Below are 106,593 nucleotides of genomic sequence, written 5' to 3'. Positions count from 1 at the left end.
GCCACATTCATATTCGCAACATTCTTGTTGTGCATTACGCTTGCACACAACTTAGTCACAACTTATCTTCCTCAAGCCCTTCTCTAGAGAACCTCCGCGGAAGGGAAATCAGCATAGATAATCCACAAAGCCCAAAACCTAGTCCGGGCAATGAAAGGTGAGAAATCTAGCCATGGAGGAGAAAGTAAAGCCAAAAATCCAAAAATTTATGTCAAGTGGTTGTAGATTCACACACGCACACACACCATCAGGATCGCATGCTAGCATTCAAAAATATAATTGGTTTGTGTACATATATACATTTATAGGGATTATGAAATAGTACTTGACCAAATCTTTTTGCTTTAGGCAATGTTTTTTAGATTATGGACTCCACAAATGTGGTATTCCTCAATTAAGCATCTGCTATCTTCGATGCATACTCTGTGATCATCCGGAAGTGCCACAAACATTTCGCATGTTGGTGACAAGGAGCTCACGTAGGTTAGAGATGGGCTTTCACACAGAAAATTCATTTTGCCTTACTACCTTAAAAGGCCAAGTGAGCATTGGACTAACATCTTGAAGCTGAGATAATCTTGCCTTTCTCTCTAGAGATGTATCATTTAGACAAATGGGTAAGTGACAATTTCTTCATCATTCTTAATGATCTTACAATGTAACAATGTCTAGGCGTACATTTGGGCTTTGCATGTTCTCCTTGTAGGTTGATTTTCACTGTGTGACAAATATTCTTTCTATAAGCACCTAGCAAAACCCCAAATTTGACATCCTTAAACATGCCCAAATTTGACACCCTTAAACATGTCTTACGCACTTTGATGACATGTTTCTCATCAATGTACAATATCTTAGGATGTTTTTTAGTGGAAGAGAATCCTTTCCATTCGTCAAGTATGATTGGCCAAGCTAACTACTTTGATAGTTGTTTTATGTATGTCCAATCTAGACACACACTCTCTTCCTTAACCCACTTCTTAAACTTGGATTTCAAAGTCACTAAAATCCTACTTCATTCGAATCACGATAGAAAGGCTTGCCTTCCCCTTGGATGGCTTGTATGCAATCATCTAAGCACAATTGCTAATGCATAGTGTTTCTACATCAAGTCTGCAACTTTTTGTATTCAAATGGTATTACTTGGGATATGTCTACAACCTTATGTACCACTTCGCTAGCAACATCTTCGAATGTGCATATCTTTGACAACTCATTGGAAGAAATTTCACTAACGAACAACATTGTTTGAATATCATTTTTGTGCTCAACATGCTATCTGCTTTACAACTTGGTGTGTTGTGGACAGTTATCTATGTTCTGCTATAGAGCCAAATATATCCTTTGGCCTTGAAGATAAACATTAGAGCAACGCTTGGAGGGTTTCTTAGTAGAGGGGATGCACCCGGTTCCAAACCTACAAAGTTAGTAGCTATTGTAATAGTGGAGGGTAGCTTAGGTTATGGGATAAAGAGATGTACGAAGAAGTTGATTGCAATCGAGTAGGCAAAGAAGTTGGCACATATGAAAATACATTGCAATAATCGAGGGTAGCTTAATTTATATGACAAGTGGGGATGATGAGGTGGATAAAAAAGTGCGACAACAATGATAATATAGCAAGCTTGAGTGACTCAAAGGGTTTGAGCTTGAGTTACTTAGGTTTGTGCTCTTCATGATGTGCAACACATGTTTTGACATTTGAGAGGATGAGGCAATGTCCATGAAAGGAGTGGCCTATGATTCCTTCTTATCAATGAAACTATTGCAATCCCAATGGATGCCATTTCTCTCAAGCTTGGGGAGGGTGAAATGGCAATTGTAACTTTAGATGATATCATAGAGTCCCTGGAACATGTTGCAATGAGCACAATCACTAGTACAATGTGGGTTAGAGTAGTTTTGATGGTCCACAAACAAGTACTTGGATGAGCCAAAATCTAGTTTATATTTAGTAAAGTTTCTATTGTTATTGTTTTTTATGATGCCTAGGTAGTAAGTGTGCCAATTCAATTTTCTATTGTTTTTGATAAAATTTTGAGACAAAATTGTATGAAGTTATACAACAAATTCATGCAATCAATCAAAAACATTCTGGAAATGGTTATAGTGGCCACATCCATATTGGCAACATTCTTGTTGTGCATTAAGCTTGCACACAGCTTAGTCACAAATTGTCTTCCTCAAGGCCTTCTCTAGAGTGCTCTACATTGCAACTATTCTTGCCAATTACTTACAATGATATTTTGATCAAACATGATTGATCAATCATGTGTACTTAACCATATGCCTATGTAGAAGGTTAGTTCATACAATCGTAAGAAGTTTTGGACATTTTACCATGTGGGAAAAGGGGCTCTTTTCTCTTGCTTTTCCGTTTAGTATTTTTGCTAGGTGCGGTTGAGAGTAGGGGTTACCGATAGCTCCAATCACATCTAGCCATGTATGCGGCCCCTCTCTCACTAAAGCTCATGATATCATAATCCACTATGTGAGGTTTATAGGGTGAATTTCTCTTGAAATTCTTGTGAGTAGGCAATTGGCAAGGGTAATAGAGGCAACACATGTTCATGGTTGCTAGTATGACAACTCGTTAGTTTCCTTACGTTAGAATGCATTTAAATTCACAATAAATACCATCAAGCGCTTGAAGATGGGCTAATATTTTCACTCTCTCTTTGTACCTCGTGGGGCTTCGACCATCTTTGTATCTCATCAAGCTACTTATGTATAAACACTTATTTCTCAAATAGAATGAGATCCGCTATTTTTTATCCATTAAAATTCATCGATGAATAATTAACCTTTGAACGTAAAGTGGTGCATCATTGTCTACCATCTCTTCTCTATCTCTTATCTCGAATCTCCATCTCTAATATATATTAATAGAAGGTTTTGAAGGGTGTCATGTGACAACCACTTATAACCCTTCCCCAAACCTTCTCTTATTTTAAGTTATTAAATTTTAAAAATATAAATAGATCCTTTAGGTTCTCACTCTCTCCCCCTTAGTCAGCAGGTGACACACACACACACACACACAGAGAGTTCAAGTACATGGTACCATGGCAAGCCATCACGTGAGGAAAGAACCAAGCAACTTTGGTGTCTGGAAACATGAAAGATAAAGTCAAAGTATTAAAGGCATCAAAATATTTCAAGGGAACCAAACCATGGATCACAAATGAACTTACACCAATCCAACTCACAGCAAGATTTGGCAAATTTGCCAAGATGAAGCAATTGGAAAGGAAGAAAAATGGGTAGTTTATTGAGGTGGAAAAGTCATTGCAGAGGAGTTCAAAAACCCTAAGCTATAAGTTACTCTTGGGGCAAATGAGTAGTTTATCAAGGTAGGAAAGTCATCATAGAAGCACTAAATTACTTTTGGATCATGAAATATTGAGTAACTTTAATGGCTTTAATAGTTGGTTTTCTTTTTAGTGCAAATGGCACCTTATGGTGAGTTTCTTTTTGTGCCAATGGATCCTTGAAGTGGATTGTAACTAAAAAGATTGATTCGTGTCTTTGTCCTATACACATTTAAGGCACCTAAAAGGACCGAAGTATAACTTTGTTTCTCTCTCAAATTTTGGATTGCTAGTTCCCCCCTCTCTCTCATCCTCTCTCTCCCTCCCTCCCTCCCTCACACATGCACACACACGCACACACACATATATATGTCTTCCACCTTGTCTCACACCAAAGTATGGGTAGGGCAACTAGCACCATGTAGCAAACATGCTAGCAATGGGCACATACATACTTGCAAAAGGGAGGTAGTAGGAGGCGCATGGCTTAAAATGAGGTGGCATACATGCTAGTGGGGTGGGCCATGTATAGGGCTAGGCGAGGGTCTATTCCAACACACACCCACACCCACCCACCTTTGTGTGTGTGTGTGTGTGTGTGTGTGTGTGTGTGTGTGTGTGTGTGTGTGTGTGTGTGTGTGTGTGTGTGTGTGTGTGTGTGTGTGTGTGTGTGTGTGTGTGTGTGTGTGTGTGTGTGTGTGTGTGTGTGTGTGTGTGTGTGTGTGTGTGTGTGTGTGTGTGTGTGTGTGTGTGTGTGTGTGTGTCCTCTAAGACACCTCAAAGGCACATAGGATGGAATGAAAAACTCAAGATTCACTTACAATCCAATTTGGGGTGCCATTAGCACAAATGACCACAGACTACTAAGACTACAAAAGGTACTATGTAAGTTAGTGATCCTAAATTAGCCTAATAGTTAGGCTTTTTGAACTCTTCTATGCTAACTTTGGAACCTTGAAAAACTGCCCATTTGCTCTCTTTTGTGGCTTAGTGATCTCACCTAGTTGTATTGATCTGAGCTCATTTGTGATCCATAGTTTGCTTCCCTTGAAACATTTTGATTGCTTTAGTGCCTTCGTTTTATCTTAAACATCTCCAAACTCCCAATGTTGGTTGGTTATTCCCTTATTTCGTGGTGCATCATGATCCCACCCACTTGAAACCTTAATTTTCTAAAATTTGATTTAGTTTGGTTTTTAACTAATATGATAGCCTTGGTGGTCTTCACCCTCAAGTTCCTCTTTTGTTTCTCCATGCCACCCATAAGGAAGTTCTCCCATTTGTGCATGAGATTTAGTCTTCTTTTATAGCATAGCTTCATTGACCATAGAAAAGATGGTGATAGGTTTATGTCATACCATTTTTATATTCTTCCTTCCTTGTCTTAATTTCCTTTTGTACCTCCTCTTGCAAATTATTGTCATGTCCTTGGCTTCACCTTCAATATTCTTATTGATTGTAGTCACCTCCATAGCCAGCCTCTCCTCTAGTTGAGCCAAGTCCATATGCACTTTGGAAAGTGAGTTCTCCAAGCCCACTTTTTTGCTTTAAAGTTGTAAACTTGATGGTTGAGATGGTCTTTGGGCATATCTTGATGTTAGGGAGAGAATTCAATTCTAAACCTCTCCCCTAAGTGCCGCTCTTTCATTGTAGGGGAAGGTGATGTAGAGACAGAGAGAGTTGTATTAACGTTCTTCTAGTTGCCTTGGCATAGAGGAAAACACCCCCCCCACCCTCTTGCCCCAAAAGTTTCGAGTTACAATCCACTTTTGGGAGCCATTGGTTGAAAAAGAAACCCACACTAAGGCACCATTATCACCAAAAAGAAAACCAACTATTAAAGCTATGAAAGGACCTAATGTGTCATGGCTCCAAATTAACTTAGTGCTTAGGCTTTCTAAACTTGTCTATGATGAGTTTGCACCTCAATAAAGTACCCATTTTTCCCAATAGTAGCTTAGTGCTTAGGCTTTCCAAACTCCTTCATGGTGACTTTTCCCCCTCGATACATTGCCACTTTTCTTGCTTTCTAGTTATCTTGATCTTGGCAATCTCACCCGATTATGCTCAAAGTTTGCTATTTGTGATCTATACTTTGGTTCCCTTGAAGAATTTTAATTGTTTTAATACTTTAACTTGATCTTCCATGCTTCCAATCTCCAAAGTTTCTCGACTCTTTCTTGGATGATTTTCCATGGCATCATGCACTTGAATCCTATTTTTTCTAGCATTGACTTTATTTTGGTCTCTAGCATGTATGTCTCTAAATATGCTCGGTGAACTTCATTAGCTAGTTTTTCATGTGTTTCTTCATGCCAGGCCTCCTAAATGTGCATGGAATGTAAGCTTCTTTTGCAATAGAGCTTTCTTTGATGATTTTCAGTGGCAAAGCATGTATGTCTCTAAATATGCTCGATGCTCTTCATTAGCTAGTTTTTCATGTGTTTCTTCATGCCGAGGCCTCCTAAATGTGCATGGAATGTAACCTTCTTTTGAAATAGAGCTTTCTTTCATGATTTTCAATGGCAGAGCATGTATGTCCTTGAACATCCTTGGTGCTCTTCATCAACTACTTCCTTGGGTGTTTCTTCATGCCATCCCTCAAGGAGGCCTCCTAAATGTGCATGGAATGTAATCTTCTTTTGCAATAGAGCTTTATTGATTATTGAAAAGACGGTTTTTGTCATACCTTGTTGAATTGCTTTCTTCCTTGTTTTGATTTGCTTCTATACTCATTGATTCAGTTGCTTCCTTATTTCAATGTTCTTCTATACTATTTCTTGTACTTTGGTCACTATTTCCTTGACTTCATCTTCAATCCTTTTATTGGTTATAACCACCTTTGCTATCAAGTTTCCCTCTGTTCCACAAAGCATATAAGCACTTTGGCAAGTGAATCATTCAAAACCACATTTCCACCTCCAAGTCACGAAGTCATTGATGCAAATATTCCTCCCTAAGGCTTAGCTCTTGATTTGGCTTGGGCGGTGATATGAAGAGTATTGAGAAAGTCTTTAGTTACATCTTGATGTTAGGGCAGGAGCTTAAGTCTAACCCTTGCCCCTAGGTGGTGCCCTTGCATCCTAAGGGGAGGAGACAAGGGAGATTAAAGATCGCTCAAACCAAACGTGAATAAAACTTTTTGTAAAGGGGATAAGGAATATGTGAAATGGAAAGAGGAGGGGGGACTATTGAAGACAAAGAAAAGGACAGATTGAGTAACTAAGGCAAGAGATGCAAGAAGAAAAAAATAGATTGAGGAATCAAGGTGTATGACAAACTTCTACTAGAGAAAGCCACTAAACAAACTGCTATCGGAGAGAGAGAGAGAGAGAGAGAGAGAGAGAGAGAAGAGAGAGAGAGAGAGAGAGAGAGAGAGAGAGAGAGAGAGAGAGAGAGAGAGAGAGAGAGAGAGAGAGAGAGAGAGAGAGAGAGAGATCCTACTTACACCTTTTATCTTTCCATCGTCATCCACACAAGCATTGGTTATCCTATGGAAAAGAAAAGAAGTTGAGCCTATCCAGCAAAAGCTAGAAGATTGGGGTATTACTGATTAGAATAGAAATTTTTTTGCCAACTCTCCAAAGAAAAACATCTTTAGCATACAATATGGATGCACTGGGTGGCTTGTCCCTACGGTCCATATGTTTTTTGATCTAGTGAACGTGGATAACCTAGCTTATTTGTCTAAGTATTGAGCTTAATGTGTGCAAAATGTTCAATACACAATTGAAATATTTAAGTATCCATGTAATTGATGAATGCCAAAGATGATTCGATTGTTGTTAGTAGCTTTTAGTTCAAATACATGCCCAATATATTTGTGAGTATTTTGGCCGTTAATTTACATTTTGACTTTTTTAACAATGTTTTTACTATCTTATGCATGCATATTAACTCATTGAACCCATGAATTTGCAGATTTTCACAACTCTGATATATGCACATGTGCAAATTATATCATTGATAGTGATCAATCCATAATGCACTCTCTCATTTGTGTAGAATGTTGTGAATTTTACTAGAATAGAGGCAAATTCATATGTATAAACCGTCTCCACATTTTGACATTCTAAACAATGTTTTTGCTATTTTATGCATGCAAGTTAATTTATTGAATCCATGAGTTTGCACATTTTCACAACTCATATGTGCGCACTTGCAAATTAGATCATTGATAATGATCAATCCATAATGCTCTTTCTCATTTGAGTGTGCAACATTGTGATTTTTACTAGAATAGAGGCAAGTTCATATGTATAAACCGTCTCCAATTATGCTAGATTCGGACAAGTATGTATTGAAACATTGCCTAAAAGTTGACTATATTATTATAATTGCATTAGGGTCATAAGTGTTTTCCATTATGCTTACCCTATGCTCTTGATATTTATGATCTATTGGTTTTGGTGCATCATATATATGCTTGCATATGTATCTTTCCTATCTCAAGGATCATAGGGCTCTTATTTGATGGAATAGATTTGAAACTTATTGAAAAATTGGAATGGGCATCACATAAATGAAAAGGGCATGTAAAAAGATTACCACTTTACAACCTCCCCAACATAGTGTTATGTAATAAAACATGCCATGCAAAGCATGGCTTGCATAGATAATCCTTGCAAGGGAAACATAGGTGCAAAGATTAGGCTATCGAGTTCACACACACACACACACACACACACACACACACACACACACACACACACACACGCACACACACACGTGCTAATAACAAGGCTCTTTCCACACCAAGTGTAGATTAGGGTGCGGATTGCACTCCATTCTCATATCATTGGATGAAACATAGCCTATGCATGTAAATGTTGGGCTACTCTTAGATTATGCACACTATAGTAAATTTGAGTTATTGGGCTACTTGAATGAGGCCACATGAAGACCTCCTAATAAGTAAGATGACATTGCACCTCTACATGAACACCTCCTAATTAGTAAGATCAGATTGCATTATATGCTTGCTTAGCAGGTATTTGATATTAGAGGTTATTAATAAATGTTATTGCCCATTGCTAATATTAGAGGTTATTAATAAATAGTTGGTCATTCATGCTTTTGCCGTCAAAGAGATGTGTGATTCGCACCACTTGCACAAACAATTTAAATGGAAGCCACATTGATCATGGACAAGCCACACCATGTATGGTGTTGCATAGAAAATTAAAGGACAATAAATAAGGACCAAAGAGGGTCTATAATCAAGGGCTATGTCATACCCCATTTTTGACATCAAACAAGAGGTGTCAATATAGGCCCTTATTAAACTGGTAAGAAGTAGTAGTTACTAATCTGGCATTATGAAGACTCACCTATTAGGACTAGAGCTTGGTACTCCATGCATAGGGCTTCAAAGCTTCAAATTGGTACTTTGTACATGAGGCATCAAAGTTTTTAAATTAGAAACAACTGGATCAAGGAGCCTTTGGGGTCTCTCATCGTTGGTGTCTTAGTGCCTCCACTCAACTACTATGCCTCTCTATGTAGGTGCAATATGTGTGGTCGCTATTTGGAAAAAAAAGAAAGCTCTAACCGTTTGCTCCCTCTTCTCTGCATAGTGTTGAATTGGAGTAATCATGTGCAAAACCTAGAACTCAAGTACGAATCGACCCAAACATTGTTGATTTGGGGACTCCATGATTAGTTTAAGGGAGATGTCCCGTTTGAATAGTGTGAGGTATCCCACCATACAATATTGGGAGCATCCATGAGATGTTGGCTCAATATGCATTTACGACCAATACTAGTACTTTGTTGGGAGCATTCATGAGATGCTTTGAGCTAAGCCATATTGCATGTGTGGTAGCAATTTGAAAATGGCAAGTGGGAGATTAAGAAAAAGGATGAGAAAATGATTGTGTTGTGGGAGTGAAAGACACAAACCACATAGCACCCCAAATATTATCTAGCACTTGCAATCAGAGGTGTATTTATAAATGGGCTAACTTATTTTATCAACAAGTGCGCATCTGAGCCAATTCAAAAGTAGAAAAGTAACTACCAAAGTAGGAAACAATTTTCCTAGAAACTAGAATGGATAAGATTAAAGAGAATTAGCCAACTTCACAAAACATCTCGAATGGCCATGTCATAAGATTTCTTAAACCTAAAGGTTGCAAATGCAAAGGCAATATAATTAGCAAAGAGATTTCAAAAAGGGATAAAAAGAGTTTTAATGGTAGTAAAAGGAAAATTCAAGCCCAATTACTCTTTTTCTAGATTAGTTGAGAGGTCTTGGTTAAGTAAGAGTACTTTGGGCAAAGTCAAGGTCTAGGTTAAGAAAGTAGGGGTGGTTAATGAGAGGCTTACTTTTAAGTTGGTTTGCTTTGGAGAAGAACAAATCATTGATTAGGAGTCCTTGAAGGCATGCAATGTAATAGGTATTGTGGTTATAAGAAGGCACATTTATATGCACTCCCGAAGTGGACATTAAAATCATAAGGAGGTCTTGAACATATCTTTGATTTTCATAACACAAAGCATGAAAGGGAACGACGGATCGAAGGTTGGACTCGAGAGCTATGGCGGGAGAGCAAGAGCAAGAAAGGGAGAGGCTAGAAATGGGAACTCCAACAGTCATGATGTGTGACCGAGCCTTCCTTTATTCAAACTGTCACTAAAAGAATAAAGAATAAAGTGACGGTGATGGGCGCCCGCCACCTGCTGCAGTGTGCAGTGGCAGTGGCTGTCAATGTAGTAATACACGAGCGGCTAGGCGGAGGCACCTTTACCCCCACCAACCTCCCCCTTAAAGGCGAATCTGCCCTAGTGAGGAGTGAAAAGAAAAAGAAAAAGACAATACAACATGTACACATGTACAACAGGATGAGGAAAGACGTCATCTCATTCCACGCCCATCAACCTCCTGGGGAAGGCAAAGCGCTCTATAGAGAGGCTTTTCGTGAGCAAATCTGCAGGATTCTGATCAGTCAAGATCTTGACAAGATCAATAGACTTTTCCTCAATGACCCCACATATGAAGTGATACCTCACCTCAATGTGTTTCGTCTTCGCATGGAAGACCGGGTTCTTGGCTAACTGAATAGCATCATAGAATTCGAATGTAGTATAGGGATAGCATCAATACCAAGGTCAAAAACCAAACGACCCAACCAAATGGCCTCCTTGCAAGCCTCAATGGCTGCAACATACTCGGCCTCTGTAGTAGAAAGGGCCGTGCATTTCTACACCCTGCACATCCAAGAAACAACACCTCCAACATATGTGAATGCGTAGCTGGAAGTGGAATTTCTACTATCTGCATGTCCTGCATAATCAGAGTCAGTGTACCCCACGACTCCTGTATCCTGGCTGCCATAGCATATGCACATATCTGCAGTGCCCTTCAGGTACCTCGTGATACCCTTTACGGCATCCCAATGCTTCTTGCCAGGTGTAGCCATATAGCGTGCCACAACACCAACTGCAAAAACAATATCTGGACGAGTGGCTATCATGGCATACATAAGACTGCCCACTACGGATGTATAGGGAATCTTGGCCATCTCGGCCCTTTGCTTATCTGTCTGTGGACAATCAGCCTGTGAGACCTTTGTATAAGAAGGCAATGGACAGCCAATAGGCTTTACGTCCTGCACGCGGAAGCGCTCAAGGACTTTATGAATGTACTCCCTCTGTGACAAGTAGAGGAGTCCCTGATGCCTATCGCGTCTAATGCGCATACCAAGTATATGAGCGGCCTTTCCCAGATCTTTCATCTCAAAGCTCTTCTTGAGCTAAGCCTTAAGAGCATCTAGCTCATCATGAGCTTTCCCTACTATCAGCATATCATCCACATAGAGTACCAAAATCAATAAAGAACCATCATAGGCTTTCTTCTGTAAAGACACGGATCCATAGCATTCCAACTGTAGCCCTACTACATAAAGGCATCAAACTTATGATACCACTCCCTAGGTGCTTGTTTCAAGCCATAAAGACTTTTCTTCAATTTGCACACTAGGTGCTCCCTGCCAGGTTCTGCAAAGCCCTTAGGCTGCTCCATATAAATCTCATCATGCAAGTCCCCATATAAGAAAGCCATCTTGACATCCATCTAATATAAATCCAAGTCAAGCTGAGCAACCAAAGCCAAGACTAAGCGCAGGGTGGTCATCTTAACCACATGAGAAAAGACCTTGTCAAAGTCTACACCATGCTCCCGCTTAAAACCCTTTGCTACCAATCTAGCCTTCCGGCTTGGGGTGTCCAAAGGTACTTTTTAGCTTGTACACCCACTTGCATGGCAAAGCCTTCTTGCCCATAGGCAAGCCCGTAGGCAAGGAAACCAAATTCCAAATGTCATTCTTATGCAGGGAGTCTATCTCAGACTGCATAGCCCTCTCCCAGGAGTGATTGTCACCCCTGTGCATAGCCTCATCGTAAGTGAAAGGCTCTCCTCCATCTGTAACCAAGACATAATGCATCGAGGGCTGAAATCTATCTGGTGGACGTCTGTCTCTAGTAGACCTGTCTCACGGCAGGCTCGACTACCTGCCCAGCTGCCTGTCCAACACCCTGACCATGAGCATCTGCTGCAGCTGTAGGCTATCCAACTGGGTGCTCTCGGCTCTTCCTGAAATATGACCCTGCAAATCTCTACAACTTTCTCAGGCTGCCTATGCATTTTGTCTTCATGGAAGACTACATCATGACTGCGAATGACTTTCCCGTCTCGCCTGCATCCCCATAACTAAGGAAAATGCATTTGACACTCTTGGGATCCAACTTACTTCTCTTGTCCCTAGGCACATGGCAAAATGCCTCACATCCAAAGACACGAAGATGGGCATAAGAGGGAGGTTTTCCAGTCCATACCTCCTCTGCAACCTGGAAATCCAAACCACTAGAGGGTGATCTGTTTATGACATGTACAACTGTACTAATTGCCTCAGCCCAAAAGCTCTATGGTAGGCATGCATGGCTAAGCATACTGCGTACATGCTCCTGGATGGTTCTATTCATCTGCTCAGCCAAACCATTCTGGGGAGGGGTGTAGGGGGTAGTCAACTGATGCTTAATACCCCTCTCATCACATAACTGCTCAAAAGCACGTGAGACATATTCACCCCCATTATCTGTCCTTAGGCATTTTAGCCTATACCCAAACTGGTTCTCAACCAATCCAAGCAATCTCTGAAACATAGCCAAGACATCGGATTTCAGCTTAATGGGATAAGCCCAAACTTTCCGTGAAAAATCATCTATGAACGTAACAAAATACTTTGCACCACCCATAGACTGACAAGGCATGGGTCCACAAACATTCGAATGTACCAATGCCAAGGGCTCACTCATGCATGGCCTACCAGACTTCTTATGCATAGACCTAGTTTGCCTGCCATAAAGACAATGCTCACATGAATCAAAACATGCATAATCAAGGGGCGGTAAGTACTTCAAACCAAAAAGCATTTCCATTCCCTTCAAAGACATATGGCCCAAATGGGCATGCCAAAGAGATACATGTGGGATAAAACCCACCGACAAAACATGATCAAGGGAAGAAGCTGATACAATCACGGGGTAGAGACTGCCAGCCTTGGCACCTCTCGTAATCACAAGTCTGCCACGAGTGATCTTCCATGCAGAGTCTCCAAAACATACATGATATCCTACATCATCAAGCTATCTAACTGATATGAGACTACGCGTCAAAGCAGGTACATGACGTACATCCTGCATAACAAAATTGCTGCCAGAAGGAAACTGCAGCCTAACATCACCAATGCCCACAATATCAAGAGAGCTGTCATCACCCAAGCGCACGAACCCGAAACAGTACGGTATGAATGAAACCACTCTCAGCAAGGTGTCACATGAAAGGATGCATGTTAACCCTCAAATGAACGAAGGTGGAAAATCCGAAAAAGCTAAAGCAGAAGACAAAGACAAAGGCCAAGGCAAAGAGAAACGGAGGACAAAGACGCACAAGGAGAAGAGTCCTAAATAAGGGAGAAAGGCGCATAAGGAAAAGCGCAAGTCAAAACTTTTGTAAAAGAGCGCAAGCGCATCATGGTTTAATTCAAGGAGCGTCGGGCTCTCACCCGTGCAATTTGTAAATGTAGACGGGCGGTGGAAAGGAAGCTAGGAAGATAGAAGGACAATGGGAAAAAGGGCCTAGGCTACGGCCGGCCATGTAAAAAAGGGGAAAAGAGGATGACCACCCAAAAGAGATTTAGGGTTTTGTATATAAAGTTGAAAAGTGAATGAGAAGCTCATTCTTGTGTGTGGCCAAAAGTAGCTCTCCGCTTCTTCTTCTTCTTCTTCTTCTTCTTCTTCTTCTTCTTGCTTGCTTGAGCTTGTGCTTGAGAGAGGGAGTGTGAGAGTGTGAGGGAGTGAGTGTGTGAGGGTGAGGGACCGTGGGGTCTCCATCTTCTCCTCTCTTCTTCTCTTCTCTTCTCTTCTCTTCTCTTGCTCGCGACAATGGAGCTTGGAGCTTGGAGCGGGAGGATCGAGCTTGCTTGAAGCTTGCACTTGGATCGTGGAGCTATCGGAGTACGAGGGAGAGGAGGTAACTCGAACGGCACAGAGGTAAGCTCACTACACCCATAGATATGGATGGCACATTGGTTATGTGAGAGGTAGCCATTAGTGCTCGGCTTGGAACGCTTGAAACAATAAGCGGTCCGTGGGTCTTGGCGGTTGAGCGAAAGCTCCCACATTTTGCTTCCGTTGCCGGGACCAATAGATTCAAGCCTTGAGCGCTTGCACGCTTCGAATCGAGCATCAAAGTAAGGGTTTTCCCCCAAACTGATGCTTGAGATAGGTAAGTAGTGAGGGGGGTTGAAGATGGTATTCGATATCCTTGGCAAGTAGGTTTTTTGATTTTTTGAGATTTATGTTGTGAGATGGAGTAGTGTAGGTATTTACTTTGTGATTTGGATACATTTAGGATAGGAAAAAACAAAGAAAAATAAGCAAACAATAGGGTTTTCTATTGCTGTATAATAGGCTAAAATAGGAAAATAGGGGCACAGGCCCTTGGAGTGCTGTTTGATTCGAGCACCACAGTGATTCCAAGCATGTCTGGCATTTCCTTATAGTGTCTTGCACCTATCTGGAAGGTGCTAGACGATTCGGTGTAGTAGACATCAGCCTAGAGGCATCGCGTGCAATTCGCGGGCCGTCGGCTGTGTAGTCGAACCAGCTCGTCCGAGTCCCAAAATCGGACCCGTCCAGAATCGGACCAGTCCATAATCGGACGCTTGGCCAATCAGACCAACCCGTCTGACTCGGACACTCGGACGTTCGGACCACTCGGACCACTCGCACCAGCCCGTCCAATTTTAGAAATCGGACCATAGGAAATTGGACCATCCTGTCCGATCGGACCACTCGCACCAATCGGACCACCTAGAATCAGACCAGAGTCCAAAATCGGACCAGAGTCCAAAATCAGACCAATCTAGAATCGGACCACCCTTGTCCGATTCATTGAACCGTCCGATTTTGAAAATCGGACACTCGGACCCTGAGAATCGGACCACCCCGTCCGACTACTAGAATCGGACCACTCAAAATCGGACACCTGTCAAAATCGGACGTCTGATTCCAGAAATCGGACGTGACCAAAATTGGACCACTAGTCTGATCGGACCACTCAGAATCAGACGTCCAATTCTGATAATCGAACTCCTGAAAATCGCACATCTGAGAATCGGATAGAAAACTGTCAAAATCGGACAGGTATCTAGAACACAAATTTTGACATATCTAAACCCTGAAATTGACCCCAAAGGCTACGTAGAGCTAAAGGCACATCACAGATCCATCACCGACCTAAACTTTAGAGCACGTAGTTCAAAATTTGGCTATAAACGGTCCTCCAAATCGCGCATGGTGTTTACTGTAACGGCCCTGTGAGTTGAGGGGGAGTGCCCCCCCCCCCCCCCGGGACCCCCGCAGAGGGGGCTCTGTCCCCTCCGCACCTCCCCCAAGTAGGTTGGAGAGAAAACGCGCGCTGTGACAAGTCCTCCAAATTGGACCCTAATATAGTAATGGCTCTACACAAGCATGGATTCTCACTTGCAAAAGAGCAACCAAAAGCCCATACCCGAACAGAGAGAAACAGAGACCCTAGAATGTCAATGGGCCAATCTAGCCATCAAGGGCAAAAAGGCCACACCAAGAGAACACAAAGACATTGTGTTCATACCATGTCTAGTCAGAACGAAATGCAACATCAGCAAGCTACAAATGCCAAGATTACTAGACATGACACTCTTGACGAGAGATGTACCTTGAGCAGCACTGCACAGACAACCCAAGACATTGGTGGAGAATCCACGTCTGGTCATGCAAGTGGGGACTCAAGGGCATCTGTCAGAAGGCTTAAATTTACAAGCCAGGACCCGGAAGAGGAAGACATAGTACCACTGGCTTATCTTAGGGTCAAACTCACCGCGAAAAGAGAGCATACTATTGATGCTCTGATTGATGAAGGAGCAGATTGTAATATCTTGACCTATGAATCATGGACCCTACTAGGCCAACCAGAGCTCACACCGACTAGTGCAACTCTTAGCCCTTATGGGGGACACCCACAAGCACTCATAGGGAAGTGAAAAATCCTTGTTGCAATTGAAACAAAAAGCTTGCCTATCATATTTCATATTCCTCCAAATAGTGCTAAATATGGTAAGGAAACCCTCCTGGGAAGACCCTTCAAAAGGACGACCAAATGTGAGGCTGACTATGTAGCACAGAGGATACACCTGACACTATCGGGTGTGAGGATAGTAACGACCTTTAGCAAGGGTGACCTCATCGAACCTCGAGGAAAATTCAAGCAAGGTGCTGACATAACAGTCAAGCCTACGGACGAGAGCGAGGACTTATTGGAAGAGTTAATACAAGCACAGGTCAAACAACGAGAACTAGTGAGTGAGGCCATGCTAGAAACAAGAAGGTCAAGAGACAATGCCAAGGACATGCTGTGAATTTACAAATATTGTAGAAGACCCCAAAAGAAACCCAAGCCTTATAGACGAAGGCATCGATGGAGGGTCAGCACAACGCCGCAATGGATATCCAAAGCGTTGCTATGTGCTCAAGGGTATTACGTAGGAAACCGATGGATTTGGGTGCCAAAATCCCCTGCTACACCACCTCTATCAACTGAAGGCGAGAGTGCATCAAAAGCAACGAAGCACAGGAGGAAATCTAAGAGAAACTCTAAGTCTCGAGGCAAGAAACCAGACATGAGTGTTTGAAAGAAAGAGCCTCAACCTAGCATGCTTAATAAGCAGATGTCATATGTAACCATTGAGCATGCACAAAAGCCATTAGTGCCCAATGAGCCTTTGATTTCCCAAGGGGAGAACAAACATCATAGGCACAACATTGCTCATGGCAAGGCTACTCGCTCAACAAAGCAAATGGCACAATCGTCTAATAGCCTTGTGAAAATCATTCAGCTAGTGCCACATCCACCTAGGAGTCCTAGATCTCCTACGCCCTCTTCTTCCAAATAGACACATGAAGCACTACAGCAGTTGTCAAGGGCGACTGCTCAATTCCAATCTCTATCTCCATCTAAGCTTCCAACCGTCAAAGAGGTGGGACATGATGCCATATGTAGCTCTCGACCCAAGGATATGCCTGAGCCACCTAATGCGACTAGATCAACTCATGTTCGGTCTACACAAATGAGTGCTCAAAGGCCAACAAAAGACACAACCACTTCTGATCGCCCTAGGGACTTGACACCGCAATCCACCAAGGGTAGCCAGCCAACTAAACTAGTTGCTACTACTTCCAATCAGGGATCACAACAATCACAGCCCTTGGCCGTGACAATGCCCCTTGTGGAACATGTCCTTAGAAGTTTACCTATGGAGGAGGTGTCACAACCAACTTCCTCGACAACTCCAGCACTTTCAAAGTGCCTAAAGCCTAAGTTGGAGGAGTTACACGCAAGGGAGTTGGCTGAAGAGCTAGACTCTCCGAAAAGGGAGGCAGTTACGCTCTCACAACCTAGCGAGGCTATTCAATAGGCCACGGCCACGTCCCATAAGGACACACTAGAGAAAGAGAATGTTGAGGTCCAACCAAGCACATCAACGGTTGACCTAGTCCAGGGTCCTGAGTCGTTGAGAGATGCACCTACACTGACCAAGAAAAAGAGGAGAAAACAACGAAAACAACAGCAGTTGCAGGTGGTTGCGGACCCAAGGACATCGGGACGAAGAGTGTGGGAGAGCTGATGAATAAAGCATCGAGTCCATCCACCAATGAGCCCACTGATGCCTCTCCTAATAGCGATGAAATCTCAGACACATCCATGTGCTCCAACAAATCAAAGCAGTCGTTACCATCAATGGCTGCTTGCAACACTCTATCCACTGACAATAGAACTCACATTGACAAATCAAGAGTGGATACAACACTATCACGACAAGGTGACGAATTCACACCAGTCACACCCAAGGAGAACCATGACGTAATAACGAAGCCTCAAGAGAAACATTCAATCCTTTGTAAAAGTGATGTCCTGCGAAGTCAAGTTCTTTACGAGAAACATCACTTTTACAAAGGATTTATTGAGGCTGACAAACTACACTTAACCATCACGTTCAATGAAGTGCTCTGCTGACCGAATCTCGTAGACATAGAGCAACTAAAGCGACTGTCAACAAGCCAGAGTCAATTTGAGCAGCATTGGTGTGAATGCCGCGTTGTAATGGCCGAACTAGGGGCTCAAATCATGACAGTCTTTGAGGAGCAATTGGCCAAATGGCAATCCCAAAGGGACCCAACCTATGTGGCACCAACTTCCCTTCGAATGCTGACTGCCATTCGGGGTACGGACTTGGCTGAACCTAGCCAAGAAAACTCTCTGTTTGATAAGGTTCTCACTGAAGAGGAGTTACATATTGCTAGTAGACTCAGACAAGGGTTCGTGCTGCTCGATGTGGCAAAATATCTATCGGTACTGAATAAGCTGCCACGAGTGCTGGATGCATGTGCCATGCTCCAGTACAATCCCGAGTTCTACAATTGGTTCTTATCCTCGTGACGTGACATGGATTCATAAATATGTATATAAATAAACACTGATTTTTGTGTCACCGTGTATAAATAATATCAACACACACAAGCAATGATAGTCAAGCGCAGGAAGAAGAGTTGGGTCTGACAGGCTAAGCTCCTCAAATCCTCCTCTCATCACGCATTTAAAAGCCGTGTGACCATCGCCACCTCCAAGTGAAGGGCATGCAACCCACATTACTGCCATAGGAAGCCTTGACCAACAACTCTGATGGTGTAGACAAGGTGTAGCCCCTTTCTATATACCTTCTTCCCTTTCTGGTCTATCCTTATGAGGAGGAGCCATGCCTAAATCCATGACCGCCAGCCGAAGAATCCGCAGGCCAGGGGAGCGGACGCTCAGGGAGGCACAAAAAATGTGGCAACGCTAGTTGCACAGACCCCCAACACACGCTCGGGCACCAGGTGCTCACGAAGTGACAAGGCGGCCAGGGATAGGGCAGAATTTAATGAATTTTTTAAAGACATTCTGGAAACTGTAGCGGCCCGGGACTACACCATTCATGTCTCGGTCGACATGTTCCGTACCCAGCCTCACGGGAGCCCCACACTAGCACCGCCCCAGTCGCCTAGCCAATCGGACTCACTCCACCTAGTACCTATCGACTAAGCCCCTATGATGTACAAGTAGCTTGACAAGTCATCATGCCATAACTTTTTGTTCTTGATGAGTAAAGGGGCAATATCCCCACTTGTACACACTTCCTTCACCTACCGTTAATGTATGCGATCTTAACAAGTAATGGGATAAGCATCATAGCATTCTGAAAAATTATGTCTTAACATGATTGCATTGGTTCGATGTACTTAACGTAAGTGAGCATATACTCTCACGAAGTGACAAGTTGATGCAGGATGACACAGGTCAATGTCTAAAAGTGTTTAATATATAAGTCACCACAAGACTACCAACCCCACAAAGAACCATTATGGAGGAAGTGACAGGAATACCAAGAAACAAAAGCCATGACGGAAACGCCACTGGATGAGAACCCAAGGACACCTCTGCAGAAAAAGCACATATTGCAACTGAGCATGGCCAAAGCATAATCATCAATTACCTCCTCCTTCTTGGCCAAACTCTATGTTCGGGCAGGAGCCACACTCTCAACAAGGGCGAACGTCTCTTCATCATCCAGGATTCAATTCGCAAGATGCTCTGCCCTTGTCCATGCACAGCTCACTCCAAGTGCTACCTCAATTGTTCGATGTCTCACATGTTACAAATAGGTTTGCAAAATCTCAAGTGTTTCTCTTCATCTCAACAATAGTTCCTCTAGCATCAAGGCTGGTGACACAATCATATTTGTAATATCAATTCTTCATAGCCTTTGAATCCCAACATTTCTCAATCCAAATGAAAGGCTAACAGTCTCAATGTATGGCATTGATTGTATTCACTTTTTCCACAAAAAAAGGAAAAAAAGAAAAGAAAAGAAAAGAAAAGAAAATGAAAGAAAGAAAATGAAAATGAAAATGAAAAAAGCACACGATCACAGCACCACACCTAGGAGTCCTCAAATTAGGTACGTCCAGTGACCTTGGTCGGCTAGCGCCGTCCCTAATCCCCTAGCCCTTTGTACATCCCCCACAATTGTTCAGGGCACATCAAGGGCAGGACGTACCTAGGGAGCTCGCCTCGCCTATGGTTAGACCTGTCACCCTGAACCACTTGCACAATTCTTTTACACTCCATCTCAATGCCATTACAATCAACAGTGGTAAGCAAGGCATGAAAGACAATGGAAAAGTACACCATACTTTTCAAGCACTACAAGTAGCCACTAGCTAGCAAAAGCTAAGATATCAAGGAGCTCAATTATGCTATATTGCCTTGACAAGACCATAATGATGTCTCAAGCAATCTTCAAGTGTACTCCCCGTCTTCATCAACAATTTTTTCCATCAACTTAGCCCCTTGCTTCACTGACCCATTGCTATACAAGGAACCAGGCCAACAGTCTTCTAACTAAGTAATACCTAAATACGCACGTGTACTCACTTAATATTCACACTATAACCTATGCACGGTTTGGGTCCTCAAGTGCAAGACAATACTCCAAGCTTGCTTAGAGTTCTACTTGTCTCCCAAACTAATCAAAATATGTCTTGTGCACGATAAGAAGACTAGTACTACCCCTTAGGGAGAGACCACCTATGAGAGGTTTTCAATTGCAGGTATTGAAGACTCCAATGAAAGTGTCGTTCGCTCTTCATCAACACCCAACTCTGAACTCTTATCCTTTATCATCCTGCAAGCCCACCATGAATCGTCATGTGCAAAATCCCCAACAAACCAACACTTGTACTAGCCATCAATGCAATCCCCAACACAGAGTAGCCCTACCATCAACTCCAACAACCTTCCACCAGCCACCTTGGCCACCAACAAGCCCCCAGGACCTTCTGCCACACCACCACCAACACTCCTCCACGAAAACCACAGGCGTCCTTGTCACCCACGTCTTCGGTGCATGCTACAACCTACTACCTACGACGGTGAGTGCCATGGGACTGACACTCGTCTAGGAGGGGGGTAATGTTAACCCTCAAACGAACGAAGGTGGAAAATTCAGAAAAGCTAAAGCAGAAAACAAAGACGAAGGCCAGGGCAAAGAGAAACGGAGGACAAAGACGCACAAGGAGAAGAGTCCTAAATAAGGGAGAAAGGCGCACAAGGAAAAGCGCAAGTCAAAACTTTTGTAAAAGAGTGCAAGCGCATCATGGTTTAATTTAAGGAGCGCCGGGCTCTCACTCGTGCAATTTGTAAATATAGACAGGCGGTGGAAAGGAAGCTAGGAAGATAGAAGGACAATGGGAAAAATGGCCTAGGCTACGGCTGGCCATGTAAAAAAGGGAAAAAGGGGATGACTGCCCAAAAGGGATTTAGGGTTTTGTATATAAAGTTGAAAAGTGAATGAGAAGCTCATTCTTGTGTGTGGCCAAAAGTAGCTCTCATCCTCTTCTTCTTCTTCTTGTTCTTGCTTGCTTGAGCTTGTGCTTGAGAGAGGGAGTGTGAGAGTGTGTGAGGGTGAGGGACCGTGGGGTGGAGAAGCTCTCCATCTTCTCCTCTCTTCTTCTCTTCTCTTCTCTTCTCTTCTCTTGCTCGCGACAATGGAGCTTGGAGCTTGGAGCGGGAGGATCGAGCTTACTTGAAGCTTGCACTTGGATCGTGGAGCTACCGAAGTGCACGGGAGAGGAGGTAACTCGAACGGCATGGAGGTAAACTCACTACACCCGTAGATATGGATGGCATGTCGGTTATGTGAGAGGTAGCCATTAGTGCTCGGCTTGGAACGCTTGAAACAATAAGCGGTCCCTGGATCTTGGCGGTTGAGCGAAAGCTCCCACAACGCACCTGAGTCCAAGAGCCAACACTGTGTATACATAGAGTGTATCTCTGTCATTTGCGAAGCACTAGAAGAAGCTGCTAGGATATAATTATCATCATCAACATTCTCAGGTTGCATAACATTGATCTTTTCAATTTTAACACTGGACTTTGTAGGTACTATGCTGTGATCAGAAGACTTATCCTGCACTTTGTGTTTCCCCTTATCTTTGTGCCTTTCATTGCGCAATTCATGGCATTGTGGCCTAATATGGCCCTTTTCCCACAATGGTGACAAGTAACATCTGCATTCCTGCCACGGGATTTGCTACGTGACTTCCCACGAGACTTGAACCGAGATTTCTGAGAATCCCGTCCATAGCCACTACCAGTGCCATGCTTTCCATATCCATTATCCCTACCTCTAACTGATAGCATGAGACACACAGAGGCATCCAAATTCTTACGGTTAACCTCTTCCTGCAGAAGAGCACTCTCAACATCAGGTAGCAGTAGAGGCACATAATGCAGTGCGGAATACATCCCATGATTCATTAAGAGTACCAAGCAAGAAAAGAGGAGTGACATCCTTTGCAAAAGTGATGTCCTGCGAAGTCAAGTTCTTGAGTATAACATGGAACTAGCTCAAGTGAGCAGACATAGTCACATTCTCCTTCATGCGCAGATCCATAAGCTGCTTCAGCCAATACATCTGACTCGTTGGACTTTTCTTATCATAGAGATTTTTGATATTTTCCCACAACTTCCATGCACTCTGTTCTTCCTCAAAGGCATTATAGTGAACCTGTTCTGTGAGAGACAATACAATAGCGGACTTGCATAACTCATCAAGCTCAAGCCATTCCTCATCTGGCATAGTTGCAGGCGGATGCCCGCTTAACCTCAAAGGTTTGGTCTACGATTTCTGCACCAACACCTACCAAATCTGGCTCTTCCAATAAGAGTAATTCGTACCATCAAGCTTAGTGATGTTGAAAATAGCATGATCAGTGACGAACTCGCCATAATGCAGGCTAGAAGGCTGTAGACAGTTCAAAACTCCTTGCTGTTTACTGCAGAAAATGACCAAAAAATCACCAAAATTGAGGAAAAATGACGAAGAAAGTGGAACCAAAGCTGTTACCCACCAAGTACTAGTGAAAGTACATCATTTCAGAGTGTTTCAGCATGAAAAATCCATGTCAGTCCATACATATATGCTTGCTGTAATAAATTTCAGATTTCAGTAAAAGAGAGCTAACAGTGCCAAAATCGGATCCCAAGGCAATCAGATACTGCCAAGACCAAAGCCGGCATCATGCAGGCATAGCATAAGCATATGACGGTCCATAAGCATGAATCCAACACCCAAGTATGTCATACAAACATCTACTAGTGAGTAGGCACACCCCCCAGGCAACGGGGCAAAGTGTTCCTGCCACTACCAAAACTTGACACAAGTAGGTGTCAGTTCACAAAGATACGGATCCAAAACTGAGACTTAGCTCATAAGCATATAGTGAACCAAGACATATGATGTATCATCCCAAAAGGTAAGGAGTCCCAAAGTCTCAAGTGTCTATAACCGCTCAATAGCATGTAACGGTTCAATGCATAAAAGTACTGCTTGCTCAATGTCTGATAAGCATTCAAGAATGCTCCCACTGGCACAAAAGTTGTATGTACAAGCTCAAGAGCTCAAGCCAAGGCAAGACACAGTGCTAATGACATAAGTCCAAGACAATACATCAATAGTACATCCCAAACATGTAGGCGGTAGAGCATCCGTAAGCATGTAAGACATCAAATACATCATTTGTAACACCCGAAACATAGCCCGTAAGCCATAGGCATAGAAATCCCTGATAAAACACCTTCAGCCTTGTCTATTCCAACATGTAAATCCATGTTAAAACTGAGCAAATAGTGGGTCAATCCATCCCCAAAAGCATATCCAAACAATGCATATACATCCTCATAGTGTCGAGCATCAGTAGGCATGAACATACATCTCATAACCATAATCCATGACCGTGAAGCATCCAAGAGGCAAGTGCTACCCTATTTCCAGCCTGTGAACAGTGAAATCTGAGCAAATAATGGCTCAATCCAGCTCCAAAAGCCTATCCAAACAATGGCACATCATCCCCAACCATATAGGCATTTATCGAGCACAAAAGGGCATCATTGGAACATCACCACTGACCGTAGGCATGAGAAGCAGGGGGCTGCCCTGTATTACAGCATGTAGACCTGTGATTTCTTAGCCTATCCGAGAATGTGGAGCTCAAAGCTCAAAGGCTAAGTGCCATAGATCAGTACCAAAGGGCATAGAGCAAGGCCAAGGTGGTTATTGAGTGCCCAATGAGCTCCAATAGGAAGTGGGAGATGGAGGAAGAGGAATGCCACGTTTGTAGAGTGTTGCCACAGCAGGGCGCAGCCTGCGTGATCTCTGAACAAGCCTGGACTACCACGTCAGCTGGGGAAGACAAATGGGGAGGGTAGGTAGGCACTAGTAGTGCTCCAAGAAGCCTTGAGTGGGCTCAAACCACATGGAGCACAAGGGGGAACTACTGACGGGCTTGAATCAATCATCCTTCAACTACTGCTGGATTCCAGCGCAATTTGTATGGAGTCACGCTGACTGGGAGGAGGCAATTGAGGGCCAATGAGGGCCAATGAAGATGAAAAGCCCAATTCAAGGGCTCACAAAGCTCAATGAAGCCCAGTGAAGAAAGGGGCTTCAAACTCCAAGTAGAAGTTCATCAGTGGCTATCCTTATTTCCTATTGTCCACTATTTGACCTGTAAACTGAAGTCTGGGCAGAAAGAGAGGCTCTGGGCTAAGCTTACAAGAGCCCAAACAAGCCTTGAGGCATGGCCAACAAGTCCGAGAACAATCGGGGAGGGTGGGAGGAACAAGTCATACCTTGAAGCTTTGAGCTATGGCTGCCATGAGGACTGTAGGCTGTAGGTATTCATTTGAAAGCTGAAGTAATGCGAGTCGAGGTCGAGCTCCACGGGATCGAAGAGCCAAGCTTTGATACCAGTTGAAAGGGAGTGACGGATCGAAGGTTGGACTCGAGAGCTATGGCTGGAGAGCAAGAGCAAGAAAGGGAGAGACTAGAAATGGGAACTCCAACAGTCATAATGTGTGGCCGGGCCTTTGTTTATTTAAACTATCACTAAAAGAATAAAGAATAAAGTGACGGTGATGGGCGCCCGCCACGTGCAGTGTGCAGTGGCGGTGACTGTCAGTGTAGTAATACACGGGCGGCTAGGCGGAGGTGCCTTTACCCCCAACAAAGCACAATAGAAAAACCTCCCTCATTTCAACCTCCATTTTTTCAATCTAAGCCTCTTCATGTCGCATTCAACTCCATTATCTTTTATTTTTGCTTGTTACTCTCACTCATCAAGGGCAACAAGACCAAGCTTATACTACAACCTATGCTTGGTTTGTTAGTTTAAAAATTGGGTATTGTTGCCCCTTACAAGGTTAAAAGGTAGTGTGCAAATACTTCTTTTTGTTTAAAGAAGTCTTTAAAACATCAAATTGACTAATCTCTTTAGTTTCAAAGGATATTCCCTTTCCACGAGGTAGAAATTCCATATTAAAATGAAATGCAATTTTTTATCTACATGATAAAATTTTGCAAGGCCTTGTGCATCCTTTTATAACATAGTTACACTAATAAATACTTGACAATTGTGCCTTTTGTTACAAAATGGCATCGGAACATCTTAACATGTTTCCAAAAGCATAGTCTCATCTATACTATTAGTTAAGGAAAGGTGGGGGGCGGGTGCCACGTGGCAGCCCCCCACCTCCCCCACAAAAAACAAAGAGAATGCGGGGGCGGGTGCCACCCGCCCCCCCTCCCCCCCGCAAAAATCACGCCGGGGCGAGCCTAGGCGCGGAGCGCCTAGTTTTCATTATTTGGGACATCTCTAGAGTACTTGACCAATCCTTGAACTATCCAAACAAAGTATGAAAGTCTTGTTATTGAGTAGATATCTCTATTTCTTCCTTGTTCATGGTATAGAAGTGTCCTTTTAGGAGGAAAGTGAGGATTTCACAATACAAGCAATCAACACACCATCCAAAACTCCTTCAAAGATTTTATTTTGTAAGCCTAAACATGAACACCACAAAATTTCTTTCATTGGTTTGCAATTTATTAGGAAACCAAAATTATTATAGAAGGAGCATCAATGGAGCATTCTATCATTAAACTAATAGCTTTTTGGTCACATAAATCAAGGATCAATGATCCATTTAAAAAGAAAAGATGATGTTTACTAACATGTATGTATGGATTTTTATGGTATGCATACATGCTTTATGCTTCCTTCTCTATGATATATTAGCATAACATGGCATCAAAAGGATGTACAAATACATGGAAAGTTTTGGACCAACCTAAAGCAACTAGAATTGATCACCATCTTCTTGAGCTACAATATATCCTAAGATGACTTTAGGGATCAGTTGTAAGGTGAGGGGAGTAGCCACATCTGCCAAGTATCTTAGGAAGCAAGCGTGCTCTTATATTTTTTGGAGAAATTTTCATGGCTTGTTGAGATTCAAATGTTCAATCGCCTCTTGAATTGCTTTCAATCTTTGTAAGTTGATATTAAGGCCTTCTTTACAATGTGGCCAATTAAACCAGGTAAATCATAGAGCTAGATTTTTCACAGTTTATGTTGAGTATTATTTTACAATAGCTTACAAACATAGTTAAAGATCCTTACTCCAAAGACAAGTCATCTATAAATATCTTAATGAAGTACATGAGCTCTAGTCACATACAATTTCTTACACCTCTATTTGAAAAGTGGGAGGTGCATTATTGAAGCCAAAGAACATCATGATAGGCACCACAACCACGAAGACACCCTATTATGTTGTTCATCTTATTTGGCAGTATATTATCTTGTTGTATTGCTTGGAATTCAAGGATTTTGTTGATTTTCTCAATCACAATACTTTAATGAAGGTGGGTTGATTTGACAAATGGTGTTTCTTGACCAGGATGGCATCTTCTTTCAAGGTTACTATCATAGTGATAAAATTTAGAAAATTTTGTTCATGTCCACATACTAAGAAAACATAAGCTCTAAAAGTGGCCACAAATCTTTATATGGGGTGGGTCTTTTGGATTGTCAAGCAATTCGAGCACTAACATCCCCAATTCTCCTTTTGGTTACATGGTCTTAACTTTTATTTTCTTAATACAAAAACTAATTTTAAAGACAAAGGGCCATGTTGCTCTCTTAATTGGTGAATTTTCATGACTTTTTGTTACTCCACCCAAGAGAGTTTGAGTGTTGTACTACTACTCTATTTCATCCACCCAAGAGAGTCTAAGTCTTTGTACATAATGACAGGGCCTCATCTAGCTACAAATCTTGGCCTAAGAAAACATGAGAGGCCATGGTGTTTTTTCATGGTTCTACATTTTTAACACGAATTTCCAATTTGCTTGAGAATAATTAGTGTTTTAACAGATACTCAAGTACATAAATTTTCACTAGTCACAATATGATCTTAAGGAATACTAAGAGCCTAGTCATTTTGCTAACCTCTTTCTTAGATGAGGTTCATTATTATTTTTCTTTAAATGCATCAAGTTTTGAGATGTTTTGTATTCATCCCAATCTCTGCAACCCTAAGAGTAAGGCATTGCAAAGCCAGTTGATCATATGATTTAAACTCTTAACCTGCCATTGCTCATATAATTATCGTGTTGACTGAATTATCATTGATTGGTAGCTTTCATCATGATGTGTTTTAATGTATATGTTGATAGCATCTTTGAATTTCACACTACAATACTTGACCATCTTACTTTGCAAATTGCAAATTATGGCAAGTAGAAGATAGTAATTTTCTTCAATACGTATTGTAGTGGTAAATTTCAATATGTTTTCTCTTAACCACTCTTGTATATTTGTTTTAGTGAGACTCTAACCCAACATATTTCTATTATCATGCAAGTGTTGAATGCAAGCAAACTAAAACTCTAATTCTTGGTTCATGTATTTTAGATGATGATAATGCTTTTAGTTAAAGATTTTAATATTGGCAACTTTGTATACTTGTTGTACTTCTTGGTTTATGCATACAAGTTAGGAAAAATATTTTTCAATAGAGGATTATGCATGTTTATTGTCCTTCTTGATTATGCACAAAAAGTGAGGCAAAAAGTTAGCCCTTTGATAAGTGATAATAGTGAAGAGAAGAACAAGCACCCTTGCAATGGAAGTACACTTTAGGAAAGATGATAAAGGAGATAAAAAATGTACAAATGGTTTAGCAATTGATAGTTTTGAAGAAAATTCACATGCCATTTGTCCAACTTGACCAACATGTATCTACTTTTGACCACTTACTCGCTACAAAATGGATTAGAGAGGCTTTAGCAACCTAACTAAGCCATCTAGAAACTCATAGTAACTCATGAGTGACCACTTTAAGAAGGCACATGACAATTTTTCCTTCATTGTATCTATATCCTCTTTATATATTCTCAAGCAATAGCACAAAAAAGAGGAGAACACCTCAAGTGAGCTTGTCCAAATCTCTCCTAAGTTGTGTGAGCATTGGAGATGAGCATGGAGGATGGATGCATGGGACCTTTGGCATTGTTTGAACACCATATCGAGGTGGTATTTCAAACTTCTATGCACACTTGTTCCACCAAGGTTGGTACTCGCTGGCATTGTTTGAACATGCATGTCTAGGTGGCCTTTCAAACTTCCATACAAATGTTCTACCAAGGTTGTACTAGTTGGCCATGCCTCATTGAAGAGAATGCCAACCACCCACCATCTTATAGCATCACTAGAAGATTTGGGTTAAATCCGAAGCTCTTGCCTTTTTCATCATAGTGTCTATATCAAATAGAATGGGCTCTATTCCACAATGTTAGCCAAAGCCCTTATGCTTTGGCCATCTTCCTCCCATAGCAATCGCAATGTAGTTTGATGGCTCTTGCATCATTGTAACCTCCATTTGCAACATCCTTCCAACTTCCATTATAGGTGCCCATGGTTGTCCCTATCCCATCCTCTTGACTAAGAAAACACCATCATATCCACCATCTCTTCAAGTTCTTCTTGACCTAGGCCACCCTCCTTTTGGTCAATCTTGATTGTATCCCCCCACACTATGGAATGTCAATTGTTCTTATCCTTATGAGCCTAGAGGAAGGTTTGAAAATCTTTTCCATGCTTTCCTATGAAGTCATGTTGGACCAACCATTCTTGGAACATAAGGGCTAAAAGAATTAGGCACTTCACATGTTGTATGAAAAGAAAAGATATAGATTAGTCATCTTTGGATATTGATATGTATGCAAGTTAGTCCAAATTTGGTGGGAATTTTAGTGTTTGAAGAGTTGCGATGATGTGTTTGGATTTTGTCCATAAAGTCACATTAGGTAAAAGTAAACTATAAAAAGCACACTTTTAATTTCTCAAACTATAAAGCTTCGATAAGTGCCTCAAGATGTTCTTTCCCAAAAAGAAGACTGCACACATCTTTATTCACTACATGGATTATTCCAACATATTAATTAATTTCACTTCCCAATTTTACGATGTAAGTAATTTTCGTGTGTAAAACCAATCTTTATACTAACATGGTGGTAGTGATGGATTTGTTTTTGGATAAGTTCTCTTGCACCCTTACCCGATCTAAAGAAGTAATAGGCTAAGAAGACACAGCAAGGTCTAAAGAAGCAATAGGCTAAGAAGACACAACAAACAACCGATGTTGGCATGTCTGGGTCTACGAGGCTAACACACCCTATTTAGAGATTGTTGCCTTGGTGCAATTGTTTATTTCCTGTAATGTGATAGTGCCAAGACTTCCTGTACGGATGAGACAAATTAAGAGTGAGCAGTCCCTGGGAATCGAACGCAGCCTGAACGTACATGCACTTTGCTTGTGTAAACAAGCTGGCCCTTCAGGTCATTGGCCTTGATGTTATTGTTGGAATGTTTGAAGAAACTCATAGTGGGGGTCCTTGGGAGACTCATGGAGCAAAAGTAACTCTAAGGGGGTGCTCATGAAAAACATAAGGGGGGGGGGAAGCTTTTGTAATTCATTTCACGTTAAACCTCGTGGATAGATCAGCTCATGCAACAATAAACATGCAGAGTGAAAGGGAGAGATCAATCGTTGCAAGCTAACAGAGAAATCATGAGAGATCCCTGTAACTGTGCAGAGTTACAGGGAAAGATCAATGGCTGCAAGCTAACAGAGACACCATGCGAAATGGCGACACGGTATTACTACTTACGTTAGCTCTTTAGGGGAAGCTTTGCTTGGATTGGAATCCCTAACGCATCCTGGCACACACAGGTCGTACTTGGGAGACTTTCTTTCAGAGCTAGAAGCCGCTTTGGTAAGCATCAGGCACTATTTTCTTCACCTCAATGTATTCACTTCTTGTAAGAGAACAGGAAGAGTCTATTAGAGCTAATCCCCTTGGACAGAATATCCCATGGCAAAGTACCAAATCATCCTTTGCCAAAAGTTCACTTCTTGTAAGAGAACAGAAAGATTCTATTAGAGTTAATCCCCTTGGACAGAATATCCCAAGGCAAAGTACCAAATCATCCTTGTAAGGGACTTCCAAAACAAAAATATTCAACAAAGGTTCTGTGAAAAACCAGTCAGGAGATCTATAATGTCAAACCATGTGTGGCTGACAATGAAAGCAAGTGCTAGAATCCCTGGTCTTCAAAAAAGCATATCTTCTCCTCTTCATAGTCTTGGAACCACCTTTCTTCCTCTCCTATCTCCTGTGGAGAGTATAGATAATCTTTGTTTGCCTACTTATAGTAAGGCCATTGCATTGTGAATGAGAATGTGTTGTTTTTTTTGCAGATCTCAAGGTATTACTTTGAGTTTTCTTAGCATGGATTTTCCATTTGATGTACCTTTTTCATCTGCTTCTTCTTGTTGGCCCCACCATAGTGTTCATCAAGTCTCAACCTCACTTCTCTCTACTTGCACCAGCGGACGTTTTGTTCTCGCCAGTTTCCGTGAGGCTCAGAATCCAACTATTCTTTGTGGAAGGCTAAGGCCTGCTGTCACATTCTTGACATCTATGAGATGTGGACATTCATCTCCCAGCCCATTATCTATACCTGATGACGGTGTTTCAGAGATTCAGGTTGATTTGTGGAATAGGATCCATGCTAGATAGAGTTTTGACATTCTGTTGCCTTAATTCCATTGATAATGTGTTGATTCATGTGGAGGGTCTTCCTATTGTACCACAACTATGAGTAAACTCAAGAATCTCTAGAAGGTTTTGCACTTTCTCTCATAAGTTCACTTTGGAGATGTAGCTTTGCCAGATGTTAACATTTGAGTCTCTTACAATCAGCGAGCATATCAACAAGATGGAGCAAATTTGGTTTTAGTTGGCTTCCTTTGGGTGAGTGGTGGATTCTAGGGATTTGGCAGTCACATTGCTTAATCATTTTCCCTTCCCCCAATGGACATGTTTTATACCAATTTGCTTACCTCACTAGTACATGAGACTTTGACATGGGAAGAGTAATGAGTTGGTTCCATTAGTGATTGAGTAGGAGGCTCAGCATTCAGAGACCTCTAGTGGATTAGGTGTGACTCATTGCAGGTTCCATTTGGGAGGGACACAGAAAGGGAAGGGTCAAAAGAAAAGGAGGAAAAGAAAAAGAAAGAGAAGAAAGGATTTTCCAAGAATTGCCCTCATTGCAGAAAGGGTATCCATATGGAGGATTGGTGTTGGTAGAAGCATCCCTGCCTACATTCTTCTAAGGACACCAAGTCACTTGATATGTTTGCAAAGGACTCTACCATTGTAGCACTAGCTATAGAGTCTATGGTTGTTACTCTTGTGATTTAGAGGGGGAGATGGCTTTTGCATCATTTGAGTTGAAGCCATGGTTGGTAAATAGTGGAGCAACTAGTCACACAACCCCTCACAGAGAGTGGTTTTAGGATGTTTGGGACAGATGGGAATCGCTTACCATCAATGACAAGTCTACAATGCTAGTCTATGGTGTGGGCATCAATATTTCTATTATTAGACCGAGAGGGTTATGTGTCTGTTTTTGGGGATTTTTGTTAGTAGGATTGTCGGCCCATGTGTAAGTTTGTTCATGCATGATGGGTTGGACATATTTGTAGTCAATTTAGGCATTTTTATTGTGATCATTTCATATGGTTTTTGGTATTTTATGCCAATTGGCCGACTAGCTACTGCTTATGGCCCACTTGGGTCTGTATTGGGCTCCTCCTCCTCCTCAGTCACATAGTCATCATCATTCTTCAAGTGGTCTTCTTGTTGGAGAGAGGAGTCGGTGTCAGTGTCCATGTAGCTAGTGACTCACTATTGTACGCGACTGTCTTGTGTTTAGAATATGGATTTCATTTCCCAGGCACATCACTAAGTTCTTTTTCTTTGTAGTGTTCTTTTGTTTTCTCTCTCTTCTCTGTCTTGTGCTCAACAGTTTATTTCAACACTTGTATATGCTTCCATTTTTACACTGCTTCTGACATGGTATCAAATTGTAGGATCTAGGCTCCTATTGCATGCTTCTTTGCTAATTACATGTCCCTTCTTCTCCTTCTTGATCAGGTGACAGTTTATGGCTGTAACTCGACCTGTTTGTTGCCAGTTATACTTGTGTTTTCTATATTTAATACAGTGACAATATCCGTACACCCCTCCTGGATTTGCGCTTTTAGGTTGCACTGCTATTTTCTCCACTTAGCAGTTCTTGTACTGCTGACAATTGTTGCTTTTTGCTTAGACTCTGCATTTTCAGGATCTTATCTTGGTTTTGTGCAAAGCGATATCCTTTGATTAATTTCTTGTGATCAGCTTGTGAATACTGTGTGTGAACTCTATTTTTGTGCAGTTTGTGCTATTTGGTTGGTTGTCTTCTCTCTCTATCTTCTTTCTATCTTCTCTTCTTATTCTCTCTAGATGGCTCCTCTGTGTACTTTTACAGATGATAAGTTACATGAACCTGACTATCTTACATGGAGTGCTATGATGAAAGCTTGGTTTGTGCTGAAGTGGATTCGGTCTGTTGTTTGTGGAGCTATTCCTCGGCCTCAACGTCCTTCTTCTCTTTGTGAAGATTTTGACGAGGACAACCATGAGGAAGCTGTGCTTACATGGGATTCGGATGATGCACGCGCGTATTCTGCACTGCTTCAATGTATTTCTAAAGAAGTTCTACTAGTGGTTACCTCATGCAAGACATCTCCCGAAGTGTGGTCAAAGCTTCAGATGTTGTACAAGGCACCTTCCACCATGCATGCAGTGTCCCTTTATTGCTAGCTTCAACAAATGAAGTTTGGCCCAAAGGATACCATCCAGTCTTTTTTGCTTTGTGTTATATAGGTACAGGACCAGCTTTGACATATGCAAATTGCCCTTCCAAAGGCACATCTCATGGGAACAATGCTCTACAAGCTTCCCTTGGAGTTTAATGGAGTGGCAAATGCTTTGCGGGTGCATACATCATTTACACGTGTGAGCTTTACACATGTATCCTCGATGTTGCTTGAGCATGAGGCTGTGAGAGTGCGCAGTGGAAGATGGAACATGAACACATAGACAAAGGAACAGAGAGATTGCAAGAAAAGAAGAAAGAAATTTACATTGAACAAGGAAAGAATGCTGAATAGAGGAGGACTGATAAGTCCTTGCACATAGCCCACAACATCAGTGAGGGCACCGGATCAAGTTGATGATGATGGTAGGACTGAAGACAGAGGAATATGATGGAGCGGAGTGTGCACCTACCAAGGAATAAGGAAGATAAATGAATGATCTACCAATTGAGTGGGGAAGACTATAAATAGCTAAATATCCCCAAATCTGACCGACTTGAAATGTGGGGCTAAATTATGGCCGACGAGCATTTATGCTACTAAAAATGTAAGAAATGCTTAGTAAAATCCTAGAAATAGTGGACAATATCCGGCAGATAAGGCAAATCGCTATTTGTAGAAACTGCCCAAGAAATGCACACAAAATCCGCACTAGAGGAGAAAATGCATTGAAGGGCAATAAATTGAGTGCTCTAGAACGAGCTACCTTCTCTGTTAAAACAAGTGACAGATAGGTCAAAACTTCTAAAGTCCTCATCTGTACCTTCCAAGTAACGGAAAACACGCTTGATAGCTTGCCAATCTGACATGCGTGGCTAATGCATATATCTGCTCAGGGTTGAACCTGCAAATTGTATGTTTGGCCTTGTGTTGCATAAGTAAATAAGATATCCGATTGTTGGAGCATATGTATGGATATCAAACAAGTCATTGTCATCATGCAATGATAGTTTTAGTCCAAGTTTCATTGGTGTACAAACTAGCTTGCAATCTTGTAAGCCAAACCTCTCAAGAAGTTTACCAATGTATCTAGACTATGACAATCCAATGCCTCTATTATCATGAATGAACTGAATGCCCAAGTAATAGTGCAAAGGCCCCAAATCTGACATCTCAAAAGTTTGCTGCAAATTTTATTTGAATGCTGAAATTTGATCAGCATGTGTCCATGTAAGCAAAAATCATCAATATATAGACATATGATCAACAAGGATCCCCCCTTTTTACATACGTAAAGGGTAGACTCTGATGAGCTATTTATGAACCCTTGGCCGAGTAAAAAAGCATCAATCTTTGCATATTAAGCTGCAAGAGCTTGCTTCAAACCATATAAAGCCTTTTTCAGCTTGCGCACCAAGTGTTCGGATCCTACAACTGCAAAACCAATGGGCTGCTATACATACACTTCTTCTTGAAGTTCCCCATGTAAAAATGCAGTCTTTATATCAAATTGATGCGCAGTCCATCCATAATGGGCAGTCGTAGACCTAATGGTAGTCATGCAAGATGTAGGAGCAAATGTCTCCTCATAGTCAATGCCTTTCTTTTGTGTGTAGCCCTTGGCCACAAGCTTGGCCTTATATTTGTCAGAGTATCCATCTGCATTCCTTTTTAGCCTATAGACCCCTTTGTACCATTGGCTTTCTTCCCAATAGGCAAGGATACTAAATCCCATGTTTGATTCTTTATGATGGAATCAAACTCAGCTTGCATTGTTGCTATCCAATGCACACTATGTTGTGCATCCTCTAAACATTCAAGCTCCTCATCATTAAATGTATTTGCTACCATAACAAACTCCATGGTATGTGTGCCATCATGCATACGAGCTTGCCTTCTAGTATGACCAGCAATAGGAGCATCCAAATGACTATCTTTAATTGTTTGCAAATACCATCTAGGCATTTGCCTAGCCTCTTGACTGTGTACAAGCTCTTGTTGAATTTTAAATTCAGCACCTTGCTGAATATTCAGATAAGCTATGGGCTGATTTTCTGCATTACCCAATGGAGCAGTTGGCTGAACATTAAGCTCACTTGCTGAAGCTCCAACTGTATCACTGAAAGAAATGGGCAGTAGCCCTTCAAATATATCATTGGCAGCCTGATATGTCTCAAAACTAGCAAGGGATAATTCTGATTTTTCATCGAAAACCACATCCCTGCTGACAAATACCTTCTTAGAGACAGGATCATATAATTTATATCCTTTGCTCTCACTGCTATACCCGACAAAAATGCATTTAAGAGCCTTGTTATTGAACTTCTTCGTGGGTACCTTGGGAATGTGCATATGCAAGATACCCAAAAGTACGGAAATGTCCAATAGAAGGTTTCCGGCTGTTCCAAGCCTCAAAAGGCGTTACATTATTTAATCCCTTGGTGGGATACTTGTTCAAAACATGGCAAGCACACATAACTGCTTCCATCCAAAAACTGTGGAGCAAGCTCTTTGCTTTCAGCATACATCTGGCCATCTCCATGAGTGACCGATTTTTCCTTTTTGCAAACCCATTTTGCTGTGGAGTATAAGCAGTAGTATACTGATGAACAATGTCTTTCCACTTTAAAAATGAATTCAGCATATAAGACATGTATTTCCTCCCTCAGTCCGAACAAACGGAGAGTCTTTACCTTGCAGCCAGATTGATTTTCAGCAAGTGCTATAAAAGCCAAAAGTGCATCATACACTTTTGACTTTTTCACCAAAGAGTAGACTCATAAAAAACAAGTAAAGTCATCAATGAAAGCGACGAAATAGTAATAGCCACCCAATGACTTTGTTTGCATAGGGCCACACACATGTGAGTGCACAATTTGTAATTTGGCAGTTGCTCTAAAAGCAACATCACGGAGAGACGAAAAACAATGCATTTTCCCCAAAATACATCCCTTGCATATGTGCTCAGGAGGTCTTTCCAAGAGAGGTAAACCATCAAGCATTTGTGTATGCTGCATAAGCATCAAGCTACCATAGTTTACATGTCCCATGCGAGCATGCCATAACTCCGCCTGTGACATAGCAGGAGTGAGAGTGGATGCTAGATAGACCAAATGATCAACTGAAAAAGCATCCAACTCATATAACCCATGACATAGAGTGCCAGTCTACCAAAGTCATGTGTTCCTTATCTCTGACCATATATTTGTCATCATCAAAGGTGACCTGCAAACCACACCTTGCCAAAGAAGAAATAGATAACAAATTCTTCTTTATGCTTGGTATAAACAAGGCATCCTGCAAGTGGAGAATAGAGCCATCAATGGCTATCCACACAATCTCCCCAATGCCTCTAACAAGGTATGATGCATTGTTGGCACACTATATAGACTTGCCAACCGAGGTTGCAATAACAGAAGCAAACAAATCTTTGCGAGATGTGATGTGCCTCGAAGCACCATTGTCAAAAAATCATGTGCTCGCATCTTTAGTAGAGCTAAATGCTCTATCAGCCCAAGAAGAGTCATAACTGCATGTATAAAAACAATAGTCCTTGTTTGCGACAAAGGACGTGGACTCAGTAGCAGTAGAAGGTGCATCAGAAACAGATATCCCTAACTCCTTCTTGGCTATGCGCTTTCTACATTCAGTGTAGTGTCCTGGCTTCTTGCAATAGTGGCACTTGCCTGTCTTGGCTTGCGTGCCCTCCATTGGAGAGAGGCATTTTTAGTGGATTTAGCCGGCAAGAGAGAGTCTAATTTGCAGCCATTGGAGGATCTTCTGAGACAGCCAAGGGTAGGAGAAGACCAATCAACAACAGGTGACAGCATCTACATGCTGTTGAGACAGGGCAGCAGCAGTAAATGACTAATTTTCTTTAGTTCTTTACATCTACATGCTGTTGTGGCAGGGCAACAGCTGCATTTGATTGATTTTCAGTCATTCTTCACGAGAAAACTCTGATTTTTTCTCTCTACAGCTTTCTTTCCCATCTCCCAGCCATTTCATAGCCTTGCTTCGAAGATCTCAGTATTTGAACCCTTGGAGGTTGAGAAATTTCAGATTTCTTTACTGTAAATCCTAATCTGTAGCATAAATTAGGGTTTAGTAGCAGCCTCGGGAAGCGTGCCAAAAATTGGAAGCTCCAAGACTTGGATTCAACATGATTGAAGCTGTTTTTAGCCTATTCAAGTGGAAGGACCAGCAAATAATTGAATTTGGGGCATTTTCCATCTCCATCAAAGCGGGTGAAGGCCAATTGATTGCCCGAATTAAGGGGCAAATCAAATTAAAGACTTGTTGGTGATTTTGTACAGCAAGGGGAGTTGGAATACCGAAAGGGATTGGGAGAATCCCATTGTAAATCAACTTCTTATTCAATAAAGCTAAAGAAATACCGAAAGGGTGCCAATTTTGGGGCCAATCGGGTGTGTATTGTCCAAGATCAATAGGTACATTTGTATTTTCAGATTTGCATTAATTGTTTGCTGCTGTAATTAAGTTGTAATCAAGGATTTATCACCCATCCATGGAAGGAAGATTGGTTTCAATACACTCCACCTTACATGACCAAAGTGAGTAGTTGGAAGCCGATCTTCTTTGGGCAAAGAAGGGAGTACTAGCAATTGCATAGAGGGTGTTATGAAAGGCATATGATGGGCAAGTTTTGCCAAGTGGCAGCCTTCTAATTTCATTTTTTCACATTATTTAACTTATTAAATTATTTTTTAAAATATTACTTTTGGAAGTTAATTTAATAATTATTTTTAATGCTAAAAAAATTGATTTCACCTGTCAATAATTAAATTGGCTAGGCCAATTTGTCTTTCAAGTATCCCTAAGCAATTGGCATTAATTAAATAATTAATGCCTAGTCTCTAATGTCACATCGACATTAGCAGCCAATAAATTGGTCTTGGCCTAAATCTAACACTAGGTATCACCCAGTATCTATTAAGCATAACTTATTATAAATTTTTCTTGTGGCACCAAGTGATATTTCGAGATCCCTGGGTCCCATACAGTGAAATAATTAACTTGCACCTCACATATGCAAGCCAGATTAGCACATTTGATTAACTTTTAATCAAATATTAAGCAAATCAATAAAATTTCACGTTCTCGTGATAGCCGATCCCAAAGTGTTACATCATTGGACATTCGAATGGGCGGTAGTAGCATTGGTTATAGTGGTTATGAGGTGACTTAGTGTGAATACACTAAGGATACTTCGAGGTTAGGATAGCTAAGTCCTATTTATAGGACTCATGGCCCTATTGTGCACATCATTGTGTGATCACCACTCTTGGACTCTTGTTCCATTGTGGTTGATGCATCCGTACATCGGGATGGCGTGGGGCAGGTGGTATGGGATGCCAACTGTTGGGGTGTGGTCGTGACTCGGAGTGCTGCTAGCTTCGGAGCTTGGGGGTGACCTTGTTTGGTTCTATGGCTGGGAGGCGAGTTTGATGTCGAGTTCCTTTCATGGTGAGTTTGGTTTGCCTTGTGTCTCGTGTGCCAATTGCATCCTAGGGGGACGTGTCACAGATGATTGCACGATCCATAGTTGAACCAACTGTGGGATCCTCCACAAGATAAGGAATGGTCTAGTAACAAAAGTTCTAAAAGTATCAAGGATACACTTTAGTTTGCAAGAGCAAAGGGAGTAGTTGGATCCATTCAATTAATCTTCTTTTGGTAGGGAAGAGAGAACGGCACCCACCTAAACAAAAGGTGCCAGTATAGGCATCCTAGGGCCAAAAGGATGGGTCCTATGGGGGACATGGTGTTGGGAATAAAGGCTTACTATGCCTTCTAAAGTGTTCGGGTGTGAATGCACCCTTACACTCTTGTACTTTATATATATCATCAAAACCTAAAAAGTGGTACACTCATCTTTGTACCGAACATCAAGTGTGTCATGCTCACTCTCCTCTCTACTGCTCTCTACTCTCTGTGTGTGTTATCCGACGTGTTCACTCTCAGCTTACTTAGTCCAGCTCCGTCAGGTTCTATCAGTGTACTCTCACAGAGGAGTGTTAGTGACCCGCAGTACGACATTGGGGCACTTTTTACTCTCTGTAAGAGGTTTTTTCTCCGAGTCACATTATTCTCTATTTGTGTGTTTATGTTAGATAGTTTGGTCACTTACTGCACTTTACACACTTTCGGGTGAGAACGCACCTTCAGGAAATTACACAACCCTAAGGTCTAAGGGTTGTACTTTATCCTTCACTTACACACTTGGGAAGTGCATTGTGTGTCGAGCTATGTCTTCACTTTCACTCTCACTCTCACTCTCACTCTCACTCTCTCTATTGTCTACTCCGTTCCGAGCTTGGAGCTACCATCCCACTTCTAACAATTGGTATCAGAGCTACAGGCTCGCATGGTCCAACTCAGCCTCTTGGAGCTCTCAGTCGGATCCAGCTTTGTGAGGTTCAGCTCCAAGCCAGCCAGCAGGCCAGTCACCCTGCTAACTAGCAGCTGCTGGGCTGCTCCTAGCAGCAACAGCCCAGCAGCTGCCGCTAGCCGCACCGCCACCTTGTCCAGCAATGGTTGGATTGTGCACTAGCTTGATATTAAAACTGCATTTTTATATGGGAAACTTGAGGAAGAAGTGTATGTACAACAACCCATGGGTTTTGCAGTTGAAGGATCCGAACACTTGGTCTGCAAGCTGAAAAAGGCTTTGTATGGTTTGAAGCAAGCTCTACGAGCTTGATATGCAAAAATTGATGCCTTTGTACTCACCCAAGGGTTCATTAATAGCCCATCAGAGTCTACTCTTTACCTATGCAAGGAGGGGGGATTCTTGCTAGTCATTTGTCTTTATGTGGATGATATTCTACTCAGAGGGACACATGTTGATCGGATTTCAGCATTTAAGAAAAATTTGCAGCAAACTTGCGAGATGTCAAATTTGGGGTCCTTGCATTACTATTTGGGCATTCGGTTTATTCATTAGAGGCATTGGATTGTCACAGTCTAGATATATTGGTAAACTCCTTGAGAGATTTGGCTTCTAGGATTGCAAGCCAGTTAGCACACTGATGGAGACTGGACTCAAGCTATCTTTGCATGATGACAATGATTTGTTTGACATTCATACATATGCTTTAGCAGTATGCAACACAAGGCCATATATTCAGTTTGCAGTTTCAGCCCTGAGTAGATATATGCACAGCCCATGCATGTCACATTGGCAAGTTGTGAAGCATGTTTTTCGTTGCTTGCAGGGTACGAGGACTCTTGTATTGCTTTATGCCAAGGCAAGACCATTGTAATTACATGCTTATAGTGATACAAATTGGGCTGGTGATTTTGATTCACATCACTCTACAAGTGGAAACTTTTTTTTTCTTGGCTTAGCAAGAAACAATCCACTGTTGCCACATCATCTTGTGAAGGTGAATACAAGGCAGCTTTCACTACTACAGTTGAATGTGTACGGCTAAGACGTTTGTTGGCTGATCTTGATGTATCTATCACGGAGCCTACTTCTTTGCTTACTAACAGTTAGAGTGCCATTGCAGTGGCACGGAACCCACTAGTTCATGCACGCATGAAACACGTAGAGATACATTATCGCTTTGTCAGAGAGAGGCTACATGTAGGGGATACTGACCTTGTCTATTGTACTACCAACAACAATGTGGTAGACATCTTCACGAAATCTCTTCATTGTGACAAAGTTGAAGCATTTTGCAATGCTTTAAATTCGATCTCCTTTGGTGGGACGATCCTTGTATGTTGATCACTTTTCACTCTAGGGGTTTTGTTGGGTTTGACTTACGTCTATATTCACAAAGGAGTGTCGGTGATCAGCAGTAGGACATTGGGGTACTTTTTACTCTCTGTAAGAGAGGTTTTTTTTCTCCTAGTCACATTATTCTCTATTTGTGTTTTTATGTTACATAGTTCGGTCACTTATTGTACTTTACACACTTTCGGATGTAAATGCACCTTAAGATACTTACGCAACGCTAAGGTCAAGGGTTGTACTTTGTACTTTCACTTATACACTTGGGTATTGCATAGCGTGTCGAATTGTCTTCACTCTCACTCTCACTATCATTCTCTCTACTGCCTACTTTGTTTCGAGCTTGGAGTTGCCATCCCACTTCTAATAGGTCAAGGCTGCTCCAATCTTTGAGACCTATCAGGTGACGGTCCTTGTTCAGAATTGGACTCTAATCTCCAATCTTTGTGATGATCACGATGTCTATTAGAGGGCGTATGAATAAACTCCTCATTTGAGTCATTGGACATATAAATTCCAAATACAAAGTAGCCCTATTAGGGACTTCCATATCAAAAAAATAGATAACAAGGAGAGGTCTATTACAAGGCTTGAACGAATAACTAGTTGGGGGGCGTATAATGCCAAACCATGTGGGTCTAGAATAGGAAGTGCCAGAATCCTTCGCCTGAGAAAAGCCACTTCCTCCTCCTTACAGTCTTGAAACTGCCTTGTATTCTCTCCCATCCCCCATGAAGAGTATGCACAATCTTTGTCTAAATCTTGGACAGAGTCTCTGTAGTAGATATACCCAAAAATCAATAGCATTGCCATATCTAGCTATCAATATGTACCAAGCAATGATGCTAACTATGAGCTTCCATTTGTGACAATGCCCCTAGGTTCACACTGCCTGTGAGAAATCTAGCTATGAGCTCCCATTTGTGACAATGCCCCTAGGTCCACATTGTCTATGAGAAATCTGGCATGACAATCTTGCTCACAAGCTACCTCAAGACAAGATAGGCATGAGATCCCTACACATTCTCATATCCACAAACTAGACCTCTGTTTGTTACCCAAGCCACTATCCCTCGCGTGACAAGCATAGAGGCTACAGTGCTATGAAATACCATCCTAAGGGCTCTCCTCCAAACCTATTGAGCCCTTGGGCAATCCCATATGCAGTGTCTCTATGTCCTCTAATGCTCCCCACATCTAGTGCAAGAAACAAGGTCTCTACCATAGCTAGCAAGCCACGGTCCACAACTACTAAACTCGCTTGTGCTAGTAACCAAAGAAAGAGTAAAATCTTGTTTGGTCTAAAACTGTCCTCCAATCTCCTCCAAAAGTTTGCAAGGAAAGGCTGTGACATACCCTAGGCAGCCCAATGCTGAGCTGTAGCTGGCCACTTTGATCCTGCTCATGTGTATCCTCCTCCCTAGGCTAGTGGTATATCCAAAGAAGGGCACATCCCAAGGTGTCTTTGCAAATGGATTTGTCCATACTCATCCCCCCTTGTGAGAGTGGGCAACGGAAAAAGGAATTTGAACACAAAAGAAGAGAGCGACAATCTGCAAGAGAAGAAGAAAAGAAACCTGCATTGAACAAGGAACAAATGCTGAATACATGAGGACTGATCAGTCCCTGCACGTAACCCATAGCGTCAGTGAGGGCACCCGATTAGGCTGATGATGACGGCAGCACCGAAGACGGAGGAAGATGAGGGAGTCGGAGTGTGCACCTGCCAAGAAAGGAGGGAAGATGATAATCTAATTGACTGCCAAGTGGGAAATGGCTATAAATAGGCAAAAAACCCAAAAATTGGCCAACATGAAATTTGAGGTAAAAAATATGTCTAACTAGTATTTAATGCTGGTAAAAATGCCAGAAATGCTCAGAAAAATCCCAGAAAGGGTGGACAATGTCCGGTAGCAGGTTAGGTAGGCTGAAGAATGCAGAAACTGCCTTGGGAAATGCACATAAAATCCCAACTGGAGGAGAAAATACTTTGAAATGCAATAAACTGAGTGCTCTAGAATGAGCTACCTCCTTCGAAAAAAAAATTAATAGACAAGTCAGAGCTCCTAAATTCCTCGTCTGACTCAGACTGAGGCTCACGAGTAGGAGATGACAAGGCATGACAAACATGTCTGCTAACACCCCCTCTTAGATCTTGGATGTGGCGGAAGGCCAAGGGAGAAACGAATCCTGGGGTGGCAAGGGGAATGTCAATGTCGATGAAGTTCATCGATGAAGATTGTCAATGAAGAAACTCCTCATGATCTTGGGAAGCCCCCTCTAAAATAGCAAGGGCTAGGAAATCCATTGCCGCATCACCGAGATTGTCCCCCTTTGAAAGGGATGGGAGGTATGAGGGAACCACTGGAGGAGGGTGGGGGATGGGAAGGAACCTATGGAAAAGAGGGTGCACAAGCAGGAACGCGTGTAGCACTGCCTCAGAGGACCTTGCATAAGAGAAGGGGAATGGAGCCAATAAAGTCCGCTCTCCTCCCAACCTGTCACAATAACAGCCCCTGTAGAAGAATCCTCAATACAAACGGCCTGCTTGGTGAAGACAACCCGGGTACCAAGCCATGTGAGGCCATAAACTGAGAGAAGTGGAAAGTCTAAGTCCGGAACATAAAGAGCTTGTGAAAGGGAGCTCGATGCACGGTCGAGAAATAAAGGCAAAATGCCAATACCACAAATAGGCACCAAAATAATGTCACCAATAGTAACTAAACCCTCAAGAAAGAAATAGATCCTGCAACAAATCACCTTGTGGAGTCATATGACTAGAAGCTCCACTATCAACCAGCCAAGGCCTCTCAAAAGATGAGGCAACCACTGAAGAAGGCTCCTCCAAGTCAACAATATGAAGGGACACTGACTCTGTTAGCAGATTAGTCAGCTCATAGTTGAGTCTGGACTTGTGGTTCAATAGGCTGGCATCAGAGATCATTTAGGCATTTTATTTGCCATTGTTTATTGTGGATTGGTATTATTTGCAGCCAGTCGGCCAACATTTAATGCTGGCCGACCTGTCATATTTTAGGCATTTATTTTGGCCTATTTATTGTCAGCCTCTCTCTTCCACATTCATTCATCACTTGATAGTTTCTAGGGAGAGGAAGCAGGTGCCAGTGCCTCCATAGCCGGTGACTCACATTGTATTTGTACTGTCTCATGTCTTGGTATATGGATTCCATTTCCTGAGCATACATCAGAGTTCTCATCTGTATTGTGTTATCTCTTTCTTTTCTTTTGTCTTGTGTTTAGTAGTTTGTTTCAGCACATGTTTATGCTTCCATTGTTGCACCGCTTTTGACAGACTCATGGGTGACCGCCGGAGTAGAGGTAGAAGGATCGGATGATTTAGCTCCATCCTTTGCTCCCGGATGAAGGTGAGGGTACTTCTTCCAACATTTCTCCTCTGGATGTGTCCCCTTCCCATAGTATGGGCATTTAGGCTTCTCCGAGTTAGAGTTAGAACCTGAAGAACTCTCGTCTTTTAGCTTGTGACTTCCCTTTCTTCTGTGGCCCCCCCTCCTGAACCTGCAACAAAAGCTTTGGTGGAGGTGGATCCACTGGCTACCTCTTTGGCTAGCGCTCATCATGCTCCAAAACAAGCGGGGCAAGCTTCTCCCAAAGAAGCTTCTCACGGGTCCTTGATGTAAGAAGGCTGGTGTAGAAGAAATCAAACCAGGGAGACACCAGTTGAGTCAAAAGAATCATAGCCATATCCTCGAAAGAGATCATCCTGCCAAGGGATGCAAGCTCATCCCTCATGTCCTTCAACCTGTTGATATGATCCTTTATGGAAGAAGAATCATCAACAACGAGCATCTGTAATTTCTTCTCAAGAGTAATCCGATGGGCAAGTGTCTTATCATCCTGCCAAGGGATGCAAGCTCATCCCTCATGTCCTTCAACCTGTTGATATGATCCTTCATGGAAGAAGAATCATCAACAGCGAGCATCTGTAATTTCTTCTCAAGAGTAATCCGATGGGCAAGTGTCTTTTGATGGTACAAAGAAGCAAGCTTTGTCCACACTTCTGCTGCTTTCGGCAACCTACGCACATGCACTAGGATAGAATCCTATAAGCTCATAAAGAGGAAAGATCGAGCTCTCGAGTTGAGCCAATCCCATAAGGCCGCATGATCCATTGATGATCGAATGGTGGGATTCTCCACTGGATGGGAAATAGGGTGGGTAACAAACTCCCAAAGATCAAAGGTATCAAGGATACACTCCACCTTACACAATCGAAGTGAGTAGTTGGAACCATCAAGCCGGTCTTCCTTGGGCAAAGAAGGGAGTATGGGCACATGTATAGAGGGTGCCATGGAAGGTATATGAAGGCCAGTAGAACAAGCCTTCCATGAAACATGGAGAGAACGGGGAATAGAGGGATCTCGTACAAATGGGCTAGGTGACCTCCGGTCGTTGCGTGAACTAGCACGAAAGTCTCTCCGTCTCTCAGAGGAAGAAATAGAGACCTCATCCTTTGAGTTAGCAAAGAACTGGTGATAAGACATCTTCGTATATATTTGCAAAACACCCACAAAAATCTGCGGTTGATGTGACAACAGTGATGGAATAGGAGGACATTAGCTACAATTGGTGTAGATGTTCCGTCGGATATTGTCGCCTGATGTAGGAACCTTGCGTTTGTAGAGGGAAATGACTGTGATGTTGTCGACTGGTCCGCAAAAGATGACTACTTGAGCTGAGGAGCAAACGCAAGGAAACGGGACAATCGCCTTGATGTAGATGCCAATAGAGCCCTAGATGGTGACAACTGCCACCTTGATGTTGCCGCCAAGCCTTAGAATGAGGTCACCAAGCTGTGGATAAAGCTGCTTTGTCTCAAAGAGAGTGGCCTTTGCACAGGAAGGGTGTGGATGCAAAAAACACATGTGATTTTGGCTGCATTTTGGGCAGCTTGGGTGGTCTCTGCGAGAAGTCAGCTCTATGTCGCTCTTAGGCAATGATACCACACTCTGATACCATGTGAGAGCGCACAACAGAAGAAGGAACTCGAACATAGAAGTAGAGAGGGACAATCTACAAGAGAAGAAGAAAAGAAACCTGCACTGAACAAGGAACAAATGTTGAATACAGAAGGAGGACTGATCAGTCCTTGCACGCAGCCCACAGCGTCAGTGAGGGCACCAGATCAGGCTGATGATGACGGCAGCACCAAAGATGGAGGAAGATGAGGGAGTTGGAGTGTGCACCTGCCAAGGAAGGAGGGAAGATAATCTGATTGACTACCAAGTGGGAAATGGCTATAAATAGCCAAAAAATCCAAATTTGAGGCAAAAAAAATGTCAGACTAGCATTTAATGCTGGTAAAAATGCTAGAAATGCTCATAAAAATCCCAGAAAGAGTGGACAATGTCCGGCATGTGAGGCAAGGCTGAAGAATGCAGAAACTGCCCTAGGAAACGCACATAAAATCCCGATTGGGGCAAAAAATGCACTGAAATGCAAAAAACTGAGTGCTCTAGAATGAGTTACCTCCTCCGTCAAAACAAGTGATAGACAAGTTAGAGCTCCTAAAGTCCTCGTCTGACGCAGATTGAGGCTCACAGGCAGGAGATGACAAGGCATGACAAACATGACTGCTAACACCCCTAGTCCCACTATAGTTTCTGAAGTGACCTTCTCCTGTATGCCCAATGTCTTCAGCCATCTATCTAGTATCACACAAGTCTGAGGGCCTGGGTCTAAGTCTTGTCAAAGTCAGCCACAACTCTAATCCTCTGTTGAGAGTATCCTGTGAACTCTGATTGATCCAGATCCTCTCGCCTAAGTTTGCTATCCACCTCTACTTAGAAAGTTAAGTGCACACTCTTCGCTGATAGTTGAAGAGGTTTTTTGTTGGAAAGTCAGTAGTGGTTGAAATGTGATGGATAGAGAAATTATTTTTATAGATTAAAGAGATTTTCTGTTTGAAAGTCAATGTCTCACTGTTATCTTGGTTAGAACTTTAAATCTGATTTTGATGCCTTCCTCTCTATGGAAATTGAACTGCATTATGATTGCATTGTGTATATATAGGAATCTGGAGGTTGCTTCCATCCTGGAGAAACGGATATAGTGCTTGTCACATTGTCCAAGGTATGATTTTCTATGAATCACTTTGGTATAATACAATGGATATGTTTCTTTTATTGTGTTCAATTGATCTTATTCAACCATGTGCTCTTAGTTAACAAAAAGAGGCCATTGTATCGATTTACAGATGCAAACGAGCCTTCACTCAAGGAAAATTGACTCTGTAAGTGCTTTTTTATGTGCTTTAATACCTGATTTGTCCAGGCTTTTGGATGCTGTTTAATTTTCCTGATGCAGAATATTGAGCCATTTCATTTGTAAGTGCAGGTGGAAAAAGAGCTTTACCTTTGCAGTTTGGGGTCAGTTAACATTGTGAGTATAGTATTAATGTTTGGTTAAGTATTTAATTGAATAACTAATGGCCTCTATGCTATCAATCTGCTCGTATGTGAGCTTGGGCTTGATGTGTTCTTGAAGAATCAGTTATACCAATGATGTGATAAGTAAAAAGCTAAGCAAGGGTATGAAGAATATTATTCTTGTGAAGTCATCATGGAGCGTGCAATCATATGCTTGTGTGATATCTATTTTTATTTTATGTATGCTTGCTAAATTTACTTTGAGATGTATTTTTGATCACTCAAGTCTTAAAGCTAGTGCGGTACTAGTAGCATTGGTCATAATGGTCAAGAACTGACTTAGTGTGAATGCAATAGGGGCACTTTGGGGTTAGAGTAGTGAAGTCCTATTTCTCAGTATGGTGTCCAAAACTTTGCAGAAATCCACTAAGCAATAGTACATCCTCCTTCTGTGTGTCTTGCCCTCCTTGATGGTGCTTCGAAGGGTAAAGATGTGATGTAGGGTAGAGAAGCCTTGCTAGAAACTTGCCTGTCCCATGGCTCTGACTTCCTATCTCTTAGCTGAGTTGAGCTTGTGCTCCAAAATAGAACCATAAAGCTTGGCACAAACATGTCCAACCATAATGATGTTGTAGTTTCCCTGCTCCATGATGTCCCCAACCTTCACATACCATGTGGTTAAATATTTGTGCCGAGAGTGACACTTGTGTGTCTCATCTATGGGCGAGGTGCTCAGCCACCAAACCATCATGATCTTCTGATCTCCCGACCTAGAGCTTATTGATCCTATTGCGGACCATGCAAGAATGAGCATTGCTTGAGGCGGGATTCTGATGGTAAGGGTAGAGGGGGTTTGTTACATCCCTACACATTTAGATGGGTGCTAGTAGCATTGGTCACGGTGGTTATGAAGTGACTTAGTGCAAATGCACTAAGGTTACTTCGGGGTTAGTGCAGCTGAGTCTTATTTATAAGACTCAATGCCCAATTGTGCATGCTCACTATGTGATCACCACTCTTGGACTCTCGGCCCGTTGGCTGATGCATTTATACACTGGGATGGTGTGGATTGGTGGTATGGAATGCCAACCCTTGGGATGTGGTCATTACCCGGATTGTTGCTAGCTCCCAGGCTCGAGGGTGAGCCTGTTTGGCTCTATGGTTGGGAGGTGAGTGTGATGTCTAGTCCCTTCTATTGTGTATATGGCTTATGTTGTGTCTCTGTGAGGTTGGATCCTGGGGGATGTTTCAGGGTTGGTGTATTTTAAATGCTTAGCTTTGACATTATTAAGTTGTGCGCATGTGAAGTGCAAGTTAAGGCAATATGGCAGATCCAAAACCTAAGTTATGCGTTGGGACATTGACAAAAGTTATGGTAAGTTATGTTGGATGGGTACTTGTGGGTGGTTGGTGTCAGTTTTGGCCTAGAGCATTAAATGGCCCCTAGAAATGACTTGTGGTGTCATTTGGGCTAGGTTAAAATTAAACATGCAATGCTAGACTAAGGCCAAGCGAAATTTTGAACAACTTTCAAGTTCAAAGGGCTTAGCACATTAAACATGGATGGGCACAAGCCACAATTAAGGGTAGAGACAACAGGACTTCAAATTTCCAGCCAATAATTACTTGCTGGAAATTAAGTCTAGAGGTTGGAGTTTCATATTAGAAGGTGTTCAACTTGGTAGCTAAGGAGAGAACTTGGCCATACAAGCTGATTGGGGGTTGCTGGAGGTTGAGAAAAGGCCAATCCTATGAGGCAACAATAGATTGTGCACGTGTGATAAGACATGGGTAAAAGTTGCGCTAGGGTTTTACATTGGATGGGTGCTAGTAGCATTGTTCACATGGTGGTTATAAAGTGACTTAATGCAAATGCATTGAGGTTACTTTGGGGTTAGGGCAGCCAAGTCTTATATATAGGACTCAATGCCCTATTGTGCATGCTCTCTATGTGATCACCACTCTTGGCCCGTTGGCCTATGCATTCATACACTGGGATGGTGTGGATCGGTGGTATGGGATGCCAACCCTTGGGATATGGTTATTACTTGGAGTGTTGCTAGCTCTTAGGCTCGAGGGTGAGCCCATTTGGCTCTATGGTTGGGAGGTGAGTGTGATGTTTAGTCCCTTCTATTGTATATATGGCTTGTGTTGTGTTTGTGTAGGTTGGATCCTAGGGGACGTTTTAGGGTTGGTGCCACAGGGAGGTGTATTTTAAATGCTTAGCTTTGGTATTATTAAGTTGTGCACATGTGAAGTGCAAGTTAGTTAAGGCACAATGGTAGATCCAAAACCTAAGTTATGCGTTGGGACATTGGCAAAAGTTGTGATAAGTTATGTTGGATGGGTACTTGTGGGTGGTTGGTGGTAGTTTTGGCCCAGAGCATTAAATGGGCCCTAGAAATGACTTGTGGTGTCATTTGGGCTAGGTTAAAATTAAACATGCAATGCTAGACTAAGGCCAAGTGAAATTTTGAACAACTTTCAAGTTCAAAGGGCTTAGCACATTAAACATGGATGGGCACAAGCCACAATTAAGGGTAGAGACAACACGACTTCAAATTTCCAGCCAATAATTACTTGCTGGAAATTAAGTCTAGAGGTTGGAGTTTCATATTAGAAGGTGTTCAACTTGGTAGCTAAGGAGAGAACTTTGCCATAGAAGCTGATTGGGGGTTGCTGGAGGTTGAGAAAAGGCCAATCCTATGAGGCAACAATAGATTGTGCACGTGTGATAAGACATGGGTAAAAGTTGCGCTAGGGTTTTACACTGGATGGGTGCTAGTAGCATTGTTCACATGGTGGTTATGAAGTGACTTAATGCAAATGCATTGAGGTTACTTTGGGGTTAGGGCAGCCAAGTCTTATATATAGGACTCAATGCCCTATTGTGCATGCTCACTATGTGATCACCACTCTTGGCCCGTTGGCCTATGCATTCATACACTGGGATGGTGTGGATCGGTGGTATGGGATGCCAACCCTTGGGATATGGTTATTACTTGGAGTGTTGCTAGCTCTTAGGCTCGAGGGTGAGCCCGTTTGGCTCTATGGTTGGGAGGTGAGTGTGATGTTTAGTCCCTTCTATTGTATATATGGCTTGTGTTGTGTTTGTGTAGGTTGGATCCTAGGGGACGTTTTAGGGTTGGTGCCACAGGGAGGTGTATTTTAAATGCTTAGCTTTGGTATTATTAAGTTGTGCACATGTGAAGTGCAAGTTAGTCAAGGTACAATGGTAGATCCAAAACCTAAGTTATGCGTTGGGACATTGGCAAAAGTTGTGATAAGTTATGTTGGATGGGTACTTGTGGGTGGTTGGTGGTAGTTTTGGCCCAGAGCATTAAATGGGCCCTAGAAATGACTTGTGGTGTCATTTGGGCTAGGTTAAAATTAAACATGCAATGCTAGACTAAGGCCAAGTGAAATTTTGAACAACTTTCAAGTTCAAAGGGCTTAGCATATTAAACATGGATGGGCACAAGCCACAATTAAGGGTAGAGACAAGAGGACTTCAAATTTCCAGCCAATATTTACTTGCTGGAAATTAAGTCTAGAGGTTGGAGTTTCATATTAGAAGGTGTTCAACTTGGTAGCTAAGGAGAGAACTTGGCCATGCAAGCTGATTGGGGGGTGCCAAAGGTTGAGAAAAGGCCAGAAGTCCTATGAGGCAACAACAGATTGTGCACATGTGACAAGACATGGGTAGCAGGTTTCCTTCTTTACCTCAGTGAGAGGGCGTGACAAAAGAGAAGGGTTGGAAAGTTGCACTAGGGTTTTACCTACCCCCCTTTCAAAGTTGTCGGTCCCATTAGAATTGCCATGAGAGCTTCTGTTCAAAAGATTCTCTCTTAAGTCAATTCTCTCAAATTTTTGGCATTCCTTAGTAGTTTAAATGTGAACAATAATCCAATGCTGTCAAAACCCTAATTTGCAAGCAAAATTTAGGGTTTCTCAGTCACCTTGAAGATTGTGCCCATTAATTGAAGACTTGGTGATTAGTGTAGTAGTTGTGATAGAAGACTTCATGGCTGAACTGAAGTCTCTGCCCATCTACATTTGATTTGGCTTGCATGCAAGTGTTGAAGGACCAAATTATGCCCAATTTGTAGTCAATCTAAAGGGAAAATTGATTCTTGATGCTGCTGGTCGTTTGTAACAGCCCAACGCATTCGTATTTCTAGAGGGATCAACCCATATCTCTTGGTACTACAAGTTTAAGCAATATTATCTAAAGAAATATCGCAAGGGTGCCAATTGTTAGAGCTAGTTAGGTGTCGTTTCTCCAAGATTAATTGGATAAAGTGCTATTTTCAGATTTCTGAATGCATTGCTTGCTGTAATTTAAGTTAAATCAGGTCATCTACTACCTTGCACCAAAAGGAATGCTACTTGTATGGTTCCATAGACGGGATACATCAATTCCCTCAAGTAGATGGGCCCAAGGCACCTGATTGCAAGCCAACATCATTGCAATTTGCTGAATTTGTGATCAGTTGAGTGCAACATAGCAAGCATGTCATCATCATACTCTAGTGAAATGGGTTCAAGCAATGGTGATGCATCACAGTCTGAAGGATCAAGGATCATCGAAAGAAATGCAATGCGTGATCTTGGAATGGGCACATAGCATGGGCAGTATGCTGAGAATGTGGGATTTGACTAAGAAGTGGGTTCTTCAAAGTCTCTAAATGCTGATGACCAGCAAGAAGACGAGGATGATGATCAGTTTAAGGCACAGTTGAGGAGACAATAGCTGGTATCTTTGCACAATTAGCAAAAGGATCCTCAGTTTGTGCAATTCTTGAATGCTTCTAAGAACAACAACAAAGGCAAGAAGAAGAGGTCATCATCTAAAGCTTCAAGTCAACATGAGCTACCAAAAGAAGAGGTAGTTCAGCTTCAAGATATACACAATGTTGTTAAATGAATATAAGCAAATGTGCGAGTGGGGCAAGCATAGCAGATGTAAGGCCATCTTGGTAATGCCAATCCATTGAAATTTGGATAGTAAAGCATGCATTCAAATGTTGGGTATTTGGGATACTTTGGTGAAGGATCTACTTTCCGGTTTTGAAACCCTAATTTTTGCATAAATTGGGCAGCAAGCTGATTTTTCTTCTCTTATGCTTTGACTTGTTTAAATTGTGAGTGCTAGATAAACATGCATAAAACATGTGGCTAAAATTTCAGTGTTAGAGTTTGTTGGAAATAAAGAGAGAGATCTCTAATATATAAAAGTGAGGCTTGGGTGCAAAAAAAATGAAAATAGAGGTTACAAATGACAAGTGCTTGTTGAAAATAACAAATGTTGAGCAAAATGACAAGTGTAGGGATACTTGTCTCTTTCAAAATGACACATGTTCTATTCTAGATGCCACATGTTAATTTTCTAGAGAAAGAAGCTTTTAAATATTATGCTCTAAAAATTCTCTTAAATGGTCAAGAATTTGAGATAGCTGTTGAAGACGAATTTGTTTCTTGCAAAATTTGGGAGCCTTTGATGCAAATGAAATTTCCAATTGAATAACTTCTAAAAATAGCAGCCTCCTAAATTTTAGGAGTCCTAAAATTTGGATCTAGGAGAGCTTAATTATGTAGGTTTACTGGTTCATGGTTTATTTCTTTGATCATGAGTATCTGGTTTTACTTTTTGAAATCACTCATTATATGAGTTTCTAGTCAGTTTAACCACTCGAGTGAAAAAGTCTTAGTCATTTAGGCTTTCTAGTCAATATGACTGCTTGACTAAACTTTTAATTTCTCTTGGGCATCTCGTTGATGGATGATATAGTGTTCTGGCCATTGGCCACTCTTGAATAAAAATAGATGAACATTTAACTATATTTTTAAATAGTCAAATGATACAAATTGCCCTTTAAGATATATGATCATCAAATTAATTTAAATCATCGAGCCAATATATCTTGGTAACAATTGATATACAAAAGGTTGGTTACATCACTCGCTCTTGAAATTCATCTTGTCCTCAATACGTTGCTTGAAGTACTTTTGGTTTTATAGCTTTTTCATAAGTTGTAAGTTTTTCTGAATAGTCTTTAAAATACTATTTTGGCAACCATTTAGAATCTAAATGAGAGTAGTTTTTAAATTTCAAAAAGAAGTTTTTAGAATGTTGTTTTTTTGTTTCTTGATCATATGAAAAACTTGTTACTTTGGTTGAAATATCTCTTCATGTTAGATGGATCTTGTATTAGAGGTTCCAATGATAAAAGCCCTTCACAAGGCTTCAAAAAGTGAATGTGAAAAGCATTGTGAAAATTTCAATATCATGGGAGTTGTAATCTATAACAAACATCATTAATATTTTCACTGACTTGAAATGACACATAATTGCGAGCCTAATGGCTTGGGATGAAGGCTTGTTAGAGATTCTTAGTTGAGCTTTGTCAAATTTTAGCCACACCCAATCTCCTTTTCGTAAAATAAAGTGTCTTTTATGCTTATTTGCTACTTTCTTTTGTTTTTCTTGAGATCTTTGTGTAGTTCGTCTCACTTGAGCAAAAGTTATATCTATATTATATACAAACTTATCGGCATGAAATATCTCCTCCTTTGTTTGAGAATAGGAAGTAAGTGTGGTTTATTATAGATGATCTCAAAAGGTACTTTACTTGTATCAACTATGTTATTATAGGTATACTCTACCAAAGGTAAATACTTTTTTACCATTGTTGGTTGGCTTCATGGCAATAGCACTTCAACATATCTAATATTATGAGATTGTCCATCTCATGTGGACCATTAGTTTAAAAATGATAAGAGAAAGAGAAAATAAGCTCTGTAACCAATTTTTTCAGAGAACTTGCCAAAAGAGACTAGTGATTCACAGATCTCTATCACCCACAATGGATTGTGGTAACCCATGATAGTTTTTTTGATTGGAATAAAATGAGTCTGCTTGTTGCTGAATCTGTCAATTATAGTCGATATGCCATCATTGCCGTTTTGTTGATGTTAGCAAATTAAAGATAAAATCCATGGCAATGCTTTCCCAAGGTTGGCTTAGAATTGATGATGGTTGCAGAAGCCTTGAAGGCTTTTGGCAATCAAAATTTATCTTTATTCCTTAACAAATTATTCAATGTCTCTTCAAAGGCTTGGCCAAAAGAAATACATTTCAAGCATCTTGGTTGTGGCCAAAATACCACGATGAGTCACTTAGGGAGTAGTATAATATTTTTTTATTACTTTAGGCTTGAAATCTTTAGTAATGCACAACTTATTGTTCATTTAAAAAAATCAATCTTTGATAACGTAAGAGTTTACCTTTTTACCAAGGTATAAACTCTCCCAAATGATGTAAAAGTGTTTGTTAGAAGCATACATGTCTCTTATACTAGTGAAATCTATATGATGAATCATGGACACTGCATGAATTTGAGGTCTTTTTGAAAAGGCATCAGCTGTCTTGTTTTGCTTCCGAGTAATAAATTGAGCTAAATAATTGGCCTAATGAATATGCTTCTTAGAAATCTTTGGTTACTTGAGAAAATGTCTCAGATTGTCATGGTTCATCTTGATGAGAAATTGTATGCCTAAAGGATAGTATCTCCAATCTTTTAAAGATTGAATGATGGCCATTAACTTCTTTTCATAGGTAGTAGCATTCTTTTCTACATTTTGTAACCTTCTGCTTGCATGAGCAATTGCATGCTCTTCTTGGTTTAAGACTATACTAATGTAGTCCCTTGAAGTATCACATTCCACCAAGGAAGGTTTTTATAAATTAGGTATAATCAAAACAGATCCTTGGTTGATATAGAATTTTAGAGCTTCAAAAGCATCAGAGATAGGCTTTGAGGTATTAGGGAGGCCATAGTCATAATGGAAAGTATTAGGGAGGTGATACTCCTTGAATGGAGGAATGACACTGTGGCTGATCAGACATGGATAGGGTTGTTTATCAGAGGAGAGATCTTTCTTGCAGTGGTAGTTGCGAGTGTGGAGAGTGTATTTATTGTATCAATAGAAATGGATAGCAAACTTAGAGGAGAGGATCTAAGATTAGTTAGAGCCTATAAGATGCTCTTGACAAAGGATTAGAGTTGTGGCTCATTGTGATAGGACTTGGTACTTAGACCCCGAACCTTAGACTTGTATGGAAGATAGATGGAGATATTGGGCATATAGGAGGAGACCGCTACAGAGGCTTCAGTGGAATCTTGGGGAGTGAGTATGGAGAGATTGATTTGCAGAGATGGCTTAGGATGTACCCTTCTCTGGCTATGCCACTAGGTTGGGGAGTATACAGACGAACAGGTTTAGGGTGGTGCTAGCTGTAGTTGACTATTGGATTATCTAGGATACATCACATTCTTTCCTTGCAGACTTTTGGAGGAGATTGGAGGACAGCTTTAGACCAAGAAAGATTTCACTCTTTCTTTGGTTACTAGCACATATGAGTTTAGCAATTGGTACATGGCTTGGCTATAGTAGAGATAAATTTTTACCCTTGAAAGAAAATCTAAATCTATTTTGATTCCAATCAAGTCTGGGTCTACTCTTCTATACCAAGGTATTCCTAATAGAACAACATAATGGCCAAGATCTTCCATGATAAAAACTCTCATTATCTACATAGTCTTCTATCTCAATTCGTAGCTTCCCAAAGATTGAAGTAACTTGAGATTTCATTCCTTGAAAAGAAGTACTTGACATTTCTAGTGTTCCTAATCTCTCCTATGGTAGATGTAGAGCTTTGACAATCCGAGGATGGATGTAATGATATGTAGCTCGTCTGTCAAAATGAATGAGAATAGGTTGATTAGCAATCTTAACCATGTTGAGCCACCAATTTAAAGAGGTATCCTTTAAGTGAATTTTAACCATTCTAATCTTTGATTTTTCTGTATGATCTTTACATCTAAAAGTACCATCAAATTGTCTAGTAAAAGACACAACTTTTTGAGAATCCCTTTATCATAGAAAACGTCAAACTTGATGCTCTTTTCTTGAAGCTTGACGTCTCTTTTAGCATCATTTTCCTTTGCTAAAAGCAACTTTGGAGATTCAGCTACCATGAAAATAGTTGGTTCTTTGACTTTCTCATTGCCCTTTTCCATGGAGGGATTTTGGGACAAGAGGAGGTGACTTGTGTATGATGAGACTTTGAAGTCACCGCTTGGTTGGATCCTTGAATTATAGGTGTTGTGTTATCTTTCATAGTCTTTGTTGCATCAATAACATTGGTACCTTTTATGTTGAGGTAGGCCCTCACAATTGCAATACCACGTGTCTCAAGAGTAAGAGTGACGAACAGATTTGGGTGTACCAACAATGTGTTGGTACACAAAGAATAAAATGTATTTATACTTAGGGCCCGTAAGGGTGCATTCACATGTACAACATAACAATACATGTATAAAATACACGGAGGTGAATAAAGGACCTTTACATCCCAACAACCTCCCACTTAAAGGTCCGGAGTGAACCTTTAACCAACTCCCACTAGTCGTATGCAATGCTCATGCTGAGCCTTGCCTAGACTTTTAGTGAGAACATCTGCAGGGTTGTCTTGTGTTTTGATCTTGGTCAATGTGATTAGACCATCCTCCAGAATCTATCTGATAAAGTGATATCGCACATCAATATGCTTTGTGCGTGAATGATACATGGCATTTTTAGCTAGATACACAGCACTCTGGCTATCACATCCCAACACTGGAGTACTCATAGACATGCCGAGATCCTCTGCGAGTCTGCTCAACCATATAGCTTCCTTAGAAGCTTCAGTAGCTGATATGTATTCAGCTTCAGTAGTACTCAGTGCTACGATGTTCTGCAACCTGGAGCACCAAGAGACGGCCCCTCCAGCAACTGTAAAGACATACCTGCTAGTGGACCTGCGAGTGTCTAAGTCACCTGCCATGTTTGCATCATAATAACCCTGCAAATTAAGTGCACCCTGCCCATAGCAAATACACTTTCTTTGTGTACCCTTCAGGTATCTAAGAATACTCTTGACAGCCTCCCAATGTGGTTTGCCAGGATTTGACATAAACCTGCTGACAACTCCCACTGCATGAGCAATGTCTGGACGAGTAGCCACCATAGCATACATAAGAGAGCCACAAGCTGATGCATAAGGGACTCCCTTCATAGCATTGGCTTCCATGTCATCTTTTGGGTGTTGGCTTTACTAAGCTTAAGGTATGGAGGTAAGGGTACTCCGAGAGGCTTAGCTTCAGCCATGTTAAATCTGTCCAGTACCTTTTCAATGTACTTTTCTTGAGATAAGAACAGCAGTTTCTGTGTTCTATCCCTACGAATCCTCATGCCCAATATATGCTCTGCATTTCCCAAATCTTTCATGGAAAAAGCTGATTTCAGCTGATCTTTGAGAGCATCCAAGCTAGTCTTTCTCTTCCCAGCTAACAATATATCATCCACATACAAAACAAGTATGATAGGGCTGCCATCTGTAGCCTTTTTCATATACAAACAATGATCTGCATGGCTGCGTGTAAACCCATGTGAGAGCATAAAAGTGTCAAACTTTTTGTACCACTGCCGTGGTGCTTGTTTCAGCCCATATAAGCTGCGTTTTAGTTTACACACCAACTGCTCTTTTCCAGGAACTACAAAACCCTCGGGTTGTTTCATGTAGATCTCCTCATCAATGTCACCATGTAGAAAAGTTGTTTTCACATCCATTTGGTACAGCTCTAAATCCAATACAGCAGTGAGAGCAAAAAGCACACGTAGTGTGGTCATCTTCACGACAGGTGAGAAGACCTCCTGGAAGTCAATCCCTTCCTTCTGTGCATACCCTTTGGCAACCAATCTTGCCTTGTACTTGGGTTTCCCATCAACTGTCTTTACTTTGTAAACCCATTTGTTTGGAAGAGGCTTTCTTCCTTTGGGCAACGACACAAGATCCCAAGTATCATTGGCATACAGAGATTTAATCTCTTCCTGCATAGCTAGCTCCCACTTATTACTGAATTTGCATGACTTAGCCTCTTTATATGTCAGAGGCTCACCCTCATGAGTAAGCATCACATAATGCAAAGAGGGGTCATACCTATGTGGCTGCCTTCTTAGGCGTGTAGACCTGCGTACCCAATGATCCACATTCTCAGGAATCGGATCTACATCTGGAGGCATGTTATTTTCGGCATTTATTGGCTGCTGTAAGCCATTTTCAGCATGCTGTTCATGCTGTACAGCACCTTCATTTTCATTTCCAGCACCTGCATTTATTTGCTGTCCATGACCTCCCTGTGCTTCTATTTGCTGTCCATCATCATCTGGCTCAAAGATAACTAGCTGATCATCAGTTTCAGCCTGTGGTACAGCACCATGAGGCTCATCATTTGAAGTAATAGGTGGCTGCGAATTCTGAAATTTGACCTTTTTCATGTCTTTATCAGAGGCTAAAGTACTTTTCAGCAACTTTGCCTCATTAAACACAACATTAGGGCTGCGAACAATTTTCTTGGACTGAGGTAGCCACACTCTATAGCCAAATTCACCCTCATCACCATAGCCCATGAAAATGCCTTTGGTGGATTTCGGGTCAAGTTTATTCCTTAGCTCATTTCTAACATGCACAAAAGCATCACAGCCAAATATTCGTAAATGGTCATATGAGGCCGGTTTGCCAGACCAAACCTCCTCAGGAATGCCATTATTTAGGGACCTGTTTGGAGAGCGGTTGCAAATGTGAACCGCGGTTTTAAGTGCCTCTCCCCAAAATTCATGAGGGAGATTAGCAGTGGACAGCATGCACCGCACTCTCTCACATAGAGTCCTATTGTATCTTTTAGCCACTCCATTTGAAGAAGGGCTTTAAGGGGCTGTAAGCTCCCTCTTGATCCCATGCAAGTCACAAAAGGACTTAAATTCATTAGACATGAACTCACCCCCATTATCAGTTCTCAAGCATTTCAACTTTCTACCTGTCTGAGTGGTCACGAATGCATGAAAAGTTTTAAAAACAGCAAACACTTCACTTTTCTTTTTCAACAAATAAACCCAAATCTTCTTGGAACAATCATCAATAAAAGAGGCAAAGTATGCAGCACCACCCAACGATTTCAAAGGCATGCTACATACATCAGAATGCACTAAGTCCAATACATTTGACTTACGGGAGACACCAGAGTAAAATGAATTTTTCATTTGCTTTCCAAACTGACAGTCATTACAAAAATCAAGTTTAGAGCCTTTTCCATCAACCCTCTTCAAAGAGGTAAGAACATCAAGTCCTTTCTGGCTCATATGGCCTAATCTCTTATGCCATAACTCCAAATGACAGCCAATTTCAGCAACTGCAAGAAACTTGCCATTCAAAGCTTTACAGTGCAGACAATACAAAGTGCCATTCTTGGTTCCTTTAGCAATCAGCATGGAACCTCTTTTTAATTTCCATAAACCACCACCAAACAGTGTGGTGTAACCATGCAAGTCAAGCTGTCCAACAGATAGTAAACTCTTCTTGATGCCAGGCACATACCTGACATCTTTCAACACAAGTTCTTGCCCATTATCCAAAGACAAGTGTATGGTGCCAATCCCATCAATGCTGCAAGCATGATTATTTCCAAGGTAAACCTTGCCATAACAGCCTGCATCAAAAGTAGCAAAACACTCCAAGCATGGAGTCACATGGAAAGAGGCACCAGAGTCTACAATCCAAGTCTGAGTGACACAATCATCAACTGACAAAAGTGCATCAATCACATCAGCCTTGGTGATCTGCATATCCTGCATGTGACGTACAAGGGCATCATAATCCGCTGCACATAATACATCAGCCTCTGCATCTGAGAGCTCCTCTATGACAACACTAGAGGCCACATTGGCCTTTTCCTTGCCTTTACCTGCCTCAGATGCATCTGTCTTTTCCTCTTTCTTCTTTTTATCTCTTGCATTTTTCTCTCTTTTGTTCCTTCTTGTAATACCTGCAATCAGGCTTCTTGTGGCCCTTCTGACCACACTGATAGCATGTAACATCACTCTTTTCTTTTCCTTTGCTCTTGCTCCTGCTTCTCTGTCCAACATTTGCATTTTTCTTTTCAGCCCTGCCTCTAACATTATAAGCTGAGTTGCTGCCTTCTCCACTAGACTTACGTCTAATTTCTTCATTCAAGATCGAACCCCTCACACCATCATATGTGAGATTGGGGTTATTGCTGAGAGAAACAACCAAAGTCTCCCAAGAGTCGGGCAATGTCATGATCAAAAAGATCGCCCTCAACTTATCATCAAAATCCAAACTTGCATCCTTGAGCTTATTTAAAATGCTAGTAAATGCACTCAAGTGCTCAGCTGCAGGCTTGGACTCATCCAGCCGCATATTCACCAACTTACGCATTAAATGCACTTGATTAACAGGTGTGGTGATCTCATAGGTAGTCTTCAACTTCTCCCATATTGCATAACCAGTGGCAAAGAGGTTGCTTGCAGTAAACCTTAGAAAATTTTTTAAAAATTTATGGAAGAAAAAACGTGTCGAACTGCAGCTGTTGACTTGCGCTGCCTGCGGCAGCCTTGCGTGAGCTGTCGCCTGCTCAAAAACGTGACGAAAACAGCATCACGTGACCTGTCCAGCCTGCGCCTGATGCTCGTGACCTGTTCGTGACTGCCTGATGAAAAACGACCTGTCCTGCTGCCACGTGATAAAAAAACGACCTATCCCCTGTCTATCAGGCTGTCGCTTGCACAAAACGTGACCTGCAACACTGTCGCCTGACTGTCCAGCACATACACATGCCTGGAAACAGTGACGACCTGACCTGTATGAGTGACGACTTACTGATTTCTCGCGAGCGAAGAGCTGGTGTTGTCTCACAAGGACTTCGAGGAGTGCGAGCACCTTAACCTCAGCTCTGATACCAGTTGTTGGAGCGCGCGGGTAGCTGGAGCGTGAAGATTTGCAGCAGAGGAAGTGAACAGGTGAGTGAGAGTGTAGTAAGAGTGACGAACAGATTTGGGTGTACCAACAATGTGTTGGTACACAAAGAATAAAATGTATTTATACTTAGGGCCCGTAAGGGTGCATTCACATGCACAACATAACAATACACGTGTAAAATACACGGAGGTGAATAAAGGACCTTTACATCCCAACAAGAATGACAATACTTTGAACTTAACCAAGTTTATCAATTATTGCTATGAAAATTAGAAGGCAAAGGGAGAGAGAGATAGAAAGAAGAGAGATGACACTACGCTGAGAGGGAAATTGGCCCCTCTCCCTTTACAGGTTTTTATTGAAACAAACCATGGGCACCAAGTGCCTCAACCATACACAATCACAATGGACTGATTTGCTACAATTATTAAAATTAGGGTTTTGAAACCCTAATTTGCAGCGAGCTGATTTTCTTCTTTTGTGCTTTGATATGTTTAAGTTGAGTAGAAAAAGCTTCTTGAATGAGTGCTAGATAAGCATGTGGTTGAAATTTCAGCGTTAGAGCTTGTTGGAAATGAAGAGAGAGATCTCCAATATATAGATGCAGGGCTTGGGTGATCAAAAGTGGAAAGTAAAGGCTACAAATAATAAAGGTTCAATTAAATGATAAGTTTACGAACACTTGTCTCTCCTACACTTGTCTCTAAACCTTCTGCTCTAAAAACTCTCAAATGGTTAAGAATTTGAGATAGCCGTTGAAGACATAATTGTTCTTTGGAGAATTGTGGAGCATTTGACATAAACTAGTTTTTAAAAGCCTTCTAAATTTTATGTCTTGTCTATTTGGATTTAAGAGAGCTTAATCATATAGGTTCACTGGTTCATGGTTTGTTTCTTTGATTATGAGCATCTGATTTCCCTTTCTGTAACTACTCATTATGTGGGCTTCTAGTCAATGTGATCACCCAAGTATAAAAGTCTTAGTCATCTAGGCTTTTTGATTAATCTGAATGCTCGGCTAAACCTTTCATTTCTCTTGAACATCTTGTTGATGGATGAACCAAGTATAATTATAGGGCATTCTGACCATTGGCTACCTTTGAATAGAAACATATGAATATTTAATGATATTTTAAAACACTTAAATATTATGAATCACCCTTCAAGATATACGAGCATTAAATTAATGTGAATCATTCATTGAGCCAATACATCTTGATAACGGTTAATATACAAAAGGTTGATTATACGATATCAATATGTCGCATCCATGGACTTATGATAGGGTTACCAGCTAGTGCAATAGCACTCTGGGTGTCCTAGTAGAGGACAATCGGTGAAGCACATGGAAAATGAAGTGCCGCTAGCAAGTTTCTCAAGTAGACAGCCTCTATGGTACCATCAAAGAGGGCCCGATACTTTGCGTCAGCTATGGAAGCAACCATTGTCTCCTGCTTATGGCTTGACTAAGAAATGGGAGCCATCCAAAGAGAAGATATAGCCAGCATGGGAATGCCGGGTGTTAGGATCTCTAGCCCAATTTTAATTAGTGTATCCTTGCAAAAGTAAACCATGACTATCAGTTAGTCCAACGGGGTAACGGGTCTTTGGTTTGACAACATGTTAGTGTGTCAGTTTTCTAAATCTAAGGTGCTTTCATTGAATGAATTGAAATGGCCCGGGCTAGACCCCCATGAGATTGTATTAGCTAGAGTTCTCCTTATCTATAACTTTTGGCTTTCTTGTAGTGTTACATTTTTGTTTACTATTCTTTCGAGACAATTGTACTGTTGTACAGATGATTGTAATTCATGGTCTCATAGGTCATTTTGTCCTTTTGCAAATGTTAATATATCATTTCATTACTTTATGAGATTGACCACCGTATCATTTTTTGAGTCATTTTGATGCGTGTTGTGTTTTCACTTAATGCAACACTTGTTACATTAGTATAATATATTCAACTTGTTTCACCAAAAATGTGTGCGTGTGACACGTGTGTGCGTATGTATATGTAAATAAGCAAAAATTTGAAGGACAATTTGATTTCTACCTTGTAATAGATTTTTTGTGAATTTCTGTTTTTCCTTGGGGTAAACATACCTTATGGAAGCAAAAGCAACCCATCCTGTATTAATTGTTTAAACATTGTGCTACTATTGGTCTACTTTGAGTGATTTATCAGCTATGGCCTCTTGGACACTCTCATGTCTATAAAAATTTTTTAGTGGACAACTCAAACTAATAATAACTGTTATCTTACAAGTTGTTTCACATAGACAATATGGCATAGAAAATATATTGAAAATACGATATATAGATAATCATCATAAAGTTATTGTATTATACTGTAACATTCTAGTGAATACTTGGAAGCTATCGTATTACAGAGGAAACATACAAAGAAAAGTTGCTATCAACACCGTACAAAGGCCTTAGTCTTGGGAATCTCCTCCTAGGCTACCTAGGCATTACTGATTTAAACGAGAACTAAAAATTTGTATAGAAATTACCAAAGTGTTATACCATTTTGATTCCACAAGAATCAGATCAGCAATCACACATTTGCTGCAGCGAGCAATCAAATAAATTATTCAGTTTCACAGAATTTTTGTTTTTGTGCTCATCATGGCTCAAGATTTATCCAACTTGGAATGATGTCTCAAATTCGCAAGAATATTTGCACCAAGAACATGCTTGAATCCAAAGGATCTTATTGTTCTGTTCATAGGCAATACCATGGCAATTTTATAGGCCATAAATACAACTGTACACGATCAATGATCTATTTGATGCAGGTCCTTAAAACTCAAGCCAACACATTAGGCTTTACTGCAATCAGTTACTCAATGCTCTTTGCAAGAGGAATGTGAGAAATCATGGCTACAACTTCTTGGCACTACTCAATAACCATCACTTGTACCTTTGGCTTGGAATCTTAGGTTTACAAAGAGAAGAAGAGTGTGCTAAAGGGATTGGCCTTCAGAAGAGGTAAAGATGAAGAAGACTAGATGTAGAAATGCCTCTTTTCATGGATTCTACAGCAGTAGGTCCCATTTCTACTTCCCTCCTTGTTATACATGACCTTAGTCTTCCCTTGAATGCTTAAATTTGAGAACCAATTGCCATTTATAGGCACAAGAACTCTCAAAAGTTTTCGATTGTATACTAGTCTTTTCACACTCTTTCATATGCTCTTGCAATGATGAGGCTACAACACAGAAATGTGGTGAGAAAGAAAGGAAGCAGATGGCGTCGGTAGAGAAAATTATAGGCACCAACTTCTTTTAAAGACTGGGGGGACTTATGAGACCATACTAAGGTCATCCATATCATGGAAGACCTGCAGAGCTAGGATCCACGTTGGAGAGAGGTGGATGATATTATTGAAGTATTCTTCCAAATAATTTGCCCAGTACTCACAGTTTGCTAAGAGATACGAGAAGTCGCTTCACTTGTAAGTTGTAACTGCTGCTCACAAAGACCTTTTGAGGACTCAAGCTTATTAAAACCTACTTAAAATTGGTTGCACTACTACAACTGCACGACATTATTCAATTGAAAAATGTTACTTTCTGGCATTCTTTGTCTAGAAGATACAGTAAAAGCTTGCACTTTTGTTAACAGATGACTCAAGGCACTTTGGCGCTACAAGACCAGTATCACACGTTGCAGCACCTTAGAGGATCCTGTTCCAATGATCTTCATGGGTTGACTCTTTTTTTGGTATAAATGAAACTGAAATTTCCTGAGGATAGAGATTGCTCCTTTTCTTTGCTTGTGGTTCCACTTACTTATTCTGAAGGCTTCATTTGATTAACAGGTTGCCATTTTAGCTGGTGAAAGTGATCATTCTGGCCACACAGCTGGAAAGGCACTTGTAGCTCTTTCTTGTTATCTAGATGAAGTGGTTAGCAACATTCCTGCAGTTTAGCTTTGGGTTTCCTTCTGAAGTTGCAAGTCAAAATAAGCCTCTGTCAGCTAATTCTGCTTTGTTTATTTGATGCAGCCCACTTTATGGAGTTGGATATTAAACTGTTTTTGGAGTACCTTGAAGTCTTTTTGCCTGGAGAACATCAATTCCTCATATATTCAGAAGAAAAGATGGATAGCTGTTATGCGGGCAGCACAATTGCTTCATACTATTTTAAGGGGCTATAAGGAAGAAGGAGCATCGAAATTGAGGACTTTCCTTTCCATCTCTGATCTGCAGATTACAAGTGTAGTGATACCATTTGTTAAACACTTTCCTAAACATGATAATAACCCATCAAAGCATGCAGATGCAGAAAGTTTAGCACTGGGGGCAATGCTGCAACTGTTGTGCACTATAGTTCATGCTCTAGATCATGAACTGATTATTGGAATGGAAGTCACAATTAATAATGAGCAGATTTTGACATCTGTGGACACCTTCGTGTCAGCATTTTCTTGGCATTGTCTTAAACCCAAAATTAGAAGCTGCATTTCAAACTATCGAAGATACAAATATCTGGTATATAAAACTTTGTGTTTCACTCATTTTGATCCATGTGATTTGAACAGATCAAACGTATTGGCAGATTTTAATGTCTTTAGTTACTTTTGTTTCAAGATTTCATGCTGTTGTCTTAGAATCTGATAACAGAAGATGCATTTCACACTGTTACAGATATGAGTTTCAAATGCATTGGTCCTTTGGATTTATTCAAAGCTCTATGAGAGGAGAAGGGCTGCTTAATTACTCAAAGGGCAATTTTTTTGTCTAATAGCGAAGGTCAGCTTGTATCTTATCCCTGAGATCCTTTGCAGACTTGAAAGTTTTCTTCTTCATTAGAACTTGATCACTAATCCTTTGGCATCAACACCTTTTCATTAAACCTCTTTGATCATCTCCCTTCCTTGAAAACTTTGCTGTAGAGTGAGTTTCATAGTGCGTGGCCCTTCAAGGAGTGTTCTCAGGCACCATCAGTAGAAATTGCTGATTTGCAGTTGCCTTATTTCAGCTTTTTGGCTCATTAGTTGGCCGTATTTTACTCGAGTTGAAACAGGACATTCATGGAGATCTTAGAATGTGAGTAAACTTTTGTGAGAAGATAGGTCACATAGCTCCCCATTGTCTCAAGTAGGAAAGGATGTGAGTAAGCTTTTGTGAGAAGATAAGTCACATAGCTCCCCATTGTCTCAAGTAGGAAAGGAACTAGTATGCCAAGAAAGCCAAAACCAAAGCCACCACTTAAATTGAGAAGTTGATTCAATATTTCTTAGTGTCGCTAAGCCATCTAAAGCTCAAGAGCTTGACATTGCCCACTCAATTGTTGAATTGAATGCACTCTATGGTGCACAAATCAAGTTAATGACATTGAACACATTCATTCAGTTGAGGTCCATTATGGTTGGAGAATTGAAGCCATCCCTTTGAAAGGTTATTATAGGTAAGGCCTTTAAAAATGAGGTTGTTGAAACTTGAAGTCATTGACACTAAGTTTTGAAGTCATTAACAAAGTCACAATGTTGCCTAGTGATCACTAATGTTTAACAAGGGACCATTTGAGATAATTGACTTTCATGCCTCTCTTTCAAAGCATGGTATATAGTTGTATTTGTCATTGGCACTCTCTTGCTTACTTTAATGGTGATTACGTCAATTTTGGCAATTCCAATATGGGTACTTAATTTCAAGTGCCTTGACCAAGGTTTCCATACGTTTTTGGTGACATGGTTGCCAAAGTTGAACCTACATTGCAGCATTTGCCCAGAAGGCAAGCGATGCGAATAGTGCTTTTCTAAAGAGCCAACTTACTAGGCTCTGTGTACAATCTAAGCTGGTCCTTGACATGTCGTTGTCAAGTATTTCATTCAAAGTTTGCTGATTATTGTTTTCCAAGTAATAAAATTCTATTTAAGACACCTAATTGATAATCACCATCAAGGTAAAAACATTTACAGGATCCTGTAAAGAAATACTTGAGCACAGAAGATAACACAAAGTGTACAACAAGACACGATGAACAATAGAACTCAAAGGTGAAGAGTAACTCAGAGTAAGAGAGGAATGAATGTGGTAAACACACTGCGCAAGAGTGAATACAAAAACCTGAACCTCGGTATCTCTGAATGGACCGGGGCAGAGATGAATTGAACAATGTGTCATACTCTGAACAGATCTTGAATCACAGCTAGTAGCCTCCAGCAAAGTGACCAGCTACTGAAATTGGCTAAGAACAGCAGTGCAGGCTGTACCGTCCCAAAAATTCAGGGCTGAAACTGATGTAGACTGATCCAGTTAAGTACCCAGCAGCAACAATGCAGTAGACAGCTCCTGAAGGCAGTAGAAGATCAGGGCAGCAGCTACAGGCAGCAAACACAGCCTGTTGGAGGCTTGGTGATAGCTGCCAAGGTGATGTCAGCAGTGTATGGACAGGCCGGTGCAGTAAACACAAGCTGGACAGCAGTTGCCAGGTGTGCAGCAGCTCTGAACAGGCAAATGGGGACTAAACAGGGCATGTAGCTGGTAGACAGCACCATCAACTGAGTATCCACCTGATAAGGGATGTAGACAGTAGTGAAGAAGGCGTCAATTGGTGGACTAATCTGCAAAACATGATTGGAGCAAGTGGCTGGGCAGCCTCCTATTTATAGATGTGGATCCTCCCAAATTTTTTGGGTGTTTGCTTATGGGACGAAGAAAGTCTGGTAATTTTTGAGTTTTGGGGCTGTCTTAAAGGGCTAATGAAGGTTTAAATTTGTTATGCACCTTCTTAGCTTAACAGATCCATCTATCTACAACAATGGACAATCATATAGAGGGATGCTATCACCTTGACTCTTTGCTTCTCAAGTACTGTGAGAAATGCACCAGCCATGGAGGAGAGAGCAACAATTGACAATGATAGTGAGCGAGCTGAAGCAAGAGAGTAGAGTGTACTTGTTGAACTGAAAGATAGAGTGAATGTACAACTTCAATTTAGGTCATAGGTTGACTTAACCAGCCTATCACCAACTAACTAGAGTTAGGATAACTTACTCTAGATCCTACTATCACTACTTTAATGTCTAAAGACACTAGGTGTACACATACAAGGTGTCAAATAGCCTGAGTGCATAATCCATCTCTCTCTGACAATGCATTTGTTATCTTCAAAGATGACCTAAAAGCCATGCTTATTGAAAGCACATATAGAGAACAAATTCTTTGTAATGCTAGATACAAACAAAACAAAACCATCTTAAGGAGTAATCATGACTGAACCAATGCCACATACATCATAATTGTTGCTATTTGTACATGTAACACTCTTTTCTACATGAGTTGAATGTAAAGGTGTGAAGAGACACTTCCTAAAAGCGATATGCCTAGATGCCCACTATCAAAATACAACGCAGCAGCATTAATTGCTGAATTAGCCATCGAAGAATCAACACCGCACATAAGAAATGCATAATCCTCCACAAAGTTAGTTGATGTCTCCTAGACGACCAAACCAGAGTTCCCCCCCTCCCCCCCCACAACACACACACCCCCCCCCCACAAAAGGCTACATCAATGAGGTGTGGAATCCAAGATATGACTCAAGAAGTGAGTTCAATGTGATGTTTACTAATTTTGCATCATGAATGGCCTCATCAACATTAAGCAACTGCTCACACAAATCATGTATGTATGTGAGGTCATTTGACATACTATCACCCTTATCCATGTTTACGTTAGCCAGCTCTCTACAAAGATAAGATATCGTGGCTTCATTACATGCTGTGAATATACACTTTGGCACATCCCAAGCTACTTTTGAGGTCCTACAAGACCTCCTTGATAAGAGAGGGAGGGGGTGCAACATCAGCACCAATACCAACAACTTGTCCTCCAACATTATACTAAGGTGTTTGAGATGCAAGACCTCATGGTTGTTGCAAATTACCAATGACGTAGTCCCATAAATTCTTCACTACAAGAAGGTTATGCACCATGAAACTCCACAAAGGGTAGTTGGTGCCATCGGGCTTGTCCTCTTGAGTGAGAACACTAAGGATGTTGCTTTGATTATTATGCCCTTGACATGCAATGTTACTAGTGATGCACAAAAATGAGTAGCCAAATACTTCACGCTAAAGTATAGAATGTACTCTGCTAAGTACCAAAAATCCCCACATAGGATCAGAATGTAAATACCAATTTGTTACAATTCTTGACAAATGTGCTGAAGGTTGTACAAATTAGCACTTAGTCTGCAATTTGCAATGATACACTATTGTTTTGCACTTGTCTCAAAATGTATGTCCAAAAAGAAAATTTACAGCAATTTAATGTTGAGCCTCCCCAAATTTTATTGGAAATCCCTAAAATTCACAGCCAAATCTGACTGACACAGCAAGATAATGTTGTTGTAACACTTGTTCCTTGCCTTGGAATGCATGTCAAGCAAAAGCCTCAAATTTCTTTCCATGAAATTTATATCTTTTAGTTTGAAATCCTATAGAAATGTTGCCTTGAGATGCGTGTTGATAGTAATTGGTAGTTGGAATCCACCTTGTAATGCGTGTCGGAGCCTCTAGACCAAAAAGCCCCAAATTTGTTGCACAACTTTGGAAGAAATTGTGTAATGTCAGCGTTCTTAAGGTTGAATGGCACGTAGAAAGCCGATTCGAGCAAAAGCCCCCAAGTTTTGGGCACCTTGGGATGCATAGAGCTCAAGACCTTCGATAAGTGGTGTTGACTTGAGAGCTAACATGGTAGGTGAGACCTGGTGTGGCAGGTGGCAGATTGGCAATCCAATGAGGCTGGACATCGGGTTGATGGTGTAGAAGACTGCAATGGTGGCAACAAAGGTCAAGTGTAGGCGGCGGCTCAAATGGAGGAGGTGCAAGCTGATGAGCGGGTGACGGGAAAAGCAACAATTAGCAAGAGTGTTGCTAACTGGCAGATTGGGTGACAAATAGGGAGCAGACAACGGTGCTTGTGCAGGCGGCGAGCACAATAGGATAAGCAAGCATCGGTGCAGGAGGCAATGGCCACATGGTGGTGGTAGCACTTAGCTAGGTGGCGGCACGTTGACAAGTGCCACTGGAGGTGCAGAAAGCATAGGCAGGTAGTAGGCGTTTTTGTGGTTGATGGCAATAGCCTTGGTGGCAAGGTTGTAGGACAAGACGCTTGAAGGTGTAGGGGGTGTGGCAGTCATTGAGGTAGCAAATGTCAAGTTGTAGGTGGCCTAAGGATGGAATGAGCTGGGCTGATGTGCAGCTGCTTAGTTCTCGGTAGCTCCTCATCCTCTTCCTTGCACAAATGGAAGTTGATGGTAGCAAGACCTCAAGTGGAGTGACACTAGTTATTGGCGGTTGCTAAACAAAACCCATGCAAAAGCTGCTCTAATACCAAATGTGAGAAATGCAATAGCTATGGAGGAGACAGAAATGAGAGATAGGGATATTGAGTGAGTTGAAGCAAGAGAGTAGAGTGTACTTGCTGAACTAAAAGATAGAATGAAAGTACAACTCTAGTTTAGGTTATAGGTTGACCTAACCAGCCTTCCACCAACTAATTAGAGTTAGCTAACTTACTCTAGATCCTAGTGTCACTACTTCAATGTCTAAAGACACTAGATGTACACACTATATTGACACTTCATGAATCATTTGGGCACTACCTAGATTTGGCAAATTGTACCAAGTAGAAGGCTAATAAAACAAGCAATTTGGTGGTCTGTAGCTTGTAATGCCATACCATTCAGGGAATTTCTAAGTGAAAGAAGGTGCCGGTCTCCCAAATATAAAGGTCTCTCTCCTCTTGCTCATGTGATGTGAGCGTTTTCATAGTCTCTCCCATTCACCTCTTAGAGTATGAATGATCTCAGTCCATATGCCAAAGAGGGTCTCTGCATTGGAAATATGATGGTGCTATGTAACCTGCTTTGCTTGGTCCCACATTGCGAGCGGTCCATTCTATCTAGAGTGAGGATGGTTCTTTTTTTATGGTTGATAGGCTATGCTCTCCTAAATGTCATGACATCTGCAATTTGGCTCTTGTCCATGACCCAGCCTACTACTCCCTAGGTCATTTTTATCACACCATGAGTGTCGTAAAAACCCAATTTGAGGACCCTCCTATATACCTCTTGAGCCGTGGTGGGCAGGACCATACACAATACCTTTGAGTCTTCTTTGTAGCACCATATCTGGAGCATGCAACTAAGCCTTTTCAAATTTTGAGGCAACTACCTACTCCTAAGCTCCTATTATTGAGCTTTAAAAATGCATTATATTAATTAGCTCTTTTTTACAGCCCCAAAACATGCTTATTACCAAGAGTTTCAATAATGGCCGCTTTCCTAAGAGTGTCTTTGTCACATAAGCCAAGCTCTAATTTGGGAGGATCGACTCATCTAAGAATAGGTGGCAGCCTGTCCACTCAGCCCATTTCATATTTTCAGGTTCTCCTTTAGCTGGCGTGCCTACATCTCCACTACTGCCTACACCCCTCCATGGCAGATACCTTAGTTCGTGGTGGTGAACAACTTGTATCAGCTCCTGGCGATCTGTCTCCAGCCCTCTTGACCTTGTGCTTACTGCAAGAGGCAGCTTTCCAGCCTGCTGTCCACACCATTCCCAACCATTGCCATCAGTCATAGAGTTGCCAAACACTTGCATTTGCTGCTGCCAGCTCACAAGTGGCCTGCATTTGCAGCCTACAGTAGTTGCCTTCACTTCCTAGGGCTGCTGCTGCGTTTTGCAGCTAGGTGCTGTCACCTTCATCTTTGAGATAATCTCTAGCTTGCTGCCCACCATTGTTCAGAGCTTCCACTGCATGTTCAGCATGATCCAAACTCTATAGATCTGCGTTTGCAGTTGCTGATCACTTTTGGGGGCTGCATGCTGCGTTTTGCAATTTGTATAGAGTTCAGTACACTCTCCAGCTCATACTCTCTGCCGTGGTCCTTCAAAGACATGGCAGTTCAAGATTTCGTATTCACTTTGCATAGTGTGTTTACTGCATTGAGCATTGTATCTATTTATTCTTCATTCATCTTTAGTATTCATTATCTCTGAGTTAATTTATCCCTATTGGGTTATTTTCTCGGCCTATGCTTTGTCATATAATTGTATTTTGTATTTTTTATTCAATAATATTTTACATGATATCAAAGCTAGGTATCTTTGAAGAAACCTAGGCCCTTGATCAGAAAAATCGTCATAAAAAACAAGAACTTTCAAAGGGAAGATGACTTCAAACACTTCCACACCACTTTAGTCTCTAGAACATCCTATGCCGAGAACTGAGCAAGAGTGGGCTTCACAGCTTGCCCAACAAGTTTTCTCGACACTGGTGGAGAGACTTCTAATTATCATGGTGTATACGGACCCTTTGAGATTTTATGAGCTGAGTACGATTTGATTCTTACAAATTGAGCCTAACAAGCCATTGAAGATAAATATGGCCCTTTCCTTTTAGATATTGTATGCAAATATAAAGATGTTGCAAGATCGTCGGAGCTTTCATTAGGGATGGGCCTCACTATTGGAGAAAGAGATCCAGTATATGTTCCATTCTTCTAATGGAATACAGCCACTCTAGTGCTAGATACACAAGTTTCTACTTCTGTTGCTTCCTCTTCTTTTACTTCTACATCTATGCAAGATTTTAGAGCTGGTTATGAGGAAGATCGATTCCAATTTGTTGACTATGAAATAAGTCTTGAAGAGGACCGATTTATGTATGTTAATATATGTAGGGTTGGATATAAGAAAAAACATATACTTTTTCTTCTAGCTTTCCTTCTTTTAGTTTTGCTTCTCGTAGTCAGTTTGATGGTGTCTCATCTTCATTTCCATCATTATCTACATTTCAATTTCCACTATTAAATTCTCGAAATCAATTCAATGCATTCACTCCCTCTACATCACCACCACAATTGTAAATGCCACCTGTCCCACCCTTTTCTTTCATTGCTTCCACACCTACATTACGCCATTATTTACATCACCTTTCACCATTCCACCTGTGCAATCACACAACAAATTGGGGGGGATCTTCAAACATAGACACATCCTATTCCTTTAGGTTCTTTGCTTTCACACATCGAGGTGTTAGAGGTGCACGGGTAGTTGGGATTTATCCCCCAACCCAACCATCCATGGGAACCTATGTGCAAGGGTATCCCACCCATGCAAGCTTGACATGCATCTCAAGCCCCAACCCACTCTTCCATTTTCCAATTGGCCACATAGTTTGCCAACAGGTCAATACGGAATGGACCAACCTACACCTTTTCTACTATGTCCTTGGAGATCCGGATGGGTGCTGGTAGCATGGGTCATGGTGGTTACAAAGTGACTTACTGCAAATGCACTAAGGGCACTTTAGGGTTAGAGCAGCCAAGTCCTATTTATAGGACTCAAGGCCCTATTGTGCACATTCATTGTGTGATCACCACTCTTGTACTTTTGGCTTGTTAGCCGACACATCTGTACACTAGGATGGTATGGGCTGGTGGTATGGGATACCAACCCTTGGGATGCGGTTGTGACCCAGAGTATTGCTAGCTCCCAAGCTCGGGGGTGAGTCCGTCTAGGTAGGGGTCACAGTGTCAATGACTTGCTGCAGTCAGTAAAGGATCCTGGGTTATGCCACTGCCTGTTTGAGAAGGGTTTTGGTGCACCCCTATGGGTCATGGAAGATTTAGGTGAGTGATGCTTAGGCCACTTTCTAGTAGACACATAAAGTGTGATATGCACCAACATGAATCATGATAACGACACATAGCCAGTATCATAGTATGAGAACTTTTGATTAAACTTGATCTCGGATGTTGCACAAGTGGAGCACAAGAACTTGAGTTCTCTGGATTGTTTTTTATAAGCATTGCATAGTAGAGTTTAGCTAGCATGTGTTACTTTATTTCAGACCTTTTTGTATGATTACTCTCTTTGACATGTAAGGTACTTTCTTACCAATGTAACACCATTGATTTCTGGAATATCATTCTTTTATCTCATACCTCATTCCCAATTGTTACTTTCTCTTTTAGCTAGCATGTGTTACTCTGTTTCAGACCTTTCTGTTTGATTACTTTCTTTGACATGTAAGGTCCTTTCTAACCAACTTAAGGCCATTGATTTCTGGAGTAGCATTCTTTTATCTCATGCCTCATTACCAATTCTTACTTTCTTTTAGAATGCAAGCTACTTTGTCATCAAAATAAGTTGACAGTTATGATTGGGTTTTCAGATGCTGCTATTCCGATCACGTGAATGGTTCCTGCAGAAGCCTTGTCTAGCATTAACCTGCTTGAAGATCCTGAGAACTCATTCAGATTCTCTCTTTGGTTCTTTGTTTCAAAGGCCTTTGATCAATGCTCTGTTTGATTCTCCATTTATTCACACTGTCACTCAAGGAAGTGACCGAGATCTCTTTGCTGATTCCCACATCTGCCAATTTGAAAGGCATGCAACTCTCCTTCTGTTCAAGACCATCGTAGCTTTGAAGAAGAAAGTCCATGATGGTAGCAAAGCCATTGCAGAAGGCCTATGGGATGGTTTACAAGAGGCGAAACAACAGTGTGCTGCAATGGATCTGTGGCTACTCGAACGTCTAATGTTTCAAATGAATCAGATGCCCAAAAATTCAAGTTTGCATATGGCAGATAGTTTGGCATTTTCCTTCCTCCAGATATTCATAGGCAAGGTTAGCACAACTTTCTTTGTCTGTCTTTTCTATAGCATTTTGATCAATCATACCCTTTACCACTTGAGGTCAGCACATTTGTTGGTTTCTGTAGTGTTTTTATGAATCGATTGCTTGTGTCGTTCGCATGCTTGTTTTTACTTTACTAGGCCAGTTGGTTGTAGAAATGTATAACTTTCAAAAATGTGATATATTTAATAGTTCAGAAGAGCCAATTGGCATCTCTGGACCAGAATTTCATATTCCACACAATGCCACTGACATGATTGTGGCTGAAAGGAGAAGCCAGTTGGTTGTAGAAATGTACGAATTTCAAAAATGTGATATATTTAATAGCTCAGAAGAGCCAATTGGCATCTCTGGACCAGAATTTCATATTTCACACAATGCCACTGACGTGTTTGTGGCTGAAAGGAGAATCCAAGAACACTACAAACACAACATAGGAAAAGCAGATAGCATAGGTCAGTCATCCATCTATGACATTGACATATCAATTTGTAAAACTTGTAGAAGTTTGTACATGATGGTAGGCTACACTTGCAGTCCTTAGGATTGTAAGCTTCAACATAGTTAGTTGTTTTTCATTTTCATTGTTGTTCTCGAGTCTAGAAGACATGGCTAAAGTACTCATTTCTTTGTCTCATAGGCCATTTTGGCTTTTGGAGACATAAATACGTCTCTCTCTCTAAAGCAGGCATGATGCTACAGAGGTCATTATGTTCCAGACGGCCGTGATTCTATAGAGGTCGCAGCACTGACGCAGGCATGACTCCAGGCAGCATCATTGCAGACAGGCATGATGCTACAGGTGTGATGCCAGAGAGGTCACAGCATTGAGGCAGGTGTGATGCTACAGACAGAGGGATAGTCGTGATGCTACAGTCATGAACTGGTGCTGCACTCGCTCCGATGCTATGGTTGTGAACTGATGCTCTGATTACACGCTAAGTTATGACCTGATGTTCTAATGCAGTCATGAACTGATGCAGTCATGCCCTGATACTCTGATGCAATCATGAACTGATGCCCTGTTGCTCTCTCTCTTTGATGTTCTGATGCTCACTTGCAGTTGTGAGCTGGTGCTCTGATGCAGTCAAGTTTGTACAGGAGTGCTTAGGCTGTGCTGGAATACAGTGGATAAGTGAATGCAGTGAGAAAAAGAGATCAGAGATCAGGTTTATGCAGGCAGAGATTGGAAGTGTGATCTGATTTGGTCTGTGACTGCACTTGGTTTATGACACTCTGCAGTTGACTAGAACAGTGGTCTGATGCAACATTCTCAAACTGCAACTGAGATACAGCAGTAAATGGTTTGACCATTCAAGGAAAGCATGTAGTACACATATACTGCAAGTTTAACCTGGGCTCAATCTAGGTTCTGAACACAGCAGTGAGCATTGCATACCATGGTCATAGAGGATCACACATTTGCAAACATGGGTAAACCAGCATTACCAAGAAAGCAAGGTGATATCCTGGTGGAAGAGCAGCCCTTCCAAACCCTACCAAAACTCTACTGGAGATGCGGACGCAATGCACTTGCATATAAGAGCATCAAAAGATGCTCTTAAGGTCACAAAAATACTGAAGACAACATGCAGGGGGGGTATGGATGACGAGATCTATCACTAGTACATGCATAGCAACTAACCGTGAAAAGCCACGAGTTGGTTGGTCTCTTTGTCGAACATCTTGATTCTGTATACACTATGGTTTACTTGATGAAATAGTCTCGGTGACCGGGATCCTTAGTTCATTGGCCATTTTGAAAAACTAGAAACTCAATTGTCCATGTTATTCCTTTGAAAATTCTGAAACTGATGGACCGACTTAAAGGACAAATCAAACCATAGAGATTATACTACATGCACATGTTTCTCATAGACAATCTAGTTGGGAGTGTTATCTTTCTTGGATTGAGTTTTGCTTATAACAATGCTAAGCATTCCATTATTGGTTATAGCATGTTTATGTTTATGTATGGTTATGAGCTGAAACCACCAATTACCCCACATAGAGCTGAGGGGAAAATGCAGTCCATAGTCGACTTTTTGCACGATATGTAGGAGATGTTGACAATTACTAGGGAAAGCGTTAAAACGGCCTAGGATTGTGCCACATTTTATACTAGTCACCATCATACTCTTAGAGTGCTCTAGGAGGGCATGTAGGTTTACCTTGAAGTCCCAGCGGACTCCAATTTATTTATTTATTTATTTATTGCAAATAAAGTTTGCTAATTATATTACTTAAGAAAAAAACCCTTGAATACAAAGAAGTGCTCATGCTCAATAGACTAGCTGGAGCTGAAGCTAAGTCACAGTTATATAAAGCATACAAGCCTCTCAAGGCAGTCTAGGGGGGATGGGGGCAAGAAGCAATGGAGGGGGGGTATATTGCCATCTGGGGTTGCCTGCCGGCATCATGAAGAACAGGTTCTGGCCGCCCCAAGTGCGCATGAAGTAAAAACAAAGCTCCTGACGAGCTCGAGACTCGCGCTGCATCAGGTCCCATCGGCCACACAGGGAGTGGATGATGGAGGTCTAGAGCTCTGCCAAAGTAGCCTAACCTGAAAGTCTGTCCCAACCAAAAACCTCTTGACACTGCGCCTTCTAGACGTGCCATCCAATAAGACTCCCTACGATCTCCCATACCTCAGAGCGGTCTGCTATGGGCTCTACCTGGGGGATGGGTAGAGCCTCCAAGCCGACTACTACACATGACCCAACCTCAACGATGAAGATCGTGTCTTGCATCCCAGCCTCATACAAAAGGTGATGGCCCTGGCTGACTGTCTGCTAGTAGAAAGCTCCCCATGAGATACATCCAAGGCTGGGTGCTATACGACGGAGAATGCGGCATGCTCCTCTCCACATGAGTTGTGCCGCCTCACACGACCAAAGGCATTGCTTTGGAGTTTCCAAAGACTGTTGTGGGCAGTGTTTACAATCTCCATCCTTCTGCATCTGGGCTAACCAACTCCCCACCGCCAGGCCTCTATGTTCCAACAGCCATAAGAAATACAATACCCTCCTCGGCCTCCAGCTCTCCCATAGGCGGTGCCAGAAAATCCGTCGGAAAGCATCAGTGATGCTGTGCTCCGCCCAGTACCTGCTACGCGAAGGCACCCAGTCCATGTTCTCCTGCATCAGTACATGTTTGTCAATCCTGGTTGTGCACTCCAGGAACCTCGGTGGCTTCTTGGCAACTGCAGTGGCCGGCAAAAGCCACTCTCCAAGGTCCCACTCCAACTCATCAAGTGGCTTGCTCTCCCATATCCAAAGGCGCCACTCTCGGAACTTCTCCTAGAACATATAAGGGTCCAGATGCCATGTCTTTCCCTGAAGGCCAACCACCCGAATTCTCCTCCACGGAAGGATAACTATCCCCTTATCCTGTTGCCCTATGTCAAGGACTAGATAACCCCCCTCATGCACGGTGAAGAAAGTCCCATGTGGGGCGTCACCCACTCTACCTGCCACCTGTAGGGGGATACCTCTTGATGAAAACCTAGCGGCCCATACCTCACCAGGCTCTACCGGCTCTTGTATCAGGGGGTCAAGTCACTCCTGAGGTATTGCAATGTTAATCTCCCTTCTCCTCAACTCAACTTCTCTCTGACAACTTGATGCTCGCTGCAACACCTCGTGGTTTACCATCCTGTACACCTCCTGCCATGTCCTGAATGTACGAGTCGGGCCTGCCTCCCAACTAGCCCACTGGATGTGGGGGCGCTCGTCAGTTTATATCCCCTCCTAATCTCTAACCTGGGGGTTCCAAATCACTGGCTGGTGGTCTATCTCCTCCTAGCAACCTGGGAAGCTTTGAATTAGGGCCTTACAAAGGCCTTGCCACACACGAAGTAGGCTGCGGAGGAAGGTGGATCTGGGGGGCGTGATGTGGGCCGTTGTGAAGATCCATCTCAAGGACGGCCTCCAATCATCGCCAAGCCTCGATCTACACTCTTGGAGACTCTCTTGCAATAGGACCTTTCATGTCTGCCCTCCTGGTGTGAGACTGCGGACTACTACCTTGCCCAAACTCTAAGGCCTCCAGGTTGTTGAAGTCTCCTCCAACAATCCAGGAGTCCACCTCTGGGAGTCCTGTTGCGATCTCCATCCAGAACCTGTTGCGTGCCCTAACCTCAGTGGAGCATAGACATTGAGGACTCCAAGGCACGGGTCCCCAATATCCAATCTGATCCATAGAACTCTCCCTGCCATAATCGTCCTGTGGTCCCGTACACAGGCGGTGAAGGCTCGGGCCAATAGAGGTGCATACGCCTCCATTCCTGCCGTGGGCACCGATGGCGTGCTCCCAGTAAGTGTGTGAACTGCTTGGGAGTACCTTTCCTACCAACTGGGCCTGGGCGGGAGTGAGCTTGTACTCTTGGAAAAGTAGGATGTCGATTCGTCTAGCAAGGGCAGGTTGCAGCTCCTGTCGAACAATCAACTTCTTGGAACCGCAAGCCCCACTGTAGTGGAGGCTGTTCACATTCCAGGATGCAAGATGTTAACTCATATGAAAACTTGTGGCTGGTCGAACAGGCATCTGTTCGGTGTGGAAGCTGTTGACGAAAAAGAAGAGCTATGGGGCATGCAGATATGCTTTGCTGCAGGTCTAGACGGTGAACTCCATTCCCCCATGGTAGCCCTCGGCCGGGACCATGGGGGTGATCGATGCACTTGGTGGTACCACCACGGCATCTATCAGCTAGGCTGAGAGGCGTGACTCTGTACACTGGTAGAAACGGGCCGCCTATGCTAAGGGCCACTCGATCACATCCATCGGAGCTCTCCACTGTAGAGGGGCTCGAAAGATAATGCTCAGATGTGGGACCTCGGCCCCGGCCCACCAGTTTATGTCCATCATGCAATTGGGCCATTGTTGGGATGACTACTTGGACTTCCTTGGTAAGATAACCTGTAGGCCATCTTGTGGGCTACGAGTTGATGCCCTTTGATCTATGATCCGGGCTCCCCAGGCGTTAAACTGTCATTAAATGTAGTTGTTTCTCCTAGTGTCACTTAGTGTTCTAGTGTCCTAGCACTAAGTGACACCAGGATTAGGGCTTATTTTAGAGTTTGTTGTCATGAGGACATGTATTTTTGAAACCTCACTTAACATGTGGATTAATTTTTAATCACATGGTTTAAGTAAATGTTGCACATGTGAGCTATAATTAGGATTAGAGTAAATTTACGAGCCCAAGACCCGAGAAAATCACGGGATGTTAAAGGCAAAAGTTGCTATAAGTTATGTCACACAGGTACTTGGTGGTATCTGGTGCCAGTTGTTGGCCTAGGTCATTCATTTGGCTACAAGTGTCAGTTGGTGACACTAGAGAAGTGTCATTTAATAGTACCTAACGCCAATCTGATGGTCAAAGATGATACAGAGACACTCGGGAATGGAAGTTGCCTAGCCAATTTAATTATTGGTCAGTCATATTATTTTTCAGGGCACCGAAATGATTATTAGATTAATTTTCAATATTTAAAGACTGAAAATTAATATTTAAATATGGATAATGTTGAAAAAACCATTTGGGAAGGCTGCCACTTGTCAAAAATGCCCATGCAAGTCTAAAAACGTCTTTAGAGATTGGAGATAGGCATTTTTAGTGTATTCAGCCTGCAAGAGAGAGGGAGGAGATACTGCTTGTTTGATTTGCAGCCATTGGAGGATCTTTTTGAGGCAGCCAGGGGAAAGAGAAGACCAATCAACAGCAGGTGACAGCATCTACAGGCTGCTGAGACAGGGCAGCAGCAGTAAATGTTTGATTTTCTTTAGTTCTTTGCATCTACAAGCTATTGTGGCAGGGCAGCAGCTGCATTTGACTGATTTTCAATCATTCTTCGCGACAAAACTCTGAATTTTCTCTCTCTACAGCTTTCTCTCTCATCTCCGAGCCGTTTCACATTCTTTCTCCGAAGATCTTAGCATTTGGACCCTTGGAGGTTAGAAATTGCAAATTTCTCTACTGTAAACCCTAATTTATAGCAGAAATTAGGGTTTAGCAGCAGCCTTGGGAAGCATACAAAAAATTGGAAACTCCAAGACTCGGATTCAATAGGGCTGAAGGGGAATTTCAACTAAATTCAAGTGGAGGACTAGCCATCCATAAAATTTGGGGCATTTCCATCGTCTATGAAGTAGGTGAAGGTCAATCAAGTGCCCAAATCAAGGGGCAAAATAGATTCAAGACTTGCTAGTCACTATGGACAGCAATGGGAGTTTGGATTGCGAAGGGGATTAGGAGAATCCCATTGTAAATCAAGTTCTTCTTCAATAAAGCTAAAGAAGTACCGAAAGGGGTGCCAATTTTTGGGCCAATCGGGTGTGCGTTGTCCAAGATTAGTAGGTAAATTTGTATTTTCAGATTTGCATTAATTATTTACTGCTGTAATTAAGTTGTAATCAGGGATTTACCACCCATCCACGAAAGGAAGGCTGGTTACATTTGCTACGACGGTTAAGTTGTTAGGGTTTCATATTTTATTATTTAAAGACACTTCATGTCTCATTTTGCAAAAAGTGTGGCATTATTCAATGTGATTGCCTAGAGCATTGAACTTATTCTCTCTCTCTCTCTCTCTCTCTCTCTCTCTCTCTCTCATTAATTCATTACTTCTCATTCATGATCGAGTATTGTTGTGCATCAATTAATTATTTTATTCTCATTCATTTTACTCCACGCCTAGGCCAACATTGGTATCGGAGCGAAGTTCCTTCATCACCCTAGCCATCGCTTGCGATCATTCTCTTGGAGCCATTGCCATTGAGCACCACACCTCGCCTGGCTGCTTCCAAAGCCATTGCTATCTCACAAGCCTTTGTTGCATTGGTTTTCATCGTCCAGACTAGTGGTCCCAACGGTTGCACGTCACCGTGTTGCTATTGTCGCTACCAATTGGTCTTGTCTTCAATGTTTTGTTGACTTGTGCTTAGGACTTGCCTTGTCATCACCGTGTTTGCCAGTCGCTAGACCCTTTTGCACCACGTCAGACTATCGAGGCATACCGACCATCACATCTTGTCCTTGAACCACTATGTTGGTTGCTTGTCCGCTCTGCTGCTAGTCATTGCCCTATTACTCCACACACCTCAGATGACAGTCATGCCCGTTAGCCCCGCCAACCAACCGCCTCAAGCCCGAAGTGCCGCCTCTCGCCTTCTAGTCAGTCGTTCGACAGGCTGCCTCGACAGCTGCCGCATTTTTGCGACTTGTCATACCCAGCCACTTTCGTCACGTCAAATTCAGGACAGTCTGCTAGTCGCCATATCGTCACCGACTCATTAGCCGCATTTTTGCGATTTGTCATACCCAGCCTCTTTCGTCACGTCAAATTTAGGACAGTTTGCTAGTTGCCACATCATCACCGACTCGTTGACAACCTGACACGCTATCGCCCATATCATCTGACAAACGTTCTTGCTCCACCTAAGCCATCGACATTTTGTTGCCTCAGACCCGACACATTACTAAATATTAAATTCAATTTATTTTCTTATTTGTCCATTCCAAAAGGCCCCTATTCACATCCACAGCTCCATCTAAGTACAAATTGGGCCAAATTTGGGGCTTTTCACCAAAATCATCCAATCTGGTCTAAATTCCATCGAAATTTGGGGATTCTTCATCAAATTCACAAAATTCAACACTCAATTAAGGAATTTGACGTGTCGTTGTAAACAAATTTGGGACTTTTCACCAAACTGGTTCACCAAACTGGTCAAATTTTGACCGAATTTCGCAGAAAAGTTTGGGGCTTTTCAAGAATTTGGCATTCTTCATCAACATCAAGGTAGAATTCATCATCAGGTGCAACATTCAACATCTTTTGGGTAAAAATTTCTACATAAAGTATCAAATTCCTCTCAATTTTTCGATAAAATTTGGGGCTTTTAATCATTTGAGGCCAATTTCACCCCAATTTCTTTGCAAAATTTGGGCCTTTTCTGAAATTCATCAATATTAAGGCTCAATTCACTTTTTGGCATGGAATTCGATTGGGTACAAATTTTACCCAATTTCTTCAATCTCTCTTCATTTTTCAGGTAAAATTTGGGGCTTTTGCCCAATTCCACCACCAAGGCGCCCAAAATGTTGGGCTTTTGCCTCAATTCATCTTCTGGGCCCTCGATGTGCTCCGAAATCATATTATTTGGCTGCTAGTCCTGTTCTTTCCCGACATTGAAGACAAATTTGATCATTTTGGTGTATTATTGGGCGAATTTTCAGTATATTCAGCTATTGTCCACATCATTGGAGCATTTCCAGCCATTGATGTCTGATTTCAGCATATTGCTGATTACTGCCTTGGTCGGTTAATATTTATTTCTGAAAATAATTATTTTTTGCATATTTTTCTCTCTCCTCAGCAGAATAGACAGCAAGTTATTATTCTTTATACTATTTGACTTCATTGAGGCAAGCAGAATATCTTCTATCACTGATTTATTATTATTCGTGCATCTACTTTCTCTCTTCACTTAGAAAAGATTATTTTATTGCTGATCATCATCAATGGCCAGCGATAATAATGATTTGTTGGGCATGTTGGGCGCCGACGACAAGCTCAACGGCACCAATTTCCCAATGTGGGCTTACATAATGCGATATGTTCTTGTCGCAAAAAGTCTATGGCAAATTGACAATGGCACCATGCAAAGGTTGGCTTCTCCAACACCGGCACCACCTCCCGCTTCCACATCACAAGGTGGCTCTCATGATGCCAAATTATCTTCTTCTTGGACAATGCCTCCCACTCAAGATCAGATTCAATGGGATGGCCGTGACACTCAAGAACATGCCCTAATCGCTTTACCTGTGAAGAGAGCCATTATTCCATACATTCGATTATACAAGATATCCAAGGAAACATGGGATAAGCTTGCATCATTATATCAAGTGCACAATGAAGCGCGCGTTGCTTACCTACGTAAGCAACTGAAAGACATTCTCATGGAAGGAGGTAATATGGACGCCTATCTCACCGGCATGAAAGACCTTATTGAGCAATTATTAAATATTGACGAAGTTCTTGATAACTAGCTTATTTTCATCACTCTTAATGGTCTATCGGAGTCATATCAAGGTTTTGCTACCATGTCATGGTTGGTAACTGTTGAGTGCGCGGATAGAGGAAGCATGAAGATTTGCAGCAAGAGAAGTGTGCAGGTGAGTGAGAGTGACAAAGAGAGAGTACGATCTGATTTGGGTGTACCAACAACGTGTTGGTATACAAAGAATAAAATGTATTTATACTTGGGGCTCGTAAGGGTGTACTCACATGTATAACATAATAATACACGTGTACAATACATGAAGGTGAATATTGCAGCAGAAGTGTGCCGGTGAGTGAGAGTGATAGAGAGAGAGTACGATCTGATTTGGGTGTACCAACAACGTGTTGGTACACAAAGAATAAAATTTATTTCTACTTGGGGCTCGTAAGGGTGTATTCATATGTACAACATAATAATACACGTGTACAATACACGGAGGTGAATTAAGGACCTTTACATCCCAACAACCTCCCACTTAAAGGTCCGAAGCGAACCTTTAACCAACTCCCACTAGTCGTATGCAATGCTCATGCTGAGCCTTAAACTTTTAGTGAGAATATCTACAGGGGTGTCTTGTGTTTTGATCTTGGTAAATGTGATTAGACCATCTTCCAGAATCTGTTTGATAAAGTGATATTGCACATCTATTCCTTGTGCGTAAATGATACATGGCATTCTTAGCCAGATATACAGCACTCTAGCTATCACATCCCAACATTGGAGTACTCATAGACATGCCGAGATCCTCTACAAGTCTACTCAACCATATAGCTTCCTTAGAAGCTTCAGTAGCTTATATGTATTCAGCTTCAATAGTACTTAGTGCTACAATGTTCCACAACCTGGAGCACCAAGAAACGGCCTCGCCAGTAACTGTAAAGACATACCCACTAGTGGACTTGCGAGTGTCCAAGTCACCTGCCATGTCTGCATCACAATAACCCTGCAGACTAAGTGCACCCTGCTATAGCAAATACACTTTCTTTGTGTACCCTTTAGATATCAAAGAATACACTTGACAACCTCCTAATGTGGTTTGCTAGGATTTGACATAAACCTGCTGACAACTCCCACATGAGCAATGTCTGGACGAGTAGAGACCATAGCATACATAAGAGAGCCACAAGCTTATGCATAAGGGACTCCCTTCATAGCATTGGCTTCCATGCCATCTTTTGGGCTGTTGGCTTTACTAAGCTTAAGATATGGAGATAAGGGCACCCCAAGAGGCTTAGCTTCAACTATGTTAAATCTGTCCAGTATCTTTTCAATGTACATCTCTTGAGATAAGAACAACAATTTCTGTGTTCCTACAAATCCTCATGCCCAATATATGCTATGCGTTCCCCAAATCTTTCATGGAGAAAGCTGATTTCAGCTGATCTTTGAGAGCATCCAAGCTAGTATTTCTTTTCCTAGCTAGCAACATATCATCCACATACAAAACAAGTATGATGGGGTTGCCATCTGTATCATTTTTCATGTACAAACAATGATCTGCATGGCTGCGTGTAAACCCATGAGAGCATAAAAGTGTCAAACTTTTTGTACCACTGCCGTGGTGCTTGCTTCAGCCCATACAAGCTACATTTTAGTTTACACACCAACTACTCTTTTCTAGGAACTACAAAGCCCTCGGGCTGTTTCATGTAGATTTTCTCATCAATGTCACCATGCAGAAAAGTTGTTTTCATATCCATTTGGTATAGCTCTAAATCCAATATAGCAATGAGAGCAAAAAGCATACGTAGAGTAGTCATCTTCACAATAGGTGAGAAGACCTCTTGGAAGTCAATGTTGGAGCTAAGCTGGAGGACTGAGCAGTAGTTCGAGGAGTGAAAGTGACAAAGCGAGAGAGTGAAAATACAATTAGATTTGGTTGTATCAACAATATGTGTTGGTATACAAAGAATAAAATGTATTTATACTTAGGGCACGTAAGGGTGCATTCACACGTACAACTAAATAATGTACGTATACTATACACGGAGGTGAAAAAGGGCCTTTATCCCAACAACCTCCCACTTAAAGGTCCGAAGTGAACCTCTAACCAACTCCCACTAGTTGTATGCAATGCTCATACTGAGCTTTGCTGAGACTTTCAGTGAGAACATTTGCACGGTTGTCCTGTATTTTGATCTTGGTCAATGTAATTAGATCATCTTTCAGAATCTGTCTAATAAAGTGATATCGTATATCTACCTGCTTTGTGTGTGAATGATATGTGGCATTCTTAGCCAGATACACAACACTTTGGCTATCACATCCCAACACTGGAGTACCAATAGAGGTGCCGAGATCCTTTGCAAGTCTGCTCAACCATATAGCGTCCTTAGAAGCTTCAATAGCTGATATGTATCTAGCTTCAATAGTACTGAGTGCTATGATGTTCTGCAACTTGGAACACCAAGAAACGGCCCCATGGGCAACTGTAAAGACATACCTGCTAGTAGACCTACGAGTGTCTAAGTCATCTGCCATGTCGGCATCACAGTAACCCTGCAACCTATAGCAAACACACTTTCTTTGTATACCCTTTAGGTATCGAAGAATACACTTGACAGCCTCCCAATGTGTTTTGCCAAGATTTGACGTAAACTTGCTAACGACTCTCATTGCATGAGCCATGTTTGGACAAGTTGCAACCATAGCATACATAAGAGAGCCACAAGCCGATGCATAAGGGACTCCCTTCATAGCATTTGCTTCCACGTCATCTTTTGGGCTGTTGGCTTTACTAAGCTTAAGGTATGGAGGTAAGGGCACCCCAAAAGGCTTAGCTTCAACCATGTTAAATCTATCCAGTACCTTTTAAATGTACTTTTCTTGAGATAAAAACAGCAATTTCTGTGTCCTATCCCTGCAAATTCTCATGCCCAATATATGCTCTGCATTCCCCAAATCTTTCATAGAGAAAGCTGATTTCAGCTGATCTTTGAGAGCATCCAAGCTAGTCTTTCTCTTCCCAGCTAGCAACATATCATCCACATACAAAACAAGTATGATGGAGCTGCCATCTGTATCCTTTTTCATGTACAAACAATGATCTGCATGGCTGAGGCCTACTTATTACAATGTCCTGTGAACTACACCATAAGAGCCAATAAGTCATTGGATGCAGCTGGGATGCTTACATTGGCCCACATGTTGACCCTCACCCCCCTTACCTAAATCACACTAGTCCCTCATAAACTTGTTTCTCATGTGGGAGACCATATGGAAGCTGCTCATCAACATGATCACTCTGTATCTCTGCATGCTCTCACATATGCATCAGAGGAGATATTTGAGAGCTAAACTGGTTCATGTTTCTCCTTGCTTAGTAAGATCCCCAAGACTTCTCTTCTCAAGAAGCATCTTAAGATGCTTACCTTTATCATGTTGAATCTTCTATTAGGTGCTCAAACCACTCTGTTCAATTCTGAAGCAAACAGTTTTATCCACTCGGCCTCTCCCCAAAGTCCCTTCGTCCTATTGGGCTGTGAGAAGTTTCTCCAATTTTCACTGTGGAGTACATGGATCTGTGACAGAGCTAATAATCTGGCTATTTGGATTGTACTGTTTCTCTTCATTTTTGGCATTTGGGTTGCCTTGAATTTCTTCATTTTTGTTATTTGGATTTTCTTTATTTTTGGGGAACTTTCCTAATGGTTTTGGAACGGTACGCAGCCTTGCAATTAAGAGGGACTACTTTATCAAGAGCAAAGCAATTACTAAGATTAAAGTACTTGAGAAAGTACTATTCATAGTGGCCTTGGCCGTTTTCTTTTAAGTGTATTGCCTTAGGGTACTAGTTCCCTTTGGGCATCTCTCAGTGTTTTGTAGTAAATTCAGGCTCCATTTACCACTGGGCTTTACTCTTGTTTGTATATATCCCCTCTATATTGGGAGACCTAGGGGATATGTTACACCCAAAGTAACTGTAGAGTTAGTTTCAGTAGTATCTTCTGCAAAGCTGATCCTGTGGCTTCATTTGCTTGCTTTTTATTAGTATATTCAATTGGCTGTAGAAGCTCCCAGTATTCCAAATTGGGTGTCAATTTTGGCAAGTCTTGCATAGTGGTGCCCCAGTGGCAATGACCTGGCTGGGGAATTGATAAATCAAGTTTAGTGAAACATCACCTAGATGGATCTGTTCTTCCTTGTGATTTCAGTGTTATATCGTGTAATAAGAAATTCTGGTCCCAGAGATGCTCATTGGTCCTTGAATGGGTGTGCCCTGTGTATGTATGCCTTTATCCCCAACATATAATCATTTTTCATACATGTGTACTCCTTCAGCCCCACTCCCATTTAACATTTATCATGCTAAAGTGCACCCATCAGAAATCTATTGTCAACTACCAGCTGTGGACTGATTCAGCACCATAGTTGCAGGCATGAATTTGAAGACACTCAAAGGACTAAGCTAGGTAGTCAAATGTGGGACAGACATAAGTCATTTTTGCTAATGATTGTGTTTGTTGTCCTAATTGGTCCGTTTCCTGTGATTTGAATAGGGTTGGTATCTTTCTTAGATCTAGGCATGTTTTGATCATGTGGTTAGTGTTGCAATGGTTTTCACAAAAGTATCATCTTTGTCATAGTAGCCAGAAACATCAGAAACATTTAGAAATGAAATGCCAGTAAGTTTCTTTCAAGATGGGGTAAAATAAGAAACATAGGTTTTTTTATATTGGGATTCTTTATAGTTTTAACTAAGGAAAGAGGTTTTAAACCTCTTCGGAACTCTCTCTTAAACAAAAAAAAGGCCAATTCAAGCTTAAGTGATAATACATGAGAGTCAATTGAGAATAATACGTTACATATTTGCAATCCATTATTGACTTATGTCAAAGTTAGTCTTTTGACAAGCTATACTATTTGTTCAAACCTCAAACATTATGATTCATACATATCACACAAAGAAAATTGAAATAAACATGCAAGTAGCCCATGTACAATATGGATTGAGCCAAGTTGCAATATCACGATTCTTATTCCAAAACAATTTGACAAAAAGTCAAAATCTAGAATGAATAAAGAACTCATGAATGAGACTAAAGTCATATAATAATCAACTCTCAAGACAAAAATAGATACTAGATTGATAGAGTCCAATAACCAAAAAAAATCCCAAAAAGATAAGTCTCACATCCAAAGTCTTAAGCCCTAATGAGTCATTACTCATCTTCATTATTATGTTTACCATTGCCCAACAAACTTTATAAAAAAAACTATGTTTTTGGGTCCCAAAAAAATAAAATAAATAAATAAATAAATATATATATATAAATTAAAAAAACTTGTGTTTTTTTACTGTCAAAAACGTTTCTTACTTTTGCTATGACCTTTGTGCTCATTAGGATGATGGCTTGCTTAGGATTAGTCACTTGCAATAGCAAACTGTTTCAGGTCTACTTACAAAACCTTTCTTTTCCTGTGACTTGTAAGCTTATAGCAATAGTCTTTATTATACTGACATGACCAATGCTTGTTTATATAGACCTGTCCTAAGCCTACTGATTATGTGACTGAGGATTTATGCAATTTACTTTCGTTAATTATTTCAGCATGATTTATACGTAATATGCTAATAAGTTTGCACTGCATTTCTCAGGACACTTTGATGTTGGAAATACTGCTTCTCTTACTAGAATGGCCCAAGCTTGATGTTAATATGTAAGTCTCTTCTACCATGCTGTAAGCACAGCTTTTATCACCTTGTGTGAAAACAGTTGATTTTGCCCACAATGTCTTGACAAGTTGATGTGTACTTAATGCAGGCTGTCTGATGCAACTGATGACTCTTTGCTGACAACCAACAGCTTACTGATGGAAGTCTTCAACCCACTGCGAATGTTTGCTGTGTTCTTTGCAGAGGTGTGGTATCTGGGCATGCTCTATAATGTGTGATCTAGACAAACAATTTTCAGTTTCATATGAAGTTGGCATTGCTTTGACCTAGTGCCATCCAATTTACAGGTCTGCTATGATCATTCAGTAATTCTTGATTTTCTCATTTTGAAGGACACCAGTGTTTTGTGTCTACAATATCTTATACGGTGATGTTACATTGTACTTGTCAAATTTATTGCTCTTTTGTGAAGTTCAAATCATATAAACAAGCTGCTTATTTGCTACTCTGACAGATCTTTGCACCTAATTCTCAATAGTTGGCCAGACTTTTTGTTGTTATCTAATACCGGTAAGGCAAGTCTTCCACTTGTAATTTCTGGTGCAGAACTGTGGCAGATTGTCAGTCTTTGTTCTACTTATGATATGTTGCTCTTCAGTATCAAGTGTTTCAGATATTGAGAGAGCATCAAAAAGGAAAAGGAATTTTGAGTCTTTCTCTGATCAGATGCAGTCTTGCACAAAGGATCAAGAAGAAAGTTCCATCACATATGAGAAAATAATAGATACTGAAAAGGTGGCAGGATGTTTGCAAAGTTTAAATTCTGCAGTTCAAAGGCTACATAAAAGGCATACTTTCCCTTATAACCCTTCACCTCTTCTTAAAAGGTATAACAGTCATTCTTACTGGAAACTTGTGGTTCTCTCCTCACAAGCACTTAGCAATTAACTGGGGTTATGTAAGCAGGTTGGATTCTTTTGAGCAACTTTGGTTGCTTAACACTGGAGTAAGCAATGCACAGTGATTCAGAAAAGTACTCCGTTTTGAAATACTTTTGTTAGTTCAATGTTCTCTCTGTGGAAGAACATTGTTCGTGTCATTGGCAAGTGCCTATCGATGAATGACTGCTGGAACACAAGGAGCTGTGTGCATATAAACAACTAGGAGGAAGTTTGAGCAAGTAATGTGAATGAAGGAGCTCATTGTGTTCAAATGATTGCTGGACAATGGAGGACAGAGGAGCAAATGGGTGCCTTAATAATGATGTTGATGCCAGATTTGCATCAAGCTTTTGAATCAGATACACCACTGGAGCATACAATACTTGGCATTGCAGAGCTTGACACAAGTTACTTTTAGCCCTCCAGTGCATACAGCATATAATACCAAGCCTCGTTGATCACCACCTATTATAGAGGATGATTGGGTGGTGGGCAGTATTGCTACTGGTCACATGGAAGCAACTTCATTGGTTTAATCAGATTATTCCTGCCCAAGAGATCATCTTGTGTAGAGGTAGCAAGCATATAGGTCTTCCTATAGAGGGCAGTATTTTGGTGAAGATTTTTAAAGCCATGGATAATCTAGAATTTGAAGGAAATCTGCTTATTTATTCAAATTTGAGAAGTGTGGACTAGATCAAGTACAGTTTATGATAGCATGGCATGGATGGGTCTGCTTGCCATGGATTTGGTTGTAGACCTCTTTGTTGAGCATATGACCTTTCCGACACAGCAGGCTTTTCAAAACATAAGTTTAGTGGTTTGCTTCCATGGATTTTTATAGTGTAGTGTCGGCATTATCTTTCATTGAATTTGTAATGTAGGATCTCAATTGTGTACGTGGAGATGCCGTTTATTCTATTGGGCGGAAACTTTCCATAGTGGATTCTGGAGTGTCTTCATACTTGAGTTTGAATCTGTGGATTATCTCTTTTGGGAGTCTTGCATATGAAATGGGTTTGTGTTAGTCATATTGGATTACAAGAAAATCAAGTTTTTAATGGTTGTAGCAGGGTTTGTACTGTTTGTGACTATTATATTCTCAAGGGGGATTGTTGTGGAGTATCCACTTGGATGTATCCATCTGATTTTGGAGGTCATTGTAGTTTGTGGAGTCGTTGATGTGTATTGATGATCTTTGCCCTGTGATGTTTGCTATTCTCATTTGGCGTGTTGTTTAGTACATGCGACATGTGTCAACAGGATGTTGCTCGATCTAGCATTGGGTGTTCCTATGGTTTTGAATGTATAGCCTGAACATCTATGTGCATAGTTCAATGTGGTCACATGAATTCACATTCTTGCATATTTATAGATTCTAGGTATTGTTTATGTTGTGCATAGATCATTTAGAGTTATCTTTGCATTTGAGGATGTTTATTTTTAAAAAGGAGAAAAAAGTAATCATGCAAGTCTATTAATAAGAATTTTAATCCAAGTAATAAAGCTTTTTTCTCTTCGAAGAAGTATACAAGTTTGAAGCTTTTAATTGTGCTATAATATGTTATTTATATGTGTGAGTTGGTGGTATCGAATATGGCATTAGAACAAGTGGATGGATCTAGAAGCTCAATTATATGCAAGTCTTCTTTTAATTACATGAGAGTATCACATACGCCAATCCAAGTGCAAATGCACTCCTTACTATAGAAGTACTTTTTGGACGATTGTAGCTCCTTGTGCTTTGTGATCGGTGATTGCATTACAAGTGTTAGTGAGAACGTGGATTTATGCTACCACTTGTTCAATGTTTTGTGTTGGTGCTTATTGAGTTTATCAGTTGATAGATTTTATTGTAACCTAAATAACATTCTCTTAACTTAATACGGTCTATTTTACATGTTGCACCATTCACGATACCTGTATAAGCTCGATGTTCTCATTTATCATTATAGTTGCTTCAATTGCCATCTCTTCTATTGCATGGAAATTCTTGTCTTGTAGCTAGTTTTGCAATGTTGGTTCCTTGATTACATTTGTTGAAACTTTGATTGTGTGGATTTCTTCGATTATGTAATATTTGTGCAAAAGCTACTTCCTGTACTTGTGGATGTCTTCCTCGTTCTTAGTTTTACGAAATCTAGGATATTTTTCTTATCAATGATGTACTTGTATGAACATATGATTGTTCTCTAGTCAATAAAATCTAGGATATCCTTTCATCAATTCTTTTGTCTCTTCCTTCACTGGATTTCAATGCCTATTCACTTGGTATAAGAATTATAGAAACAACGGGTCATATCAAACTAGAGTGTAGAGAGGATGGTGTTGTCCATGTGTTCAATCTTCTAATGATGTGATGTGATGTGATAGTGTTGACACAACCAACTTTGATAGTTACAAATCGATAATAGCTATGCAAGGTTGCCAAATACTATTGTGAGCTTTTTGTTGAATAAATTGAGCAATGACATGCATATCTCATCAATAACAATTTTATCAAGTTTTCTCATTGTGATGAAGTGCTTGTTCATCTCTTGTAATGATACTAGATATTGTTATATGCACCAATTAGTATTTCGAACTGGTAGTGGACCATGGTGAAGAGATTGGATAGTCTATCTGTGGTCACTCCTATGCTAATTGTTAGTAACATGCATAGTAATTGTAGTAGTATATAAGGAAGCTTATTCTACTATTTGTTGGTGTGTCGTTAACAATGTGTAGATCGGATGTTGCATTGATAAATTGGTTATAGATTCCTTATTGCTCTATTGTTAGAGTACTGTCAACTATCATTGTGAACTCTTTTTTGAGCTATATCTTGGTTCGTATTGACACAACACTATTCTATTAGTCGATGTTAGAGATATTGTGAATGTTGTTGGTTTGTCTTTTGATGAATGGGATTTTTGAATGATCATATTCATTAACTATTGGGTTCGATTTGGGGCTAGCAAATTTTTGTGTATATTCAATTATGTACATTTTTTTGTTTTCCTCATTCATTAGGAGACTTTGAAGATTAACACTTGATGTAGTATGATTGTGCATCACTTTATTAGTTTACTCTCATATTCGAAGCTTTCTCATTACAATAATGTGTTGCAAAGGAAACCTTCAACTTAGTGACCCAAATTGAAATTTGTGAGGTGTACAAATCTTTCCGTCGTTGGACAATGTTTCCATAAACATCCCATAGAGTAGATTCGAGATCATATGCAAATGTAGTTTTGGTAATTATGTAGTCTTTGTGGTAGATATAGAACATGAGATTGTATAAGCGTAATAGTTAGGTGTAGTATAGGTCCACAGGATGCGTGATGATATTTCCTATCCTTGTGAAATTTTATTGTCATATGCCCATAAGGGAGATGTTTATGTATTTCAATAGTCTCACTTCTTGTCAATATCAAAATTTGCATGGTCACTTTGGCGGGTAACATTGACTTGGACTATATTATGGTGGAGATTAGTTTCTACTTATTGGAGTCCAAGTCTTGTAGACCTAGTCTTTTGGCATCTTTTGTTTAAATGTTTAATTTTCCCATCAGCTACTCAGCCTTCATTGCGTACGTGAGCAAGTAAAATTAGATGTATCACTTCGTTACTCGTTAAATGCTTATGTGGGCTCCCTACAAGGGTAATATTGTTGATTGATATGGCACAACATTTTGGTGCTTGTCTCCATGACAATTGTAGATGTACTATTGGTTTTTAGGGTCTATCATTAACTCTAGATTTTTGCACATTGGGACGAATGGAATTCATACTTATATTTTCCATGGCCAGTTCTACCAATTGCGTAGTAGGCCCGATGATACCTATGATGTTTTGCCAAGACAAGGGCTTGTAGTTTGCGTCAAAATGCATCCCTTGTCATTGGATGGAAATATGTGCATACTTCATTCATTGTATCTTTTATATCTACCTCGTGTAACCATAGGATGACGTGTATGCAATGAGCATCCTATGTTGAATCTCATGCCTAAACGTGTGATGATGGATACATCCCACAAAATTGGATTCCCAAAGAATGTAATTGATTGAAGAATATAGAAAAATGCAGTGTGAAAGAGGATGGGCCAATCTTTCTCAAGATTTCTAGATTGAACTCTTTGGAAATGGATTCCAATGTGTTGATCCCAACCCACCTTGTAGTAGCTATATCATCTACAATGAATATAAGACATAAGGCATACCCAACATGTCCATCATTGTGATAAGGTCCTTTAAGTTATTCTAGTGCCAGGCTAGGAAGTCCAATATTAATGCGAATACATTGTAACGGAGTTTGTGGCCTAATCATATTCTCATTGGAGCTATTCTTGTTTGCTCACTTGTAGTTGTTAGTGTCTCCTTGTAAACAAGTTATGCTTGTGTTCACAATCAAGATAGCTTGCTCGAGTAAGGATGTAAGGCTTGTGCATGGTGCAGACAAAGAACACGTTTGATCTTTGCATCTTGATATATTCGTTGAGATACATATTGCCAATCGTATTTGCCACAACCAAGTGGGAAAAGGAATGGGAAGAATGCATTCTTCAAGATGATGAGTTTGTTTTGTAAGCAAGCTATCTATTTTAAACATTGTTATTCTTTCTAGAAGCTAATTACTATTCCATAAGATGATGCATCTAAACTCATGTTGATAAGCTCTTTGGATTACATGTCGTTGACTGGGCTCAACTATGTCATCGACTGAGTAGACTAAACCTACTTCATTTTTTGCTTCTAACATTGCATCACAAATGGCAATATTTCATTGTGGACTTCTAGAATCCTTTCAATTGATTGCTTATTGAGAACATAGAGACTTGTCTTTGGATGTGGATGTCTTGCTATTGTAGTGTATTTTTGCATCATTGGATTATGTAGCATATTAAAAGTGAATATATCAACAAAGCTAGACATTTTCAAGTTAAGTATGGTGGATGGTTGAGCAAATGGTCTAGCATTCCATGACACCAAAGGATTGTTGAGGATCAATCGTCGGTCCAATGTTCTGTTTGCCATCGCTATTGTTACTTTGGATACCAATATCAACACATTGATGATGCTCAAAAGCTATAGGTATAGTGGATTAGCATATGGAGAATGCTTTTTATACAGTCTGACAATAGGGTGACCACGTGTTTATTCTAGTCTTTTTTTGCATGATACGGTCTGCATTTTATTATGATAATATCAACCCTATGTTGTTTGTATGCAAGGATGAGGATTGTCCTTAACAAAGCTATCAATGAAAGGTGAGCAGGATCGACACTTGCACTCGAGAGCTATGGTGGGAGAGCAAGAGTAAGAAAGAGAGAGGCAAGAAATGGGAACTCCAACAGTCACAATGTGTGACCGAGCCTTCCTTTATTCAAATTTTCATTAAAAGAATAAAGAATAAAGTGACGGTGATGGGCGCCCGCCACCTGTAGTGTGCAGTGGCGATGACTGTCAGTGTAGTAATACACAAGCTGCTAGGCGGAGGCGCCTTTACCCCCAACAACCTCCCACTTAAAGGCGAATCTGCCCTAGTGAGAAGTGAAAAGAAAAAGAAAAAGACAGTACAACATGTACACATGTACAACAGGATGAGGAAAGACGTCATCTCATTTCACGCCCATCAACCTCCTGAGGAAGGCAAAGCGCTCTCTATAGAGAGCCTTTTCATGAGCAGATCTGCAGGATTCTGGTCAGTCGAGATCTTGACAAGATCAACAGACTTGTCCTCAACGACCCCACGTATGAAGTGATACCTCACCTCAATGTATTTCGTCTTCGCATGGAAGACCAGATTCTTGGCTAACTGAATAGCACTCATAGAATTTGAATGCAGTGTAGGGATAGCATCAATACCAAGGTCAGTAACCAAACGACCCAACCAAATGCCCTCCTTGCAAGCCTCAGTGGCTGCAACATACTCGGCCTCTGTAGTAGAAAGGGCCATGCATTTCTGCACCCTGGACATCCAAGAAACAGCACCTCCAGCATATGTGAATACATAGCTGGAAGTGGACTTCCTACTATCTGCATGTCTTGCATAATCAGAGTTAGTGTACCCCACGACTCCTGTATCTTGACTGCCATAGCATATGCACATATCTGCAGTTCCCTTCAGGTACCTCATGATACCCTTCACGGCATCCCAATGCTTCTTACCAGGTGTAGCCATATAGCGTGCCACAACACCAACTGCAAAGGCAATATCTGGACAAGTGGCTATCATGGCATACATAAGACTGCCCACTGCGGATGCATAGGGAATCTTGGCCATCTCGGCCCTCTGCTCATCTGACTGTGGACAATCACCCTATGATACCTTCACATAAGAAGACAATGGACAGCCAATAGGCTTTACGTCCTGCATGCGGAAGCGCTCAAGGACTTTATGAATGTACTCCCTCTGTGACAAGTAGAGGAGTCCTTGATGCCTGTCGCGTCTAATGCGCATACCAAGTATGTGAGCGGCATGTCCCAGATCTTTCATCTCAAAGCTCTTCTTGAGCTGAGCCTTAAGAGCATCTAGCTCATCATGAGCTTTCCCTGCTATCAGCATATCATCCACATAGAGTACCAAAATCAATAAAGAACTATCACGTGCTTTCTTCGTGTGAAGACACGGATCCATGACACTCCTGTTATAGCCCTGTGACTGCATAAAGGCATCAAACTTATGATACCACTCCCTAGGTGCCTGTTTCAAGCCATAAAGACTTTTCTTCAATTTACACACTAGGTGCTCCCTGCCAGGTCCTGCAAAGCCCTTAGGCTGCTCCATATAAATCTCATCATGCAAGTCCCCATGTAAAAAAGTCGTCTTGACATCCATCTAGTATAAATCCAAGTCAAGTTGAGCAACCAAATCCAAGACTAAGCGCAGGGTGGTCATCTTAACCACAGGAGAAAAGACCTCATCAAAATCCATGCTCATGCTTAAAACCCTTTGCTACCAATCTAGCCTTGTATGCCGGCTTGGGGTGTCCAGGGGTACTTTTCAGCTTGTACACCCACTTGCATGGCAAAGCCTTCTTGCCCTTAGGCAAGGAAACCAAATCCCAAGTCTCATTCTTATGCAAGGAGTCTATCTCAGACTACATAGCCATGTCCCAGAAGTGACTGTCACCCCTGTGCATAGCCTCATCATAAGTGAAAGGCTCTCCTGCATCTGTAACCAAGACATAATGCATCGAGGGCTGAAATCTATCAGGTGGACATCTGTTTCTAGTAGACCGTCTCACGGCAGGCTCTGCTGCCTGCCCAGCTGCCTGTCCAACACTCTGACCATGAGCATCTGCTACAGTTGTAGGCTGTCCAACTGGCTATGCGAAAGCTCTCAGCTCCTCCTGAAATATGACCCTACGGATCTCAATAACTCTCTCAGGCTGCCTATGCATCTTGTCTTCATGGAAGACTATATCATGGCAGCGGATGACTTTCCGCACATGCGGATCCCAGAGACGATAACCCATCTCTCCTGTATCCCCATAACCAAGGAAAATGCATTTGACACTCTTAGGATACAACTTACTTCTCTTGTCCTTGGTCACATGGCAAAATGCCTCACATCCAAAGACACGGAGATGCACATAAGAGGGAGGTTTTCCAGTCCATACCTCCTCGGCAACCTAGAAATCCAAACCACTAAAAGGTGATTTGTTTATGATATGCACAACTGTACTAACTGCCTCAGCCCAAAAGCTCTATGGTAGGCCTGTGTGGCTAAGCGTACTACGTACACACTCCTAGATGGTTCTATTCATCTGCTCAGCCAAACCATTCTTGGGGGGGGGGGGGGGGTGTAGGGGACGGTCAACTGACGCTTAATACCCCTCTCATCACATAATTTCTCAAAAGCACGTGAGACATACTCACCCCCATTATCTATCCTTATGCATTTTAGCCTACACCCAGACTGGTTCTCAACCAATGCAAGCCATCTCTGAAACACAACCAAGACATCGGATTTCAGCTTAATGGGATAAGCCCAAACTTTCCGTGAAAAATCATCTATGAAATTAACAAAATACTTGGCACCACCCGTAGACTGACAAGGCATGGGCCCACAGACATCCAAATGTACCAATACTAAGGACTTACTCATGCGTGGCCTACCAGACTTTTTATGCGTAGACCTAGTCTGCTTGCCATAAAGACAATGCTCATATGAATCAAAACATGCATAATCAAGGGGCGGTAAGTACTGCAAACCAGAAAGCATTTTCATTCCCTTCAAAGACATATGGTCTAAACAGGCATGCCAAAGAGATACATGTGGGATAGAACCCACAGACAAAACATGATCAAGGAAAGAAGCGGATATAATCAAGGGATAGAGGCTGCCAGCCTTGGCACCTCTCGCAATCACAAGTCTGCCACCCACGAGTGATCTTCCATGCAGAGTCTCCAAAAGATACATGATAACCTACATCATCAAGCTATCCAGCTGACATGAGACTGCATGTCAAAGCAGGTACATGACGTACATCCTGCATAACAAAACTGCTCTGCCAGAAGGAAACTGCAGCCTAGCATCACCAATGCCCACAATATCAAGAGAGCTGTCATGACCCAAGCGCACAGAACCCGAAACAGTACGGTATGAATGAAACCACTCTCAGCAAGGTGTCACATGAAAAGACGCACTTGAGTCCAAGACCCAACACTGTGTATATATAGAGTGTATCTCTATGATCTGCGAAGCACTAGAAGAAGCTGCAAGGATATAATCATCATCATCAATATCCTCAGGCTGCATAACATTGATCTCTTCAATTTTAACACTGGACTTTGTAGGCACTATGCTGCGATCAGAAGACTTATCCTACACTTTGTCTTTCCCCTTATCTTTGCGCCTTTCATTGCACAGTTCATGGCATTGTGTAATATGGCCCTTTTTCCCACAATGGTGACAAATAACATCTTCATTCCTGCCACGGGATTTGCTACGTGACTTCTCACGAGATTTGGACCGAGATTTCTGAGAATCCCATCCATGGCCACTGCCACTACCATTGCCATGCTTTCCATATCCATCATTCTTGCCTCTAACTGTCATAACATGCGACACACGAGAGGTATCCAAATTCTTACAGTTAACATCTTCCTGCAGAAGAGCACTCTCAACATCAGATAATTTCAAGGTAGCAATAGAGGCACATAATGCAGTGCGGAATACATCCCATGACTCATTAATTAATGAGTACCAAGCAAGAAAAGAGGAGTGACATCCTCTGCAAAAGTGATATCCTGCGAAGTCAAGTTCTTGAGTATAGCATGGAACTGACTCGAGTGAGCAAATATAGTCACATTCTCCTTCATGCGCAGATCCATAAGTTGCTTCAGTCAATACATCTGACTCGCTGGACTTTTCTTGTTATAGAGATTCTTGATTTTATCCCACAACTGCCATGCACTCTATTCTTCCTCAAATACATTGTAATGAACCTGTTCTGTGAGAGATAATACAATAGTGGACTTACATAACTCATCAAGCTCAAGCCATTCCTCATGTGGCATAGTTGCAAGCGGATGCCTGCTCAACCTCAAAGGTTTGATCTGCGATTTTTGCACCAACACCTGCCAAATCTGGCTCTTCCAATAAGAGTAATTCGTACCATCAAGCTTAGTGATGTTGAAAATAGCATGATCAGTGGACGAACTCGCCATAATGCAGGCTGGAAGACTGGATAGTTCAAAACTACTTGCTGTTTACTGCAGAAAATGACCAAAAAATCACCAAAATCGAGAGAAAATGGCGAGAAAAGTATAATCAAAGCTGCTGCCCACCAAGTACTAGTGAAAGTACATCATTTCAGAATATTTCAGCATGAAAAATCCATGTCAGTCCATACATATATGCTTGCTGTAATAAATTATAGATTTCAGTAAATGAGAGCTAACAGTGCCAAAATCGGATCCCAAGTCAATCAGATACTGCCAAGACCAAAGCCGGCATCATGCAGGCATAACATAGGCATATGACAGCCGATAACCATGAATCCAACACCCAAACATGTCATACAAACATCTGCCAGTGAGTAGGCACACCCCCCAGTCAACGGGGCAAAGTTTTCCTGCCACTACCAAGACTTGATACAAGTAGGTATCAGCTCACAAAGAGAGGGACCCAAAGCAAAGATTCGGCTCATAAGCATCAGAGGAACCAAGACATATGAACCATGTATCATCCTAAAGGTTAAAAGATTCCAAATAGTTTCAAAAGCTCAAAGAGCATAGACCGCCTACTCAATGGCTGTCAAGCATCCAAAGACGCTCCCACTGGCATAAAAGCCGTAAATATCAAGCAACAAAGCTCGAACAAAGCATGTACAAGCACCAGTGACAAGTGTCCAAGATCAAGCATCAATGGTACATCGCGGACATGTAGGCGGTAGAGCATCCGTATATAGCATCCATAAGCATGTAAGACATCAAGTACATCCCAAGATACAACTCTAGCAAGCCAATAAATAGCTCAAGTAAGCTCCGGGAATCCAAGGTCAATCCAAGACCGAGCTCCAGTAGCAATAGGCTCCAAACAATGTAACTAGCATGTAGTAATGGCATATGCTAAGCATGTCAAGACCGGTCAGACATAAGCAACATACATGCCATAAGTACATCCAAGACGGAGCATCCAAATGCTTTGCAAAGCGAGCTCAAGCTCAACCAATGATCCCGAATCAAAACCAAGCTCTATGTCGAGCCCCAAGTGTACTCAATACATCACCATATATGTCCGAAATATAGCTTGAAAACCATAGGCATAAGTATACATGAGTAAAATGACTTCAGCCCAACTGTGTACAACAATGATTTACTGTTCAAAACTGAGAATTTCAGCACCAAAATCAGCTCCAAATGGTTGCCAAACAATAGGCATACATTCCTCTAACATCCGGGCATCAAACGGGACAACCAGGCATCAAATGACAATGCCAAACAAGCTGTAGCATCAAATGTCAGTGTAACACTGTCATAAACTACTTGTGGACTGTTATGACAGTCCCAGAACAGTGTTAAATCAGTCCAAATGCTATGTCAACACATCAACCATCAAAACCAAGCATCAAAGCATGTTCATATGCCCGAAATGGAGCCTTTCCAAGTGCCAATGGAGGGGGAGAGCTGTTGTTGTGACTGTCAATGCTGAAGACACATATGGGAGGGCCGCGTGATTCCGCCAAGTGTAAATGGGAGCGTAATGGCTGCCTTGTTTCAAGAAGATTGAAAACTGAGGTAAACCCTGTAAAGAGTGAAGAAATACCTCTGTGTGAATGCCTTGATGGTGCCTAAAGGGGCCGGGAAGGTGCTCGGGAAGCCGGGGAGTGAAGGGAGCTCGAAAGAGTCGGAGCTGCCGGGAAGGAGATCCAATGCGAGTGGGGAGTCTATGGGAAGTTGAGAATGCCACGAACCAAGCTCAAGAGTTGGGAAGCCGAGCTCTGATACCAGTTGAAAGGTGAGAAGGATCGAAGCTTGCACTCGAGAGCTATGGCGGGAGAGCAAGAGCAAGAAAGAGAGAGGCAAGAAATGGAAACTCCAACAATCACAATGTGTGACCGGGCCTTCCTTTATTCAAACTGTCACTAAAAGAATAAAGAATAAAGTGACGGTGACAGACGCCCGCCACCTGTAGTGTGCAGTGGCGGTGACTGTGAGTGTAGTAATACACGAGCAGCTAGGCTGAGGCGCCTTTACCCCCAACAATCAAAACTTGCATTTATTCCGTACATCCATCACTCCTTTGTAACATGATGGTTTGTTGTTGCATGGTGACTACTCCACAAGTTGTGTATATTGTTAGTGTATCAATGATGCTTGCATGTTCAATTGTCCAAGATGATTCCAATTTGTATATGTTATACCAACTCGCAACACAGGTTTTAATTATGTTTTTTTGGAAGCCATAGTTATCTTTTTCTTAGAAGATCTTAATCAAGATCTATGATTTGATATTTCTACATGGAGTTCATTTTTGCTCAATATACTATTAGCAAAAGAATGTATGTTAATTCATGAAATCAGTATCATTCCATGATTAAATTTAGTTTTTATATTGAATCTCTATGTTTGAAAAAGCCACATAATTTGCTTAAAATATTTTGATCAAGTTTACTTCATGTTTCTACATTGAAAAGTAAGTAATATGCACTTTGTCTACAATACTTTACACATGTAGGGTATCCTAAAAATTTTAACTATTCACGTTGTCAAGCACTTTTGCGTAAACTGAAAACCCCTAGAAAAACACTAGTTTGGTAGGATTTTTGTATCTTAGCTATTTGTGTGATTGTTTGTTTTGTTGTTTTGTAGCTGTGGATCTTTTGTGTTTGTCTAGATCATGAATTGTTTTTGTCATTTTGTTTGGATTTTTGAAGTGGAAACTTGATAGCTTTAGTCGAGATTGGAGTTTTCTAGACAGGTTGGAGCTAGAGTTTGTTGGTAGTTGTACGACATCTTGAAAACATGTATATTTTCTCGTCGATGCTCTTGCATATCATAGGGATTATAAGTTCACAAGCACTTTTTGTAGCACTTGTTTGATACACTACACTCGAAGGGGTCATCTCCTGATTTTATCAATTACTTTCATGCCAAAGGTTGGATTGATGCACGTTTTGCACTATCGTTGAGTACTAGCACGGCGGCATGATGCCACTACAACTATATGCAATAAATTTTAGATGCATGCACACTTGAGAGAGCACCTTCATTGTGCACGCATTGTTCTTTGCATGCACGAGAGGTGGGATTTTCACCACCAAAATAGGAACCTTTGGTTGAGTGGTAAAGGTGGCTGGGTGAGTTTGAGGGTCTTGATGGATGCCTTCAGTTATGAGATGGATTGTTTTCTTGTCAACATCATAAGGACCATATTTTTGCTGAGTGATTGTGAGATTTTGGGAGGGTGGAGTAAAATATTTGTCTTGCTGAGCGATGAGAGGTGAGGTTAAGGATCCAAAGTAATCAAGGAATTGTGTTTGCATTTTGCATGACGCACGGGCACATGTAGATAAGCTAGGCACTATTTTTTCAGTGCATCCATCTTTTTGTATGGGGCATTGCTTGTATGATTGCATAGCATGGATCCGACTTTGCATTTCTTCTCTACATATATGTGACTGAGCATTTGAGTACATTCTCGGTTGTTTACAAATTGGGAAGAACCAACCCTTTGGTATCTCAATTTTGGATGATATCGTATGGTTATTGTCTTCACCATGTGAAGTTGGTGGTGATCATGCCAAATGTGTAACAACATTGGCAAAATAAGATTTAAGCATAAGCGAAGCCATTATTTGCATATGGAAAACATCTCAATCTTGGCAGTGAGGAGAAGAGCATTCCCTAATCATACAGAGAGAGAGAGAGAGAGAGAGAGAGAGAGGAAGGTTTTCTTCTGAGTAGATGGCTTTCTATGAGTTGCTGCTAGAGATGGACTTGACAGGCCGAGTATGAAGCCAAAGCTGCAGTGTCGAGAAATGAGACGCTGCTTCAATCAAGGCGGCTTTGATGGCGCTGTACTACTGATGACAGAGATAGTGAGGGATGGAGATGGATACACTGTCAGGGACCAGAGAGACAGGGATCAAGATGTTGATGATGATTGATGGTTGATGAAGAGGACAAGGAGGATGTAGGTATAATGCGCTCCAGAGAAGAGGATTACGGTAACCAGCGATGGCGGAAGATAAGACAGACAGGTAGCGTGCAGTGGAAGGCAGCAGCATGTTTTAGTGGTGATTCGTGAAGATGTTGGCGGGTGGATTCTCATACAAAAGGAGAACGAGGAATAAGTTGAAAGGGAGGATGAAAGCCTTAGAGTAAGAACTATATAAAGAGAGAGAGTTATGAATCTTACTCTAAAAAGAGAGAGAGTTATGAAGAGTTAGGGGCCCCCTTCTCTTGAGTTTATTTCTAGCTTCTTATGAGAGAAGAGAGCAGGGTCGCCTTTTAGGTTTGCGGGGTTTAGTGTGTCAAATTTCCTACAATTCATAAGCTGACGGTTCGGTATTTAATCACATCCCCTCTATCAGGTATGAAGCTTGTAAGCAGTTATTCTTTCAAGTTCGTATTTTTAACCTTGTCCAAGGTTTTAGATGCTTTCCTTAGTACGTGTTTTCAATGTCATTGGGGCTACAAGAGGCATACTTGTTCGTTTGTGTTGGTTTTTTGGTTGCGTTGTAGTTATAAAGAATCAAAATTTTCCATTTTGTGTTGTACTTAGACAAAGTCAATTCAATAACCGATACTCCTTGTCATTTGTTTTTGGGTTGTGTGGTGAGAGGATTATCTTCGATCACTGCTCACTAGACAACGTTATAAATCATATTAATATTACCGCTTTGAATTTGCTTTTATCCATATCTAGGCAAAATGAATGTGTATCCTTTGAAATATGTAAGAGAACTAAATATATATGTTTTAAGGTCTGATATTAATATTGTTGAATTGAATGTATTAACCATATTGAGCAAAATGAAATGTCTATTTTAAACTATACATTAGATACCCAACACTCATAAGTTTTTGAAGCTAATTACATTTGGCTAAAGACTTGCAGTCTTATACTCTTAGACATCATGTTGATGAAGAGTACCTTGCAAAATGTAAAACCAAAAACTAGAAAGTTGCTTCATCAAGGTTTGAGACGTGGTGGCTTTTAAATTTCACAATTTTTTTTCAAATAAGACTTAACTTATAAGATTATAAAAGCATAGCAATAACACATAAAACATCATATACAAGTAACATATCAAAGAGTTGATACATGACTCTACATTATTTTATAATTACAAGCAAAGGTGCCATTCCCTTTTCTTTTAAGAAGATATGCACTTTTCTTTGCTTTTTTTCTCTTTATTATTAATTATGATAAAAATAAAAATAATATAGATTCTTATGTTGTAAAATACTATATATATGAAGATTGCAATTACCTTCGCTAAGCGAAGCCTACAATGATGAGACAGAACCGAATGAGCAAACTAAAAGTATAAAATTAGTGGTCTCACATTCAAACATCTAATAATGAATTACTTAATAATAAATAATCCAATAATTAAAAAGGTACATATCTATCTCACATAGGTATGTGTGCGTGCTCTCTCTCTCTCTCTCTCTCTCTCTCTCTCTCTCTCTACACACACACACACACGCACACACACACACATATCACATATATTATTGACTAATACACCAAGTCATTACTAACTAGTTAGTTGCTACACTACATACTAGTCATTACTTAACTAATTAACTCATTAGCTTCTCAGATTAAACTAAATTAGAGAAGAGCCTAGCAAAGATGGCACATATGCCAATCCCTACATAACATATGATTAAGAGGGGAATGCTCTTTTCATGGTCAATTACAAGCCCATTCCTGTAAGTCATGCTTTACTGAGGAGGTGGAAGAGGCATAGGATAGTCTCATGAGGAAATGGTTTTCTAACATTGTAGTTGGACAAAGCCACCTTCTACTTAGGTGCTTTGAGATGTAGGAGACATCCTAAAAATAACCATATTGTAGGTTCCCAAGGTGCAATATTACACATTTTTGTCCAAATTTTCCTAAAAGAAAAGCTTCTACTAGCAAGGCCATCATTCCTTCAATGCCTTTCAATTTGTTCATTGTCAAAAGGTTCAAGAAATAAGTATTTTTCCTATACTTTATTATTGAAGCCATCGAAGGATGTTATAGTGCAGTGGAGCATGATTGTAACTTCTTCTATAACCATCAAAAATTGACTTGTGGAGATCATTAATAGTGCCCACGGCTGATGAGCACAAGCTTACCATCAAATTTCACAAGGGAAGAGTTTCTGAGAGACCAAGAACCCATCACTCAAGAGCTAGAAGAGCCAATAGAACCAAGGAGAACTTATCATCATACTTCTAGACTAATGAGGCACAATAGGTTTGAAGAAGTAGACACCAACATGATCATAGAGATAGCTTCAAGCTCTCTAGGTGTAGTGCTTGAGGAAAATCCAACAATGTGGAGGACCTATAAAGGAGCATAGATTGAAGGTGATGAAGAAGAAACCATGTATGTAGAAGGAGAGGGTCAACCTAGGAGTTAGCACTTTGTGGAGGGAACCGAGTGGCACGGTCCTTCCAATATTGGCCCATGGAGACTCTACAAGGAGAGGAATCATAGAGATTGGATTAGAGGTGAGTACCATTAATAGTCAAGTACTTCAAAAGT

The 106,593-nt window shown here is 41.3% G+C and overlaps 1 protein-coding gene across 7 annotated transcripts; it reads left to right on the top strand.

Annotated features, from left to right (window-relative positions):
• The first annotated feature begins 29,792 nt into the window (after positions 1 to 29,792).
• LOC148016079 (golgin) lies at positions 29,793 to 91,484 on the top strand. 7 transcript variants are annotated; one of them, XR_015688031.1, is made up of 15 exons: positions 29,793 to 30,002; positions 30,079 to 30,121; positions 46,871 to 46,930; positions 47,022 to 47,090; positions 47,195 to 47,239; positions 64,733 to 64,831; positions 64,929 to 65,015; positions 65,115 to 65,600; positions 74,304 to 74,759; positions 89,434 to 89,495; positions 89,600 to 89,696; positions 89,799 to 89,878; positions 89,966 to 90,021; positions 90,178 to 90,299; positions 90,418 to 91,484. XR_015688031.1 is itself a non-coding variant. In XM_087663693.1 (15 exons), the coding sequence occupies exons 1-15, from the start codon at positions 29,917 to 29,919 to the stop codon at positions 90,473 to 90,475; spliced, it is 1,974 nt and encodes a 657-aa protein (XP_087519819.1). In that variant the 5' UTR covers positions 29,793 to 29,916; the 3' UTR covers positions 90,476 to 91,478. The 7 variants fall into 7 exon arrangements, 4 of the variants coding, with proteins under 4 accessions (XP_087519819.1, XP_087519817.1, XP_087519820.1 ...); XM_087663693.1 differs by having other exon boundaries at positions 90,110 to 90,299; positions 90,418 to 91,478; XR_015688030.1 differs by having other exon boundaries at positions 29,794 to 30,002; positions 90,178 to 90,338; positions 90,418 to 91,476.
• The last annotated feature ends 15,109 nt before the right edge of the window (positions 91,485 to 106,593 follow it).

This window comes from Lygodium microphyllum, chromosome 23 (genome assembly GCF_053477565.2).
Source record: "Lygodium microphyllum isolate KBCC chromosome 23, Lygodium_microphyllum_v1.1.10, whole genome shotgun sequence".
In the NCBI taxonomy this organism is placed as follows: domain Eukaryota; kingdom Viridiplantae; phylum Streptophyta; class Polypodiopsida; order Schizaeales; family Lygodiaceae; genus Lygodium; species Lygodium microphyllum.
The sequence above is the reverse complement of the archived record's forward strand: the minus strand, read 5'-3'. Positions and strand labels throughout refer to the sequence as shown.

Excerpts from the sequence above, each read along its gene's own strand:
- LOC148016079 (XM_087663691.1), top strand. The coding sequence starts at position 29,917 with ATGAGAGATCCCTGTAACTGTGCAGAGTTACAGGGAAAGATCAATGGC. Across the intron at positions 90,022-90,109 it reads TTTGTTGTTATCTAATACCG|TATCAAGTGTTTCAGATATT; the intron begins GTAAGGCAAGTC and ends GTTGCTCTTCAG. Across the intron at positions 90,339-90,417 it reads CCTTCACCTCTTCTTAAAAG|GTTGGATTCTTTTGAGCAAC; the intron begins GTATAACAGTCA and ends TTATGTAAGCAG.